Below are 144,179 nucleotides of genomic sequence, written 5' to 3'. Positions count from 1 at the left end.
GGCCCCGCTTGAATAATGTTCACTTCATCAACGATGCACGGGGGATGGAGGGATAGTAAAGAAGGGAGGGGTGGAGGGAAAGGGGGTAAGAGGGGCGGAGATGTTAGGAAAGGAGACATGGCGATAGAGGTAAGGTAAGAATGGGAGAGGGGAGAACAAGGAAGGGTGGGAAGAGAATGAAAGATGGGGAGGGGTAGAGGGATTGGTTGAGGGTAAGACAGGAAGAAAGAGAGGTATCAAAAAGGAAACATAATTAAAAAAGTAAATGAGAGAAGGGAGAAAATGCTGTTCCTTAAAAATAATGAAAAATAAAAAGTGAAATTTATCCTATGTGTGTCTGGGACAATATAATAAACGAAAAGAAGAACGAGAAATGAGAGAGTTAAATGGAGAGAGAGATGGAGTGGTGAAGGGAATGAGGGGATGGGGATAAGAAGAACGATGCATGGAGGATTAAGGAGAGAGGGGAGAGAGATAACGTACAATGCACTTTGGCGGCTAGCTTTACGCATTAGTCATTGTACGATACAATTTATCCAGTAGAATAATGAAAGCTGACGTTTTCCATCAGGCTTCGTTTGCAGGACGCTGATTGGCTGGTTATTGGCAATGTAAGCTTCCACCATCCCGCCATTTCTTTATTTTTTATTCATCATTTCTAAACAGTATCCATACCTACAACCTTCACGTTCCCCCCGAAGAATTATTTGATTCCAGATCACACGTCTTTTTAGAAAATAGTATTTCCGAAAAGGTAATCAAAGGGCCCGGATCAACGGAGAATTGAGGAAATAGAAAATGAAACGACCCCTGATATTGGTTTTTGTTTCAGTGATTGTGTTTTTACAAGAAGTAGTTTTAGAGCGTGAAGAATATGTAGAGTGAAGTACTTTTTATTTTCCGTTGATGCCATGTGTACTTTCTAAAACACCACTTTCTACGTTTGGTAATTTTTTGTTTTCTGTATAGCTTTTGCATGCCTTTCTACAGAAGCGATATGCATCTTATACCGTTATATACCAGTTACTATAGTGCTTATTTAAAATATGTCAATGCAAGTTCTTTAAGCAGGGAAAAAGAAAGAAGATATGTATTACAATAATTAAATCAGATTTTAAACAGTAAAATACGATATTTCTCGTCTGTATACTATATCATAATAATATGGTTTTGAATACGAATGAAATATAATTTGGACAAAAAATAATCGCAATTTGTTACTGACACGTTGGCACAGCATGAGTAGGCCTATATATATTATGACAAAATATATTCTTTGCATTGTGTGTAAGAGAAAGAACATTAATCAAACACACTGGATTGCAATATTATACCGTATAATCATGGAGCTAGCTCCACGTACAATCATGCCTCACTTCCGGGAGAACTCGAAGTATCGTATATAGTATACAAAAATGGATCAACATTAATAATTCTATATGCAGTCATGATGTCTTGTGTTTTGTGAAATCAGTCCTGGGGAGCGTTTCATCAATATCTTTGTCCGACAAGATGTCAGATCTGACAACTATCCTTGATTCTGATTGGCTAAGAAGCAGTGTTACTATGGTAACTGTCAGATAAAATGGGAGTTGTCGGACGAAATGTCCGACAACTACTTACATCATGTACATGAAACGCTTCCCAACATTTCTGTCCGACAAGTTGTCGGATCTGACAACTTTCCTTGATTCTGATTGGCTGAAAAGTACTGTTTCTATGGTAACTGTCAGATAAACAGGACATGGATAAATTCCTCTCATGAAACGCTCCATGATCTACTTTTCTATCTCTTCACTTTAGACATGTTAGAAGTATATATGTTTATTTCAACTCTGTAACGTCTGGTTGTAATCACGATGATTCATGATGTTCATTGCATTCTTGAGACTCTTTCGACTCGAGGCAAACATGGCAATGAAGATTGTTAAAATTATGTGACTGAAAAAAGGATGGATTTCCAACAATGCAAAGAGACAAAAAAAATGTTCATCAATTTGAATGTTGTTTGAGAAACACAAATTGAAAAATTCTGAAGTATTTGCAGATCATGACTGTTTTAAATGACTGTCAAGTTTCTATTGAGAGACCACTTTTCATAATGAACACCACTGGAATTCGATTCATTACGTTATCACTGATTTGGGTCAATATTGATTCGTAAATAGATACTTTGATGTAGTCATGATCATTACATTCAGTTTTTGTATGAGTATGCGTGAACCATCGAAAGAGGTTTTTTTAAACTGATTTCATTTGATAGAAAGTTCTCTTCTTTGTGACTATCTTTTTTTCTCACTTAATAAATTGTAGGTGCAATTATGGCGATGAACGGGGGTCTACCATGGGTGAAAATCTGTCCCCAAAGGTAGGGGGGGGGGGACCAGGGCCTGGAAATTTGACAAGCAAAAAAAAAAGGTTATCACCAAAAATGTAAGGTCATTTTAACCCAAACAAATTTTGACAAGCAAAAAAAAAGGTTTTAACCAAAGATGTAAGGTCATTTAGTCCAAAATACATGTATTGTGAAATGGGGTATCTTTCTCCATCATAAAAGGCCAAAAATAGTAGAGGGACATTGGATGTTGTGTCCCCCTACTATTTTTGGTAGGGGGGCACTTCCCCCCTGCCCCACCACCTGGGATTTCCGCCCATGGGTTCTATCACGACGCCGGTGACAATGGCGTGACAACTTTTTACTTTCAGTGATATAACAGGGTGTTATAACTTTCAAGACTCATACATTTATTTCCAATACTATTTTTGTATTTACTCTGTGAAATATAATTTCATCTTGACCCCTTCAAGATCAAGTCTAACTCAACAAAAATTTCGATTTTAATGAGTGGAAATCTATTCATGCATATGAATAAACGTATATTCACGTCACACTTGGAGCACAATAATTTACAGACGTACTCCTGGTGTAAGCTGACATTTGGTTGAGAACCCCCCCCCCAAAAAAAGGGTTAAAATGTTTTTCAAAGTTTGTTCTTTCTTCTCATTTCCACATCTTCTCAGGCTTATCCTTTTTTGTTTTAAAGAATCGTTGGGGTGATCACCTCGCCCCACCTCTGCATGATAATTTAAAAAAAAGAAATACTGACTGTCCTGATTGCGATGCCAGATTATTCAGATACCATACATTTTCAATATTCAAATGGGGATTTGGGGGCACTCCCCCTCAATATTTCACGATCAATTAAAAAAAAGAGAAAAGGGCAGAGAGAAGGGTGGGATTATTTGCTGAATATTATGTCAAGATTTATCACATAATTGGATTTCGCTCGCTCGCAAATTCTTTATAGAAATTTTGCCCGACATGCCATAATTTATCAGCCCCTCAAAACTTTATGCTCATTCCGCCACTGTTCTAAGTAATCACATTAAATACATTTTATACAAATACACACACAGTAAGATTTCATTCAAGTTTGTGCATTCCATAAACAATGATAAAGGTACCACTGCACTCCTATCCACAGTATAATATTCGAACCCAATCCGCTTCTCCAAGAAACCGAAGCGGATGGGGGATCGGTTAAAGAGGGGCGGATTGTCGGGGCTAATCAAGTCATCTTTAACCCAATTAGCCGGCAGTTTTGGAATTCAAATCATCGTCGGGTCGGATATTATGTCGGTTAAAACGAGTAATCCAGCACGCCCTGAAGCCGTATGAAAGGGCATGTTCGAGAGAGTTGCAATCGTGGCGCAGTCACATCAAGAAAACCGATTTCAGACCGATCAAAGCTATTACGTTATTTCTTAATGGCTTACCATTGGTTGGTTTGGGTCGGTTATCTTAGTGTGACTGATGCATCATGGGATGGTCCACTGCTGGAAAAAGTACAGCGTTCTGCGCTCATGATGCGCTCTGCAAGCAACTTAATGACAAATACAGACACATCAACAACCGTATAATGTATTATGCACGCATCGTCGTTGCAGGATGCTTTTTATATACCAATACCGTCATGTTAGTCATTGTGGATGTTGTTTTAATGATTTATGTAATTTTACTGCCAACAAAGGGACCTGAATGAGCTCATGAGTTTTTTTTGGTACTAAAGCGAAAATAAATGATTCAAATCAAAATCAAGGTTAAGTTGTCTATTATAATTCTCCCACCATGTCTATATCAGTATATAGTATTCAGTTATTGGTTTCAGTCTTTCAGGAGAGCGTTTCATCAACACTTTTGTCCGACAAGTTGTCTGAACTGACAACTTTCCTTGATTTTTTTTATTGGCTGAGAGGCACTGTTACTATGGTAACTATCGGATGAAATGGGACTTGTCGGATAACACGTTAGATAACTCCTTACATGAAACTCTCCCCAGAAGTATGGTCTAACTTATTAGTATTTCCACACAAATATACATTGAGTATATGGTCTGTGCATTTAATTTGAATTGTAATTGCTACAAAACATTTTGAAATGAAGGAAATTCCCGCCTAAAAACTGCTTTATTGAAAGAGTTAAGGAGCGGCTGGGCCCATGACGAGGTTGAAAGGGAAGCCCCTTTCAGAACTCAAATACTTACCGCCAATTTTTGTGAAGGAACAGGCGCGGATCCAGGAGGGGGCCGAGCCGGCCCCGCCCCCCCCCCCTTATTTTTTGACAACCTACAGAAAAAAGTGTACTTTATCTTGATAGAAACTACGAAAAACAGAAAGAAAAGTAAGAAAGAGTTATTATACACATGATGTGTAATTTACAGCCTCGTAGCGGCCGGCCCGACCCCGAAAGGAAACAAGAGAAAGGTGAGGGGAAGAATTGGAAAATAGACTTTATATAGACTATATATAAGAATTTTCGCTCGCGCTTCGCGCTCGCATTGTCTGTGTAATGAATCCCATGCAAAAGGATTAAATGACACTTCATATATCCAGTTCTGAAATCAATTTGCACACAATATTTTAGCTCGCACATCAAGCTTTCATTATTTTGTTTGATTTACACAAATTGTTATATCAAAATTTTCAGCTCGTGCTGCGCGCTCGCATTGTTTGACTTATGAGATACTTCTCTTTGTAAATTCTTTCCCAAATTTGTCAAAATGCTCCTTTATCATGTCAGTATATAAAAAAAATAAGCTCGTGCTTTGCGCTCGCATTTAATGGTTTGAGACACACAGCTTGTTCTTTATTTAAATAAAAATGCGCTTAGACTGTTCAGTTTTCAGGTCGGAATATCAAAAATTTTGAGCTCGCGCTTCGCACTCTCATTATTTAATTGGTGATACTTGTATCCTCTTCATTAATCACTAAAAGCAGTCCTAATTGAGTCCCTTTTCACGTTACTATAATAAAATTTCGGCTCGCGCTTCGCGCTCGCATTGTTAGTTGGATACTTATCTTTGTTCATGATTATAAAAACTGCTCAGAATCTTCAGTTCTAAGGACATAAAATGTAAAAGAATTTTAGCTCGCGCTTCGCGCTCGCATTATATATTACGACCACATGAGATACCCTATCTTGTTTATAACAATAAAAACTAACATATACTTAAAATTTCAGTCTCTATATAGTTAGGACTACCCCCTGAAAAACCCACAAAAAAACAGATTATAGCGGCCAATCAAGAAAAAAAATTGATGAAAATATTTTTCGGCCCCCCCCCCCATTGGCGAAAGCTGGATCCGCCCCTGAGGAATCCACATTCATACACGAACTGTCATCTTAGTTATTGCGCGCTCCATAATTCTTGTTACACCACAAATCGAAACGTGGAGTTAACGCAAAATCGTATATACGAGTGGTAAGGCTGAAATTAAAGAAATTTGAAAATAATAAATAATCAGAGCAATAATGATTCATGCTAATTAATGAATTTCCAAGGAAAATACAATCAATACAGTTCAAAACTAGGAAATTAATACAATCAATGCCCCCCCTAAAAAAAACATGAAAACAAAATATGGTCAGCCATATTGGCTTATAGTTAAAGTGTTATTTCCAGAATTTTCTCATGAGTGGATATTGTTAACCCTCAATACATCCACATAGGGTTATATTATTTTGATTGTGAAAAAATAAAGCCATAAAAATAACCATTTATTGAAAACGTATCATTACAATATTATGAATCGGTCTATTTGGCTTATGGGCAATAACCGGTCCAATCTGATGGTATAACAATGCACAGTGGAAATATGAATTAAAAATAGAATAGTTCCTCAGAGCAATAAGATATTATCACAAATATCTTTACAACAAGGGTTGGTGGTTTCCATACTCATGATATTGGGACTGGACAAAATTGCGTACTGTTTGGAGTGGCAGTAATTGGCAACATGAAAATGAATGCCTGCCTCGGTGATTCTTTGGAGAAAATCTTTTGAAAACGGGATCTACATTGTAGGGGGTCGTGAGAAAGAAAATTGAAATTCATGTATTTGGTTGGATGCTTATTTCATTTACATTATGATTTTATATTGAAATTGAAACTGAACTCTAAAACCATAATAATGACAAGATTAGGTCAATCCTGTTTCATTATCAATATTTCCCCTCATCCTCCTCCTCATCATCAACACCACAACCACCACCACCACCTTCATCATCATCATCATTATCACCATCAATATCATCTACATCATCATCATCATCTACATCATCATCATCTACATCATCATCATCATCATCAATATCATCATCATCTACATCATAATCATCATCATCGTCATCATCATCATCATCATCATCTACATCATCATCATCATCATCATCATCTTTGGCATGAAACAACAATCGCAGTAAGTTTTCCTCCATGTCAGAAGTAAGAAACATACATCATTCCATTCTAGTTTTTTCAATTAATTGATTAATATCATAATTGAGCATTGGCTGCAGCATCCTCATTTATATATCAACAATAACATCAAAGAAAAAGGCATTTACATACTACTTTAATCAACAAATGTCATTATTATAATGCCTCTAGTGATAAACAAACAAAATGATTTTTAAAAGTATTATAGATTATTTACAAAACATATCGAACAGTATTTAACTCTTCATCGACAGTTACCATGGCAACATCAGCGTTCTACCCTTCCGAAGCTCCTACGATGTATCAGGAACGACGCAAACACTGGCACTCGATCGAAACCTTCAATAGAGAAAACTCTTGCCTCCAAGAGATGGTGATGTATTCAACAGCTATCCCATGACTCTTATAAATGACAGATAATCCATACTACATCACCCTAAGAAGATACCAGTCAGATCAGCTCCTCTCCCAGCTGTACACGAGAGAGGAGCCAGCCGCAGACCACAAGGGAGGATGGGGGAGGATTCCTATCCTATCATTTTTCGAGTCAGAAATATGATATACAAAATATCCGTCAGATTTTATTGTCAATGTCAAGCATTTTTTACATGAGGACGCAAGGGATAATAAAAACCCTCTCCTCAATGTCTTTTCTTATTAGTCTCCTTCACGCAATTTTGCTATCGATTTTCTGTTAGAAGTTCATATTACATCTTCAGTAGACGAACATTGTAGATAAGTTGGGAGAGAACGGTGAATATGAAAGTAAAATGGATGGAGTGGTGTATATGAAGAAGAGAGAGAGAGGCAGATAGTATAGAAAGATAGAGATGGAGGGGAGGGGGAAAAGAGGGAGAGAGAGAGGGGGAATATTTGTGATAGATAGAGAGAAGAATGAAGAATAGAGGGATAGAGATTTAGGGGGAGTGTTGTGAGAAAGCATTTGAAAATAAATGCGATCGATCGATGCGTTTTTCAAAGGGCAAAGTAATTATGCTTTATTTCATTATAACTGGAAAAATGTTATTTTCTCAAGATCAAAAGTTTAAAAAATTGCGTTAAACTGATAAGAAGAAAGTTTGACAAGTTCACCATATGGGATGTAATAAATTTAGCGAATTGGTGAATAACTCTGTAATGGTCTTGATAGGGAATGATCACGTACTTTGTATTTGAAATTAAATGTGGCGATCTACAGGCTTTATTGCGGTTATTACTTGAATTAGATAATACACAAACAAAACGGATCGTGGAATAAATAATACATTTTATTTTGCCCTGCTATGCTAAATGATACTAATGACATCATTATCATCCCCTCGCTCCCTCGGGGTCAAAGGAATATCCTATTGATGGTATCTAATAACAGATAGAATTGCTGCAAATTACCTCTCCTAAACACCCATTCAAACACTCTACATTCACGATCTTTTCCCATTCCGAACTGCTGTTTGTGAGAGAGTCAAGTAAAAAAAAAAATTCCCGCCAAGCCTGAGGGAAATTACAAGAAATTACCAGACAATCTACAAAAACTAATTTTTCTTTCAGGTGCTGTTTGCAGACATGTCATTTTGAGCTGGATATATTATCGTTCTCCAAATCACACATATTACTTTATCAATAAGGCTACTGTTATGCCATGGATAATTGAACAGGAGAGTAATAAAGAATAATAATAATAATCGGAAGGGAATGTAATTTTGCTTTTGGCGATGAATTTATTGTCGAATAAAAACATAAATAAACTTGGAGTTGAGGAGGGCAACGCTCTTAAGCATTCTGGGCAACTTTGCACTTTAAGTTTAAAATAACGCCATCGAACCTCTGGAAATATTAACACCATTATGTTTTGAAGTGTTCTTATCGAATTTAGTCACTAAGATCCATGTTTTGTTATAATTGAGTGGTTTTGTGCCTATACACTGTAAAAACTGCAGTGGTGTTAAAACTGACACCAGTTGGTATTAATAGAGGACCACACCCTGAGGTGTTAAAATTACACCCTAGAGATTGAACATAACACCAAAGAGTGTAAATGTAACAACCAAAGGTGTTGTAATAACACCTATGGGTGTAAAACAACTGGTGTGGTCCTCTATGTACACCGGTTAACACCACAGTTTTTGCTGTGTACGCCCGTGAAAATATTGAAAAATACCATACCCCGAGACAAAGAATCATTTATCATGGTCATGATGAATATTATATCAAATTACAAGGTACACAGTTCAAATTCCAAAGTGTTAATTAGTGTGTTGGTTTGATAATTGTTCTAATCGTCTTTGCACTGTGAGTAACAAATGGCCCGCTGATATAACGAGAGTGTTTATTTAGTAATTCCACGTACTTGTCGGCTTCTTTGTTGCCCCGCTGTATATTTTCATTCTTTTAAACAAAAATATGTTGATTTTTTAAGCTCTTATTATTGCATAGAAATCGTATATACCTACATGCATGATAATGCATCACATATCTGACAAAACTCATGATTTTCATTGAAAAACATTGTGATATGCGGCAAGAGTCAGCCCCAGCTTTTTTTATTTTTATAAATGTGTACCAAAAAGTTAAAAGTGATGGTCACCCCCCCAAAAAAAAAAAAATAAAATAAAATAAGTAAAACAATTCCGGCCCCTGATGGTTGTAATCTCATGTTCATACAGCATTATACATTTTATTAAATAAAAATCTTATTTGCTTTAAAATGAGAGGGGTTTAATAATCTCAAAAAGAAGATGGACATCTAAAAAAAATATTACTAAAATCAAGAAATATAAATGTAAGTAAAAGTGTTAGGGGTCACATGGTAGAAAATATCAATTACTAACAACGGAAATTGTAACCCCATGCATGCAATAAACTGTGATTTCTGAAGTCATTCCTTTATCATATCAGATCATTTCTGGTTCTAGAAACTGCGATAGGTGAAATGATATTTATAAAGAAAGAAAGACTGCACACTTGCAAGTATATACAGGAGGTCGAAACAGTGGAAGAAACAATAAAAAAAGAAACATTATTTTGGGTCATTTTAGTTAGTCGAATTACAGAGGATATGTGATATTGATCTGTGAAAAAGGGTATGTAAAATTTTTAACTTATTCTCCTTTTCAACTTCATGCAATTGTTTTAAATCACTCTTTGTAACGAGATAACGACAAAGTGGAATAACCTTTCAGAGTTTTTCTCAACTTCCCTCTTCCCTTTAACCCCATCTGTGAAAAGAGCTTTATCAAAGTCTAGCTGATAGCTTCCAGTGCGATTATCCAAAAGTACAGAAATATCTCCTTAGGAATAGATACATGCATCTTTCCTGTAAATAGAAAGCCCCCCTATAGCAAGAATTAGAATAGATATGCCCTGTCTGATTTAATTTAGACGCAAATCAAGTAAGAGGTTTTGTTTATTCCGCATGGCGAATGACATTCCACCAGTGAATTCTCGAATTGTGGTGCACCAAAGGGCAACGGAAAATATCGTCGTCGCATTTATATCCGATCGAAAATAGAATCATGTATACATGTTCTTTGAAATGTATAAGCAATAGTGAATTATTTGGATGTTGCATTATTTGCGTTCTAATAAAACTAAAAGAAAGATTTGTTCTGGAAGTGAACAGCAAGAAATGAATCAGAAACAGAACAAACATCAGTTATGTGTTTTTTTCATTCTAAATCATTCTTACTGTTCAGATCATAATGAATTCTAGAATTTGTGATTTTATTTTATAATGTAAAGACCTACACGTTCTTCTAGCACCCCAATATCTTTCTTTTACTGAAAGAAAAATGAAAGGGGCAAATATGAATGCACATATCGGTATTCCGATAGCTGACTAGGGAGTCATTATACTATCCCACTTTCATCTTATTTTACGAACAGCCTCAAGAATTGGTCTTGAATAAATCAAATACCTTTTCCCGCCAAATGTTTCTTCGCAGACGACACACAAAAAAAAAGAGAAATGACGATGTGGGCTCGTTATCTTCAGTAAAGTTCACATGGGAGTCGTACAGTTGGATTCGTGGTTCACCAAAGCGAAGTTTCTGTCAATTTACACTTCATTCACTCACGACATTCACCAACAGTATGTTGCTTATCATTTTATTAAATATCTTTATTATTTACTGTCTCTCTCTTCTTCTCCATGCATGAATGGAGTTTTAGGATTGCAGCTTCCCGCTCCGTCAAAAAGATTAAATAAATATGAATAAAAATGAGTAGATAAATGAATGAATAAATAAAATAAACAATAGATAAATGAATGAATAAATAAAAAATAAATAAATAAATAAGATACATGTTAATGAATTAAGATGGAATAAATGTAACAAGACAATTTTTAAAAGGAATCAAAACATTACCTTTTCATCATTGAATTGAATTCATCATCAAAATGACATCCGAATTTCCTTTAACGTCTGTATTTATTAATTTTGGTCATGACAAAATGCTTAAATAGATGTGATGTCTACTCGCAAGTTGCTAAATTCTGACCACCTTCTTATCCACTCTGTCTCTGATCGTAGTTCAACCATGTAGGTCCATGGTTCAACACATTAATGTGCAATTTTAATACGCGGGAGTTTTGTGTGAACATATCCATTATCTCCACCCTCCACGCGAGGAAACCTGATGTTTTTACGATGGCAACATGATCGGATAGAGACCCACTGTAGATCCATAAAACATGCTAACATATGCCGTGAGATGGGTGCGGGGGAGCTTCCTAAAAACATACTACTCACATTAGCAACATTTTCAAGGGTACCATCGCGGGCGGCACCTACAAAGAAAAACAACCGAATCAAAATGAAGATGTGGATGATTTCAAAGATGACGAAATAAACATTTCCTCATCGGAGATGAGAGATGGAGAGAGGGAAAGATGGAGCCTAAGGATGGAGCTCTCCGCAGATATAACAAGTGTTGACAAACCTTTGGAATTGATAATCATTTGTTTATTTCTAATGTTTCTGAATCTGAGTTCTGTTTTAGTAATTATGGTAAAAAGTTAAATATAAATACGATTATTCAATGTTTTCTGATTATTTAAATCATGCAGTGAAAGAGGAAAATGGATACACTCAATTAAACACTACTATAAGTAATGTACTCGTATTCATAAACAATATTGGGCTTGCATATTCTAATCAGATCTTGAATAGGCCTTTATTCTATTTACTTAATAAGAAAAGCGAGCGAGCAAAGCGACACATATTTGATTTGATTTGATTTGATTTTATTGTTTACTTCTGCAATTACATCATTCGTATATAATACATTTTCCATAACATAACAAACATAGTATATTGAGAACTTTTTTGGCATGAATCATAACTAAATGTACTAAAATTATCATTACAAACAAAAACTGATCTCATACCAAATTAGTTAACATTTACAATTTGCAGGAGAAGGATTGTCATCATAAGCAGATTGCTTGAAAAAATGACAACCCCAGGTTAGAACTCATTGATTAATATAATACATTAATACAGCAGAATCGATAAACAGTTCATTTCATGAAAAACAGCAGTAATGTAATTTGAGCAATGAAGATGGAGATGATAAGGATGAAGATGATGGTGAAATGGTGAAGATGAAGGCGATGGAGAGGATGATGGTGATGATGCTTTAATGATGACACATCGACACAGAAATTTTACTTCAAATATTCTGATATCAACATAGATTTAACGTTTGCCTTAAATGAGTATAGAGTTCCACAAATCAGGACCATGGTGTCTTATGGATCTCTGCGCAATAAGCAATTTGGGGTTGATTAAATGGAAATTAGAAGAGTTCCGCGTAGGGTATGAATGGATAGATGTGTTCATAGTATAAAAATTGTGAAATGAAGGTGGGAGCATGTTATTTACGTATTTGAACATAAGCAGTAAGCTTTGAAATGAGTTTATGTCAAAAATAGTTAGAGTCTTTAGTTTATGGAATAATGGATTTGTGTGTGATAAATATTGCGAATTAGTACAAATTCGAATTGCTTTTTTCTGTAATAAGTATATTATATTAATTTTAGTTTTTGCACACGTTGCCCAAACTATATTGCAGTACGATATATACGGCAATATTAATGAATTGTATAGTAGAACGAGTGTAGTATGGGGAATTATGTTTTTCATTTTGTAAAGTACACCTACGTTTCTGGAGATGTTAGTAGTTATACAACGTATATGTTCATTCCAATTTAAATGTTCATCTATTGTGACACCTAAAAACTTTGTTTCTTTTTTCCTTTTGAGTGGAATATTATCTATGCTTATGTCGTATGGAAACTCAGTAATATGTGAACTTGTATGCGTAAAATACATAAAGTTAGTTTTGTCTATATTAAGTGAGAGCCTATTACATTTAAACCATAAAGATAGTTTAGGTAATTCACGATTAAATGTATCTACTAAAGTTTCTAAACTAGTGTTTGAACAAAAAATGTTTGTGTCATCGGCAAATAATACAAATGATAATAAAGGCGTTACAGTAGTCAAATCATTAATATATATAAGGAAAAGTAAGGGGCCAAGGATCGATCCTTGTTGCATTATAATTCATATCGCGATCTGGTGTACAGTACTTCTGGTGGATTTTGTAAATTTTAATCATGAAAACACTGCGTTATAACAGGGAAAAAACAGAGTAAGTTAACACAAATCCACCTAGGGCGTGTGGACGAATATAACAGGACAACAACATGACTTTAATTGGACATTAAGGGTTTCCTGCTTGAATGCGTACATATTACGCTAGACCTGGTATGAACATGACTCTGACTTCGACTTTGGAAAGGTCTTGTCAAATTGCTTATCCTGTTCATGTAATCAGGGCTGAGGTACGGCTCGGTGCATCCTAAGAAGTTTGCCGCCAACGAAAAAAATGATTCGATAGTCAGTCCAGTTAACCGATAGCCGATCGATTTTAAAGATAGTTCACTGGTAAACAGGGCTGTAAAAGAAAGAGGCCATATTGCTTGTTTTCATTCCACCATAAAGTCCTTTATATAATTTAATCAGTACCCTATTTTCAAATGATCGTTGCTTTGATTCCATTCTCATTTGATTTATTTACATAATATGAAACGTAATCAAAACAATCAATACAAGATACAATGAAAACATTGATATTAGCAAACAATCATTACTGAAAATCATTGTACAATAGGCTATATTTCAGAAACATGTCATGTTTGGTATGGAGGATTTATTCCTTATACAAGAAAGGATATTATTTCACTTATCTTTCCAGTTCCATGCCACTCGCTGGGGGGGGGGGGAGGGGTGCAATTCTTAAAAATTTGTTACTGCCTAGCCCTAGGCCTGGGGAGCGTTTCATGAAAGGACTTGTCAGACGTTTTATCCGACAAGTCCTATGTTATCCGACATTTACTATAGTAACAGTGCTTCTCAACCAATCAGAATCCAGGAAAGTTGTCAGATCTGACAACTTGTCGGACGAAAATATTGATGAAACGCCCCCCAGTATTCATGTTTTATCAATCCTTTTACTGTGTTTTTCATGACGGTTCCTTAAATGTATGAACTATTTTATTTTTGACATGTTCAAGTCTTGGAAGATATTTCTGTTCTTCAAAATATTATTTTGCGCTCGTTCGATTCACTCCCTCGTCCAAACTACTCGTCATGCCACTGCTGCAGATGCAATACCCATACCTCCGCCGTGTATTGTTATCATTACGAGGAAGTCTGAAGGAGAGTCGTGCATTGAAACAAGTGGGTTGCTTTCCAAAGAAAGCAAACAAAAAATTCCTCCATTTTACGAGGAATAGACTGGTAGGTCGTTGGACACATCAGCGGTGATAAAGACTCATATATTGACATATAATAGCCAATGATTTATTACTCCATCCAATTACTACCTGACTTTTATTTTCCCGGTGTTTTATATTCAGATGTCGAGGTATAAACCAGAAGTGAATCCAGAATAGAATAGTAGTCCATGAGGATTTTAAATGAAAGCCATAGAAAAGAAACTCAGTTGGTCTACTCCCTAAACTCATAATACCAATACTTCAGAGACTGTTTTTTTTTTTTTTAGCTCAGTTTATAAGTTTCCAATATAAAGGGACTTATGAAGATAGTGGCATTTTACTTATTGATTTTTGTCCACAGCGAGCTAAATGAGCATTCCCTTTTTTTCTCCAAGGCATGATAAATGCATGCAGGAATTTATTCAGATGTAAACTTTGGAAAAAATTGTTTCCCCTTTTACCATTAGGCCTGTACTGATGGCAATATTCAAGATGGGCTATTAAAATTAGATAAACCTATAACAATTGTTAAGCCCCCCCCCAAAAAAAAATAAAGAAAGACAGAAAGAAGGAAGGAATAAAAGAAAGAAAGAAAGAAAGAAAGACAGAAAGAAGGAAGGAATAAAAGAAAGAAAGAAAGAAAGGGGAATGAAAGCAGGAAGCCGTTTTTTGAACTAAGTTGCTTTTACGACTTAAGTGAAAGATCGTACTTTGTTCCGTTGCATGCTTAACTTGTTACCAAGTAATTTTGTTTGCAATAAACCATAATAACTACAAACACGTGAATGAACCCTTGGAGAAATAACTAAAAAAGAGAGACAAACCATTAATATTTTAATCAGATAATATAAATTCTAGTGAGCGCAGTCGGGGTCATTAGGACGTCTTTGTTCTTCCATTCATGGGGTAATGCAAACCGTTTTCATGGTCAATTCATGGTTAGTTTATGATGTACAAATACGGTTTACGCCTTCCACGTGTTGTTTCAGTGTCCAGGGGTCCTGTCCGATGCTCAGATGCCGCTACCCCTCCCCCCCTCTAAAAAGAAGGGGAGAAGAAGGAATGGCGTGTTAAAAAATAAAATCAAGGTGAAAGGTCAAACGTGGACGGACGATTATTGAACAGGGTAATGATATAAGAACTACCCCTTTCATTTGTTCAAAGTGGATGAGGAGTGAAGAGAAGGGGAGGGGTCTGAACGGTTCTATGACATTTGCTCTGGCGACAATTGCTCCGGCGATAATTGCTCCGATGGAAAATATGCACGGTAAGTCAAACATAAATCCTAACCTCCAAACTTGAATAAACCATCATCATTATCATTACATCATTCTGAACCAAAAACTCCAACAAAAATGTCGTATCGCTGATTGGGTTGACCTTGAATTGAAACTTTGATTCTGTTTAGAACAAATTGATGTCGTGGTAATGTACTGGATTGAAATGCCACACATTTCAATTCAGTTTTGGCGAATAACCCATGAAATTTTTAGAATTTGGGAGATGATCGAGCTCTCATTCCACAGGCTCAGACCGTTGAATGGAGAGCGACCTTGATTTGTTTCAGCATGTTCACTGTCTACAAGCAAATACAGTTGTACAATGCATGGTCAAATGTTTGCAAATAAGTAGTGATCGTAGCGTTTGTTTTTTGGCCATAAAATTATCAAGGCTGCCATTGGCGGCGGAAGGCAAAATTTTAGGAGGGGACAACCAAAAAAATTTTGACAAGCAAAAAAAAAAAAAAGGTTCTCAACCATAAAATTTTAGGGGGACGTAGGAAAATAAATTGACAAGCAAAAAAAAAAAAGGTCATCAACAACAAATTTAGGGGGGGGGGGACCGTCCCCCCCTCCTCAAATTTAGGGGCCCCCGTCCCCCCCCCCCCCGCTTCCGCCGCCTATATAAGGCTGCACATTGCTCAAGTAAATAAATGGATGTTCACAACAGCGTAATGAGCCAAGATAATTTGACAGGGCAGAACATAGTGACCGTGGTGTATGAGGTAACATTTAAGAAACGTCGCGAGCGAGCAAAAATATTAATCTGTTTGAAGTAAAAATCCATTTTGCGATAGATTTTGACATGATAATCAGGAAATGAAATCATAATGAACCATTACAACTTTTTTTTGCTCTTTTTTCTCCCTCATGTACATGTATCTCCAAACTTCATTTTAGTTCCCCCGTTGATGCTCTCTATAGAGGGCGATATTTCACAGAGAGGAAAATAGAATATAGTGGAAACAGGGGCCGATTGCACGAAAGGGTCTTTCCAAGGACCGTCTTTCGTATCGCCCATCTTTTATGATGCGCTGTATGCGGGAAATTTCTGAAATGTATGATAAACAAATAAACTTTGTTAACCAGCATTTAAATCAATTTGCATGCAATTTCATAATATATGAAATCATTTGTAAACAAAGAATTTGTTTACTTTAACGGATGAATGAAATATGTTTGCAGGTAATTTATCTAAAATGCGTTTCACATGGCGCATCATAATAAATGGGCGACACGCAAGACGATTCTTGCAAAGACCCTTTCGGCCCCAGGAATATTTATCTCTGATGAATTACTCTACCCAATTGATATATGAAGATAGGTATATATATATATATAAAGAAAGTAGACAGACAGACAGACAGACAGACAGATAGATAGATAGATAGATAGATAGAAAGATGAATAGATAGATAGATGGATGGACAGACTGACAGGCAGGTAGATTGACAGGAAAGTATAGATAGATAGATAGATAGATAGATAGAAAGAAAGATAGATAGATAGAAAGATGGATAGATAGATAGATAGATAGAAAGATAGATAGATAGATAGATAGAAAGAAAGAAAGAATGAAAGAAAGAAAGAAAAAAAAGATTTTTTTTGTGTGTATATTTTGTTCCCTAATCTTGCAAAAATTGTTGTAAATATTGTGATTTGTATCATTTTTTCAATAAAAACAGAATTATATGAATAAAAAGGCAAACATGTGGGGGGGGGGTGTTGCTGGGACGGAGGTATTATCTCCGGTGTCATCTTTAAACCTTCTTATCCTTTTCATTATCAATACTAGATCATGCTTACATAATACTACTGCCCTGCATTGACATGACCTGGGCATATCTTTTTATGCTATGTGTATCTTCTCTCTTTTATTGTGATTTTAATAAAGTGATATCAAATCATTGAAATGTATGTCATGTACAGAACCTTGTTTTCATTTCATCTATTGATTTTGTAGCATTTTTTATAACAAGATCTCGATAAGGGAAGAGCCTAGGCCTACATAATTATCTAGAATTTGACATCAAGATAATGAACAAATTAGATCATCAAATGTATCATATATCAGGGCCGTCGCCAGGGGGGGTGCGGAGGGTGCGAACGCACCCCCCTTCAGAACCCCCCAAAAAAAAATTAAAAAAAAAAAAAAAAAAAAAACCGGAGGGGGGGGGGGGTAGGGATACACCGAAACTGCATTGAGGAACAATAGGCATGTTGACCAGTATGTACTTTCTATATCCATTCTGGCCGGCGGGCTATATAACTGCATGAAATTGAGTTAATACGTTGTTTTTTGTGTTTTTGTGGTTTTTTTTCATAAAAAGCACCCCCCTAGAAAAAAGCTGGTAACGGCCCTGTATATAAACAATGTAAACGGTATTTTCTGTTACACAATGAATAAGATAGTTATACGGGTCGTCACAAAAGCAAAGCTTGAAAGCGTGACAACCCTGCATGGAAAATATAAAAAATAATTATCCACTGTCAAAACGTGCAAGTTTTTCCACTCACGTTTCAAGCTTCAATTTATTCAGACTTTCAAGAAAAAAATTGACTTGAAAATCATAAATAATACTAAACAAAATTCAAACAGCAGATACCATATTTCAAATCTAGAACACTTTATAATTCAATAACAAATACAATATAAGCCTTGTATATAAAATAATATGGAATGATGAATTCAAACTGAGTTTGCCATATAAAGTGATATAGATTTGATTAAGATAATAAATTATTTGCCCTTTGCATAGAAAAATAATTTGGATTTGCATAGTTTGATATATTTCAATAGCGGCATTTCTTTATCAACAGTTGTCTCTTTTTTTAGATATTCACATTGAAGTACATAATGAAAATCGTCGCCTAGCGCGGAATGTGGAGGCGAGGTTGGTTCATCTAGCTATTCGCTGCTACCGCAATGAATTGTGCTTGTATAATACTACTGCAGAATTGACTATACAGGAATATATTTGTTATCAGCAAATTCATGTACAAAACTAACGTGCAAATTTCGTCATTCATTTTTGTACACAAAATTCGACTGCCTGATTTCATTTTCGGGCATGTTGCGTTTCTGAGGACTTAAATCCCACATTTTCGGCTAGTAAAATATCAAGATGATGAAGAAGAAACGTAATATTCGGCAGAGGGGTAGGACAAGTGACAGTGATGAGGAAAGAGCTGAACCAGTGAGCACAAAAGGAGATCAAATTCCGTTTTTGGAGACAGATTACCACACACAAATCAAACAACTTGAAAAAGAAAAGTCCAACAAAAAGAAGGAAAAGTCCGAGAAGAAAAAGCAAGGATCCAGTTTGCTGACATTTGCTTATGATGAAGACGATGGTGAAGGTAATATGGGGTGCTAAAAATTTAAGCCAGACATTTCAGAGTCGACTCGAATCGTTCAAATTTAAATGTTCGTTCGATCGCACGTGACATGATCGATGTCGAGATCGAGCACACTTCCCGGGGGGGCCACTTATATTGATGAGTGGATACCATGCGCGACCAAAAAAACATGTAAAAAGGATGTCTTTTTCACGATAGGGCACGTTACGCACGTAACGTGATAAGGGTGTCAAAAACACAAAAATAATGAAAAAAGGGTAGGATCTATTTCGCTGGGAAACTTCCATGTTTAGGGTTGAATTTGAGGGGATGATAAAACAAAATTAAAATGTTTTATGAAAAAGGATGTCCTTTTTGCCCCAACACTTCGTGTTTAGAGTCCGATTTGCACGAGGTGTAGAAGGTGGGGTCGTACTAAACCAAATAAGGTAAAGCCGACGACCGAAGGACCAGTAAGTAACAATAAAGCATTCCTGTACTTGTTTAGGGGTTCATTTCAGGGAATATTTGCCAAGAGTATAGTTTTGTTTCCAATACTTGTTAAGGGTAGGGTTTTACATGCCAATACTTGTTAAGAGGTGCATTTTCAGAATATGGAAATTACGTGCTTAGGGTGCTTTTCGAGACCCCATGGTCGTGCATGGTATCCACTCGTGAATGGAAGTGGCAAGCCTGTAACTCCTGGTCGCTTCTTGTAGGATTGGTCACTGAAAACTACTACTTCATGAGCTTGTGTGAGGAGTCGTGGAAGCTCAAAACGCTTATTTCGCCAAAATATATCAATATTTCTTTTAAATTTGTCTGTTGATGGCATTTGTATTAGGTTTTCAGGAAGACTATTCCAGTCATTGATTACTCTTCTACTGAAAGACTTATTTCTCACATCCAGTTTGCTATGGGATTTCAATAATTTCATGGAGTGACCTCTTGTAGAGTTACTGCCAGACTTGGAGAAGAAATGGTTTGGAGATATGTTGACCAATCCATGCATAATCTGGTGGACCATTATCATATCTCCTCTCCTCCTTCTATAATAGAGTGAGTACATGTTAAGTTCCCTGAGTCTCCTTTCATATGGTAAGTTTCTCAAATCCTTCACTAGTTTTGTTGCTCGCCTCTGTACTCTCTCAACCTTCTTGGCATGTTCTGTAAATCTACCATTCCAGATGACGCTCCCATATTCCAGATGTGGCCTAATTAACGTCTTGAAGAGAATTGGCAAGGTAGATTTGTTTAGTTGAGTGAAAGTTCTCTTTATAATTCCGAGCAGTTGATATGCCTTATTAACAGCAAGAGACACATGCTGATGAAATTTCAATTGATTGTCGACTGTTACTCCAAGATCCTTTTCAGCAGCTACTGACTTCACTTCTTGTTCCAGCATATAAAATTTTGCTTCTGGATTATTCCTTCCGATGTGTAGAACTTTACATTTACTACTATTGAACGGTAACTGCCATTTCTCTGACCATAATTGTAGTCTATCCATGTCCTCTTGCAGATCTTTGATCTCTGATAAGTCACTTACTATATTGTAAAGTTTGGTGTCGTCAGCAAATAAAGCAACATTACTCTTGTTGACAGCAGATGATAGGTCATTGATAAAGACTAGGTCCGAGAACGCTCCCTTGCGGTATTCCGCTTGATACTGGAGACCATGGAGATAGTTCCCTATTTACTCGTACACGCTGAACTCTTCCTGTCAGAAATTCTCGCATCCAGATAAGAAGTTGGCCCGTAATTCCGTGTCCCTCTAATTTACGTAGCAGTCTTTCGTGGGGAACACTGTCAAATGCTTTGCGAAAATCTAAGTACAAAACATCGATTGGCTTCCCTTCATCAAGCATTTGTGTCCATTCTTCAAGCACATACAAAAGCTGTGTGGAACATGACCATCCTGGGATGAATCCATGTTGGTTATAATACAACAATTGATTATTTTGCAAATGATCCACTACAGCATTCCTCACAATCTTTTCCATTAGTATTCCTGCTATCGATGTAAGACTCACCGGTCTATAGTTAGAAATCTGTGTTCTATTTCCTTTCTTGGGAAGAGGAATTACATCTCCCTTTTTCCAATCAGCTGGAATTTTACCTTCATGCATTGACTTGTTGAATATGATAGATAGTGGTTCTGCAATAACTTCACCCAACTCCTTCAGCACTTTAGGATGGATCCCATCTGGGCTAGCTGATTTATTCACATTCAAGTTTTTGATCATTTTTATCACATCTGATGATTCAATATTCATAATTTATACAAAACCAATTCAAGAAATAGTTACCACATTGACGGCAAGATCGTAAACTATAAAATCATGGATGAAAATGTAAAGTAGGTCAAGGGGTTTCGCCGGTATCGCGATCTCAAAATTCTATTCCGATCGGCGAATGCGGGCTGTGCTGGAAAACCGTTCAGAAAAAGTGTGACCTAACTTCGCGCACCAAAGCTTTGTGGAGATTTAAACAAAAAATCAAGCTCAAAAAGTGAAATATTTTTATCAGATTGATGGCAAAATGCTATGGAATCGGTTAGTACCACATTTAAATCACATTTTTGATGATTTCTGCTTGCAAAATGGTGATATCGTGATGCTTGTTGATTTCTACAAAACGAGCGCTAGCGGTGACAAATTTGCCGATCTTTTGCCAATATTTTCATGAATACTGAACTCATCCTAAAGAAACTTTCACTGAAGGGTAATTTTAGGTCGCTTTTCACGTTGATGATGTCAGATTTTAAGGATATTGGCTAGTTTTTGAGATAATGACCGTCCGCGAAGTTTGGACTCACTGCCATACTAGTTCTAGAGAGTAAAAATCATTTACTAACATAAGCAAGCTTACTCTCAGTCAATGAAGCCAGTTATTCCTATCCATTCATGTGCGTGTAGGCCGCCAAAACCTGAAACTTTCGCCCCCGAGATTTCTACTTTCCTTCTAAAAGATCTAGCCCTAAATCATGTACATGGGATACAACATTTCTGCACCATCGATTTTATTTTTAAAGAAGAATTCATCAAAATAATGAGAAAAATATCATGACAAGACGGGAGAAACTTGCCCGATGTTGACGCCGCCATTCTTGTTTCCTATTGTTCTTCGCCAACGTTACAGACGCGTGTGTCGGGTAACGTTGGCGAAGAACTAAGTAAAAATTAACAGATCCATGTCTATGATGGCAATAAGAACTCATGTCATGATTTTGCTGATGATAGACTTGTTCTTTACTATGATTCACATTTGTTTTCTTGACCTTTAAATTTAAGTGTAGTACCATCATAAAAAAATATTTAAGAGCAAAATATTCTGCAAAGAAAATTGGTCAAGCAGTTTTTTCCTATCTGGCAAGTGATGAAATTTTTTTGTAGAGGCCTAATGTCCATGACGATGACCGAGAGACGACACTGACGATCCTGGACAAGAAAATGAAGAAATCCTTCCATTGATTAAGTTGGATTTCAATAAATTTTGAGAAAACTCAATTTTTTAAAAAACATTTTAGTCTTTGATCACATCTGATGGCATGGGAAATGTGACTTTGTTGTAATGATAATAATATACTAACTAGTTAGTTTTTGTCTGTCATCGATTTTTTACAGACGTGTATCAATCACACATTTTTTATGACTGGAATCAAAGATTAACGTCGCCATCCAAACACTTGACCAGGGTTTGACCCTCTGGATCAATTCATAACTTCCCTATGTAGCTTGGAATACCTGTGCATGCCGGAATGGCTTGTGTGAAGTTAAATCCAAGTAACACAATTATTTATACTTCTTTCAGGTGGTGAAGTTTTCAAAATCAAGAAATCCAGCCACAGTCGGAAACAAGCCAGGAAAGTAAGAGAAAGGCAGAAACAATTGAGAGACGAAGGAGAGAGGGCTACAGGAAGTCCTGGTAAGACAAAGGTCTCACTATGTTGAACTAAAAATAAGCATCCCAAATGCTCATTTGACAGAACGCTAAAATTTACTTTGCAAATTGGTCATTAATAATATGCATTCTGTCTGAATGTTAGGCGTTTATGTTAATGGATGTTCAGATTGTTTTACCCCCATTTACATCTCAAGTTTGTTGGGTTTCAATGTTGGTATTTTGGCTTTGCTTCATCAGAATGTTTAATCTCACAGTTTTCTATTTTTCATAGAACTTTATTAATGTTTACTTTTATTCTGGGATATCCGATGGCACCAAATTGATGAGCAATTCGAAATTGAATGAGCTGGAAATTTTGGGGTGAATAAGTGAAATCACTCAGATAATTTTGTCATGCTTGCATCTAATATAGAAAATGAATTTACTGGTTTCTGCTGTAACTAGTTAAAGTTCAGATTTTTGCATGCCAAAATATAAAAAGCGATTTAGAGTCAGACTTTCATTTCGAGAATTGATAATGAATGCCTTCTTTGATTATTATTTGCGAAAAAATTTTCCATAAATTTTTTGCAGATATAGGAGCTCAGAAAAATGGAGGAGGAGTGGTGAGCAGTGTAAGCATCAAACAAGAGAAGGATGACATCCCTAGACCCATCAAGACTGAGGTGAAGGATGAGAAGAAGGAGGTAGTATTGAATGGGATGGATGCAGAAGCAGCAGCTTTAGCTCAAGAAGACCTGGAGGAGATGGGAAAGAAGACTCAGTTTACTGGTTTTATGCCAGGTTAGTTCTCTAAAAAGCACCGCCTTGTGAAATTACAGGACTGCCAAGTCTCTTAAATTGTCCGGGAGACTCCCTGAAAATTGACTGATTTTAGATTGTAAAACTACAAGATTTTCAACATCTCCCTTGATTTCTTTCATTGGATTGTGTAATCAAGAAAGATCTCCCTACTTTCTCAGTAAATTCTCCCTGAAAAATGAACAGTAGAGTTGCCAGCTCGGAAATTAGTATGCTACTTGCATCTGCCCTCTACATTTTATATATAAGTCAACCTGAGAAAGGTTGAATAATTGCCTAAGTGGAAGCATATTTGCAAATCTGGGGCGAGTTGCAGAAAGAGTCGCATCAAATGCAACTCTAAAATCAAGCGCAAGTCATTAATACGCACATTTCATAGGTTGATATTCAAGTTGCATTTGATTTTTCAAGTTGTGTTTGATCGCAACTTTTTCTGCAACAGATCCCACTTCATACATGATTTGTTATTTGCCTTTTCTTAGTTGAAATTATATCTGAAAAATGACATATTCATTGATATCAGACTAACATAAAACACTCAATAAAAAGACACACTTTTGCTTCCAATAAAATAAGATTGCCTGTGTTCAATCTGCAAAATTAGTAAGAAATATGTTGGAGCTATTGGGATTTGAACCCAGTATCTAGTTTATGCTGACAGAAATTTACCACATGTCCAGTAATTGTCCATAGTGGCTGTCACCCAGAAATGCCTTTACTTTAATTAAACTTCCAAAGAAGGCTCTAACATAGGTTATATGAAGTTCACCAATTCTTCAATTCATTGCCTCCCAACAGGTGTCATACCAAATGCCAACTTGATCCACGCAGCCCGGAAACGGCGACAGATGGCTCGTGAGAGAGGGGACTTCATTCCTGTGGATGACACCCAACGCTTCCAGTCGGAGACATCCCGTCTGGTCCGGGATGATGATAATGACCAGAGTGGTAGTGATAGTGATGAAGGGAGGATGGGGTTCACTGTCAAACAGCAGACCAGCCGTCAAAGAGTACAGGAAGCGCTGAATGCAGGTTGGGGGAACTTAATTTCAATCTAATTTTCTTTCACAAGGAGTTAAGTGTGACTTTATTATAGAGTTATGCCTGAACACCAACATGTACATGACATCTCCCTCCAGGGATAAAAAAACCTCAATTCCACACAGTTCTTCAAATCATACCTCGAAAGGTGTCATTCTCCATGGTAAATTGCACATTGCACGGAAGCCACATCACATCTTGATGATAGTGCTTCTAAGCGATGTCTGGATTACCCCTTTCTGAGATTTTGGTGCCATAGTAGCGTCTGAACTATGTTTAGCATTAGCATCTGACCCCTTCCAGTCTTCTAATTCCCCCATGGGTAAAACAATTGGGAATCTACAATGTCATTCACTGCATATTCCCACGTAAGGCAAAGATGTAGAATATGCAAAGATAACAGAAGTCAAATGAAGTTTCAAGTTGAAGTTTATTTCATACCTGAGCAACATTTCATGAAGAGTTAAGTGTGACTTTATATAGATATGCCTGAACACCAATGTGTATATGATACTAACTGATAATATCATTGATGAGTACGTGGTAGTACGAGTCCACCGAGGTTGATCTGAACGATGTGGTCTTGCATTATATACAACAGGCAACTGAGAATTTAAGAGATTTATATTCACATTTAAATCTTTTTGAAACACCTTCAAGGTTATAATAACATTTGCATTTTTTATTTATAAAATTTTTTGACTATATTTATATGTTGGTTTTTATGGTTACAGGAGGACTGAGCCCAGAGGTGAAGAGCGAGGAGCACGAAGGTCACAACGAGGAGCTGGAGAGATGGGAACAGGAGCAGATCAAAAAGGGTACCAGCGTACCTCAGGTGATGATACCACAGTACCAAATGTATGCCCAACTAATGGTAGGTGTCACCATGGCAACAACCATTCAGTGACCCAACACTTGATTCTTGGCGAAGTTCTTATGTTTTTATCCAAACGGTGCTTAAGGCATTTTTGAAATAAAGTCAAACCTGCTTTAGGGACAACCTTTGTAGAAGGACCACTTGTTTATAAATATCACGAATTCGGTTTCTTTTTAATATTTTCCCTTACTGAAACATGTAATGGCCATCTCTTTTCTTGTCTCCTTGTCTAGGAATCATATACAGGTTTAACTGTGCCTTCATTGTGGCTTGTAGAATGTCCAAATAATTGGTGAAAGAATTATCCTTAGAGGGATGGATAGTTGGGGAAAATGGACTTCCTTAAACAGATGTAGCAAGCAAATGTTTCACTCACATCAGGGCTCTGATTTTCAGATATGTAAACACATAATTATATTTATATCAAATATAAAGGAACTCCTGAATGGAACAAAATATTTATTCATAGAATTTCCAAGGAGAGATGATCAGAAAGTTTTGAATATTGAAATGAAGTATGAGAGCAGTTTTGTAAATGAGATGCTGGTTTTGGTTTTCACATCTCTATGTCTCCTTGTAAACAAATTATTCCATCAGTATGAAATTAAGAATTTTGTTCTGACTTAAACCATAATATATATTTATAAGTATGCATCCTTTAAAGAGGTAAGAGAGGTAAGTAGGGTGAAAACAAAAAGTGAGATTTTTTTTACAAATTCTATAGAAATTATTTGCATTTCATTGTCCAAAATGAGATTCTTTGTTTCGGCAGAAGAGTTAACATATCTAAGAATCAAGTTCAAGTTTGCAAGTTATTGACACTGTATGTTTTCTTCTACTTTCAGGCCCAGCCAAGTGGTCCCAGCGCAGACACATCGACCCCCGACCCAACCAGCTACTATCCCCAGCAGCAGTATGCCTACTATCCTGCAGAGAGCACAGCGTACCCTGCAGTGGACCAGAGCCTGATGCTTGGATCGGCCTACTCCACCGGGATGGAGTCGCCTCAAGAACAGCCCAAGGCAGGGGTCCCTGATGCATTATCTTTGCCTACCAAGCTACCAGAGATTAATGTAGAGGGGGTGTTGAAACGGCTGAAGCAGAGGTAAGTTTGTGATGGGGGGGGGGTAATTATTGTTCTGTGAATACAGAAGGAAGATAATTGGGCAGTGGTAAAAATGGCTGTGACTTATACCTTGGTAACATTTGTTCTACGGCGGCCGTACGGTGAGCCGAAAACAGTTGTTTTATTCATTTTTATTCAAACCACCTATGTAGCTGGTACAAAAAAAAGTGTTAAAACGGCTGTTTTCGACTCGCCGTACGGCCGCCGTAAAACAAATGTGACCAAGGTATTAAGCTCGTTTAGACAGAGGAAGACATGAAAAGAATCAAGGATCGTTTGAGTTCCTGTCATGGTTTTGATAAATAAACCAATGGTGATGACCACAAATGCTGAAGCCTGTTTCATAATGAGAAAAGCATATCGTACAAAATCTTTGGTTGAAACGCCCATGAGAATGTGTCTACATTATGTATGGGCAATGATAACAATGATAAAAATTTCCTGCTTTTATAATAGCACTGAATACTTATGAATGACAATCTGATGACTCCGATTCTGACGGAATCAGATGATTTGGGTAATAGTATCTTGAAATCGCTTACATTTAGTTCCTCTGTCAATGTCATGCCTACTACATAAAAAGTAGACAATAATTCAAATCCTTTACCAACTCAATATCTATGTTTCACTGTTGTTCTATAGACTTGAATCCATCCAGGAGATCCACAACGCCCATTTACGTGAGCAGGACAGTGTCTCTGAGAGGCTGCAGGACGCTGCCCTGAGCTCCACCAACCTGAGGGACACCCAGGGGGATGTATCCGGACAGTACAACTTCTTCCAAGAGATGAGGGGGTATGTCAGAGACCTTGTAGAATGTCTGGATGAAAAGGTGCGTCTTATGTAACAAGGGTGCCTTAACCTCCCCTTTTGTTACTTGAGATTATTTTTAATTGATTTTACTAATATATGTTTACATTTTATTCTTTTTGTCAGTTAATGTTTGTATTTTTTTGTGTGTATGTATGTGTGTCATTGTGTCTGTCATTGTTGTATGTGCCATGTACATGTCATTAATTGATTTGCTTATTGTATTTTAACAAATGAAATAGTGTTTTAGTTTGTGTATGTGTAGACTCCTAATCTATTGTTCTTTTAACCAGCATTAATCAGCAAATGTCTACTCTGTATTAAATCTATCCTTTTATTTGTTACCTTTAAAAAACAAAATTCATAATACATCTACCCATATTTTGTTAATTCATATTGCTTGTTGCTTTTGTTTTAGTTAATATTGGCTGTGTCTCAACTGAAATATCTCTGTTGATTTTATTTAGACATTTCACAAATTACTAATTTCTGACCTTTCTACTGCATTAATCATCCTTTTGGTCTTATGTTCTGTCTTGTAGAATCTTTTTACCCATATGCGTACTATTTGATCTGTCTTGTTAGTGATATTTAGCCTTTATTGGTCAGTGTGCAAGGCTATTTGTTTCTTCTTAATATTTCTAAAATTAAGGGAAATAAAAAGGTTTTTGAGACTTATTTTTTTTAATTTCTTTTTGCACTGACTTGTTTTGTCTTTTTTATATTTTTTAAAGTTTTGTTTACTTTGAAATTTTGATATGATATGTAGAGATTATCAATGTAGTATCATTGAAAGTATTTGTGTGAGAAACACATGGCTGATTTCATGCAGTCCCTTGGTTTATATCCACTAGGTCTAATAGCAGATGGTCTAATTCTCAGATAATCTATAACCATCATGGCTTAACCAATGTGATCTACGATCAATTTGTTCTAATAACCATTTGGTCCAACGATCGCTTGGTCTAATACTTATTTGGTCTCGCTGTCATTCAATTTGATGCCAAGATGGTCTAGTTAATATTAGTTCGCAGGTTGATATAAGATGAAATGGGCATAGCACGAAAGGCAATTAAAAAAAAATAATAAATGGTCTAAATGACAGTTAGACCAAATGGTGAGAAGAGGAACTGGTTGTAGATGAACTAGGATTAGACCATATGGAATGAGACCAAATTGAAAGGAGACAAAGTGAGTGTAGACTAAGGGGGCATTGCAAGAAACTTACGATCAATTACAAGTCTATTTTTGGTGCCTTAATCAATCATACCTCTTGTAATTAATTGTAAATTTGCGTTTGATTGCTGGTCTGCATCTTCCATTAAGAAGTGTAATCTGATTTACTACAGCTACAATTGATCTATCAATTGTAAAATCGCAACAGAATATTTGCAATTGTTTGCAAATGTTTTCTTGCAACACCCCATTAGAGGCAATGCACTGTCCTCTCCTTGTCCATTCTTTTACTATATTCTCTTTCTCTCAAATCCACCAGGTTCCTCTCATCAACGGTCTTGAGACGGCCATGTTGAATCTATTCAAGAACCGAGCCAATCAGCTGCTTCAGAGACGTCAGCTGGACATCAAGGACCAGTCAGCAGAGTTCACCGGGATGTCCCACAAGGCAGCGGCAGGGGCTAACATGAATCGCAGTGAGAAAAAAGCTGCAAGGGAAGACGAGGAGGCGAGGCAGAGAAGGAGCGCCGAGAGGGAAGCAAGGAGGTAAGAATATCAGAGTCTTCTTAGGTCACTACACAACTTTTGTCCACTAAATAGTACAAGATCTAGTGCTGAAAGTCTTGATCATCGCTACTGCATGATTCCAGTTGGAGGGGACAGAGCAAAATGCATTGCATTGTCTGATTCTCTCTGCAGTCACAATTTTTGCAAGAGGAATTTGCATAGCCTGTTTTTTTTTTCAGTCTGTAGGCGATTAAGATTTGACCAGGGCTCCATAACACAAAGATTAGCAATCAATTGCCAGATTTACTGACCAGTCAAGATGCATGATACTTGCGCATTTAGTTCAAAATATTGACCAGGAACCAATCAGAAGTGCTCTCTCATAGTTGCTATTCATCGCTAAGCTTTGTGTTACGGGCCCAAGTATTCCATTCCTCACTTGAACCTTGAATGAATGATACACTAGGTCTATAGGAAAGCACGGATAGAAGATGTTACACCATAGGATGATCCTTTGACTGGATAGAGCCATAAAGGGATTCGGTTGAATGTAATATCAGAGCTTGTTGTAGTTTAGAGGTTTATGAACTTCAAGGGAAAAGGGTTGTGAGCTGAAATCAGATGAATGTAAGAACAATACAATGAAATAACGAAATAACAAAATAAATAATAATGAAAATGAATAAGTTTTTGCACAAAATGGCCCTGGGTGTCTTGTTTATATTTAAGGCTTTAAACATCATTATTGATCATACTTAACAGATTATCCATCTTTATATGTATTTTTAGAGCAAGAAGAAGAAGAGCTAGGAAGATGGAGAACCAATTCAAAGAACACAACGATGGTACCTCTAGTGATGATGAAGTCACTGACAGCATGCTGGCTAAATTCAAGACAGAAAAGGGTAAATTCATAAAGCATTTACAAGTTCATTTGAATATGAGAGACTTCTCTGATTCCAATACCTGGAGAGCATTTTTTCAGTGATTTTTGATGAAAACTGACATAAGCTATCAGAAATCCTTGTATCTGTTTGGCTCTGAGCAAATTAGATGATGAAAATGACTGACAGGCTTCATAAAATGCTCCCTACATCATTTATTAGTTGATAGAATTCCATGATTGTAAATCAAAATATGAGCTTTTATCAATAATAAAACTCTAATTCAACACTATATTCATTTGAAGTTAGATTTGTGATCAAACATTTTCAAACAATATTACTATGATGTAAAATATGCATTTGGAAATGGGAAAGGTAGATTGTTTAGAGGTAAATGAAGCAAATCCATATGAACAGTTTAATTCTTCCCACATCTCTCACTTTGCTTCTTAGATACTACCTATAATAGACCACAGGGAGATACTAGATAGAAGAGATAGATGTCCCAATTACTTCTGTAGTATAGAAGTAGAAATTCCCTCAAATGCAAGGGCCTATACCAAAGAATTACAACTATGATAACTTTGCTATTTTTGTGACTACCACAGAAACCGTGATTGCAATTGGCTGCTGAGCTCTGTTAGCATGGTAGTTACCATAGTTGTAGATTTATTCACAGATATTAATTTTTCAATACCTCTCATCCCAGAACGCATCGTAACGGAGCAGAGCAGAGTCTTTGAGGATGTGGAGGATGAATTCTGTTCGTTACCAGCGATCATCAAGCGATTTCAACGCTGGAAGTTTTCCCAGGGTGATTCCTACTCTGATGCCTACATTGGTCTGTGTTTACCCAAGCTATGTGAGCCCTTCATCCGTCTTGAACTTCTGTGCTGGAACCCTCTTGAGGTATGGTTGAAATAAAAAAAAATTGTTTTATCCCTTCACTCATTGAGGTTTCTTGGCGGAGGCATTGTGTGGTACTGCGTTAACTAAACTTGGATTTAAATCCAGACTAATCAAGAATTTAAGCCCACAATATTATGGAATGCTATGTTTCATCTTCGTTAGTTGCTTAACATTCATGAAAAAGATAGTGTACCAAAGAATTCATTGAATTTTATTGTATGCTGCTATTATCTTTTCTTCTCCATTTCATAAAGGAATATCAATTTCTTTGACACACTTTTCACAAGAGGATTATGATAGTTTGGATTTGTTAAGTGAACAAGTGGCACTCTTTAAAAGAAATACCACCCTCTATGTTTTTGTCTGTCAGTCTATATGTCTGTCCATCTGTCCTCTCCTGTGATAACTAATGAATCAGGAGGACATTCCAGTCCATCATGTGGTTAATTTTGATGCAGACTGTTGTAATATTTAGAATGAAGTAAAAATGAAAGATAGAAATGGAAGTTGAGATGGTAGTCTTTCACAATATAATAATTGGTTGCATCCTTCATATGGCCTGAAGCAGGGTGAAGAGATGGGAAGGCATGATCGTTTAAATGAGCTCATGTGGTAAATGGGGAATTCAATGAAATTATCAACCGCATTGCACATCTATTCTCTATTATATCCATTCTTACTTGATGAATTTGTCAATCCATGATAATTTGAGTGCATTACATCCTTTCATATCAACTAGAAAACAGATTCCACTTATACGGGATCAAACATTAATACCTTATGGAATTGCCCATATGCACATGTATTTATCAATGTGGCCTAAATTTCATTCATGATTTGTCTTTGCAGGCCAACTGTAAGGACATAGAGTCTTACCCATGGTATGACACATTAATGTTCTATGGCTTCAGGAATGAAGACGACTACGACAGAGAGGACGATGATATCAAGCTCATCCCTCGTATCATCGAGAAGGTTGTATTACCAAAACTCTCAGGTAGGCTACCAAGGATTTTCTAAGGGAGAATGTGATGAAATTTACAGTTAATTCATTAGGAACTGCGATCTCTGTTGTAACAATGTTATTCTACCTAATGAACTTGGTATGTTTTAAAGAAAAAAAATCATTTATTCAATTTTGTAGTGATATTTCACTCATAAATCATACCAGGATATGTGCAGTGCACCTGAAATAATGCTTATTTGAAAGTGATAATTTAAAAAAAATCTTTGTAATTGGGAACTTTTAATTTCTTGAGAGGATAAATTGAAGTTATCAGAGTTATTATAATTGTCACATATGACATGAAATAATCTTTAGAAAGGTCTAAAATAATTGTGAGATTTTTCTAACCAGTGTATATAAATAAGGAATAATATCACTTTGAGTGGCACTTAAAGGGATTTCACTATTGTTTATTTTTATTTATTCTGACACAGATCTTTTAGAAAATGTCTGGGATCCTACGTCAACGTTACAAACCCATCGTTTAATAGACATCATACATCAGCTAGCTCAGGATTACCCTACGGTCTCCGCAGATAACAAGAACACACAGGTGGGTTGAAGACTTCACAGCAAACTCTTTATCTAACAATAATAATAAGATAGTTTTACCAAGGGTAGCTACTTCTGGGAGCCGTTGCAGAAAGAGTTGCATTTAAACGGAAGTCAAAAAATCAATCGCAAGTCCCAAATGCGCGATTTTGATTGGTTGAAAATCAAGTTGCGCATGATTTTTAGAGTTGCGATTGATTGCAACTCTTTCTGCAACGGGCCCCAGTACCGAAAAATGTTCTCCCAGCGGGCCCAGCTTAACATGACAATGATATTTTTACCCCAGCTTTTATTTAGCTGGGCTGCCTAGGCACTTAAGCATTCAAGGAATTTTTCTTCCTACCAGGTACTCATTTACTACACCTGGATGGAGAGTGGCAAATGTAGATAAATGCCTTGCCAGTGGACGCAAGTGCTGTGGAGGGATTCGAACCCGGACCTCAAGGTTCATGGTCCGGAGACTCATCCACTTAATCACAGCAACTCTTCATCAATTTGTATTTGGGAAATCACAAAAATTCAGACTTAAGGATTCTAGGAATTTTTTGTTTTCAGTACATCACAGGGTATGATTGTTACCAGTCAATAAGATAATTTTGAAAAGATGTAAAATGGTCTCTAACCACAATGACACATTACATGATGTTTGTGCAATCTTTTCCCTTCTGTTTACAATTTTTCACAGCTCCTTCTCAAATCAGTCGTAATGAGAATAAGAAGAACCCTAGACGATGATGTCTACATGCCTCTCTTCCCTGCTGAGTGAGTATTTTCTACCCTAATTCTAACAATCACAAAGATGATACATTCATGTATGTACACTGTCCCAGAAAAGAGGAAACCTATTTACATGGACACTCAACCCTAGTCATAGCAACCATCATATTAATTTCATGTATGGATATGTATAATTTAGATGCATATGTTCCATGTGATCTGTAACAGAAAAGAAACAATTGATTAGTCAATTAAGTGTATATGTAAAGCCATGGTCACAAGCCGCAGTACGTTTTTTTTGCTGGGGGGGGAGCCTACGGTCGCTACGTTTTTCTGAAAACGTAGGGAGAAGTGGCGAACACAGGGAGCAAGTGCGTCAATGCGCATCACTCGTACGACTATGCAAGGTGTAAGTACATAGCGCGTGAGCAGCCTGTGCGTCACGCCTGGCAGTGAGCGATTGCATGCAATGTACGTCTCGCGCGTGTTAAGTGAGTTGTACCTGCTTACAACGTACGATCTCCGTGCGTTCGGCACATTATGGTACAGAGACCATACTTACACGTGCTGCCAAGTGTGCCTTCGGTACAGGAATATCTAAAAAGTCTCACGGAGTCGGTGCTTGTGCATGCTTTGGCAGTACCGAGGGCATGCATGCGTGCACATGGGGCAAATCCATAACTTGAACCTAGCCTGCATGCAATGAAAGTTCCCCCTGCATTAAAAGTTCTGCTTCTTGTCTGCGCACTCCAAAATCCATACCGAGTCTGTACTCACTACGTATGTGACGTAGGAATTTCCAGATTTTTGCCCATGTTTTTGCACATAGACTGCAGGCACGTGCAAGTACGACGGATGTGACCACAGTTTAAGTCTATGGCTACAATCAGTTGCAAATATAAAGCATATCTCTTAATGTTTACTCTTGCAGTGTTAATTGTATTTCTCTCTTTTGACTTTCTTCGACCTATCACAGTATGTTAGAAAACAAAGCTTCCGGTGCTAATTCCTTTATGCAGAGACAGTTCTGGTCATGTTTGAAGGTAAGAAACTCGGCCCATCTAGGTAGTCATTTGAAATTGTTTTGAAAGGTGTTGAAATATTTAATTCAGCGGGATTGTTCTTTGGGAATGCAATTATGATACAAGTTGATATAGTTGATGTAAGTAGTTGTGTGAGGAAGACCTTTGTACTGTCAGTATGTCAATGAATAATTATGACTATGGCATAGTAATGATCATGATATTCCACTTTCATATGTCCCTTAATACTTCAGGGGCCATTTCATAAAGGACTTACAACTGTTGTAACTTTGCCATAATGGCAACTACCATGGTAACAAGGCTCAGCAGCCAATCAAATTCAAGGTTAACATGATAGTTGCCATAATGGCAAAGTTACAATAGCTGTAAGTCCTTTATAAAACGGGACCCTGAAAAAAGTCTCAGTAGCGCTTTACATATATATTATTACCCCTGTCATGGGATCCTGGCTTATCCACGTACAGTGTGTGCACATTTTCTTTAGCAAGAGTTCCAAACTGCATTGTTAAGCACACATGAATTTTGCCATGATACCTGGTATCCACCTAACACCTGGGTGGAGAATGGAAAGTGTGGATTAATGCCTTGCTAAAGAGGAAGCTACATGGCATATATATATATATATATATATATACGGTAGGGGAAGGCGGGGTAAGTTGAGCATAGGGGCAAGTTGAGCCACCAGCCCCAGGCCAATAATGAATGAGTCGGACATTGTGGTGATGTCATGTATTGATGACCCATAGCATAACCCCTAACCCCACCACATTGTTTTCAACTTTGAAACAAAAAGTATTTTTTTAGAGGGAAAAATATGAATTTCAGCCAAAAAAGTAAAAAAGAGTGTGAAATAGATAAGTGCTTTATAAACACACACATCTTTGAATATAATAAAGACATGATAACAACATTATTAGTCCAGGTATGGATCTTCATTCTTGTCATAGTCTTTTATATGATGGATGCATAATAAATGTGTGGATACAAAATTATCGCACTAAGTTCGGACTGGGGTAAGTTGAGCCAAACAGCATGGGGCAAGTTGAGCCATGGTAATTCCTATGGTAATGTATCTTAAAAAACAAACAAACCATGAAAATCGATTGAAATGCTGGCTGAAAGGAGCAAATTTACATGACTGCTCTTTTCCTTTTAAATGTTAGTATTTATAGATAATTAGCAAGTGAAAAGACTTTAAACAAAAAAATTGACATGCTGGTTCTCCCCTCATACATTTTGTACATAGTTTTTGTGGCTCAACTTACCCCAGAAGGTGGCTCAAACTTACCCCATATATGGGGCAAGTTGAGCCATTTGACGTCGTTTTTTTCAAAGGTCACGATGACTTTCAGTGTGGGGATAGAAAGTTATATATAGGTGGAAAATATTTCAGAAGAATTAAATTTCAAGGCAAGGTACTTATTTCGACAAGATTATTAATCATATCAATTCTAACATGCAAAAAGCAAAAACTGTCACAACTTACCCCGCCTTCCCCTATACAGTGTTATTTAGTTATTGGCATTCCACAACGCAAAGTCTGTATAGTGAATAATAATGATTGATTAACAAATATGCACATTGTTTCTGTTTGTTTATAGTTGCTAGGTAACCTGTTGTCATGGCATGGCCTTGTCGCCAAGGAGCAGCTTTTAGAACTTGCTATAGACGGTCTACTGAATAGATACCTCCTTCTCTCACTCAATAACTCTGATATAGACGAAACAAGCATCGCCAAATGTGATAGGGTAAGTATATAATACTTATAAAGCTAAAGAGGAGTTGTTCTACTCTGAAGGGACTTTTCAACTTGCACATTCACTATGGGACTGATATATATATCGTCGCACACACCACCGCCCTCTCTGCGCAGATACAGTGCGCTATCACGCCTCGCGATTTCACCATGAACCGTCCTCTCTATTACGATACCCTCTGTGGCGTAAATAATTCACTTCAAGAAAATGTAAAGATACGGGATGAAACTTTAGAACCTGAACTATCGAACAGAGATACCGGTAAATAATTTGCTCTCCTTGTAGGTGCACTTATTGCTGGTTTTAAAAAACCTTTTTTTAAATGCGTTCTCTGCAAAACTAACTATCGCATCAAAGTGCGCAGTGAGGACGGTTCGTGGTGCGTGCGACGATATATTTACATCATAATAGCCTTCTTTTTGTTCATGGCATACAAAGTCAGTGGAGCGATGCAAGGCGATGCAATGAGCATGCTCATTAATATTTCAACTGTCCATTACGACATCATGAATTTCCATATAACTTGTATTGTTAAGTAAATGGACAGGGGAAAAAAAAATTCAATTTGAATAAACTATACTGTATTTTTTAATTTCTGCAAATATGTGAGCTTGATATCATAGGTCACTTTGCTTTTTACAGATTGTATCCAGTCTCCCAGTGCCATGGTTTGAGGAGCTTGAAGGAGACAGCACTCTAAGGCAACTAGAACCACTGTGTAAATATCTCAAGTATGCTGCTGGACACATACAAAGTCAGGCAAAGGCAGATAATACTGATAAAAAGAATAGCAGGTAACTAAGAGGGTTACACTCTGTGATGGATATGCCGAAATTTACGTTAGTTTTATATGTTCCCTGAGTTTTGTTTGATTTTTATTTGGTTGTCACCTTTCTATTAACATAGTACAATAATTTATCCATAGATATTAATGATAAAATATTTAATAACTCTTTTTGCTAGAGGATATGAAGTGCAACTATTATTAACCCTACTGTAGCCTGAATTGCTACTTCATCAGCAGCACTCTGTACATTCAATTGATTATTCCTATCAGGTACTCATTCACCTCAAATCAATATATAATTTTGATATCAAGGAACAAAATAAAGAAATAGCTAACCAGAAATCAGATGCTATTATTAAAACTAGAGACATTTTTTTTCATTTTTTTTCTTATTGAAAACAAAGGTAAACATTTATTGCGGAATCGTGGGAAATATATAACTTCTTTTTTTTTAAAGATATGTTTGTAATTTATGCTGATATGTCTGCTTCCTTGCCTGGCTGCTGTGGGATAATGGTCAATATCTTTATCTCATTGTTGTTTTTCTCCCCAGATTCTTGGTGAAGCTGATCATCAAACAGCTTGTCAACATGAGAGCTATGGACCACGCCCTCAAACTCACCGATGACATCAGTCTGAAAGATATCAAACAGATAGTGACCAGCTGACCATCTCGTGGACAATCCGCTGAGACATACAGAGACTTGAAACATGCCATAGAAGGTTTCTCTGACATGAAGATATCAAATTGAAGGTCGCTACTTGATCAGTAGATACCATCAGGGAGTGTTCTGAAGCAGAATCAGATGCTGCTCAGAAGTGAGATACTAAACGAATTGTATGAAGATCAGCTACTGGTCATGAAGATATGCTTGACATCATGACAGACATGACCACCTTCTAAGTTGCTAGCAGGCTGTATAGCTTCAACAAGAGAAATCATGATGCCAAATTTTCATTCTTCAGCCAATTTTGATCGGCTGAATGCTGCAGAACCTCAAATAATTCAGAACATCGACCATCCTACGTGTAGTGAGACTGTTCAGAAATGAGGACTGTTCTTCTTAGGCATTATTAACAGTATTCCATAGATTCGTTATACTCTTTATCGTCATCTTTGTCAATTTGGATCAAATAGATAAGCTTACACAAGAAGCATTTAAAAAGGTTATTGGACAAACTGGTGGTAGATAAAAAGAGACTTGTCCTCTTGGGCATTAGATCATGGAATTAATCATACTACAAACGCTGGGTTCTGTTTCCAGAAAACTTATGATTATCATAACTTTGCCCAGCCTCAAGGAAGTTCTTGATCTGCAAGTGCTACTAACTTGTACAAGAGAAGATAGCATCTTGGACAACTTGAATTAGCTTTGTTTCTTTGGTAATGACCATAATTTTAATTTATCTATAAAAGAGTAACACAGCAAATAAATAAACTACAGTATCTCATTAAGGTTATTGATTTTGTACACATTTTTATCATTTTATTATTATTATTTTTTTTTTTTGGGGGGGGGGTTTAAACAAATAAGAAATTGCTCCTTATTAAATGTCTAATCAGTAAAATAACTGATCTATGCAATCAGCTCGCAGAAACTATTTTATTTTATCAATGATTTAATTTGTAAATGTAATTTATTTCAACAATCCAATCAGTATTATTTATTGAAATATTCTCCAGTAATCGTCATTATGATGAAGTAAGTCTCAAAGTTATTTCATACACATATGTTTCTGTTTTCATTGTATACTTTTGTAATCTTTGAAGGATTCCATGGAGGGTAAGACTAACGGTGAAACCATCTACATGTAATTTTCTGTACATTTCAGGATTAGAGTGAAGTGGCAGTTTACAATTAGATACCCATAGGAAGGATGCAACCAGTCAGGTTGGCCGTTTTTCAACTTGGGTCCTGTTTCATAAAGACTTGTAATAATGACAAATGTACAATTTCTATAACAAGTTTACTATCAGCCAATCAGGTTGAAGGATTTCAGTAGCTTTTAACTGTTACTCTAAATTTGTTATTATAACAAGTTTTATGAAACAGAACCCAGGTCCCCGTTTCATAAAAAATTTCAGTAAGTTATTTGACAATTTTGCTCTCGTCTAGTTCGATAGCACATTCTCATAAGCTTGTAAGTTTCCATTTGCAACCAGTTATATGAAACATAATTTGCATGGGAGTTTACACGTGTATGTTTACCATGGGCTTTTCCCATTTTCTCATGATGAAGAAAACTTTCAGTTATTCCCAGTTACGAATGAATTGAGCATTGGACCTCTACTGTAAAAGATATTTGTTACGATTTGCTTTCAATAGTTAAGCCACAACGATGGTTGGCAATGCAACCAAGATGTGTGATGTCACACTTGTGTACAGCTCCCCTATTACTCTTGTACTTAAATTGTCACTTTCATCAAGTCTATCCGTAGGGGATAGATGTTCTATTCATGGAGGACATGTACGTAGAGGTGCAAACTCCATTTCATGAGTTGTTTGTCCCTCCCAGTCACAGGAGTGCACAAACAATGTTGAATGTATACATAATTCACCAGGGATATCCATTTACATTGATGTTGAATCTGTGAGTTTGTCGTATCAGTTGAATGAGCAAAAACATATATTTTGGGATATACTTTTAGTGTACAAAAGGGACAGTTGTTCTGTTTGTGACATCACAAATCATGTTCGCATTTCCAATTGGGAGATCTCCATGGCAATAGTGACATGACATTCTTGACTTTCAAAGGCTCACTTTCATTGATTTTATTCTTGGATTTGTCTGTTTCACACAAGCTTACTTGTTCGAAGGTTTGTTTTCTTTGAATGTCATCAATAGCATTTAACACAAAACTGATTTACTATGAGGTTGTCATTCAGTTTGTGATCTTTATTTCATATAAATCCCTTAGGGTTGATGTTAGTGAATTAAAAAATAAAGTTATATGAGATGTGGCATTCTGATTAAAAGACATTTATATTAATCACCAACCTTTCAACAAAAAAAACTTTGACGTGTGACCACCCAATTTGATGTTATCATGTATTCAGCTATGATTTTCTATGATTTGAAATTTGCCTATATGAAAAAGCTTAAATTACTAGTAGTGAGAAATACATTAACCTTTACAACTGAACTTGTTGAACATGACGGCAGCCCCTCCACGGCATTGAATTTTATCTGGTAACTAAAACTTAAACAGTTTATATGCAGCAACTCCTACTAATTATTTTATTTCACTCAGATTATTATTGGCATTTGGAAAATTTATTACAGGTGAATGAAATCATTAAGCATTTCTTTCGATTTTACATAGATTTATATTATACATTGGACGTAATGTGAAATTATATTTTCATAATTCCTTGTATGTGTTGAATCATCGCCATGCTGTGTATTCTGAGCATCAAAATATTAGGTACCCATGAAAAGTCTTGATAAAAAGTCCTAATGGGTGATACCATACGTGTCATACGGGACATTTTGTCAATTTCTGTTCTCTTAGCTGATTGCTTGAGCAATGAAAAATTATTGGTCAATAATAAAGTTATAGTGGGTAGTCATGTGAAAACTACCAACAAAAAATATTTGACTATGGCTGAATTACAGGCGAAAATGTTGTGTGTCGTACGGGGCTCAGAAATGTCCCGTACGCAACATTTTCACCTCTAATTCACCCATGGACAGCATATTTTTGTTGGTTGTCAAGTTTTCATGTCTACCCAGTAGTACTCTATTATTACCACAAAACAAATTGAAGTTCTTTGTTTGGACAATAGGTTGAAAAATGTTGCGAAAATAGCTGATTTTTTTAGCATGGAATCGCCCTAACGATGGAACACACAGTGAGTATACTGATTTCGTGTGTAGTCTATCACAGACTTTACATTGGTACAGAGTATGCATCCACTTGGTCTAATTCTCATGCCCAAACTAATTGGTCTACTATCAATTTCGTCCAATTACTCTTTGGTTCAACCTGCACTTGGTCTAATTGTCATTTGTTTTCATGCTCAGATGGTCTAATTTCCATTCCATCTACTTATTTTTGTGCTTTGTAAAATGAAAATAAAATAGTTCATCTAGTCATATAGTCTAAATCCAGTGGATATTAGACCAAATGGGGAAAGCATAACTGGAAATTTGACAGAATGGTAAATGGAAATTGGCAAACTTGCAATTTGACAAAATTGTTAGTAGACCAACTGGTAGTACACAAACTAGGATTAGACCAAGTGGGAATTAGACCAAATGGTAGTAGACCAAGTGGCAATTACCAAAATCATAGACAGAATGAAATCCAGGACATATGCAAGTAGTTTGTAATAAAATGGTGAGATCAGTGTTTATTAAATGTCCATACATAGCACGTAACTGTTAACATGAATATGTACATACTGTTTTTGTCCATATTGACGACAATAAAATCATGAATATTATTGTTTAATACAAGATTCTCCCGCCTTATACTGTCTTTTGGCTTCAACAGAGCAAACAACATAATCAAGAGTTGATCCAACTTCACTTACATTTATCATTCCACACATTGCATACTTTTCGAGAAACATTTCATCGATGACAGTAAAGTAGCTTCATTTACTTTCCTTTAATACATTTCGCTGTACTTTGGCTTACAATTTGAGCATACAACTGAGTTGACCTAGAACATCCTCTACCATTTCATTCTTCTAGAATAAATTCTCTTGATCATGACAAGAGTGTAGATTTCAATCACTTGCATACATGTATAGTGTACATGTATTTTTACACAGTTTTTCCACGTTAGGTATAAGCATACAACCTTGAGCTGGCCTTGGATTCCGACTTCCATTACACATATGATTCATGACAATAATGTAGATTTCATTCACTTGCCAATGTCTTGATTCCACAGTTAAATAGAATATTCACTATTCTTTATGAAAATGAATATCTTACACTTTAAATCATAGACTTCACCTACCAAAAGTTCATCAACATGTGATTGAAATTATGAACATGAATCCAATATTTCGATGGAAGTGGAGTACCTGTACATTAAACAGATTTTTCATAAATATATTCCTGTATATTACAATACATATTTCTTTCAATTTATGAGCTGACATTTGTCATTACAAAAAATAAGTTAAAATTCCAATAGATAAAATATTAGTAAAATGTGGAAGTGAGGAACATTTATTGAAAATATTCTAGTCCAAAATACTGGCTAAAACTACCTATTGTAATATTGGTTAAAGGCATTGGTAAAGATTATAGAGGTCTTGTTAAGAACTAATCAAGAATTTAGGTGTGTTGAATTTGATATCATTCATATTTATTGATTGTAACACATGAAGTATATGGAATAAAAACAAGATGGAACATTCTTTGTTTTTTGTCAAATCAATGTTCTCCAATGCCTTTAAAACCAAATTCTTGACAATCTTGGAACATATTTCAAGAAAGACATTACATATCATAGGCAAGATATAAATACAGTGCTCAATTAAAACACAAGAAATTAATTGATGAGTTAAAATGCATACTCATTACTTAGTATAATTAAGTACAACTCCTTCCCTTCATTTATTATCTATTGTTAAAAAAATAACATTCATGTGCAGTAAGAGCAGTCTAGACTTTGCCTTGAAAAATTATATTCTGATACATAGTTATCATCATTAGCACCCTTTCAACTTCTAGCATTCAGTGCATGCATTCTATTAAAGATCTAAAATGCACTGGATAAATTCCATGTTAAAAAAAAGGTTTCTGAGGGTATAAGAGGGACACTGTATCTAAACTACAAAAAAAAAAAAGTTTGTAAATCTGAGTTTGGCCATTAATTTTTCCCATCTCCCAATTTTACACAATGCATATTTGATATTCAAAAGATCATTTACATTTAATTCTCTTTCAAATGATACCATGCTTGTTATGATCATGCCATCACGAAAACACCAGGATTCGAAAGTGTTGTATGAGGTCTGAATTGAAAAGCTGCAACACGAGCAGAAATGGTCATAGCGGGTCAATAAAGAACACGATTATTTTGTCCGGAGTGATGTCTTTTGTTATTAACTGGTCAACCATGAATGTCAAATTCATTAGAAGTTTGAAATTCACACTCCAATTTCATGTTCGAAAGGCCTGCGCCAATGAAGAAATCGAAGCTGGGATGCTGCAATAAAAAATGTAGCAGAGAGGCTTGGTGGTAGCCCTGGGACCATCACTAAATGAAAACAGAAATTCTGAGCAACGGGTGATGTCAAAGATCGACCCAGGCATGCCAGGAGTGGATGCCAGAAGATCACGACGGAACAGCAAGACCGGATACTTGCTTGACAGAGCACTTGCTTTACAGAATCCTAGACAGTCGTCACAAAGTATTCTACAAAGCATTGTTAGGAGGTTCAATGCAAGGGTATCTCACCAAACAGTGAGAAACCACTGATGGTGTGGGGAGGCGTCTTGACTGCAGGAAAAACAGAACTTGTCATTGACGGAATCCTCAATGCTCAGCGGTATAGAGATGAGATCCTCCAACCAACAGCTGTCCCACATCCAAGGAATATGGGGAAGGACGCAGTCCTGCAAGACAACAACGCGAGACCCCACAGAGAGAGACTGGTCTGCAACTTTCTCGAGAAAGAGGGCATCATGCAAATGGAGTGACCTGCATGCAGACAAGACCTAAACCCCATCGAGCATCTCTGGGGCCAACTCGGCCAGTCTGTTTGGAAGAAAGTCACCATGCAATGAAACGACACTGGCAGGACTGAGTCAGATCCTGATTGAAGAATGGACTGCCGTTCCTCGAATAAGGAAGCTCATCAACAGCATGAGGCGATGCCAGGCGGTGGTGCAAGCAATTGGGTCCTCCACCCGTTACTGAGCCCTGACCATGTTAACTGATGAAATGAAAGATCTCAGTCTGTGTCCATAAAGATGAAAATCCATTCAAATCAAGCTCCTGCTTCATTTTTGATGTTTTGTTGTGGTTTATGTAGTGATGGTTCTGTGAAACAACATGGTTTGAGTCATGGTTTGAAATATCAATGCATGTACCGTATGTTTGTTTGTTATGTTTGCTAGTGCAGATGTGTGTTTGATTCCATGTTAATGTTAAAGTGCATGAAAACAAAAGAAACCGCTGAGAAACTCACTCATACCCACAGAAAAAAAAGAACAGTGACTTTCAATATTGGGTCATTTTGCAACTTTTTAATTTTGACCTTGCCCCACATTTCAAGGCACTGCACCTCCATGTGAACCATAATCGTATCATGTAGAGTATCATTTAAAGACAATTAAATCTTTTCATTAGTATCAATCACGCATTAATATTCACTTCAACCAAGGAGGGATTATCGATCAAAGTCAGATTTCCAACTTTTTTTGAGAAGTTTATTTCTTAAGTGTAATCAACAATTCCACAATTTTTTTTACAAATGGAAGTTTTAACTAAAAAGGCAACAAGTAATAAAGGTTCGCGATACGCTGTCCATACCTGACAGCATCCAGCAGGTAGACCACCTGGGTGGCCCCAGCACAATGACAAATGACACGCAGAGACCATATCTTCTGAAATCATTCTTAATGGTATGATGATACCCAATATTGACATGGTAGATATCTTGATGAATACCTAAATGCATGGCTTCTTGCCATTTCTGTCTGAATCGAAATGGCTTAAATCAAAGTTCATGGTATGGATGACATATTGACTGGATTCAATGCCCTTTGCATGGGTTATTTGTTCTGCCCTCACCATACCTCCCCCCCCCCACCTAATTTGTGCTGTAATATAAAAAAGGTGTCCTATGGATAAGTGGCCCTGCCCTAATAAAGTATTGACTTCTAGGCATGCCTAACGATTGCAATCATGACTGACATAGCTACTGAATCGTTTATTTTTATTTTAAATCCTACAAAAACTTAATATCTACCTTTAACAAAATCAAGGTCATGGCCTGGGAATTGATCCCACGACCCTCTGATTGGAAAGGGCAAGCCACACCGTGACACACAAAGAATTCATTTGAATACATCACAGAATAATCCTATCATGAATATGCATATGAGTGTGATCATATGTAAAAGTGACAAAATACAGGAATCAATATTCATGAGAGTCCAAATCTTCCACTAAAAAAGCCTATTGACATCCAATGAAATGAAAATGAAAATGAAATCCATAATTTATTGTTCGAAATAGACATGAAATGAAATACTCTGAAAATTTGCTTTGCCCAATTGATCATGGGCCCGGCAGCCACTGTGCAGCACCAGATCGCCAAACAGGGTAGCAGCAACTCCCATCTTTTAACGTTTTTTAGTCTGACGCCGCCTGGGTTTGAACCCCCGTCCTCCCGGTTGTGAGACAGACGCTCTACCAACTGAGCCAACACACCGGTATTGATTTCATTATCATCGTGAAAAGTAAATACCATTTTCGAATTTGTTTTTACTTCAAATGTTTCTTTCTTGTGTTAATGCATATATGAACTATGTGTTTTCAATGCTTTGCCCACAATAAACGAACATTTACTTGATATTTAAAATATTTTGGGCTTTGAATTTAAGTAACGTTCACACATCAATGTTTACTATGCAAAGGTGCAAGAATCATTCAAAATATCTGTAAAAGGGGATACATATAAATTTAAGCTTTCAGGTCATACATACAATTATCAATGAGTATAAAGTTAAGGGAGAAAATTATATGATATAATACTGGTCAACCTTTATTGTCGATCAGATTACATGAAATATTTCTACAAATGTGCCATTAAAAAAATAATGAAAATGTATACAATTTCTATACCAAATATTGACTTATACAAGCCATTTTGTGATTAAAAGTAATATTTTATCCACCTGTTTTATCTCATTAAAATTACATTGAAAAGTTGAAAAGTGAATAAAAGAAATCTGATAAAAAAAAGCCTGTCATCTTTGTATTTAAAACAAGAGAATAGAACATTTTTAATACACGTTTTAAAAACCATGGTATCTTATCTCTCTATTTGTACGCAATTAATTGGTAAAAGTGAAATGATATTACATCTCCATACATTTGTTGTTGGGTGCATATAAAATACGTTGTTAAATAAATTGCACAGGATGAGAGTAAAAATTGTTTTTTTCAAGTTCATGGTAGGGATAAGACTTAAATTATTATTATTACTTATTATTTGTACTGCGCTTTTCCCATTAGGCCCAAAGCGCTTACAATTAATTAATAAGATGTAATATATATAAAAAACTACAAAGTATAAAAGATATGAGTTTTTAATGACATTTTAAAAATTGCTAATGATGGAGACTGTCTAATTATTATTATTTTGAAGCCGACACTGTAAAAATCCTTTTTATTACCGTTTGAGCAATTCTTTTCAGTATTTTATCATGGCAAATTGATACAGTGATTCAAGTCCCAATAAGAGGAACAAAATCCATTGGTCATCTAGTTGCTTACTTCCAAGTAAACAAATAATCATGCTTTCCTCATAGTCAGTGGAAACCAAAGACCAAAAGTCATGTTTATCTTCACTGTGTAAAACAAAGGTTACATTTTCACAGAGCTATGTGTTACAGGATCAAGGAAACGTTAAACCTATTATCTGAATAAACCTGTAGTTTTTCTCTCACTGAAGTCAGAAATGCTTTGCACTTGCAGTTTCATCATCTAAGGATTCAATGCCCTAAAATTAAAAGCAGGTTCATTTTGCAATTCAGCATACACAGTTGTACATGTCATGATATACGCCATATTTCCAGCAAACTGATTCATCCACCATACACGAGTTACCCAGTATATTCATACTGAAATCCTCTATAGCACATCCATTCCACAGCATCTTTGGTTATTTGGTGCTTCACCACGAACTCATCTCACATTCTCTAAATTTTCTGCAAAAACAAACAAAGATTTTAATTTATTGAAAAATACAAATACAAATTAATTGGATAAAACTGCAATAGTTTGGCCACATTAAAAAAAAAAGATAGTGGTCTCAGGAAGAATATAATAGGAATGAGAGAAGGGAGGAGAGATTGAATGGAGGCTGCTCTATTGGTTTCACATAAATCATACCTTTTTTTAGTAAAAAGCTCCATTTTCTGGTTTTCATAGAAATGAAAATAAAAGGGATTGCACTTTCAAATTGCCATGACATGAATAATTGCATCTTCAGTATTCTGCTTCAATTTTTCATATCATGAAAAAAAATACAATTTTTATGCTGAATTACCAAATTCAATGTCTAAACCCAACATATCATTATCTATCTTTGACTGTATTTTCTTTGCCATCTCATTTATAGAACAAACCCCAACTGACTTACTTGTAATAGCCTTGGCAATTGTCTCCATGTATTCCACTGAGTTGCAGTTTGTATAGTGAGCAGGACAAACCTCTAGCTGATAACCAGGTCCATACTCCAAGAAAAACTATAAGAATATGAATTAACAAGACAAAAATTGGACACAAAGCTGCACTACCTCGAAAGTTAAATGTAGCCATTTTGGGTTTACATTAACCCTAAAAGACAGGGTCCTTTTATCCCCTCCCCCTCATTTTATTGTCGTTGATAAATCTGTTAAGTGAAAAAACTCGCCACAATATTCTATCTTTAATAGCATTCTTTATAAGGAAAATACTTTTTTTTTCTTTTACTGCAACGATAGGGTTCCGGAGATTGCATCATGGGAAAAGAACGTGCCGATTTTCGGTGCAAACATGCAGTTGAAGGCCGAAATAATTTTAGGGATATTTGTACGGCAGAACATAAAAACCCCAAATTATCTAATCTTGTTCTTCTACTAGTTCTGAAGATCCAAAGGTCATCAATGACTGTATTAAACAAAACAACTTGAACCTTTTTTTAGTAATATCATGTTTTGACTTTTCTTTTTTTGGACCTACCTCATGGTCTGGTATTTCTGATGGTAACTTCTTTCCTAAGACCAGACCTGTTAGATAGGACCAGCATCTAGCAGTATTAGCCATGTTATAACCTCCTATGATCACACAGAAGTCAGGAAGGAAATGTGGAGAAGAAAGAAAAAAATTTATAAGTATAAGGTGCTCAAAATTGTCAATATTTCATAAGAATTTAAAAGATACAGAGGAATGAATGCACCACACACAGGTAAATTTGTTGATACTCAAAGTTGGTTGACCTCGACATATCTTGCAGTCACCATTAAAAGACAGCATTACTGGACAACACAGGACACAATGTTCAAGCTAGCATCGTGTGGACTGTTCATGCATTGAAGTCTTTCAAGAGCCCTGAGAATTCATTACCAGCCAATGGTAATGTGTCTAAATGCATTGGGAATAAAATTCATGTCATAGAGCTCTCAATCTCATCATGAATTCATTATAATATCTCGCATTACAACACATCTCCACATACAGTCAAGTCAGCATAATAATTTCCTACACTGGAACAGCTTTCCAAGATCTAAGTCAAACCGATTGTTATAATCTCAAGATATTTATTTTTTACATTAATAGATGCCTATATTGCCTAGATGTATTGTAAAGCGGTTTAGGCAAGATTCCTAGCCCTTTCACACAGAAATGATTGACTTACTCCCACCCAATAGGTGAGTTTGTAGTTTCCATGACAGTACCCTGGACACACACTACCCCACCCCAAGAGGGGCAAGATTAAAGGATTGCATAGGATTGACTTACCCCCACCCAACAGGAGAGTTGGTAGCTTCCATGAGAGTACACTGGACACACACTGCCCCACCCCTAAAGGGGTAATGTTAAAGGATTGCATTGGACTGACTTACCCCGACCCAATGGAGAGTTGGTAGCTTGACACAAACTGGCCCACCCCTAGAGTGAGAAGGTAAAAGGCTTACAAAGGATTGACTTACCTATACTCAATAGGAAAGTTGGTAGCTTGACACAAACTGCCCCACCCCTAAAGGGGTAAGATTAAAGGATTGCATAGGATTGACTTACCCCCACCCAATAGGAGAGTTGGTAGTTTCCATGACAGTACCCTGGACACACACTGCCCCACCCCTAGGGGGGTAAGGTTGAAGGATTGCATAGGATCAGATGAGAGTGTATCTGCTCCACACTGGACCACTACCACGCTGGGTTGGAACTTCACACGTACTTGCTCCATAACCCTTCACAACCGCAAATGAGAGAAAGATATAAATGACATTGAGAATCAAACATATACTCCACATGTGGTAACGATCTAAAACAAATTAGTTCAAACATCCAATGATATAACAACCAAGTACTTGTCTGTTTAAAAAATGTGTACTTAATAATTTGGATAGAACATGTTTAAGTGATGAAGAATGAGTAGAGTATCAAAAGCATTCCATAGCATTCAAAGTAGCAGCCATGGACTGGGCAGATTCACTTCATATATCTTGAGGAAGTCCATTTTATAAATATGCGCTTATATGCTAAATGCGCTCTAAATTAAGCATAATCATAGCCATAAAATCTGCATAGTCAATGGTTTAATACCATGCATGTCTAATCCTCTTTTGTAAATTCTGGCCGAAAGATTTCTTTAACCTCTCGAATGTTATATCATTTCAATATCATACATTCTTGCTTTAAATCTTGCCCAAATGATCTTGATCATAGGGATCAATGGGTTAATGCGGTTACCTTGTGAAGAGATCAGAGTACTGTTCATCTTTGATACCATCTTTGAGAGGAACGCTGACAGTGTAGAACTTTCCCCTTCCCCCTCCTACTCGATTCAAACTACCAGTACCTGTAAATAATCGGTCATACAATATTAAATTGCAATCCACCCGTGAAACTATTCAAGAGAAGCAAGAAAAGTGGTCTCCATTATCAAAGGTCAAGTCCACCCCTCAAAATTGTTGATTTGAATCTTAAGGCAAAAATCAAAGAAGCATAACACTGAAAATTTCATCAAAATCGGATGTAAAATAGAAAGTTATGACATCTTAAATTTTCGCGTATTTTGAGTGACATGCAAATGAGACAGTCAATGATGTCCCTTACTATGAGAGTTGATGATGTTCCTCCCCATTTCTTTTTGTTCATTATTGTTTGAATTATACAATATTTCAATTTGTACAGATTTGACAATAGAGACCAACTTAGCTTCACCACAAACTTAAAATAATAGTAATTCCACATGTCCAGGGAGGAATGAAATTTTGTTTCACATGACAATGAGGAGAAAATTAGAATTTTTCATATTTCATATGATACAATACAAAAGAAATAGTGAATGGGTGATGTCATCAGTCTGCTTATTTGCATACCGACAAGGATAAGCAAATAACTGTTTTGTGAAATTAAAAGTAAATGCTAGTTGTGGTAACGATACCAAAATGAGTTCATACAGAATCCAATGAAATGACCACCAAAGTGTTTGTTTGTATAAACTAAAATATGTGCCAAAGGATAATGTAAGAAATTGTGTAATTGCTGAGAAATTAGCAAATAAGAACACGATTCGAGTCAAGCATCGCGCCAACATTCAGAGCAATAATAATACACTGTCCCATGTGCGCTTACCTGTGTTGGTGATCTTCAGTGTGAACATTTTTCAGCGTAGATTTCAAGATTTCACAAAGTTCAATTTACATGTATGTAACTGTATCAGATCTAGATACTCGATGATATAGTGACAATTAAGCTTGGTTTTACACACTTCCTCTTGAAATCAGTGTGTACTGCAACTACTTTCATTTATCTTTAATTCCCTACAGCTAGATCTTCATGCAGCATACAGGTAGGTAATCTTTATAGACACATTACTCTTACATATTCTAAATTAATATCACAGATGTCATGGAGAAAGAGCTTGTGCCAATACTCATTGCACAAATTCTGATAATTTTGTCCAATGTCACTTTTGTGATAACAGTGAATGATTGAAGCTATTTCACTTTCTTCTTCTTTTTTCTTTGGGAGGGGGGGGGGTCAATTGCTGACATTACTATGTGTAACTTTTTTCCAATTTGAAATTCTTCATCACGTCAATTCTGGTCTGAAAGAACACACTTTCATCACATGGTCATCATATGAACATCATACAGTGTGTCCATAAAAACAGTAATAATGTATTTCACTGTATGTATGCAATATCAGCACTTCCTGTCATTGTTTCAACATTGAATGAAACACTTACACCAGACAAGAACATACATGCATTGGAATGACTGGGTAACTTATCTTTGCATTTTACAGTGTTTCTATTGTTTAATTGTGACATCATTACAATAAATGGTTACCTTTCTGCAGTTGCATCAGGTTAACTTCCATTTATAATAAGCCACACCTTGCCTTACATCTCTACTGAGAATGGTACCTGCCAGGTTTATATAATGTACTATTGACCAGTGAAAATTGTACTATTACCTATTGAAAAGGGTAATATAACGCACTATTATCTACTTGATAATTACCTGGAAAGAACCCTGGTGAGTGTTTGTGAAGAGAGACAGTCATCACTTTGGGAGTGAAGATAAACGCATCATCTACAGCTGTGATAATCAAAGAGAGTGAGTATGAGTTAGGTTGTAAGAATTATTTACCATTTCAGGACATCACAGATGTAGTCTCGGAAGAAAAAGAGTGTTTTTATTGCTCTATTATTGGGAGCTATGCAATGTAAACATCATCCTGTAACAAAATATTTTAAGTTAGAATTGTTTCATTTTTTGTTTCATCTCAAGAGAGGGAGGGGGTAAACAAAACAGCTCTAACTTCAATATTCTTATGGAAAAACCTATTTCTGAAGAAAAAAAGAAGAAATTCACTGTGGAAAAAAATATCACATTGAGTTACTATAGCTTGAAATCTTGACAAATGTTTGAGACTTGAAAGATAAGTTTTTGGCTCTACTGGATGTTGGCACATATAATATTGGAAACATTGACCCCCCTTCCAATCCTTTGGAATGAACAAGAACAAAACAACTTAAAATTTCAACAGGGTTTATGGAAATACCTACAAAAAGAACATCCTTGAGAATAAAATAATAGCCTGTTATTAAGTAGATTCAAGCAAACTATCAGAATCCAAAGAAAGCAATTTACATGACTCAGTATTTTAATTGAATCTGTAAGTGTATTGGTCTTACCATCACCATGATGTAGATCCAAATCAATGTAGAGAACACGGTTGAAATGCTCCTTGAGTTTTAGGATGGCAAGAACAATATCATTGACATAGCAGAATCCAGCAGCTTCATCTCTATAGGACAGAAATAAGAGATTCAAGAATGTAATTAAAGAGGCTTTTAATAGGAGGTAATAACAATTTGAAAACAATTTTTCAGCATTACTCCTATGCAGAGATGCCAACCTCTTGACACAAAAAATCAGACTGAATATCCTCAAAAATCATATTTTTTAGTGAAAAATCAGATTTTCATGAAAACTCAACATGACCAGTGCAAGCCTTGAATTAAGCAGCTGCAGGCCGGGGGCGATTTTTTTTGAAAAATTTCCCCCGGCTTACGGGCTTTTTACAGGAACCGGGGGCAATTTTCTGGAACGGGGGCAATTTTCTGGAACAGGGGCAATTAAAAAAAAAAGAATATAACTGAGAACCACACTCCAAATTTGTTTATAGTACGCACAGCTCCTGCAATTTTCAAATTAGTACAGAAATAGCATGCTAAGTAATAGGCTTATTCAAACAACTAAGAAATCAGATTTAAATGTTGAGGTGTGTTTTGACACCCTCACTCCACATCCCCTTTACATGGGCTTATTTACTTTTCATCTTTAATGAACCACAAAAATGAACCCCCCCAAAAAAAAAAAAAAAAAAAATCTAAATAAATGAATAAAATAAACATATAAAAGACTTCAGATTAAATAATAAATTTAGATGAAAAACAAGTGGAATGCCTCTGGCCGTCTCACATGCATCACACGGTTCAATATAGCAGCAGTGCTGACTTTGAATACTACTCTAACTCGCACAAGATGTTCAGTGATACATGGTTACTCTTATGTCCACTTTTTATGAACTAGACCAATAAACTTACAGAGATATGATGGTTATTCAACAAAAAACCCCAACATGGCCAAAGTTCATTGACCTTACATGACCTTTGACCTTGATCATGTGACCTGAAACTCGAACAGGATGTTCAGTGATACTTGATTACTCTTATGTACAAGTTTCATGAATCAGATCCATAAACTTTCAAAGTTATGATGGTAATTCAACAGATACACCCAATTCGGCCAAAGTTCATTGACCTTTGACCTTGGTCATGTGACCTGAAACGCGCACAGGATGTTCAGTGATACTTGATTACTCTAATGTCCAAGTTTAATGAACTAGACCAATAAACTTTCAAAGTTATGATGGTAATTCAACAGATACCCCCGATTCGGCCAAAGTTCATTGACCCTAAATGACCTTTGACCTTAATCATGAGACCTGAAACTTGAACAAAATTTTCAGTGATGCTTGATTACTATCATGTCCAAGTTTCATGAATCAGATCCATAAACTTTCAAAGTTATGATGGGAATTCAACAGATATCCCCAATTCGGCCAAAGTTCATTGACCCTAAATGACCTTTGACCTTGGTCATGTGACGTGGAACTCATGCAGGATGTTCAGTGATACTTGATTAACCTTATGTCCAAGTTTCATGAACTAGGTCCATATATTTTCTAAGTTATGATGACATTTCAAAAACTTAACCTCAGGTTAAGATTTCGATGTTGATTCCTCCAACATGGTCTAAGTTCATTGACCCTAAATGACCTTTGACCTTGGTCATGTGACATGAAACTCTGATAGGATGTTCAGTAATACTTGATTAACCTTATGGCCAAGTTTTATTAACTAGGTCCATATACTTTCTAAGTTATGACGTCATTTCAAAAACTTAACCTCAGGTTAAGATTTGATGTTGACGCCGCCGCCGTCGGAAAAGCGGCGCCTATAGTCTCACTTTGCTTCGCAGGTGAGACAAAAAATGTAAGGTTTTTTTTCATGGTTAGAATCACGGTTGTGGGTGTTTGTGTATGATTGTGACTGTGAGGTGCACTTGGATTGCATATAAATTATGTTAAAGAAATGAAGAAATTAAATCAATATCTAACTCAGTCTATTCAAATTCCAGCACATAGCCACAGGCTACATGTAAATTTTTAAATGTACATGTATTGTAGGTTCATGTACCTTAAGTTTTTCACAAGTTATTTGAAAACGCAGATCTTCACAGAAAATGCCTTTCATTCTGGGAGAGTCTAAATTCTGTGAAAATGTATTCATTAATAACTTAAATATTCATCACAATGAAGAAATCATGATTTTTTTTTACAGTTTTCAAAAATTAACATGAAATCTAAACTCTATCTGAAACAGAAAATCACCATCATTTAGGCCATTACTGATAGAATTCTCACCCAGAGCTCTGGCAGAGAACATGAGCTCAAACTGGCTAGCTAACAGCACACAATTAAAAGTACCACACTTAAGTGCACGGCATCCTATTTTTTTTTAGATGGAACCTTGTTTGATGATTTATTGTCTGATATTTACCCCTCACCAAGAAAGAAATTAAAAAGCTATAATTCACAACTATTGATTTTGGATTAATAAGGCTCCGTTTTGACAAGCAAAGTCGGCGACTGTGAGGATAAAAGACTCGCACATCCTATGTGCTGTGAACGGGGATTTATCTCCTGTGCAATTCAAATTACTATATCACAGAATTGTGATATCTCGACTGGAAATGTGTGCATTAGAAATTGCACATGGTGAAGTAGGGAAAAACTGTTACAGCTACTGGAAGCACGCGCGTACATGTAATACAGGGAAAAAAAGTACGGACGTAGCTCACTTTTTATGGTACTGAAAAAAAGACGCACTTGGCAATTTGAAACTGTGCTTATCGTAAATTGAAAGTTACTTGATTTTGGCTTTTAGATATTTAAATTACATGTATGATATGGCTTCATTGCTCACTCACGGCGGGCGCATACATACACAGCACACATACCGGTATATGGGACAAAAACAGGACAATGACAGAAAGTCGGGAAATCGTATTTTTGATGGCCAAAATCGTACTGTCGTATTTTACTTGTTTTATCGTACTAAATACTATAAAATCGTACTGGTTGGCATCTCTGCCTATGTGTTTAAGATCGCATGTTCGGATCTGTAATGAAAATCATAAGTCTGAAAAAAAAATTCAAGAATGTTACAATGCAAGGGGAAATGAAGGTTATGTACTAGATAAGTGTTTCGTCATTGGGATCAAGTCCTACATAAATTTTAGGTCTCTAAATCCATCATTTAATTTGCAATAGTGAATTTCCAACTGATTGTTGATTGTTTCTTGCAGAACATTGTTAAGTATGTACTGATTTAATGTACTAATTGCTGATTGCAATTGAAATTTGCAAATGATTACAAGCACTGACATCATGATATTGGCCAAGTTCAAAGTTAAAGGAGACAATAGTAGACGCCCGTACAAGCACTTAAATCAGGCAAAACATTCAAGTATAGTTGATATTTTTATTTCAATTTACTTTGTGAAATTGGTGAAATGTGAGGGATACCTTAGACATGCTATCTTACCTCCTTGCATGGTGCCAGCCTCCATTCCAATTGATAGCAATCCTACATTTCTGTTGAATTAAAGCTTTGGCACAGCTGAGAGATGCACCCGCGACCAATCTCACAAAGTCATACACTAATGGCAGGTTGGGGCAGTCATAACCTAAAATGTAGAAAAATTAGAAAACAGATTAATGGAAATTATTTTCTTATAACTTCGACATTTTATAGGCTGTGTAATGAATATTTAAACATGATCATTTCAAAAGACAATAGTCAAATTACAATATTCATCAATATTTGTTGTCTGACATGTTGTCAGATCTGATAAGTTTCCATAGATTTCATTGGCTGAGAAGCACAGATGACAGATTGTCAGTGATGGTGACATTCATAAGATGTCCCCAGGTTTGATCCTTTGATCTTGTCACACTTATTCCAATTGTATGACATGTATTTGTCTACAAGCAACTGATTTACTTCTCAGACAATCTAATACCACATGGGCAAACCCCATGATTATGTCTACTACCAACTGGTCTCATTGCTCTTTGCTCTAAACTTCAAATGGTCCAATACCTGATTAGTCAAAACCCCATTTCATCTAAATGGTTCAATTTCCTCTCGGTCTACTAACAATTTTGTGCTTTATCAAATGAAAATATGATTAAAGGAGAATGAAACCATTGGAACAAGATAGTTTGTGTGAAAACAGAAAAATAAAAGTAACAGATCAACAAAAGTTTGAGAAAAATCGGACAAATGAGAAAGTTATGAGCATTTAAATATTGCGATCACTAATGCTATGGAGATAGCAAATTGGCAATGCGACAAAGATGTATGATGTCACTTGTGAACAACTCTCCCCATTACTTTAGTATATATTTCACTTGAATTGCCTCTTTTATCACATCTATCCATAGATCATGTGTTCTTTCTCCATGAGGTCATGTAATACATGCTTTTTACCCGGGGGGGGGCCACTTACATTGACGAGTGGATACCATGCGCGACCAAAAAAACACGTAAAAAGGATGTCCTTTTCACGATAGGGCACGTTACGTACGTAACGTGAAAAGGGTGTCAAAAACACAAAAATAATGAAAAAAGGGTATCTATTTCGCTAGGAAAATTACGTGTTTAGGATCGAATTTGCGGGGATGATAAAACAAAATTAAAATGTTTTATAAAGGATGTCCTTTTTGCCCCAACACTACGTGTTTAGAGTCCTATTTGCGCTAGGTGTAGAAGGTGGGGTCGTACTAAACCAAATAAGGTAAAGCCGACAACCAAAGGACCCGTAACAATAAAACATTCCTGTACTTGTTTAGGGGTTCATTTCAGGGAATATTTGCCAAGAGTATCGATTTGTTTCCAATACTTGTTAAGGGTAGTGTTTGACACGCCAATACTTGTTAAGGGGTGCATTTTCAGAATATGGAAATTACGTGTTTAGGGTGCTTTTCGAGACCCCATGGTCGCGCATGGTATCCACTCGTGAATGGAAGTGGCCCCCCCGGGGCTTTTTAAGAATACATGATGGATAAAGAGTTTGTATCATCATAAGAAAAAGCAAAGAGACATTTTGAGGGTATTTCATAGTCCACCAAAGGGAAAGTTGTTCATCAGTGACACCACACATCCTTGTCACATTGCCAATGGGAGAATCTCCATAGCATTAGTGATTGCAATATTCAAATGCTCATAACTTTCTCATTATTTGTCCGATTTTTCTCAAACTTTCTTTATTCTTATTTTTTTTATTTTTCTGTTTCTACATAAGCCTATTTGTTCCAAAGGTTTCATTCCCCTTTAATAAATATTTAATCGGAAGTGGTGTTAGAGTTAGACCAATAAGATATGGGTATAGCCTAACTGGCAATAAGACAAAATGGTAAATGTGTTAGATATGGCAATTAGACCAAACTGTTAGTAGATGAACTGGTAATTTATCCATAAAACCTACCTAAGCCAAACTGTTGTTTGAGTTCCTCATCTTTCTCTGAGTCTTCCTCCAAGTTGACCCTCTCTAAGAACTCAATATACTCCTGAGAGTGGAAGGCTAACAGCTCGTCTTTTGTGGCAAACTCCGGAGTGATCAGGGTCACATGATCTAGTAGATCATATGCTTCAATCAAGGTGTGTACCATACTGGCCTGGAGGAAACAAGAACAAACATCATTTTTCCCAGGCTTATCAAATGCATGTTTTTTCTGTAGCTTGTAACAGTTCCTTTTCTATCATAAATGTGTAAGGAAGTCAATGATGTTTTACTACATACAATTAGGGATGGCAAAATCATAGGATTGCAGTATTCTGAGGGATGCAAACTGTAGGCATCTTTAGTGGAAAACATGATTTCCATCTTTTCTGCAACAGATAACTAAGTATTAGAAAAAGAGGGGAAATATCTTCCATGAAAATTGTCATTATACTTTCAGCTTTAGAAAGTACAAAATATTGCCAAATGGGAAATTTGGCATCTCTTATCTATGCATTTAGTAGACATTTAAAAGACATTAGGTATAGAAACAAGAAATGCCAGTGAGCTAGATAAATTTCCTCTTTAACAGATTTTAGGCCAGTGCAATGGCTAATCAACTTAAATATTGTCATTACTTTTCTTTCCATTAGAATTTGGAAATCCTTCATTTACTAAGTTATCTGTTGAACTTAATATGTATATTTAGGAGCTAAATTTTTATCATTCTGGTTTTCTTTGATTAATTCCCAACTATGACCAAGATTAGAATTGATAGGATAGTAAATTGTTATCTAAAAACAGTGCTTTGTACACAAGGAGACTTTTATTAAGAAAAATCAAATTATGTGTCCATTAAATTCTCACGATTGCCGGACAATCACATCTTGTATGCAAGGGGAATTTTATTAAAACAAAAATTATGTGTCCATTAAATTCCCACTATTGCCTGACATCGACATCTTGTAATATCTCTGTGTTTCTATAAGGGTAGCACAGAAGAACTCTACCTTCTTCTAGGTTCATACAGCATAGATGACTTACCCTTTTAGGTATCTTTGGCACCTGATCACATAACTGCAGGAGTCTCTGACTGAATACATAATAAATGGCATTATTCTCTGTTTGTTCTGGTGAGTCTTTGGACCCAGCAATTGAGTCTTGCCTTACAGACAGTCCACTGGGACCACTGACAGAGCCCATGTACTTGACTTTGGCTTTGGTGGGCTGACTGGACTCAACAGTCTTGGAAACAGTGGGATTAAGTGGCTTGAGAGGGGAAAGAGCTGCCCGCTTCCTAGGAGGGGGTTGAACAGCCTCATCCTCTTCCTCACTGTTACAGTCATACACACTGATTTCTGGAGGAACATTCTCTGAAGGCCTTACTGGCTGCAGTCTCTGAACATTCTCTGTTGGTTGTACTGACTGAAGTCTAGGAACATTCTCAGAAGGCCAAATTGTCTGTGGCCTTTGTAAATTCTCTGAAGGTCTTGACATTTGAGGTCGAGGAGCATTCTCTGTAGATTTTGCTGCTTGAGGCCGGGGGACATTCTCTGATGATCTTGCACCTTGGAACCTTGGAGTATTCTCTGATGATCTTGCTACTTGGAACCTTGGAGCATTATCCAAAGATCTTGCTGACTGAAGCCGAGGAGTGTTCTCTGACAGTCTCGCCGGCTGGAGTCTTAGGAGATTCTCAGATGGACGGGTTGGATGAAGCCTTTGCACATTCCCAAAGATTCCTGCTGTCTGTACTCTTGGTGGGGACCCATTTTTGTTACCTTGATTTCTTGCATCAAAACTGTTCTCGGAATCTGATGGACCTTCATCATTCATGTTTCTTCAGGCAGATGCTCATTAACATCAAATAAGATGCACAATGTTGTTGTGGTTTGCCATTAACATCATTTACAACATTTTGAATCTGAAGAAAAAAATTGAAAAATAGCAAAACAATAAAGGCTATAAAGAACACAAAAACACAAAGCTCAATGCTTAATCATATAAGGGCTTATCTCCAAAATTGATTAGAAAGTAAGTCAGAAAAAACTTGAAATATTACAAGTAGCTACACAAATAATTTGTAGTCCATGGCTGACAGTAAATCTGTTTATCATTTATCTGTTTAAATCTGTTTTATAGTCACAGCCATAAATCTGACCTTAAATTTAGGCATGATTCATGATATCTATTGGCCAATGCAAGTATTTTTTAAATCTAAGTTAGCACTGCTCATGATATTGTCGCCCTATATACCCATCTTGTAGCTAGGCTACGACAACAAAGACGGCAAGATGGTGACAATAACAGACTGTGAGTAAACGCTCCTCTACTTTTAATATTTTTTATAATTTTATCAGGGCTCGACACTAGCGGCGGTCCGACGGTCCCAGACCGGTAAAAATCGCTGTCGGGCCAGTAGATTTTCAGAAATTGGAAGATTTACTGGTCCGACATGACCAGTAAAAAATATCATTGTCGGGCCAGTAATTTTTCCAAAAATAGCAAGATTTAAGGGTCCGGCATGACCAGTAATAAAAACCATTGTTGGGCCAATAACTTTTCCAGAAATGGTCAAATTCACAGCAAACCATTTCCCCCGTTAAATTCTGCCATTCACACACAGAATACACACAGAATGAATCGCACGTAATGTATACAGCATGCATACAGTGCAGTGTACATGTAGTCAGCCACACAACTCACATGGTAAATTCTCCACTGCCCGCACGAACGAAGCCTGGCTAAACTCTGGCAGAAATCTCTCACAGAACTGTCAAAATTCAAGGTTCATACTCATGAAAGGCTCTTATAATGTCCATATTTCCTAAAAATTGGAGCAACTCTGTCATTTGTAAGCAGTAAAAGGAGAAATTTTCACTTCTGTTTTGGTTCAAACAGATCGGGTTTCGGGTGATATCGTCTGAATACATAATAGCCCCACATATGCATTTATGTGTGTGTTGATACACTTGGTATCTGACTTTCTTTCGTAGCTATTTTAATTGAGCCAAAAAGAAACTGATAAATTATTTATGATAGTTTTAGCTTTCTTCCTATCTTTCTTTCCTTAATCTTTCTTTGTTTCTTCCCTCGATTTTTTTTGTTACTGTCTTTTCTTTTAATTTCCATTTTTTCTTTTAATTCATTTTTTCTTTCTATCCTTTTATAAAATATTTTCTCTATTTCCATTTTCTCTCTCTTTCTTTCTTTCTCTTTGATATTTTCTTTCTTTAGTTTTTGAGTCCATCCATCCTATATTCATCTCTTCTTCCTTTCTTTCCTTCCTTCTTTTTACCCCTTTCTTCATTCTTTGTTTCTTTCTTCATTCTTTGTTTCTTTCTTCCATCCATCATTTTATTTACCCTTTCTTTTTTATTTCTTTTCTCAGCCCTTTCTTTATTACATTCATTCCTTCCTTCTATCTGTCTTCTTTCCTTTTTCCCTTTGTTAATTATATCCTTTTACCTTCCTTTCTTTTTTTTAGACTGCTTGCTTCCTTTATTCTTTCGTTCCTTCCTTTCTTTGTCTCTCGGTCTTTCTTTTTTTTCTTCCTTTCATCTATTCTTTTACCTTTTTTTTTATAATTGCTTGCTTCTTTCCTTCCCTTTCTTCCTTTCCTTCTATCTATCATTTTACCTTTCCTTCATTTCTTCCTTAATTCCTTCCTTCCTTCGTTCAATCCTTCCTTTCTTTCTTTTGTCTGTCTTTCCATCTCTCCTTTTACCCTTTCTTTTTTATTGCTTCTTCTTTCTTTAATTCCTTTACTACTTTCTGGATTTGTTCTTTCTTTCTGTATTGCTTGCTTCATTTCCTTCCTTCATTTCTTTCTTTTCTTTCTTTCTTTTCTTTCTTTCTTTCTTTCTTTCTTTCAGTCTTTCTTATATTTGTCCTTCTTTATTCCTTCCTTTCCTTTAGTTCTTTCTTTTTTTTCTTCCTTCACATCTATCCTTTCTTTACCTTTTTTTCTTCCTTCCTTTCTTTTATTCTTTCTTTCTTTCCTTCCTTCCTTCCTTCCTTTCTTTCTTTCTTTCTTTCTTCGTTTCTGTCTTTCTTCGTTTCGGTCTTGCTTTCTTTTTGTCCTTCATTTTTTTTGGGGGGTAACGAAAGGCTAGAAAAATAAACTTGCGCATTTTCTTAATGTTTTCTTTGTTTTTGGGACCAGTAGATTTTGGGTTCGGACCAGTAAAAATTTGAAAAACTGGGTATCTACTGGTCCGACATGAATAGGTTGGACCAGTAGAAAAAATGGGTTAGTGTGGAGCCCTGATTTTATGTTAAATACTATTGAAAAATATGACTCTTTAGTGCCAAAAAGGCTCCAAATGGTATTGTAGCCCATTTACCCGTACTTAAGTTTGGGCTCGAAACCCTAAAGAAAACATGTATTTTGGAGCAACTTTATCATTGCCAAAATATTTGGTGCATGTAGTGCAATGGCTTCCCGTCCCTGGCTCCCTGCAAACGAGAAAATCAATGATGTCCTTCACTCACTATTTCTTTTATTTATTTTTTAAATTATACATTATTCCCGGGGGGGGGCCACTTCCATTCACGAGTGGATACCATGCGCGACCATGGGGTCTCGAAAAGCACCCTAAACACGTAATTTCCATATTCTGAAAATGCACCCCTTAACAAGTATTGGCGTGTGAAACCCTACCCTTAACAAGTATTGGAAACAAAACGATACTCTTGGCAAAAATTCCCTGAAATGAACCCCTAAACAAGTACAGGAATGTTTTATTGTTACGGGTCCTTTGGTTGTCGGCTTTACCTTATTTGGTTTAGTACGACCCCACCTTCTACACCTCGCGCAAATAGGACTCTAAACACGTAGTGTTGGGGCAAAAAAGACATCCTTTATAAAACATTTTAATTTTGTTATATCATCCCCGCAAATTCGACCCTAAACACGTAATTTTCCTAGCGAAATAGATACCCTTTTTTCATTATTTTTGTGTTTTTGACACCCTTATCACGTTACGTACGTAACGTGCCCTATCGTGAAAAGGACATCCTTTTTACGTGTTTTTTTGGTCGCGCATGGTATCCACTCGTCAATGTAAGTGGCCCCCCCCGGGACATTATTTCAATTTTGCAGATTTGACAATGAGGACCAACTTGACTGAACAATAAAATGTTAAGCAGTGGTAAATTCAACATGTTCAGGGAGAAATAAAATTTAGTTTCACAGGACAATGAGAAAATTAGAATATTTCATATTAAAATACAAAAGAAATAGTGAATGATGATGTCATCAGTTCCCTCATTTGCATACCGACAGGAATGTGCACATTTATACTGTTTTGTGAAATTTTCAGTGTTATGCTTAGTTGTTGGATTTTTTTTCTTTTTATTAAAATCAACTTTTTGTTGGGGTGGATTGACTTGTCCTTTAACTTAGGCTTTAAGTTTATTACAGAATTGCACACTTGTTTTGGTGGAATACTGTGTGGGGCAATGGAATGCTTTCACTGCGCATGTTTACAATATTTTCCTTCATAAATTGGCTCTCGGCAGTAGCTGGATTACGTTATGTACTAATAAGCATAATGTACAGGTCGCGCCCGCTAGCTGGATTGAAAAAAAAATTTGAACGCTCCGCTGTACATTCTATAATTTGCCACTGTGCACCACACACAAACTTCCCAATATGTGGGACTGTAATTAAACATGCACCTCGGATCAAGAAAAATCGAGGGGTCACATTTCTCATCAATCATTACTCATTCGAAGCATTGAATTTATTATCAATGGTAAAACAATACACGATTTACAACTATGCACACAAATAACGGAAAATTTTGGATAAATGGGAAAAATCTCGATAATCATGATCTACTCACATTTATGGGCACACGGCACACTGCAGCGGACGAAGTTTTTTGTCATGTTTTGTTTTGTTGCGTGATCTCTCGTTTCGCTCGCGACGCTCGATCGCGCATATCACGCAACACAATTATTTTCTTATAGCTATATTAACTTAAAAAATAATTAAACAAAAATAAGGGGAATATATTCTACAGAGTAGAAATGAAAGCAAAGGTTATTTTTTTTTCAAAAATCAATGGCAATGTTCAGAATAACTATATATCTTGATGATCGAGGAACTTTGGCCACCGCGCCAATATGTGATTATAATAACTTTTAAGGAACAGGAAAAATAACGAAGGATCGAAGCAAGAAAAAAGAATAGAATAGTTAGGTCTTAATCAATACTATTATTGAACAAATGTAGCATCATAAAAAATATTTTTGTTGTCCACTCCTTCCCATTCGCCCTATATTTTTTTGTTAACTTTTAAGACAAGAATAAACAATAAAGGCACTTTTCTTGTCTAGTATAATTTAAAAAAGAAAAATTTTCGCGCTTATAAATGTAAATTAATTTAGTCAGTTGTGTCAACGAGTATGCCCAATGCCCACAGTGAAGTAACATTTTAACCCTTTCTTTTTCGATTAGGCTAAGTTTTCTAGTTTGTTCGAACGGTACGTGCGATCAGGGAAAAAGATAAGCTGAGAAAATAAGGAAAGGGAAATAATTGAGAAAAAAGGGAAAACTTTCAGGTCGTTTTACTCGCGGTTTGCAGGGGCTCGCACCTTTGTAATCCACGTTCATGGGGCTGATCCTGCGATTTTAGCATGCACGCACCAAACATTTTTTGCTCGTGCTTCGAGTTTTTATTATTTTCATAACGATAGATTCGCACCCTGTTAATAATTTTCAAAAATAAAAAAGTGCTGATAATATAGTATTAAGATTTTTAGCATGCGCTACGCGCTCATATATTACTCTTAATAGTGAGTTAAATATATCTTCTTAATGAAATCCCACAAACAGGCCGCCTGTTCTCTGTCGGCATATATAAACAAAAGACTAGCTCGAGTGCTCTGTAATATAGACCTATTCATATAGAACCTAATATGCATCGATCCTCTTCGTCATTTAAAAAAATGCTTAGAATGTAAAATGTTTAGGCATAAATCGCCACAAAGCAAGCCTATGCGCTTGCATCATTTACTAAGTAAGAGCCATATCCTTTTTAAAAAAGTATGTTAAACAGTACTTAAAAGACAAGTCCTCCCCAAGAAATAATTGATTTGAATGAATAAAAAGAAAAAAAAATCCAACACGTATAACACTGAAAATTTCCAATAAATCGGATGTTAGATAAGAAAGTTATGATATTTTAAAACTGAATTCAATTTTACAAAACAGTTATGCACATCCTAACTGGTCGGTATATGCAAATGAGGCAACGGATGACATCATCCACTCACCGTTTCTTTTGTATTTTATTTAACATAATGAAATGTGAAATATTCTAATTTTCTCCTCATTGTCAAGTTTGAATGGTGTTTGATCATTTCCCATGGATATGTGGAATTACCACTGATTTAACATTTTGATCATTATTGTCAAATTTGTAAAAATTGAAATATTGTATGATTCAAACAATGAAAATAGAGAAAATAGTAAGTGAGGGACATCATCGACTATCTCGATCATTTGAAGCATGTCACTGAGTGGTGCATAATTAACTATTTGGTGAAAAATAAGCGAAACTTAAAAATGTCATAACTTTCTTATTTTACATCAAATTGTGATGAAATTTTCATTGCCATACTTGTTTGATTTTCTCTATAATTGATTCAAATCATAAATTTTTTCTGGAGTGGACTCATGCTGGGTGTACCCGTCTACCTGACATTTAAATATTTAATTTTGGGTCAGTGTTTCAAGACTTGCAGCTTGCACTTTGCACTCGCATTAGGTCGGAATCAAGGTCGGAATATCTAAATGAAAAAATTGCCCCCCCCCTCAAAAAATGTTCAGTTAGAATGCCCCTCTTCAGGTCTGAATTTCCTAAATTTTAAGCTCGCGCTTGCAATATTTGATAAGTAAGATGCGTATGATGATAATCATGATGACAATGACTTCAAAAGGTGCTTCATGACTGTGTTTAGATGTAATTCTAACAAAATCAGCAAAGGATGGCACTAGCATTAGATGACTATGGTGAGATATTTATACTCTTAATGGATTCTAAAATAAAGTCCTTATATTTTCCCTGGTCAATATATAAAAAAATCCGCCATGGCCCGGTGGATCCGTCCATGCATTCATTAAAGTGCAGAAATTTGTATCTTTCTAATAAGAAACACATTAACGAGATTACTCATGGTTCCTTTCATTTTGTGTGTAAGTTTTGTATCATGGTTATTTCTTACAAGGGTAATTAGGTCATAAAAGGGCCATATACCCTATTTCGTTTTCGGATTAACAAACCTTCGGAATATCCGAACCTTATTTCGTTTTCGGATTATCGAACCTTCGGAATAACGCCACAAATGTTCGGATTAACGAACCCTTTTACGTTTTCGGATTAACGAACATCGAGCATTTACGTGTTTCGGAATTACTGAACCTTTGGAATTACGAATCGTAACCCTTTCGAAGGGGGGGGGGGCACACGTACAGTAAGAACGGCCAAAAATCACCCAAAAAGTTAGATAACCTCGTCCAAATGCATGTTTCACTTCGATTTTGAATGATATCATAAAAGACCAAAAATACTAAGTAGGGGGACATTTGATATTGTGTCCCCCTATAGGGGGAACGCGTCCGCCTGTCCCCGCTGGTGACCTCCTCCATTAGGTTGTGATTGTTGTTGGTTTTGGATGAAAGACGCTTAATTGTTTTTAATGTGATGATCCATGATGAACTTTTTGTGTCAAATTTTTCGTGGACGAAATGACCATCGATCAATTTTGGTGAAATTATTTTCATTTTTTGTGTTTTTTTTTTTGCTTGTATTTTTTTTCGGGGGAAAATGTGCCCCCGCGTACCTTGACTTTGGGAAAATCCTGGATCTGTCCCTGACTATATTGTTTTTACTAGAGCATGATTTTTTTTCTAATAATAGATTACAATAATATGCATCGAACCCAACGCCAGCTAAGATAATGGGATAGGTAAAATAATATGCCTACACAGTGCGTATATATAAAAAACGGACAGTTTTGTAAAGTCTATAAATAAATTTGTTTCAAATTATGATATCTATATTTTTGATGTAGATGCTCATCATAATTTGAAACAAAAACTTTATAGACTTTAATTTTCAAATATGTCCCGTTTTTTTTTATACGCACTGTATAATAATATCTTAGGGCCTAAGTTATTCATTAATCACTGCAATCAATAAAGAGTGCATAATTGTGTTTCTACTAACCATTAAACAATGTGTGCACATGCATGGCATAAACAATCCCCACCAAACCTGCAAAGCGATGGGGGGGGGGGGCATCTACATGTACTTCACAAAGTGCGCGAACGAACAGTTCTGGCGCGCCGAGCGGTTGTTGTTATTGCAACGTTGAATGAATGAAATTCGTGTACAGCTGATTCAATTGCCGTTGTTGTCGCGCGCTATTTTGCCCATTTCGAACTTCGGTATTGAATGCATGCAGCGTGCAGTGCAGTCTGCAGAGCAGCGTACTCAGAATCGTATTGTTGGAACTGTGAAGGAAACACATGTTTCAGAAGTGGATCGAGTAGTACGAGAAGAAGTAGAATTCTAACTATTTGACCCTACTGCTAGACATAATTAAGGAGCGAGGAACAGGTGTAATTTTAAAAGTAAGTGGTGATAAAGCCGGCAAAGTCATGAAAGTTTAGTAAAGTAACTGCGTGCCAGCGACTGCATCATTGCAGAAATTGAATGACAGACTGGCATGCAATTGCCATCTGACATTGGGATTTTGGGGGGATAGTGCTGTTTTCAAAGTCTGAACTATAGTATTAAAAGTTGTGAAGTCAGACGAAAACTGTTTTTCTTTTTATTAATGTTATGCTTTTGCACTTGTTCTAGACTCTAAACATGCTTGCAAACGTTTTAGGCTATACCGGCCATTACTGCGGCAGCCCGAACACGTACTGTGTTCGGGCTGCGAATAGCTTCACCCAAGCTCACCGGATCCGGACCGGATCGGCCAAAAGAGATTCGGGAATTTAATGATTATTGATAATATTGTACGAAATTGGGATGAAGGAATCAATACATACTTACAACTTAAGCCGCAATATTCACAATCCTCAAAACGAAGAAGTAATGTCCCAAAACTAGGCAAAAATGGAGGGATGTTTTTCCGATGTGCATTAAAAGTCGTTTGTACAGGAACCAATGGAGGATCGATATAGCCTTTTGACGAGGCAACGAGATAAATTTGATTTTTGTCAGCAAACAGGCGAAAAAAACAAAAACAAACAATAAAAGAAAAATATACTTAAAAAATAAAATGATAATTGAATATGCGTAATATTTGTGAATTTTAGTAAGTTCGCATGTTCATCAGATTTGCCAATAGCACTAAAGTCCATATAGAAAATATAACTTAAGGCCCCGACAAAAGGCTATCAACTGGGCGTTGTGGCGTGCGCCTGTAATCCAAGCTGTGGGGAAGTTACAACTTGATGCAGAGGTTCGAGGTTCGAGCCCTGGTCACGTCTTTCGGATGGTGACGTTAAAGGTCGGTCCCAGACGTAAATAATCATATCTGATTGATACACGTCTGACAAAACTCAAATACACACACACACACACACAGGAGAAAGATTACATGAATATTCATGAGTCTAGTTCCGTAAATTCTTGCTTTTCCCTTTGCCTGATAACAAGTCAACATACGGCTTTGGTTTTTTCTTTGAAAGAAATAACATATTTTCTTTTGAATTATTTGTTTTTTCTTTCTCCTTCATTTTTTTTTCTTTTCTTCTGTTCTATTTTATTTTCCTTTGCCCTTTTTTATTCTCGTTATTTTGTTCCCCTACCTTCTCTTCATTTTTGGGTCGGTTTTTTTTCTTCCTTTTTTTTAGTTTTCGCCTTTGTTTTTTTTTTATTCTTTTTTTCTTCTCTTTTTTTGTCTCTAATTTTCTTCTTGTCTTCTTTGTTTTCGAGAGATAATACTCATGGTGTCGTACTACAAATTTTTTATCATTATTATTATTATTATAGAAATCTACAGATAATAAACAAGCGAAGAAATAAATTAATACTCATATATTAAAGGATATTTTCAGGGGCGTACCCAAAATTTTCCGTGGGGGGGGGCAAATTCGTCTGCCCAAAAATTTGACAAGCAAAAAAAAGAAAAGAAATTGTCTTCAACCAGAAATAAATGATTTCGTACCAGAAAAAAAATTGACAAGCAAATAAGAAAAAAAAAAGGTCTACAAGTTCAAAAGAGGGGGCACTTGTGGCTCGTCGGGATCAGTTGTGATTCGTCATGGGGGCAGGGGTACGTCCATTGCATGAGTTATGACTCGTCAGAGGGGGGGGCAGTCTACCCCCCCCCCTCTCTCTCTCTGAGGTACGCTTGTGAAAATATTCGTTGATCAAAATTATTGAGTGATCAGCAAATCATCTCTTTAAGATATTGATGCCCATTTTCTGGAACCCAGCAACTGAAAGGTCTGCGCTGACTCAGCCTAGAATCTAGAGGACTCCGTGATGTGAAATGATTTTAAAGACATTATCACGAAGTCCAATGCTGGCTCCCACATATTTTAATTTTGTTCTTTCTCTCTTGTTATGTTTTCCATTTTATTTATTTTGTATACTGTGCATGCATGAATCATTCTGTCAGTTTGAATTGTATGTTGTATGTTTTAATGAGAATTAAAAATAAATAAATGAAATGAAAATATATGCAAATCTCATTATCATCCAACAACCATTTTCATATACTCTTGATGCTTATATCAATATCAATTTGTAATTTGTTTGAACGGAGATTATAAGATGATCATGAAATATGATTAAAATTCATATGTTTGTTTCTAGATTACTATGTAATCTTTCATCTTGTTGGCATTCTTTAAGCCTCAATCATTGAGTATATAAATCTCTGCGGGATAAGTATAGGCCTGTAATTACAAAGAATTGAATTGCTCATTACATATAGGATGCATAAATTCGCCGGGAATCTTGCTTATCTGATTGTTTTCCTGGCATCCAAGAGGCGCTTTTTTCGAATACGTCCCGTTCTTTAGGCCAAGTAAAAAAAGAAAGTAGTTGATCGTCCGGGTTTTTTGAGAGCGGTGATGAGGGAGGTCCTTACTATTTGCTATCTTACTATTTTTTTTAAAAACAAGGAGGCATTTTCTCGGCCCATTTTTGACAATTAGTGATGAGGGAGGTCCTTACTATTTACTATTTTTTTTGCTATTTTTTATTCAAATGGTTGTCAGGCCATGTCAAGCTCGAAATATGTGATCGATGCATGCTCAATATTAATAATAAATGAGTAGAAATGTATATATATATATATATATATATATATATATATATATATATATATATATATATATATATATATACATACATATATATACAATTGATTGGAAATCTATGGAAAATGTATTATGCAATAAAGATCTATCGATGTATTTATACCGATGTATACCGGTACTGTATTGTAAAACAAAACGTTCATGTCAAGTAAATGATTTAAACATTATTCTATATTAATATATATATATATATTGTAAAGGTAAAAAATGCATGGGGGTGGGGTCATTTTTATTACCATGGAGCCATGTTTAGTTTTCCAGAGCCAATCTCTTTTTTAGTTCTGGGCATGGTTTCGCATAGCAGTTTTCCAGCTACTTGTATATTCATTAACATGTTGTTTAATACTGTTCAATTTTTATTCATTTTTTAATTGATATCAAATGTTAAATGATGATTGAATTAATTGATAATTGTTCACATAATATTTATTATTTCATGTTTGTAACTGTGTTAGATATATATACTAACTAATTTTTACAATTTTCCATCAAATTGAATAGCTCAAGGAAGAATAAAGATTATCAAATTTGAACAGAATTGGCACTTCTTGGAATCCCATTAATTATTTTCAATCTTGATAAAGAATAACCAAGTTGAAATTATTTTTTTTGAATATTCAATGCACTGCCTGCTGACGTTAGAAAACTCAATTGATTTCACAAGTTCACATGTTGCGCCAGCACAGTCAATAACAAACATCCCAGCACACAAGTCATGCATTACCCAACAGAGTCACAACAAGCACAGTCAATCACCGTTACACACATCGAAGTACAGGTGCTATCACTCACCAAAAAACCCGCCGAAATACAAATTTACATCATCAAAATTGATTTTTCTGAGCCATATTTCCAAAGCAGGCGACAGATTAGTTCAGATTCAGGAAGCGGGGTCCCCGAAAATGCACTAAAAATGAAGAAATCTGTGATCTTCCCCGGATCTTCCCCGGATCTTCCCCGAGTTTGCAAACTTTATTTTCTTGCTAATTTATGATGGTATCTTCAAATTTCCAATAGAAAACCAAATCAGATTTTTTTTTCTTTCCTGCAGTTACGGCAATATCGACTATGCTTGTTTTTGAAGTTGCGAGAGAGATCCCAAACCACATGAAAGCAAATCGCTCGCCAATTTCGTGATTTTTTTCGCTATTCAGCAGCCATAAAAATAGGAAATATCAAGAAAATTGATGCTGCAATGAAAAAGGGAACATCAAAAAAGGAACATCCCGATTTTTTTTTTTTTTTTTTTTTTTTTTAGCCAATTTTTGAAAATAGTAAATATCAAAAATTTCCATGCGGCGGCCAAAATAGATGCGCGCGAGGACGATCAACTACTTTCTTTTTTTACTTGGCCTTATATATCTTAATTGTTTTGCTTATAAGAATTAATGAATAATAATGATGACACTAAATCAGCTTATCTATATTTCTACTGCAGTACCACTGAAGTATTGATGCAGAAATCAAATTTTGTGATAGATTTTGTCATAACATCCCAATAAAAGTCAGGCCTTTGTCATGAACCTTTTCCATTTTTCTATAACAAGTGCGTCGCAAGGAGGCGGTGGGGTGGCCTTCCCAATCCTAACGCCACCCCCCCCCCCAAAAAAAAAGAACATGAGAAATGGTGAGAGCGAAGGGAAAGCAATGGCGAAAAAGATAGCTTTGCGGGATTTTCTTTCTCTATAAATATTTGCTTCCGCGCAAGTTTGCGAGGAAATCATGAAAATATAGTTTTCTCCTTTGTTTACCTTTCCCTGTTTTCCCATCTCGGCTTAATGCTATTTTGTTTCGTTGCGGCATGAAGTTTTTAAAAATAATATTTGGGAACGGAACTTTTATTAAGATTACAGGTCAAAGTAATATATTTCTTCAAATTGATCAATACCAACTTTCCGATCCCTAGGTAAGGGCGGTAAACTATATAATAACAATGATGTCAATTACCCACAAAGGCTACTTCTTCCGCTTTTCAGCTCTTTACTAGTGAATTTATTTGGGGCAGCAGACGGCCTTATCATGAGCATGTAAAGGGGCAGTTATAAAAATTGTGAAAAAAGTACAATATTACTAGATGTATGGCAGTTCATATCGTCCCTGTTTTCACGAAGTGACGGATGTGCGCGCAACTTTTAAAAAGCTAGTTTTGAGTAAATCGCTTGCAAAGGTTTAGACCTCGGTCTCAACCTCTTTAATGTATGCAGGGTGAATAAATATAATATTTTCGTAAAGGGCATATTCTAGACAATCTTCAGTTCCAATCATTTTCATTTTCCTTTATTATTTAAGAAGATATAGAGATATAAATAGAACCATATTTTCGTGAAAAAAAAATATTACGGGATGCGCTTAGATTTATTTTCACGAAGTGACGGATAGTGCTCCGCACGCATAACCGTCACTTCGTGAAAACCCTAAATTCAAGGACGCGCTTCAATTTTGTTTTTACGAAGTGACGGAAGAGGCTCCGCCTTAGTCCCACGCATAGCATTGTGGATGCAATTCCATAGATAGGTTTTAAATATACATAAACTCTTAATTTGCTATTGCAAACAAAATTAATCCTAAATCAATAGGGCCTGCGCTTCTGCTTTTAAGTACAAAAATCACTTCAAATACCGTTTTCTTTTTTTTTCTCATAATAAAAGGGAAGCCCAATAGACACACGTTTTAAATTCTTAAGCCTATTTTATCTCAATATCATATTCATTTTTGATAGATGAACACTGAAATACGAAAGCATGGTATAACAGGTCATGAAAATGTGACTACAATAGTCAAATTGTCTTTTGTCTTTGTAAATTTATAAAAAGTATAACTATATTCCCTTTGTGTGCTCTGGCTCCGTTGGGAAATTGAAAATTCAACATTATAAACTTTTGTTAGTTTAACCTCCTTACACCCTCCATAAAATGAAATCCCGATTGAGTGTCTCATAAATGTTGTCTATTTATGTAAAAAGTATTCTCTGTTAAGGCCGAGTTATGATTCAACATTATTCTTTGAGATTTAATTACCACGAAAATGGTATTAAACTAAATGTGGAACTAACTTGCCAAAGGGCAAGAAGAATAAGTAAATTAAGATTGCTACCCCCCCCAAAAAAAAAGAGTAAGAATTTGTCAAAATAAAGCGAGCCAATTTCGAGTTATATATCAGTCTTGCCCCCGCCCCACCCCCCCCCCCTCTCGATCTCTCTCCATTTTTTCCTTTATCACAATGGTCATGCATTCTCTCCTGAAAATCCTATTAAAATACCTTTTCATGCAAATTAAGAGTTATGACTTGTCATAATTCATTGAAAATACTAACTACATAAAATAAATCTACAGAGTTAGCAATGTGAATAAATTTAGATGAACACTTTTAATTCTATAACATTAAATCATAGCAGCAAGTGACAAATAGAAAAGTAAAATATAACATTTTTTCCTATCAATCATTTCGATAAAAGGTATGCTTAATAGATTCATTAAAATATCATCTCCCTATAATGTTAACAATGTCGATATATTTTTGATAAAATTTTTATTTCAATAATATAGGACCATAATCGCTGGTGACAAACACATCGACATTCATAATCATTACAATTAATCTAATATTGCGCTGTGAAATGTGTAGGAAATAATCCACCAGGTACACATTGACATAATTTTGTCAATTTATACATTGAATAAAACTTGAATATATGCAACAATATATTTATTTGTATGTCATACACTGCTTAACACAATCAGCATTCCTAGTCTGTGAATGCCACATTTAGAAATACAGAATTGCTAACATGTATCAAATTCTACTTTCAAAACATTCCAATGACAAATGAATATGCTTTCAATCACAAGAATACTGGAATATAATCAATGCTAGTGGTGCAGGAAAGTTGTATTCTCTAATGTATATTTGTATTGACATACACATATACAAGTAAAATGGCATATTTCTTTTCCCTCAAAATAGAAGTAACATAGTCAACATTACTAATTACATTCACTACTCTTTTTTATGAAGAGAATGTCATAATTAAATCAGTCGACACAATTGCCTTGAGAGTTATTTCATCTTTTCACACACTGTCAAGGACTAAAAAGTCAAATAGTGCTAAATGCTTGTCTTTACCGAAGGAACATGTAAAAACAATTATAACTATGAAGGTCAAGAAGGAAATATAATTTTAAATCAATAATTTAACGTCATATCAAACAGGATAATTTTTAACAAATTTATAATAAAAATCACAAACGACAGCGACAAAAGCAATAAAATTTCCATCATTCTCAAGTTATTGGCTAAATACACTCATCAATACATTTCCAAATTAAACACTTGGTTTTTTTTAATTGCAAATTGTCAGAGTCCAAAACAGGAAGATATATCAAAATACACATTAGTTCCTTCCAAATCTGAAATCTTTACAAAAATTGTCTTCATAATTTTAGCAAATAACGTCTTTGAACTAGTGGGTAAAAAAGAGTAAAATTCTTACTACAAATAGACAGAAAAACATGTGCTGTAGTGTATCTTTAACCTCAAGCTAAAACGTATCATGCATTATTTCTTTCTTGAATAACATTCAATAACAAAATTTAACAGTTGGATATTCTGGAATAAAATGATGATACATCGACTATAGAACTGCATGAACCAGGTGTGTGAGTGATGACAAATAAAGACCTGACAATTTTGTAGAGAGTTGGGGGATTAAATTGAATGAGTTCTCACACTATTGTACAGAAAGGGGGGATATCAAGCTTAAAATAAAAAGCAAAAATAACTAAAATCAGCGTAAGAATTCTCACACCCCTGATAAACCGATAAAACATTACCTCTTGGAAGGGTGGGGTGTCTGTATAAACACATTTAGCCTTTGAAAATGAATTCACAAAAACCTAGCTGATTTTCACCCTTACATCCTTACTAGTAATATATCATGCAACTATCGAATTTCACAATACATGTCAGTCTAATTTGTACGATTGTTATTAATAGAGAGTACATTTCAGCACAATACAGCTAGTAACATTCCGTTTTTTTTTTAATGTAGAAATATGCAGTATTTCTGTTTAAGATAGCACCAAGAAAAATGAAAACATGCCAAACAAATGAAAAAAGGGTAATTCTTTTGCAACCATATGTGGACGATTTGTATAAGCAATTTACACATGTAAGTATAGCAGTATAGCAGATAAGTGATTATTCTGAACTTTATATTTGACTGTATATATAAAATATATTTAAAGGACTTCATAATTATATCACTATAAAAGCACAGACTAGTTGAAGCAGTACAGTTTCATTATATAATACACTGCTCTAAAGCTGAAACCAGATTTGAAAGTCCTATCAAAATTAAAACTAAACTTATGTTGTAGTCAAAATCACAAGAAAATAAATATTGGTATCAGTTACCCAGCTAGAAAATAAAGAAAAAGTTATATGAGAGCCCTGATCCCGGAAAGGCCATGGGGCAGAGCCAACTCCTTCACATTTTTCACAAGTGTAGAGAGAGTTTCATCATCAGAATTGCAGTCTAGAGTTCTCAGAAGATGTTTCTAGTTTGGTTACTTCAACAGTTCAAAACCAGGGCACACTATTAAAATCCAGTCACTACCGATTCAACTGTCATGTCACCAAATCAGATCACATCTGCGGTGTTCAGGGAATTATCAATGACCCATCTGACAAGCGTGTCGGCCCTGGATCCAACCTATGTATGTAGAATGAAATAATATACAAATCATCTGTTTGTTTTCAAAGTTTTTTTGTCAATCCAATATCAAGTTTGTAGGATAGCAGACTCAATATTTTAAATTGTCATTACCAAACAAAAACCTGCTCAGTCAGTATGGTACTAAAATTACAGCAAATATTTCAATTAGATGTTTCCAATTTATAAGAAAGTTTCAGCTGAAAATATGATCACATGTCAAATTTTCAATGCTCTAGGGCAGTACACCAAGCATTTGTCATAATGGGAATAATGCTCTGTAACAACTTAGAAATACATGTATATCTGCTAAATTATAACATATTTCAAAATTGATATTTCCTGGTTATAACTTTGAGTCAACGTAGTTTTATAACTTCATTGTTTACTAGATTTGCAATTGAAATTCATTTTGGCAGTGAGTGAAAATCAATGGATTGCTTATACTGACAGGATGTCATGTGAGGAACACTATGAAAATTCTCACCTGGAATTGTATCTGACCATCAGCATTGTTAAATAGCAAGTGTACCAGTTCCAGGACTTCTCTCGTTTGTTCTCTGAAACATCGCTTATTGTATATACTGCATCTGAAAAAAATGAAAATATCTTCATCATCATGATTATGATCAGATCTGAGGTGCAGTTATTAATGTAGATTATTTCATTTTCTGTAAAATTTCATAGAGACAAGGGCGAGAAAGTGGCCACCAAACAACAAAGTATAAAGCTCTATCTACATTAGATGTAGACTAAGTTTGGACTTAATAAGATGATTTATTTAAAACATAAATCCCCAGTAATCCTTGGTTTAACTAAGGACTCAACTTATTTTCCCACATGGGTTGGCCACTAACTTTACCAAATTAATTCATGATCTCAGCATTCACACTGTTATTTATTTATAGAGAGCCCCCCCCCCCCTGCGGGAGGGGATTATCTTTCCATTACATATGTTTGAAAGTACTTCTAGGAAATTAGATGATGACTTAACTAAAGTAAAGCAGACAATAGAATCTATGTATTCATTTGAGATTTTTTTAAAGGAAATTTGTTGCAATTACTATTCATGTGGGCACTTGTGAAGACAAGAACATAACGAGTACGAGTTAACGCAATGACAATGCAATTCTTGTAAATTAGTCTAGATCTAGGAATAAACAAATGCCCCTATAGATGATTATTCCACCAAATCCTCAGCCTTCATTAAATCTATTTTGTCTTGATTAATGTTATAAAATATTCTAACCCTTATGGTTTGACTAAACTTACATTCAAGTTCACTTGAGTGACAAAAAAGGACACGCAATACTCCGTTCAATTTTTACTGACACGAAAATAAATATGTGGGGCAATGTATGTAGAGATTGGATGTTATTTTAAGGATTTTTTCTATTAGAGACGTTTAAAAAGGGTTGAAATCACTGGAAATGACTTTAAAGGCTGCATTGCATTTATTTCATTTCCTACATTTACAAGAAAACTCACCATTTCATGGTCTTCGGCTGTTCCAAACTGTAAATATTTGCCTTCCGTCACTTCGTGAAAAAACTTCTGAGCGCAAAGCGTATTCGTTTGTTTTCACGTATTGACGGCTGCTTATCCGTCACTTCGTAAAAACAAGAAATCCTTTTACCCGGTATTTTCTTGAATGTCATGTCGTCATAGCAACGTAATTAGACATTTTTGTGATCTGAAACTTTTTGAGGTTCAAGATATAAGTCATAGATGTCCAAAAATGCAAAAAACTCAAAATTGAAAAAAATGCAATTTTACTCGTATCCGTCACTTCGTGAAAACAGGGACGATATGTCATCAATCTCCTGTCGCCTATTTTGCGCCATTAATTTGATATTTTGCATGTCACTTTTTGTTCCTAATCATTCAAATACACTGTTAAAAATGATTGAAAAAACGCTGTTTACGACACGAATCACACAATTGTTTAAACAAATATTTAAACAACATCTTAAACAACACAGTTTAAATTCAAAATTTGATTATCAATAATTAAATTCAAATATCAAATTATCAATAATTAAAGCTTGATTGTTTAACATTTTAAACACTTATTTAAAATGTTTAAACAACTACTGCGCAAATCACACAATAAATAGTGTTGTTTAAATTATTTTTTGACAGTGTAAGCACTTCATATAAATGAGCTCAATTAGGGGCGGAACCATGATTTTCAAAAGGGGGGCAAATTTTTCCAATTAAAAATCTGACGAGCAAAAAAAAAAGAAGAAAGGTTTTCCAACCAAAATTAAGGAAATTTCGTCCAGGAAAAAAAATTGCTAAGCCAAAAAAACAAAATGAAAGAAATCTTTTTAACAAAAAAAATTATTTGGCCCGAAAAAAATTTGACAAGAAAAAAAGGGGAGGGGGCACAGTTCGGTTTTAACACCATTTTTAACATCACAAATTTTCATTATGCTTCTCAAGGGGGGGGGGGGCGAGCCGGCTTTGCCCCCCCCCCCCCCCCCCCCCCCCCGGATCCGGCAGTGAGTTCGATGTTTTTAATGTGAATTTGACAAGCAAAAAAAGGTCTTCAACATAAAATTGGAGGTCGTTTCGTATCAATTTTCTTTAGAAGGGGGGCGATTAAAAAACCTATGCTACTGCCATGGTGATTAGAGATTATCAAAGCGGCAGAATTTTTTTTTTAATCATAATTATTTATTCTTTACAATATCTTGATATTTATTTTAAAAGGAGGCAAAGTTGTTTTTAAGTATGTCCTTTCATTTAAAATCATATTCATTCCTTCCTAATTGCTATAACAAGTGAAAAAGATGAATAACATCAATAAAATCAGGATTCATATTAAGAAAATCGTTATTCTAAATGTAAAATTAGAATCTGTAACTATTTCTTTAATATCTCATACTCACAAAGGGAATAATCATAATACAGACTAAAAGTTTCTACATGATCTAGATATCTCTTAATATAATTATAATACACAATCATGCTATTTCGTAAATTTTATTTTGTTCAGTATATAAAACACACACACACCAAGAGAACAGTCATGCTCCCCCCCCCCTTCCCATAAACAGCATAAAAAGAATAAAAAGGAGAAAGAAATATAAGTTTATAACAAATGACAAATAAAAAAATATATACATGTATTATAAAAACACAGAATGTAACAAAATATATATGAAATAAATTATTTTTTCATTAATACAGATTTTTTTTTCAAATTAAAATGAAAAAATGGTATTGAATTACATGCCTAAATCACGATGTAACTGAATCGAGGCGACTTGCCGAAAGTTTTGACTACATGCATATTCATTAAACTGTTTTGTAAAGGCAGAGACGTCATCTTATGAATATTTATATACGCATGCGCAGAAACTATTTTCACGTTCTTCAAACATGGCGATCTCGCGATTGGAACAAAAGTCCGAAAATTGACGTTCTTTCGAAGGATTTCTTGGAATTGTATACATCAGTTTTAATTGAAAGTTAAGCTGATGTAGGAACAGTTTGTTTAGGTAAGATTGTTATTAATCGTTGATTTTTAATTCATTATTATCACCGGTTTTCTAATGCCAAACATCGCGAAGTTTTGTACTCCGGTGAGAATACATGGTGGTACTCAGGACCCCGACACTGTCTGAAGACGTGTCGGGTCCCCGGGGCAAGACAGGCCACAGCCCAGGCAAGCCTGATTGTCATTTGTCAATGCTATTTTTGGGCTATTCTGTAACTATGCAAGCAGTTTGTTTTTTATTGTCCTAGGCCTACTCCTAGCCATATTTTGTATTATTTGTTGCATAATTATGTACACTGTGATTCGTATATACATGTAATACATGATTGATGTATACATATTTTTATGGATAAATAAATTGAAAGTAGTCAAAATGAGCTGAATTTGATCTTATTAAAAGGATTGTGAAAATTAGACCTACTACCGTGCTTATTTCCTGTCAATCAAAGATAGAATGATATCAAACTTATGTAATAAACGGGTGGTTGATCAACCCTGATTAACATGATTAAGTCGAGTATAAAAAAAACCCCGCTGTTTCTGGCAGTCTGGGGATTTATTTAACAATTTCTGACATTTTGTTATCCCCATCATTTGCCCATTCTAACGTTACCTCAGGCGATGGTTCATGTAGGCTTCACTACCCTTCCCTCTGCTACACTTACCCGAACCCTAGGGTCACGAAAACTGGCTCTTAAAAACCAGTGACACTCTGTCAATTTTTGGTTAAAAAAAGGCAACATGTCATGTAAAAAAAGGACAGTCAGTGAGAAACCATACACTTTCGATTTGCAAAGTTCTTCAACTTCAGAGATCGATTCTGGATTTGCCTTCAGAACTAATGAGACGATTACAAAAATGTGTTGGGGGTGGGGATGGTGTAGGCCTTCAAGCATAGAAAGTGGAGAAATGTCAATGAACAAAGATGTAGATCACTTCAGGCAACAATTTTTTTTTGGTGGTTAGCTATTTGTGATAAATGCCAAGTAATCTACACTAATAATAATATGCAACTTATATATAGCGCTAAATACAAATGTTTCTAAGCACTGCATACTACTACCTCGACTTCAGAACGGCTACCCTGATCGGGTGCATCGAGCATTCAAGGAATTCCTTCCTACCGGGTACCCATTTACTACACCTGTGTTGAGAGTGGCAAATTTAGATAAACACCTTGCCAATGGACACTAATGCTGCGGTGGGATGTGAACCCTGGACCTTGTGGTTCAAAGTCCTGAGACTTATCCACTGAGCCACAACACCTCTACACTACTGGCAGTATGTAGCTAATTAATTGCTCATACAGATGGCAAACCAATCAATGAATGATTATGTATACTGTACATGTATGTTGTAAGAGCCTGTTCTGTAGACTACAATATGCTGCAATGTGCAAAAGAATATTTGAGGGATTTGCTATAATGTAGGTGTTTTTGAGGTGTAGGCAATTGTCCAAGGTCGAATTCATGAAATGAAAAATAGTCCACCTTCGACTGCTTTCTTAATGTGAGCTCTGTTGTCTCTTTCCTAGTCTGATCAGGGGAAGTATTCATCTAAGTTCATTGGTTTATCATTGACCTTGCCGTACTTGCCAACTGACATTGACACTGTTTGGACAATGATGGTTGTATCTACTGATTATTTGGATAAGACTTATTTTTTGTCAAAGAAATGGATGATTTGTTGATCGCTGTCAGATGTCTATACTCTGTCACATTTGTGTGATATTCTGGAGGCCACTTACATGTACAGGTACCAATAAAAGGAAAAACACTCATTCTCTCAAAATAACCTGATTCTATTAAAGTAAAAGCCCTTGTCAGTTGTCAAACTTCTCAATATTCTTCATTTTTGTCATCTTCATATTGAAATGCAAATAATGACGGAAATGTAGAAGTTGCTCATAATTTTTGTTAATGAGCATCCCTCTATATAAAACAGAAATATACTTAAACTGGGAAGAAACTACAGTATTGGTTCTAAAGATATAGATTATAAGAGTAAAATTGGGAAAAAAAAAATTCTGTACATTAAAAAAAAAATAAAATAAAATAAAAAAGCCCCTTTTACAAAAATGCATGTTATGCCATTGTACTGTTAAAAAAACACAAAAAACTTGTTTGTTGCCATGTCTAATCAAGGATTCTTATTCATGCATGTTTGCTCATTTGTGAAGAAGTCTGCCATGTTATTATAATTGTGGTTGCTATGTGCCACGAATGATAGTAAATAGCTCACTACAAATGCCTATATTCTTTCTGTATTGTCTAATTATTATCTATCATCAGGTCAGTAACAACGCACCGACCGAACTGTATCAGGAGATCTGTATCTTCTGCTGTATTGATACTGACTAGAGTGAAGCGGATATTTCACTGAAGTGGGAGAACTACAACCGCACCATGAAGTACATCTTGGTATCTGGTGGCGTCATTAGCGGCATAGGGAAAGGAGTAATTGCAAGTAGCATCGGGATGCTCTTGAAAGCTTGCGGTCTCAGGGTCACTTCGATCAAGATAGATCCATACCTGAACATCGATGCGGGAACATTTTCGCCATATGAACATGGTGAGAAATCAATAGCATTGTTTATAATGCTGGATAAGTGTTTGATTTAACATGAGCTTGTAGATTATTATATATAGCTGTGATGAACTTCAATGGTACATGCAGAATGACAGTGCAATCACTGTGGTTCTGGACTCAAAAAGGCAAAGTTCATGAGAATTATTGGCAGTCATGTGGAAAATATATATATAAATTTCCTGAGTACAAAATTGATGAAGTACAAACTATTCATTTTCCCTCATTTCAGTTTTCATTACAGACCTATGATTTCTTTTAATGGTACTATTTTTTTTTTTTAATCTGCATACATGTATATTTAAGATTCAGGAATGGAGGTACAGTACTACCTACATGTATCCTGTCACTGGCTGATGGTGGTGATACATGTGTAGATGGGAATGAGCAATGAGAAATATATTTATCTTCAGATTTTATAACATATGTGAAATATGTATTCCTTTCAAGATGTGCTTTACATGTAATTGTTATTTCTTTCACAGGTGAAGTATTTGTATTGGATGATGGCGGCGAGGTCGATCTGGATTTGGGAAACTACGAGCGATTCCTGGATGTCAAGCTACACCGAGATAACAACATCACAACTGGCAAGATCTACCAGCATGTCATCTCAAAGGAGAGAAAGGGAGACTATCTGGGAAAGACTGTACAAGGTGATCTTCAATCAAGATTAAGGCTTAAATTGATCCAAGACCATCAAGACCTTGGTCATGGATGCCCCCCCTCACATTGGCCGTGGAGACATGTTGTCCCCCTTTATTTTATCTTCCCCATTTGTAATAATATGCCTATGGGAAAGTGGCCTGCAAGATATCTCCAGAAGGGCCATGTTTTAAACATACATGTAGTCGTGATTGATTCTTTCATTCTCGAATACAGAAATTGTCTATAAATGTTGTAAATATCATTCAAGGAGACAGAAAATCGTCTCTTTAAGGGGTCAATTTATCTGCTGATTGGTAAAAAAAAGTTCTCTTCAGAGAAAATGTACCTTTGTGCAAAAATTATGGATTTAAAAAGTTTGTTTCTTTTATTTTTATGCATTAATCATACATTTTGAAGAATACAAGTGTAATAGAAGTTTAGAATGTTGATAACAATTTAAACAGAAAATATTAAGAATGGAAGTACAATTATTGAATAATTTTTTTGTTACAGTTGTGCCTCATATCACCAATGCCATCCAAGAATGGGTAGAGAGGGTTGCTAAGATACCGGTAGATGGAGATGATCAGGAACCAGAAGTCTGCATCATTGAGGTAATGTACCTTGTAGAAATAACCATGATAATCGCTTGTCAATGGGGTCAAACTGTATCTGTGCCATGTGTTTGCAGAGTGACAGTGCATATTCACAACAATGACATGAATGATGGCTGAACAGTGGTGCTCAAAAGTTAGCAAACCCCACCAGAAAATGAAGTACTGCAATGTTTTAGATATTTAATTGTGCAGTCAGATGGTAAAATACTATGTTCAATAAAGCTTATTTCTGTGGGCCCACTGAATGTTGTAGTGTTGTTGTCAACACTCAGAATGAAGGAGTGCATTTTGTGGACTTGTGGTGGGGTTCACTAACTTTTGAGCGCACCTGGAATACAATAAGACAGTGCTGTCCAGTAGAAGACGTGGGGTCAACAGTATTCTTGATACAACAGGAGGAGGCAGTACTTTTCGGGCAGCCTTCTGGGAGGTGGTCTCTGTTGGACCTTGTGTTAAATTACAGATGTTATGCAGTTTCTATGCACAATATGAAATCCTTTACTGCAAAATGAAAATTTGTACATTCATATCAAAAAATGCATTTTCATGAACACTTTAACTGGTCAAGCAACTTCATGATGTATTTTTTTTATTTTCTATTTGATGCTTAGAAAATTAACGTCTGTATTTATTCATTTGAAGTTGAAAGGTATGACTCGACTATTAAAATACATTTACATGCTCAAACACAATTAATAAATCAAGTACAAAGTGACTGACAATTTGTTCATTCTAATTTATTTTGTGGTTTCTCCTTTTTAGCTTGGGGGTACGATTGGAGACATTGAGGGTATGCCCTTCGTGGAGGCCTTCAGGCAGTTCCAGTTCAGGGTGAAGCAGGACTTCCTATCTATCCATGTGAGTCTGATACCTCAGCCCAAGTCAACGGGAGAACAGAAGACCAAACCCACACAGGCCAGCATCAGAGAGCTGAGGAGTCTTGGTCTGTCACCAGATCTGGTGAGATGGCAGTAGTGATGGTGGTAGTGGTGGTGACATTGAAGATGTTGGTAGTGATGATGGTGCTGGTGGTGGTGATGATGAAGATTCTGGTGATGGTTGTGATGGTGGTGGCGGTGGTGTAAGTGATGGTGGTGGTGATGATGATGAGGATGATGATGATGATGATGGTAGTGATGAAGTTCATAGTGGTGATGATGATGGTGTTGGCAACCACTGTGGGGGTGCTGGTAATGAAGAAAAGAGCATGGTGATGATGATGAAAAAGATGAGAAGGGAGATTGGAATGATGATATTCTAAACTATGAACTAAATTTCTAAAATGTTCTGTTTTACTAGAAATGATTCCCCATATTCTTTTCAGAATTAATCAACTTCAGCCTGATCTTAGAAAAGATGTAGATCAATATTTTTTTTTTCAATATTGAGATTGAAATTAATTCCTTTACCTTAGGTATGTAATTAATTCTGATCATAAAATGTAATTGATTTTAATAAATAACTTATTTTCTTACCACTAGCGAAATACAATTAATTTCAATTTAATGCAGTTGAATGAAATGAAAATAAAAACACAACAAACAAATTGTTGAGATCGTTGGCATGTAAACCATCAATTACAATTTTGTTTGTTTCTTTGGTGTTTTTCAGATTGTTTGCAGAAGTCACAACCCAGTGGATGATGGTATCAAGGAGAAGATCTCTATGTTCTGCCACGTTCCTCCTGAACAGGTACTGTAATTTTGTCCCTGGTCAAACCGCTTTAATAGTGACTTGTGATCCTTTCTTGTGCTAAATGAAATAGGCCTTAATCGAAATTTACCCTGTTTTATCAGGATAGGTGTGGACCTTCTATATTTCTAATAAGTTAACAAGCTTTTGAGAAAATGCTTAACAACAAGAATTCTAATCTAAAATAGTTGCATTCCAATACTCTGTGCTATATGTACATGTACACTGTGCCTTTGTGTAGCAATGGTAAGTTGTGTACTCTCTGGTTATGTTTTTTAAATGCTAAATTAAACTTAAAATTTATGGTTTTTCTCAATCGAGATCCAATACATTTTTTCTTTGTATTGTCAATAGGTATTGGCTGCGACGCATGTTTCCTTTAATAGTTTTTTTTTATTTAATTGATTTGAGCTGATGGGAATAAAAGTTATTAAGAATATGATTTTGTCCAAGAAGGGTCAGCAGTCCTGTGCAAAAAGTCATGCCTAACTTCTGAACATCTTTATGAACCACCATCCGGGAAGTTTACAAGATACAGTATAGTAATATCTTTGATTTTTGCCTCCTTTACTAGGTTATCTGTGTCCATGACTGCTCATCTGTGTACCGAGTACCTCTTCTGCTAGAAGAACAGAATCTCATCTCGTTCTTCAAGAGCAGACTCACCCTACAGTTCAGACAGAGACCGAGAGCAGTCCTTTCAAAATGGAGGGAATTAGCTCACAGGTAATATAAGTTAACTTCAATATTGTACAACGCCTACTTAGCTTGTTGTACGCGAGCAAATGAGAGGCTGAATGTCAAACATTTGTACTGTTGCACAAAAGACATACCATCCAAAATGTACCGTTGAATGGCTTTAGGAGGTGACATCACAATATGATTTAACGCTCAGTAAAATGAAGGTGCAATACATGTATAAGCCTGCTGGCTAAATGCGCAATGCTGCCCAAGGTCATGTGCGCTTGTGGATTTCGCTTTTTGCTCCCTTTTCATAGGTTACTGCAGGGAAAAACTTTTTTTTAAATATTAAATATTTTCACTAAATTCTGAGGCGTTTTACAACATAAATAGCGAACATTCTTATTTATGCAATGGTGCGAGATTTTGCATTCGGTGAAGGAAAGAGACGCTCTATTCAACTCCGCAAACGCCTCATTGAATAGAGCATCTTTCTTTCACCTCATGCGAAATCTCGCACCATCGCACTCATGCCTATTCGCTATTTGTATGCTATTGAATCATGACTGATCTAAGTATTCTGGGATCACATGGTTTCCGCTTAGGCAACCAGTTTTAAGGAAAAACCAAGAACTTGTAAATCAATTTAGGTAAATTTGGCTTCTTGAGGTAATGTATTGAAAGAGTCTCACATTTGTAAGTTAAATTATTGTAATTACAGCCATTAATTGAGCAGATATGCCAATTGTTATTTGTTCTCATTCATTCTTATTGATTTTTTAACCTTAATTTGTATAGTTGTCAAGTCTTTGGAAAAAAAGGGACCACCCCCCCCAAAAAAAAAGCAGGACATAAAAAGACAACTTATTTTACCCCACTTGTTGACATCTGTGAATTTAGATTTCTCCTAAAATCAAGTCTGGAGATAGAGGACATTGTGAAACCTGCAGACGACACCAGTTGGAATACTTACAGAAGTTTAAACAGATCATGTAACCAATCAAATTACATGTAGTGTTATAAGTACCTTGCTAACTGCTTGTTTGTGCCCAGCTGTCCAATGTTCAACATGAATACATAAATTGTATATTAAAGGGAGTGACAAAATAGTAGAAATTTTGTACAAGTTTTAGTTACCATTTTGGATATCATTATTTCCTCTCAATTTCATTTATCATTGTTCTTTCTCTTTGATCAGATACGAGGCACCATCAAAGCAAGTCACCATCGCTCTCGTTGGGAAGTACACAAAGTTAGAAGATGCCTACATCTCAGTAACTAAGGCCCTCAACCATGCTGCCCTTGCTTGCAAACACAAACTCAATCTCAAGGTAACTAGCTCTGATTAATCCTGCCATTTAATAATAATAGTTTATATAGAGCTAATATCACATGATCTGAGTACGTCTCTATAAAGAATAATGAAAGGAGGTGTTGCAGAGTTCTTTTTGTTGAATCGAGGTACATTTGAATAAGTAAGTTATAAGAGGCATTTTTACCTTACTGTATCAATTACGGGGGGTAAGGGGGCAGGCTGTAAAAAGATACGAACAGTTTTATGATAAATACTATCCCTGTTTGGTTTGCATGAATTATGTCTAAAGAAGGATGGACAATCTGACAAGAATAAGAGGAAATAAAAAACAAATTTTTGAAGGATCTCCTTTGGATCCATGACTGTAATTGAATATTCTCAAATTAAAGACAGTGATTGTTGTCTTGTGCATCACATGATGATTCTGAATGATGATACTAACAATTGAAATCTATATTGTGGTTTGGCTGATAAAGCCTCATATCTTAAAATTTAGAAATTTCTAGGGCAGTTTAGAAAAGGCCTTTTTTTTTAAATATAGCAATGATGGCAGTCTCATATTGTCTGAAAATAGTCTCCAGATACCTGCGAAGAAGTCTTTGGAGGCAAAACAAGGTTGGTACCCATGTTATAACCCTAAAATCCAGCTTATTCTGAGCTGGCATCAAAATATTTAAATTTTGAGATACAAGGTTTTATCAGCGTAGTCTTTATAATATATAATAATCAAAGTAGATCCTCTTTGCACTTCACATGACTTTATGTTTATTGTTTATTTCTTTTTCGTATTAGTATATTGAAGCTGATGATTTAGAAGCAGAAATCAAGACCTCAGATCCTGTCAAATACCACGAGGCATGGCAGAAGCTATGCAGTGCTGAGTAAGTAGTAGGATTCTTTTAAGTTCCATTGTAAAATATATCTGAAATCTCTTTGCCCTCAATGCAAACAAATTAACTCACCATGAAACTTTCATGCAAGGAAGGTAGCATTGATGGATTAGATGTGACTGTTCAAATTTGTGTCAATCACAGGAATATGCTGAATTTCAACAGAAGTGATTATTAGCTTATCAGATAATATCACTATTGTTTCCTTATCTTCTCGGCAGATAAAATGACACAATTTCATTTTAGTAGTGTATCTGGAAGTCATTTGTGTATGTCAAATTTTCCAAGGGGTGGTGACAAACCCTTAAAGGAAAGAAGAAGAGTTTAAAAAAGGAACTTTAAATGAGAAACAAAATTATATCACCTTTTCTTACATTATGCCACACCCTCCTATCAAAATATTGAAGCGGTGCCCATGTGGCTATGCGATGGACTTTCAGTTGATTCTAAAGGGCATGCTTCTGCCAGTCTCTAACAAACCCATCTACTTATTTATCTTCATTTTTTTTTTTCCCAGTGGTATATTAGTACCTGGTGGTTTTGGTAATCGTGGTATCGAAGGCAAAGTAGCAGCAGCACACTGGGCAAGAGTTAACAAGAAACCATACCTTGGTAAGTACATCTCGTCTGCCTGTAGGATTGGCAACAATATGTGGCACCTCATCAAATCTCTAATGGGGCATTGCAAGAAACCTGCAATCAATCTCCAGTCTATGCTCCATGCAACAAGAATTTAAACTCAATTTTCTCTATTTTGAATTGATATATTTATCGCAAATTTCTATTAGAAGCTTTTCAGTTGATCATATTGGAATATTTTCTTGCAACACCCCATTAGAGTATGTATCAGACAAAAGTAGAAAAAGGCCCCCTCACGTGACTGCCCCCCTCCCTCGATTTGGAAGCCAATATGTCAACCATGGGTCAAGATGTGACCCAGATTCCTCCTTGTTTACTAAATCAGTGTACATGTCACTGGACACTGGAATGTCTTTCTTGTCAATGTCATCCTGCATGGAAGTAGATTTCACCCTCTGATTGACAGGTTGGAATGATGAGAGATGAAAAGAGTGTTCATTTCGTGTACATTTCATGAATGTACATACCTTGGTAGTACATTACATCCTGAGTTGTATGTTTCAGCACAGTAACCTTCATATGACCTTCACAAGGTTGAAAGACTGAAAATTATGGATGATGAAATATGAGAATCAAATTTAAAGCAGAAACCAAACCATATATTAAAGAAGTTTATAAAGGAAACATGGGAACATTTTCTTTCATTATATTCATTATTGTATGATGAAGGTAGCAGTTTATGAAACATTGTGTCACTAATGTTTCTGCCAATCTTGATTTATATATATCTGGGGCCCCTGCCTTACAAAGAGTTACGACTGATCCAATCAATCTCAACTGTATGGAAATCATCCATACCATAATTTTTTTTCTACAGGAAATTTGCGGAATCTTCTACTTAAACCAAGAGAATGATGAATGTATAAATATACATCATATCTAGAAAGTATTTTGAACAAACTCGCATTTTAGATGTTGAAGTTGCTGGCCGTCCATTATAGTTGTGGTTGATTGGATCAATCGCAACTCTTTGTAAGATGGGGCCCAGGAGCTCGAGTAAATCAGTCGGTGAAAATTATCATAGGATACTTCATCAAACACTCCCAATGTCTTCAGGATGCATGTAGTACAAGACTGGACAGATTTATGTTTAGAAGAGAAGGGATAGCAAAGTTATTACTTGTTAATACTGTTTGTTTTGTAGGTGTATGTTTGGGTCTTCAAGTAGCTACTATTGAGTTTGCAAGGAACGTACTTGGATGGGAAGACGCACATTCAGAAGAGTTTGATCCCAAATCAAAACACACTGTGGTAAGTATATTGAAGTTTCTTCACTGAGTCGTTCAAAATAGTTACTTCCCAATCTCTATTGGCCTAAGTGAGAGAATTCTTGCTTGAGAATGAAATATGTTAATGTGCTAGATATCATGCACATTTGTACTTCTAACTTTTTCAAAATATATATCTTAACCCAACAAAGTGTACTCAAGTGTTTGTCTTTTTTTAATTATCTGAAGCGCATTTAGACACAATTACATTATATGATATGCTCTATATAAAAATCACTCATCTTCATAATTGAATAGCATGATATGGATGATCCTTAGCCAAATCTGAGTGCATCTTCACCTGCAAATATGCTTGATAATTCATAAAATGGCACGGTACTTTCCTAAAATCCTAAATTGTTTCTGGATTGTAATCTTAAGGAAAAAAAACAACACTACAATTAGATTAAATTAGTTGATTAATTTTGTCTTCATTACAAAATGATTTTTATATTGTTTTGATTGGGATAGTTCACCAGACATACAGTAGCATGGCACAGTGAACCCTTGGTCTGATGTAATTGGTTTGAGCATCTTTGAATTAACGATTATCTTTATGTTTGTTGTTTGTAGGTGATTGAGATGCCTGAACACAACACAGGTCAGATGGGAGGTACAATGAGATTGGGATTGAGAAAAACACTCTTCAAGACTGACAATTGTGTTATGAGTGAGTTCAAAGATTTAATTGAACTATTTTAAGATTGATGTGACCTTAAGCGAAGTCATTTCCTGGTGTACTCAGTGCTGCTGTTTATGCTCATATTTACCATAGATAGTTGCCGGAGGTATATTATCAAGTTGTCTGCCCGACTTTTTTTCTCGCAACGACTAAGAAGCTTTTTGATGGATCAACTTCAAATTTGATCCAAGTTTGCTTATGTGAGTGACGTTATAATGGTTTTGGGGCGATGTGTGTGCAAATTTCCCTATTGTATGGTCAACAGCCGAGAACTCTGGAGGGACGAATTCAGGTGTTGATGCTGCATATCGCATTACATTAATGGTACCCATTGTTTTCTCTAGAGCATTTGCATGTGTGCGTTAGATACGGTCTCATACTTAATAGTGAGCTTGTCCAGTAACTCATGGGATATTCGTTGGATTTCAGTTCTCTTAGAAATACACTCTTGTATTGAACAAGCAATTGATGCAGACCAAAATACAGTTTTAATCAATCGCTAAAGCACTCTTTATGTATATATTAATATCATCTATTCTTTCTGAATAGAAACCCTGTACAACAATGCCGAGTACATCGAAGAGAGGCACAGACACAGATATGAGGTAAGAAAATCATTGTTTTTATGTTCATGGAATTTAGTTGTAAGAAATCTATGAATTGGATTGAACATTCCAGCATTTAATTGTTATTGTCTAGTGGTTCTTACTCTCATGTTTGAAACAGAGGATCATGGGTTGGAATCCTAGCCATGGCATGTCATCCTTTAGCAAGAAATTTATCCACACTGCTGCACTCGACCCAGGTGAGGTGAATGGGTACCCGGCAGGAGTAATTCCTTGCATGCACTGAGTGCCGATGATGGTAGCTCGAGCTAAAGCTGGGGTAATAATAGCAGCGCTTTGTATCCTCAAGGCAAAAAGCATTTTATAAATTCAGCTGTTATTATTTTTATTAATGCAGATAAACATTGATCTATATTATGAAGCTCTGAGTCATTGATTTGATACACAGAAATATAATTTGACAAATTTTACAAATTTTGAAATGGTATCTTTTATATACAGTAAAAAATAACATAAAGAACTCTTCTTATTGCATACTTATTCATTGGTAAACAAAAACTTATGATTTTGGTTTTGAACTATTGTGTGATGAATCAATAGAAGTTTGAGAATCATTAATGTTGATACCGTTCATGTATAGGTCAACCCCAATGATGTTGCAGAGTTTGAGAAGAATGGAATGAAGTTTGTTGGACAGAGTGAAGATGGACAGAGGATGGAAATTATGGAGCTAGTTGGTAAGTTTGTTTGTTTCTATAGCAACCATCAGTTTTAATAGATCAAGGGGTGTTTCACAAAGATTTAAGTATGACGATATCAAAATGAGTTCGTACAGAATCCAATGAAATGACCACCAAAGTGTCTGTATAAATAAAGAATATGTGCCATTGAAGGATTCTGGAAGAAATTGCTGAGAAATTAGCAAATAAGCACAGGATTCGGGTCAAGCGTCGGGCTGACACTCAAAGCAATAATAATACACTCTCCCAGGTGCGCTTATTTGTTTTGGTGATCTTCAGTGTAAACATTTTTCAGCGTAGATTTCAAGATTTCACAAAGTTCAGTTTATGTAACTGTACCAGATCTAGATCCTCGATGATATACTGACAATTAAGCCTGGTTTTACAGACTTTCTCAGGAAATCAGTGTTTGCTGCAACTACTGGCATTTCTCTTTAAGTTGCACTTTAATGCCGAGGCATACATGATATGCAATGTGCGATCTTATCGATAGACATGCAGTAGCGCGTGTCCTCATGACACGATGTGGTCAAGCCTTTCATACTGTACGCAACTTTATTTAATTGCGACTCTAAGTCATACTTAAATCTTTGTGAAACACCCCTGGGTTCATTGTGTAAAAGTTGCTATTGTGGTAACATTGCTATTCTTTTGTAACTTTATGAAATACTTTTTTTTGGATTGGCTATGAAGAACTGTTGCTGTGATAATTGCCATTGGATGGGAAGTTTACCATAAAAGTAAATTTTATGCAATGGACCTATTTTCTAGGATTTTATTGTTCAATTCAGAATCAAAAGTTTTCTTATTTTTATATTTTCTGCTTCTATGCCAACAAACTTCTTCCTTGTATGAACTTTAGTTCCCAAAGACACTGTATCCCTCTTCTTACAATTAGAGACATATTTATACCTGAATGATGAGTGATTTTTTTTTGTCTCACCTGCGAAGCAAAGTGAGACTATAGGCGCCGCTTTTCCGACGGCGACGGCGGCGTCAACATCAAATCTTAACCTGAGGTTAAGTTTTTGAAATGACGTCATAACTTAGAAAGTATATGGACCTAGTTAATAAGACTTGGCCATAAGGTTAATCAAGTATTACTGAACATCCTTTTAGAGTTTCATGTCACATGACCAAGGTCAAAGGTCATTTAGGGTCAATGAACTTAGACCATGTTGGAGGAATCAACATCGAAATCTTAACCTGAGGTTAAGTTTTTGAAATGTCATCATAACTTGGAAAATATATGGACCTAGTTCATGAAACTTGGACATAAGGTTAATCAAGTATCACTGAACATCCTGCATGAGTTTCACGTCACATGACCAAGGTCAAAGGTCATTTAGGGTCAATGAACTTTGGCCGAATTGGGGATATCTGTTGAATTCCCATCATAACTTTGAAAGTTTATGGATCTGATTCATGAAACTTGGACATAATAGTAATCAAGCATCACTGAAAATTTTGTGCAAGTTTCAGGTCTCATGATGAAGGTCAAAGGTCATTTAGGGTCAATGAACTTTGGCCGAATCGGGGGTATCTGTTGAATTACCATCATAACTTTGAAAGTTTATTGGTCTAGTTCATTAAACTTGGACATTAGAGTAATCAAGAATCACTGAACATCCTGTGCCCGTTTCAGGTCACATGACCAAGGTCAAAGGTCAATGAACTTTGGCCGAATTGGGTGTATCTGTTGAATTACCATCATAACTTTGAAAGTTTATGGATCCGATTCATGAAACTTGTACATAAGAGTAATCAAGTATCACTCAACATCCTGTTCGAGTTTCAGGTCACATGATCAAGGTCAAAGGTCATGTAAGGTCAATGAACTTTGGCCATGTTGGGGTTTTTTGTTGAATAACCATCATATCTCTGTAAGTTTATTGGTCTAGTTCATAAAAAAGGGAAATAAGAGTAACCATGTATCACTGAACATCTTGTGCGAGTTAGAGTAGTATTCAAAGTGAGCACTGCTGCTATATTGAACCGCGTGATGCAGGTGAGACGGCCAGAGGCATTCCACTTGTTTTTTATAAAACTCTTCTAGAAATGTTATGTAGTATGCATAGCTGTGTGATGAATTTAATGTGTTGATTCACCGGTTCATTCTGTTTGGTGCACCGTCTGGTGCTAGAAGGGCTTTAATGTATGAAAAGATAGGCTTACGCCTTTCTGCCTGGATAAAGATGATGTGCTTTATAGCTATATGATGCAATCAATGTGCTTATTCACTATATTATTGATGCTTCACTTCCGTAGAAGGAGGACTCAAGTCTAATTATTAAAAAAGTACAGGCTTGTGGCTTTCTGTCATAAAACTTTGGCAGAGAAGTTTTGCTGCCTAGTCGTATGATGCGATCAATGTGTTTGTTCACAATCATATTGATGATTCTTGTCAGTGCTAAAAGGGCTTTTATTGTAATCATGAAATGATGTTAGAATGCCCTTTTGCCTGAAAAAAAAGACACCTTACTATTTGAAAATGTAAACAGGATTGAATTTAGGATAGATAACAAACATACCTTGTGCTATTGTTAGCACTAGCTATTAATGTATTGATCGACTGTCCTATTAATGTATTGACTTTTTATGCACTCTGTGCATCCAACTAGCTATGCAGTCATTGATTTAATGCATGCATGCCAGTGATGTATTGACTCAAGTGTGCGATGGTATTAATCGCCCTTGTTATTAATTAGTTGATTCAGTGAGTTTTATCTTTTGTTTGTTATAAATCCTTAATGCACTGATGTTGAACTGTGCATGTATGTGCTAGTAAGCTATTTGTTCAGTCTCTGCAATTGCTCAAGAAAATGAAATGAGGACCGAAACCTGTGGAATAGCAAACTAAACAGCTTCCAGAGATGCAGATGCAGGCAGGAATGTACTTAGAAGTCCAGAGCAAAGAAAAAAGAAAACAAAATTATTCTTAAAAGTTCCTAATATCTACAATACAATCACTCTACTAATGAATTGACTGTCACTAAATGTTTATTTTCAGGGGCAGAATGTGCACTGAATTGATATGAATAGAGTTCTAGTATATGAAAGAAAATTACAAACTGATTTACAAGTGGAGTATGAACATACAGTATTTGACAAGACATTGCAAATGCTAGGACAAGTTCACACATTTAATTGCCCTCTATAGATCATCCAAACTTTGTGTGTATAAGGTAATGATCCAGAGGAACTATTTTTATCAGACATCGCAAGTCCTGGAGAAAAATCACACCCCGTTTTCAAACCCCATATTATATATTTGTCGCCCTCTATAGATCACCCGTACTTTGTCGCCGTACAGTATCACCCGGAGTACATCTCTCGTCCCATGAAGCCCTCACCGCCATACCTTGGTCTGATCCTCCAATCAATCAATCGTCTCAACCAGTACATCGCCAGGGGATGCCGTCTATCTCCCAGGAACTCATTCAGCGATAACGAGTCTTCCGACACCGAGGAGGAGATGGTCCACCTGAGCGCCAATGCCAAGAGGATGCATTATGAGGTGACTCCATAGCAACCAAAATGGCTGCCATGTTCACCGAGTTAGTCCACTGTATTATGATCATAATTGTCTTGTATTTTGTATCTTCTGATGTTTGATTTGTCCTCCAAAGATGTTTTCTAAATGAAAACATCCTAGATGTTTTGTAATTAATCCTGTTTTTGCTCTATGGGTAACCACCACCGCAACCAAGATGCCTGCCTTTATTATCTAGTAAATCCATGTTTTAATCAGTTATGTTCTCTTTTGTTGCATAGAATGTTATTATGACCATCTTTCACAGTGTATTTCATTTATCAGTTTTTTCTTTTGTTCTGCTCATGCATAATGAGACTGATCCATAGCAACAAGATGGCTGCCATATACATTCAGAAAGCTTGTTCAGATCTAAAGTAGTAGCATTGCTGATTAGTAATCTTAATTTCCAAATATATTTAACATAAAAATGATATGGCCTTGAAACTTCAATGAATTAATATTCGGTTTTTATTGATAAGGTATATTGCCTCTTCGTCAATTGTAATAAATGTGGAGGGTCTTTTTTATTTCAGACAATAAAAGTGACTTATATCGTCATGAATGTAAATATCAGTTTGTGTAAACAATAATCACATATTTTATCCTTGATCAAGCTCTTCAGGAACCAAAAGGGTAATAAAAGTGTCAACTTGACTACTTTCTTTACTTTTCATTTTTCATTCTCAATGTGGCACTGTGAAGTAGTAATAAATAAAATTGTTGAACTTTTGAACTTTACTTTGAACTTTACTTTGAACATTATTTGCAAATTTCTGTCAATCCCTTTTGGGTATGAGAACAAAAAGATGGCATAAGAGAAAGCATTAAATTATAACACACCATTATTTACAATATGGCAGTTAACATGCATGGTAAAGATTGACAATTTACAGGGCATAATATTTCCCCTCATTGGTGATGGTCAAATACCTACATTAATTGTGCTGTATCTGGTAGCTCTGTACATAAATATATTATCATTTTCCTTTAAGTGGAAATAGAATTTTCTCCCACTTATCAATTATCAACTGTATTGAGATCCTATATATTCCATTTGCCCCCTCCCCCCGTCATGTGGATGATTTCAAAGTTTGTGAATATTTCATCTAGAAATGCAAAAGGCATCTTCTTGTGTGTGAAATGGATAGATAATGATGAATAATAATTCTTTATGCAATGTTGATTATGCTAGTTTTGATCCTGATATTAACAATTATGCACTTATGCTTATTTATGTGTTTGAAATACATATTTATAGCATCCAACTCCCTGATCAGTACAATATAATGTATTCAGTTTTCATACTAGCTGCGATTTCTATTTACTGGTTTACATGTATACTACTTTGACTAGCAGGGATTAGTGGGAATATTTATTACTCAATATCCTTTTCATAAAAGAAGATCTTTTTTTGTTTGTTTTCATCATTTCATTTTGCACAAATATACTATACACTTGGTTGGGAAAGAAATATATGTGCTGTATACTTTGCTGAATTTTAAAATTTTCCCTGGAGTGCCTGAAGTAATCGTCTTGGTACATGTAGATACAAATCTAAACAGGACTGAATGTTCGGATTTTCAATGTATGCTACTGGATATTGTCATTTGATTGGTCAATAGCAAATTTGTGATAGAGAATCTGCATTTGTTATTGATAGTAGTATTGTGAAATGGGGCCTGGAATCCCTTGCCAATGACAGATGTTATTCCTATGTTGTTTCACGTTGCTTAGTTCTTATAGACAAGGCACAAACTTTGCTGATGGACTTTTGAACAAAGATTTTGTGAATGGTTTTGTTCTGCAAGATGTTTTTTTTTTAATCCTCGAGCAGCTAATATTTGTAGTATCAATTTAAAATGAATGCCGAGTTAACGATTGCCTTTGGTTAATGGTTAGAGAGACATGAGGTCTTGTTGAACAATGCCTGTTCTTAGCAATACGAGCAAAGCTCAAATATTTTGGTCTGAATGTTCGACTGTTTTCTTGTGATATCATCATTAGATGTATCATTTAAATGTTTGATGAATTCTTTCTGAGAGAGAGAGGCTAAAGTGCAAAAACCAAACGGCCCTTTTAAGGGCCATTCATTGGTGTTATACGTAGTAGTATGTGTTTATGGATGGCCTGTATAACCATTCCTTTTTGTACAGTGTATATACTCAAACAAGTAGATTAAGAATTGTTTTGATTAATGTATGCACATAGTCTTGCACCTATCATGTTTTCATTTTCTTTTATGCATTTATCATTATTACTTTTATTGTTTTTATTTAATCGTTATTATTTTTTTTGGGGGGGGAGGAGTCATTTTCTTTTGTAAGAGTAGCATAGAGACTAATGAAACCATGAATGAGTCATTTAATATAAGTTATTTAATTTAATGTCATCTCAGCAATTTAGATTTTACAATTCTTCAACTATGTATTAGAAGTTTACTTGTCCTAGTCTTATCCTTATTCAGTCCTTATGTACATTATTTATTCATGAATATGCCATGATTAAGATAATAAACGTACTGCTCTGAAGCACATAATTTTTTTTTATATCTTAAGTTATTCTTGAATTTAAATATCCTCGCACAAAACATGTAAGGATGATACACTCGGTAAGCTAAAGAGATAAAGCACCTTCAATAACTAGTACAGGTATGCATTTACGATACAATATTTACATAGTTTTTTAATTGATCTGTATGATGTAGCTGTTTCCATTAATGTGATATTTACATTAATTTGTGCTTTAAAATGGAAAACAAATAGTTGTGATATTACTTCATCCCCATTTTTGCAATCATAATGTCTCTTAACCTATTTCTTCCAAATTCAATTAAGCTAGATTGTGTAATTGTAGGATTTCATGGAAGTATTTATTGTTAGACAAAATTAAAAATGATTCGACTTCAATTTCACAAACCTTATTTCTTATTCTGTCAAGTATTCAATGATAAATACAATCACATTTTATTAAATACCACTTGACAAAATACTCAATGGCCCTCATTCACTAAAAGTGGATTCATAAAAAATATAACTGAGGTCAGATTTATATAAATTTTTTGTAATGCTTTTTTCAGAGAGACTCCAAGTAGTTGATGTATGATCATTTCTTAGCCTGTTGAAGTTGAGATGATTTAAGTTTCATTCATTTATATAAGAATATTAGTTTTGTTCATAGTTTTAATGCAATTCAAATTCTTGATTCATCCTTCCAAATTGATAAAACAATTTTATCTCAAAGACTTGCTTTTGTTACTATGCAAAGTTTCCTTTAGATTGCTTTAGTGTTAATGAAGAAACTCATTTTGATTTGCTGGAAGAATGGTTGTCCATTATTTATCATTTGATAAGCAGAACATATTTTGCCCCTTTGTTCACTATTAAGACATTTCCCCCCTTCAGTTTCCATTTTGGTTGTAAGTTATTAATGTGGATGCTACAATGTTTTTATTGGTTGAATAAATGAATATACTAGTGTTTTGTACACGCTTTATATATTTGTCTTCTGTTTCATTGCTTTCTCATGATAATATGTACATCTGATGTCTTATTCATATAATTTGTAATTGGTTTTCAAGAAGTTTATCCATTCAATAGATTGTATTTGTGCTAATGATATTGATATATTTTGAATCTTATTGCAATACTGACACATCTAATTAAAGAAAGCTTAGTTTGGATGTAGGTTTATAGATTGGCCTGGATTTTAAAGAGCATTGTACATTCACACAAAGATTGTCAATTTTTTGTGTAATCCCACTTAATCTTAGCAATCATAGCTGTTGAATGGTGGCCATTTTTGATTGGTTTTGTTTGACCATTCTGATAGAGGGATGGATTGAAGGAGGGCGGGGGGGGGGAGGTAACCAGGGAGGAAGTCAAGTGTGCTTGATAGCCAAAATAGGAAGGAGGAGGGGGGGGGGGGAGAAAGGGGGAAGGTGAAGGATGATGGACCAAAAGGAATGAGAGGATGGGGGAGGATAACGAGGAAGCGAATAAGAGATTTTTATTTTTTTAAGGGGGGGGGGGTTAGAAAAAACAAATAGCGACAACAGAATGATGATGGAGTTCGTTACAGGAAGGATACATTTACAATGGAGTTATCATAAAGAGGAAAGTTTTTTTTAAGTGATTGGTAGGAAAAAATACAACATACATATTATAAATGCCTTGATGTCGAAACTTAAAACGGTTCTCTGATTTGCAGTGTTTGAGAAGAATGGTTCATTATTTTGTTTGAACATCTTTCTTACAAACCCGAGATCTAATAGTATTTCAGCAAACCATCATCTTTTCTCTCAAAATATAATAATGCGCAGTATTAACTTTTGAATGATATTCATTTTAATGACGGAATACTTGTTGATTCCCTGTCAGCTGTCAACACAATGACAACATCACAATAGTAGCAAATTAACGATGCTCATAAAGTAGGAAAATGAAATGAATAAAAACATTTTCATGCCGAAACCTCGATTGACAAGGCGCCATAATTGCGTTACACTTTCCATGACGTCACAATTGAACAAGTCTGGTCCAGTCCGGCTCGGTGTCGTGATTGGATGAGAGCGGTAATAGTTTCCTATCTACTGAAGCTAGCATGGGAATTTTCATTCATTTCGGTTGAACATATATAATGGTCACGCCTGCGTGATAAATATTGTCCGGAAGATTGACGGAATGCATGTTTCTTCCAAAGCGGAAAGTGGCGGGGTCGGCCTATTCTACGAATCATTTCGAGTACGTGCGGGTGCAAACATGCCCATGGACGGTTGGCGGAGAAGTCAATCATCTAAGTAAAATCGATTCTTGGAGAAATGTTTATTCAGAGGTAGATGTCTTCGTGAGAGAGTGCATTCTCCCACCAGAATTTTCATCTGCTTATGTTCATTTTCAGACTTCTTTGAGTGATCATTAGTTGAATCACTCGTGTTTGAGTAATTTATAGATTGAAAGACATGTTTTCATTTTTAGAGGTGGATATGGCAAAAGAATGTGAACATTATTTTGTTGCCTAGCTTGGAGTCGAAGTCTGACAGCACTTCATCTAGATGGCATTTACAATCATTAACAAAATCTCAAATGATTTCTAAGCAGAGTTTAAGATGGACTGAATTTTGGATCACTTATGACTGATGGAACATTGTGCTTATATTTCTTAATCATTTTCAAAAGAAGTGATCTCGTGACCTCTTCAAATAAGATTGTCATTTACGAGTTTAAGTGATTAACGATCCCTCTTCCGAACAAATCTCGACTTTGCGAACATTAAAATGACGACTTTATCACCAGCCACGTCGCCTGCACTGACGATCAGCGAACTAGCGACGACTATCACGGGTGGTGTGTCGGGTACGTTGCCCGATGCCGACGATGTCAGCACCACCGTGGCGGCGACGACAATGAGTGGTTTTTCTTCTTCAACACAGGAAGCGAGTGATAATTCGGGATGGTCCTCGGGTTTTGACGATCAGGTGAGAAACAGGCTACCTGTCTGTCATTATTCATGTAGAGTAGTGCTTAAAACGTTAGTGAACCCCATCAGAAAATGGACACATTTCAAGTGTCCCCGGAACTTGAAGTTCTGCCACTTATTTTTTTAGATATTAAATTGTGAAGTCAAGTGATAAAATATTACATTCAATAAAGTTTATTTCTCTGTGCTCGCCGAACATTGTAGTGTTGTGTCTCCATTCAACACCCAGCATCATGGACGGAAATCCCAGGGGGACGTGTCCCACCTACTCAAAATAGTTGGGGACCCTTTTTTTGCTTGTCAAATTCATTTTCGTCGAAATGACATGAAATTTGGGGTAATAACCTTTTTTTTTTGCTTGTCAAATTTTCCAGCCCCTTGTCCCCCTACCTTTTGGGAATACAAAATCTAAATAAATTTAGTATCAGTTTTTTTGGGACGGAGACGGTAATTACATCGTGGTTTTCGCGATGTTCAAGAACATTCCGCGCTTGAATTGTATTTTATGATTTAATGGTTTTTTATTTTGTTGTTGATAGAGGAAGAGAGGGAAAAAGGATATTTTCCAACTGGTATGAACATGATTTTTTTTTGTAATGGATAGTCCGTCGATCCAAACACTAGAAAATATGGAATTATATGTCTTTATATATATATATCCCTAGTGTCCGATTGAGATAGAGTTGTGATTGAAACAAATAATACTCCTAATAATATTAAGATTATCTATTACATAATTATATACAATTGGTAATGGGACAAATCTCGTTTTATAAATTTCAGTTAATTAAACACAATCCTTGAAATCGGATAAGTGTAAATTTTGATGATATATAATTTTATTAATGTCATCATTCGAATTGAACATTTTAGAGGGGGCACATAATTATGTCATTTACATTCTTAATTGAGGTGCTTAAGAGCAAGAATCAAGTGTGTATTTGGAATAATAGATACCTGCAATTAATATCAACTGTTGCAATGGAATCGCCGGACCCGGTGCACATGGGAGGTAAAATGTCATTTTTCATAGGTTGTATGCATCACTGTGTGTTAGGAAAATCCATAAATATTCATGTCAACAAAAGCTTTTCTGATTAATTGAAATTCTTAATACGATATGTTAATCATATATATTCATCGCCAACATGATTAATTCTGAGGATAGCTCATAGAATTCGTCCGTAGTTATGGAATTGGTTCGATTAACTTCTTAAATGTGGGTACTATTTACCATAAAAAGCACCTGGATTCATTCATTTAGTTCTTTTGTCATGATTGATGAGTTTAAAGGTGACACGACATTTGCTCTTGCGATGTTTTGCTCCGGGCTTAATTCAGGTGTCTAATACCATGGTCACAATTGTTCTACGGCGGCCGTACGGCGAGTCGAAAACAGCCGTTTTATCAATTTTAATTCAAACCACCTATATGTAGTTGGACAAAAAATTTTGAAACGGCTGTTTTCGACTCGCCGTACGGCCGCCGTAGAACAAATGTGACCATGGCATAAGATATAGGGTTAGGGTTGCAACAGCTAGGATTTTCGGTAGGGTATAGTGTTGGACCCAGGGTTGAAGTAGGTCATTCGCAGGGGCGGATCCGGAAATTTTCAAAGGGGGGGGGGAGGGTTTCGGAGGAAAATTCTGACAAACCCCCCGAAAAGGTTTTCAAGCACAAATTAAGGATATTTCGTACAAAAAAGGTCTTCAATTTCAAAAGGGGGGGGGGGCAAATCTCGGTGTCAATGGCATATTTACATTACAAATTTTATTTTTTCTTCTCAAGGGGAGGGGGGGGGGGCACGTGCCCCCTGGGGGGGGGACAATAAACATTTTAAGGGGGGGTTTGCCAGAATTCAGGGGGGACGCAGGAAACAAAATTGACAAGCAGAAAAAAAGAAAGGTTATCAACTAAAAAATTATCGTCCCCCCCACCTCAAATTTTTTTTGGATCTGTTCCCCCCGCTTCGCCGCCTTTGATAACACGTGTTCTCGAGACTCTGCTGCAGGAACTTTTTTTAAGAATAATTTTTCAGTGTATACAAACAACAACGTTAAGTCATGTTTGTCTCGGCTGATGGAAAACAAAGGTATTTTTTGGTTATGATTTAATATCAAATATTCTAGAAAGAATAATAATAACAATAACTAGCATTTGGTACGCTTTCCAAAGTTAACTATATCACAGCTTTTACAAACGATGGGGGAGAAGGAGACTCTTTATCGCTAAAACTATGATAACTTTCTTAATTATTTTGATTTGTAGGTTTGGATCAAATTCTGTTATGGTGTGATTGCTGTCCTCGGTATCTTTGGTAATTTCATGGTAATGTTCACTGTCGCACGTGTCCGATCGTTGAGAACGCTTACTAACATGTTCATCGTTAGTCTGGCTGCAGCAGACTTCATCACGTCGGTCTTTCTTATTCCTCTACATCTTGGTAAGTTATATTGATTTGATACTCTGCAGGGGCCGCGGAACGACCCCAGCTAGCCCCCCCCCCCCCGCTTCAGCGGCCCTGCTCTGTAAGATATGACCTGCGTATAATCCTTATGTTTATAACGTGAAGATGAAATCCTGGAATTCTTGCCTGAAGATCAAAAGAATTAACCTGTGTTTCCAATCACTGGAGCACAAGTTATTAAATCATGTTCCACTTTATACTTCTTAAAGGTCAAGTCCACCTCAGAAAAATGTTGATTTGAATCAATAGAGAAAAATCAGACTAGCACAATGCTGAAAATTTCATCAAAATCGGATGTAAAATAAGAAAGTTATGACATTTCAAAGTTTCGCTTATTTTTAACAAAATAGTTATATGAACGAGCCAGTTACATCCAAATGAGAGAGTCAATGATGTCACTCACTCACTATTTCTTTTGTGTTTTTATTGTTTGAATTATACAATATTTCAATTTTTATGAATTTGACGATTAGGACCTCCTTGCCTGAACCACAAAATGTTAAGATAATGGAATTCCACGTGTTCAGGGAGGAATGAAACTTCATTTCACATGACAATGAAGAGAAAATCAAAATATTTCATATTTCATATAATAAAATACAAAAGAAATAGTGAGTGAGTGATGTCATCAGTTCCCTCATTTGCATACCGACCAAGATGTGCATATAACTGTTTTGTGAAATGAAGCGAAACTTTAAAATGTCATAACTTTCTTATTTTACATCCGATTTTGATGAAATTTTCAGTGCTATGCTTGTGGAATTTTTCTCTTTTTATTCAAATCAAGTTTCTGTTGGGGTGGACTTGTCCTTTAAAATCAGCTCTTAAAAGAAATACAATTCAATCTTATTCATCGCATGCTTTAAATTAATCCTCATTAACCACTACAATTAAATAAAATATAATAATAAATTATACTGCTATCTACAGCATCCGCACCTGCATTGCACCCACTTGTTCAGTGATTACCAATCTGAGTCACGAATATGGCAAGCCGTTTGTACCATAAAGGCGATAAACCGAGTTTATCGCCGATAAACTCGGTTTTTTCGGTCGATAAACAGAGTTTATCGACCGAAAAACTAAGTTTTTCACCGATAAACTCAGTTTTTCACCGATAAACTCAGTTTTTCGGCGATAAACTCAGTTTATCAAGTGATAAACTGAGTTTATCGCGAGAAACTCTGTTTATCGTCGAAAAACTAAGTTTATCGCCGATAAACAGAGTTTTTCTCGATAAACTAAGTTTATCAAGTGATAAACTGAGTTTATCGAGATAAACTCTGTTTATCGGCGAAAAACTAAGTTTATCGCCCACTACATGGCCGATAAACAGAGTTTTTCGCGATAAACTAAGTTTTTCACTTGATAAACAGAGTTTATCACTCGATAAACTTAGTTTTTCGATAAACTCTCTTTATCGACCGATAAACAGAGTTTTTCGATTTCGATAAACAGGGTTATTCTTTCTTTGCCGAGAGTGGGCGCATGGTACTAGCGTGCTAATTTATTTTAATGGACATTATCAAGACCAACCTACAGTTGCAATTTCATAACAATTCAAGTATTAAACGTTAATTTTCAGCATATTTTGGGCATTTTGTAACGGAAAATGGGTTCACGTTAAGTTAACATTAAAGCGCACTGATATCTTGGATGAATTTTATGAGAATTGAGTTGAATATAATTGTTATTGTGTAAGTAGAACCAGTATGCAACATTATGAAACTTATTTGACTGAATTTGACCCATAATTGTGGAACTTATGAATATTTTTGTAAAAGGTGTCTTTTGCGTTAAATAAAAAAAATGGTGTCCTCTCAAGACATAAAGTCACCAGCAGTGAATTAAATTGATAAATATGTGCCAAAACTCAGCTTAAGTAATTTTCAAAATGGTAGTTAGTGATTAAAACAGTGATTATTCACCCTAAACAAGACCGGGGGGTAGTGATTCAGCCCTCCCCCCTCAACATTTTCCCAGGCTGAATCAGCCCCCCATTCTTATTAGGCGTCGAATTTGCCCAGACTTGTTATGGTTTATCTTTGTGTATGTTGGTAATTTTATGATTTAGATATTGTTGTGCCTAAAAATATTTCCATGTGCTATCGCAGGATATAATTGCACATGATTTATGAGGGCTCATTTTTTTGCAGAGGCTCTTATTTTTCTCTTTCTTTTAGAACCATGCATATTCAGATTTTATAGAAAAGCTAACCAAGAGTACATACATACATTTACCAGAACATAATTGATGTGGGTTTAATAGTGCAAAGTATGTGGGTTTAATAGTGCAAAGTATGTGGGAAATTTCCCGCGCCGAAAGCAATAGCGCCCATTCGATAAACTGAGTTTTTCGCTCGATAAACCGAGTTTATCGAAAAACTAAGTTTATCGAGTGATAAACTGAGTTTATCGAGTGAAAAACTAAGTTTATCGGCGATAAACTTAGTTTTTCGGCGATAAACTAAGTTTATCGAAATAACTCTGTTTATCGCTGAAAAACTCGGTTTATCGCCGATAAACAGAGTTTATCTCGATAAACTCAGTTTATCACTTGATAAACTTAGTTTATCGAGAAAAACTCTGTTTATCGGCGATAAACTTAGTTTTTCGACGATAAACAGAGTTTCTCGCGATAAACTCAGTTTATCACTTGATAAACTGAGTTTATCGCCGAAAAACTGAGTTTATCGGTGAAAAACTTAGTTTTTCGGTTGATAAACTCTGTTTATCGACCGAAAAACCGAGTTTATCGGCGATAAACTCGGTTTATCGCCTTTATGGTACAAACGGCTTGCCATACACGAATCCTTTTTATGATGAGGCCGCCATCAATTACAAACTTAACCGCTCACGATGGCGGTCTCCTGCATGCGTTCATTCGTTAATGTTGCTTTTTATCATTATTAAAATGTGAAGTATATGCACACACCGTTGTTTTTATGATTGTGTATTATGTTTATATTGTATACATTATGGATTGTGTATATTGCAACCAATGTAAATATTTTTGATAATGTATTGTAATTACCAATCTTAGTCACGAACCCTTTTATGAGGCCGCCATCAATTACAAACTTAACCGCTCACGATGGCGGTCTCCTGCGTATTGTGATGTATTGTGAACGCAGAAATGAAAATAAAACAAACAAATCAAACAAGTTGGGAAACTGCATGGGACACCAATCTAGCTCCCCCAAAAGTTCCACGACCGAACACAAAAACAAAATGAGGGGGGGGGGGTGAGAAATGAAAACGGTACGCTCTAGGTGTGACATAGATTATGATTTCAATTTTTAAAAGGTATTTTTTTTCCATTTTTCTCTCTCTTGCGAGTATTTAGAAATTTTAACTGTACGTCGTGCTCCTTCATTATAGGTCTCTACTTCTTATGCAAGTAACCAGCATCACCAGATTATTGTGACAAAGAACCATTTCCTGAATGAGACTTTCTATCATAAATATCCTGTTAAATGATATTCATTTTCAAACTATGCACATTCATGGATCTCGATAATATCTATCTATCTATCTATCTATATGTCTGTCTGTCTGTCTGTCTGTCTGTCTGTCTATATGTCTGTCTATCTATCTATCTATCTATCTACCTACCTACCTACCTTGGTACAACCTTAACAATCCGACGTTTCATTTTTCCATGAAGTAATGTTACATGCACACTTAGCGTAACATTACGCTTGTTTGCATAAGCAATGTAAATATGTAACAAAACCTGAAAATAAAAAAGGTGCTTAATGTGTTAGGTAATCATTTTTTTTTCAATCAATTTTTTTTATATCTTAGGCCTATACATTGAACGTTCCCGTATAAAATGGACCTTGGGCTATTGTATCTTTACCCTTCGTTGCGCAAGCGTGAACAATAAACATAAATTTGTGATATTGATCAAAATTAATAACGTCTGTACGTTCTGTAGGTAAGTCTGATAACAGAAAATGAATATCGTCATAGCGTTTAACGATATCTTCTTTATACCGTACTTCTCTGAAGAAAAAGAATGTTATGTACATGGTTTGTTTTAAAAGTGAAGTTGGTTTGAGAAAAGAGTGAATGCAATAATTTCATTTCATAAAAAATATATATCGTTTTTTCATCCCAATGCATCTAAACTCCTTGCCAATCTTCCTTTTCACTGAAATAAAAACGAAGAGCTTGTATTTATGATAAAATAAACTAAGATTTGTGGAGTTTGTTTATAAGGGATGGGAGCAGGGGCCTGTCGCAAAAAACTTTTGCCATAAAAGTCTCGGGCAAACAAATTAATGTATTCCATTGACACATAAAAAATGTCTGTAAAAAGTTGCCAGAGATTTTTCTTTTATTCAGCAGGTCCCAGGTGGGAAACGAAGGTTGATTACAGTCATGATTGCCAATTGTGATATACGATGATAAGTAAAACGAGATGAAAAAAATCTAAGAATTTGTTTAAAAAACCAACAAACCGAAGAATGATGCCTTAAAATTACAAGCTTATAGGAACAGTGCAAATAAGCTTGTCACATTTTAACAGCACGAATATATAAATGGTTAAGATGAGAAACAAAACCTAAGTTGAGAAGAGAAACTAAAAGTAAATTAAGAAGAGAAGAATCACAACAGAGCGAGAGAGAAAGAAAATGGAGAAAGGGAGAAAAGAGAAAATCAGAGAGAAGAAGAAGTAGAAGCGATAATATTTCCTTAGATATCGCACTTCTTTAGGCATTTTACCGAATTTGAGCTTGGAACGATTTGTGGAGTTTGTTTAAAATGGCTAGAATCGGGTGTGAAACGAAAGATGATTAACTTGATGATGGCTATTTCTTGTTTACGATTTGTAGCATGAGGTCCTTGTGTAACCATAACGAAATCCAAGAGTTTGTTTTTAAAAACTAAATTATATAAGGATGCCTTCAAATTACAAACTTTGGAACATTAATGCAAATAAACTTGTCACGTATGCCCTGTGAATATGTAAGTTAAAACAATTCAAAATAGAAGTATAACAAGAGGGCCAGGGAAAAAAGAAAAGAGGAAAAACGAGGGAAAAGATAGAAGAAGAAAAGAAGAAGGAGGAGAAGAAGACGAAGAAGAAGAAGAAGAAGACTTTTTTTGACTTTTCAAAGTAAAACTTTATTTACATTGCATATAATAAATAATACAAATAAAAATATACAGACATTGATGCACTTAATATGTCAAGTGTTTGTGAGCTAAACAATAAACAAAACAATCAATAAGTAATACATAAAGCGGAAGACATTAAACAATTCATGAACAAGCAATAAATTTAACAATAGAAAACAAGAAAAAATTTTTAAATGTACTGAATACTGACGACAGATGATTACAGAACTACAGTATCATCAGTATTTAAAACGATTTTACTGTGGGAAGTTATTAATTTCCATAAAGAGCTTTGCTCAAAAAAAATCAATCATAAAATACCGAAGGAGGTACACAAAATCTTAGGCATAACATAAAAATAATAGCAAAGAAAATATGTGATCACGTCAAAACAATTAAATCAACCATGTGAGACTATCGTTATCCAAAAGAAAGAGTACATTATTGGGTGACCATGTTTTAAGAAATAAAGCCAAATTGCTTTGTAATTTGTAGAATTCATAATCAATAATGACTCTGTTTTTAATTCTAAATTTCCAAAACGGAAGCGGATCAAAAAAACGAGAGGTTCGGTAAAGCCAATATAATGTGCTTTTAAGACTAACAATAAGAAAGTTGGATAGGCGCACGGCTTCCCTGCTACGACCTCTTGCATGTGGAACCAAGGTCCAGTAGAGGTCAAAGTCAATGTTCACTTCGGGCAAAAGACATGAAAGGAGGTGGTGAAGAAGATCCAAGGCCGGTTGAATAGAAGTGCACTCGATAAAGAGGTGTAATATAGTTCCTTTCTTGCCACACCATCCACATGAAGAGGAGATGTCGGAATTAAGGTGATGAAGAACGGCAAGCGACGGAAGGACATTATGTAATAGTTTGTACTGAGTGTCCCCATCTTTCTTAGACGAAGGATAGTAGTAGATTTCAGTCCAGTTGATTAGTGTAGATGGGGAAAGTATCCCAATCTCGTGCCAATGAGTAACTTGAGTTCTAGGAAGAAAGTTAATAGAACGGTTGAGGATTCGATATATCGATTTAGTGGGTGTGGCAAGAATGTTCTTGTTGTCCTTAGTTATAATCGAGAACGGAGAGTTGATAGGTTCAGCCAGATTGTGAAGATGAGTTGAAACTATTGACAGTCTAAGTCCGCTGTTTAAAAAGAATCTGGGAAACAAACTGGAAATCACTTTGTGAAGTCGAGAGAGGTCAAATTCCAAGAGCCGTAAAGATGGACGCTGCAGGGTGGATGTGATGGCGACCTCGTCTGCTCGGAGCCAGGTACCGTTGTTTGGGTTTACAAGATGTTTGACGAGTTTGATTCCACATGCAAATAATCTAGCAGGGAAGATCTTGTCGCCATCCAGTGTGTAATGAAGAAATTTATAATAATTCAAAGGAATATTGAACACATGGTTGACAGTGAAGGACGATGTCTCGATGCTGGCTCCAGAGATACCCCAAGCACGCAAAATTTCCGAATAGAAACAAGGAAGACTGGTATAAAACTTTGGGTCTAATTCAGTCAGAAACAAAGAAAAATCAAAATTTAATTTCTTATATCTCCGAAGATTATAAGAACAAAAGGTATACGCGGGATGAGAACAAAGATTGAGATAACGCTGTAAAAAGGCAAAACGAAACGTGAGTGTTCGTGCTTGGAGACATACCAAACCAAGTCCACCTTTGTTAGGTTGTTGAAACAGAATTTGCTTTCTTAAAAGATGTCGTTTTCCGGACCAAACAAAATTAATAAGCATTTCTTGGAGTTCATCCAGTATTTGCTGAGGGGGAGATAAAACTGCAAGGCAATGAAACAGTTTAGATGCAGCTAGTTGATTAGCAATAATGATTCTGCCTTTGAAGGATAGACAAGAAGAAAGAGAACTCCATCGAGATAGAGTCTTATTTAATTTTTCTTTACACTTTATCCAGTTGTTGTATACAAAATTATTGTTATTACCCAGATGAACTCCAAGAAAAAGGAGACCATCACAATTCCATTTGAAATCAAGGGGCCTGTCTCTACGTTTCGACCATGATCCAGCCCACAGTCCTTGAGATTTTACATGATTAAGGCAGGCGGCCGAGGCCTTACTAAAAGTGTTATATGTATCAAGAATAATATCAAAGCCTTTGTCTTCAGTGACAAAAATTGATATATCATCTGCATATGCAGAGACTGAGACATTCATATCCGTGTTAGGTAAAGAAAAAGAACATGAAGCAAGATTAACTTTTAACTTGTGCAGCAAAGGTTCTATGGCTATCGAATACAGAAGGCCAGACAAAGGGCAACCTTGGCGTATGCCTTTTTGAAAAGGAAAAGGCGCAGTGAGGGATCCACACACTTTGACTAAGCCCTCGGCATCATTATACAAAAGTTGAATACAAGAAATGAAAAATTCTCCAATACCCATAGCTCTCATAGTGTTAAAGAGATAATTATGATCTACATTATCAAAGGCTTTCCTTTGATCCAAATTTACTACTGCAAGAGGGGTATCATTACAATTAGAATAGTGTACAATGTCTCGGATCAAATTTAAATTATCATAGATTGTTCGATCTGGAACACAATACGTTTGGTCTTCTGAAACAATATTAGAGATATAATGTTTTAGTCTATTAGCAAGTACCTTTGCAAAAATTTTGTAGTCATTATTCAGAAGAGAGACTGGTCGCCAGTTGGCAATGTCTGCCAGGTCTCCCTTTTTAGGAATCAGTGTAATCACTGTCCTACGAAAAGTATGTGGAAGGGTTCCAGTACTTATGGCATATTGTAATACAGAAAAAAGATCATTTTTTATCAAGGGCCAGAAAGTCTGATAGAATTCAGAAGAAAGTCCATCTAGACCAGGCGTTTTATTTTTCCCGAGCTGTTTAACAGCATTATCAAATTCATTAAGTGACAAAGGAGCATTAAGACTTTTTGAATCTTCAGTATCAAGTTTCAGTAAGTCAGATAAAATATTATCAACCGCATTATCATCAGTTGGCACACGACTGTACAAACTCTTATAGAAATTCCGAACGTGAATTTTAATATCACTCTGATCCTCTGTAATGTTACCCGAAGGGAGACGGGTACGAGAGAGTGATTTAAAAGTAGAGTTCGATTTTTCAAGACCGAAAAAATAAGCTGAGCTAGTGTCTATCTCATTTGCATATTGAAAACGTGACCTTACAAGAGCACCCTTGGCTTGATTCTTAAGAAGAATGTTTAATTCATTTCTTTGTTCAGCAAGGGCCTGCTGAATATCAGGCGTGAAGTCAGGCGAAGATTGCAATTTGTCGATGGTTTTGGTAATATTTAATAACGTTTCTCTCTTCTCATTGGCTAACTTGGAGCCGTACATTTGAGTGAGCGATTTAATGTGGTATTTACCAAAGTCCCACCATGATAGAATGTTAGGAAAGTTGGCTTTTTTATTTTGCCAGTCCGTCCAAAATTGATGAATGATATTTCTGTAATCGTTATCATCGAGAAGAGAATTATTAAGTTGCCAAAAAGCACTTCCTCTTGGCTTCTGTGGGGGGATTTTAATTTTCAGGGAAATTGCACAATGATCAGAGAGAGTGCAAGGCAGAATACGACAAGCGTGTATTGAAGGTATTAGAGGGAAAGACACATAAAAACGATCAAGTCTGGCTTTAGAAACACCATATACACTGTGAGGATTGTTTCTATGCCAAGAGAATTTCTTTTCATGTGGGTGAAGTCTTCGCCACGCATCACATAATTTATTACTTTCAATCACTTTCTTGAGGGCAGATGATATCTTAGGTCTATGCTCATTAGGCATGCACAATCTATCCAATGTTGGAGATAGGGTACAGTTAAAATCTCCCCCAATTAAAAAAACACCGTCACTGCACTGATTAACATGATGCGCAAGAAGACGAATGGCCTTAATAGCAAGGTTATCATCCTGTGGCATTAAAACATTATATAAATGATACATGCCACTATCAAACTCAATTTTAACATATAAGATATGACTATTAAGTATAACTAAGGAATCTGTGATGCTACAATGGTTATTCTTTACAAGGGTAGCAACTCCAGATCCTCGATTATGTCCGGGGGCACAAAAAGGTTTATAGGATGACCATAAATCCCAACAATGAGAATGCTGGGAGAGGTCATTTATTTCTTGTAAAAACACAATATCAGAATCAAAAGCAATGTTATCAACATAAGTAAAAACTGAGGCATTCTTCATGGCATTGGAGCAACCTCCAGTGTTAAGGGTGAGCAACGACAGAGTCATAAAAAAGGAAAGAAAGGCATGCATGTCTACGTTCATACTAAAAAAGAAAGAGGGTCATATTAGAGATCTAGTTTTTTGATCAATTTGTAAATCCTCTGCTGTGTACTTTTCGTAAACAGAGGACTGTTTCTCAAAGGTCTCAGTTGTCTAACAAGTCCTGGTATGTTGGAAGTGAATTTTTTTGCTACTTCTAGGGGTTTTTTTCCGTGCTTTAACAATTTTCAGAAATTTGCAAAGTTCCTTGGAAGAGAGGGGTCCTTGACTGGATGGGAATGAGGAAGCCCAGTCAAAGGATTCATCGTCAGTCTGTGCATCATCCCATACCGTTACGTCATCAGTGTCGGTAGTGTCTACCGTGGAAGCGGGAGAGGGTGGGGTTGGTGATGTAGAGAGTAGGACGGGAGTTGGGGAGGGAGGTTCTGAGGTCATAGGAGAGGAGACTTTTTTCATTAATTTCCGGGGTGGGGTAGGAGAGACAATTGAAATAAGTTTGGGGGAGTCTTCTACAGGAGGTACGAGAGGTTGTTTCCTTTTTGCGACAACATCTGCAAAGAGTCTGGAAGGGGCGGGCGGTGTTCCCCAAATGGTGTCGCAGGGGGTTTGGGTCAAAGGAGAGGTGGGGGCCTCGGGAAGAGGCATTTTGTCCCGGCTAATGCCCACGGAGTCGCTGCTAGTTTGACTATTATCATTGCTGTGCAGATTATTCGCGCCCTGAAAACTAGCAGAGGCTCCTTCAGCAGTCACGGCAGCTTTAGAGTGCGGAGAGGCTGGCGTAGGACTGGGGCCAATATAATTTTCTGTGCGTGCTGGGGACGCCCTCTTGTCAGTGGTTTCGGGTACAGACCGTTGTGGTTTAGGTTTAGATACTTTAGGGGATGACGTGGGTCCGATTTTCCTTTAGCTTGTGGGTTTTCAGACTCATCTTGACGGACTGATTTTTTGCAGTTCTTACTGAGATGGCCAGCCTCGCCGCACTCAAAGCAACGAGCCGCCTCAGTGGAAATAAAAACGCGATAATTGATACCAGCATGAGTGAAATTAATGAAATCGGGTGGAGTGACATTCGGACTAAGTAGCACCTGAACTTGACGACGGAAGGACATGATGTGAGCTAGATGTTTGTCCTTGAAACCAATGGAATAGGACGGATCTGTGAGACTACTTTACAGAAAGATGAAATTTGTTTGACAAGAACAGAATTGGGAATTTCAGTGTATACATTAGACAGTGTAATACGGGTTGTCGGCAAAGCTAAGGGTGAGATCTCAATAAAAGCGCCTTTAAAGGTCAAGCCGTTGTTCACCGCGCTCAGCACATCTTCTTTAGAATTCAGGTACATGGCAATTCTTTGGTTACTGATGCGGGAAGCAGACACTATACAATGGGCTGGAATTGTGTCTGCGAATGCCCTTATGTAATCATGAATAGGAACATGTGCAGCAGCCACAAAAGAGATACCATTGTTTCTGCTCATGGACGTAAAAGGCTCGGCAGCAGAAACAGGAACGGCAGCCTGAGCCGAACTGGTTCCCGGCTTGTCCCGGGAGGCCTGTCCGGCTTTACTGGCCATAGTGGCCAAAAAATTCCTGACACAAGGTCAACACAAAAATCCTTGAAAATACAAGTTATTAACAAGAAATAATAGGTGGACTTGGTTTGGTATGGTTATAAATGTGTACTAGTAGTACACTAGTTTAAAAAACTGTAAATAAAACAGTGTAAATTCAACAAAACTTACAAAAACTCTGGAGCTCGCTCGAGACACGTCCTTCTACAACAAAGAAGAAGAAGAGGAAGAAGAACTGAAGAAGAAGCAAAAAAGAAGAATAAGAAAAAGAAGAAGTAGAAGAAGAAGAAGAAAGAAGGAGGAGGAGGAGCTAGAGGAGGAGGAGAAGAAGAAGAAGAAGAAGAAGAAGAAGAAGCAGCAGAAGAAGCAGCAGCAGCAAAAGAACAAACTGCTCCATATAACATCGCGATGCATTATTTATACTCGATATTTTTCTGATTAACAGGAATTGAGTTGGGATCGATTTTTCTAAATTAGTGGAATCAGGTGGGAAACCAAGGATGATTAACTTAATGATTGGATGACCAATCTTGTTTACGATTTGTGGCATGAGGTCCCTTTGTAACCATGGCAACGAGATGGAAATTGGCTTAATAATATTTACCACCGCAAGGAGTAAGGATGAGAAACTAAACATGACACATACAAAAAAAATATAGGCGAAAGTTCGTAGTTTGTATTAAGTAAACATCACTGACCTGTAACCCTCCACAAAACAAAACCAATAAAAAACAACAACAAATAGAAAATCGCTAGACAATTCGCATTCTGCAATATTGGACTACGTGATGCTTGGAACCAGTAAAACATGTGCTTAAAAATGGTCACTTATCTGCATGTCTTGCAAGACGAAATTGACCAAGGAATTTTATCATTTAATTTAAATCAAAATTTTATATTGTCGCAACCCATCGATTTATTTTTCGTCGGATATTTGAACTTGTTGGATCATATTATTGTTACCATGGTTATTGTTATCAGCAAACTATTATCAACGTATTCTTTCGAATACTTAATTAACTGATAACAGAGTATAAAGGCAGCGATTTTGCTAATTACAATGGGCAACGTCATTTCTTTATGTATCGGAATACCATGCATGCTACTCAGCATGAAATTACGTGCAACCGGCCACGTTCTTTGATTAAATTGTCTCTCGTTGAATATTGTCAATATGAACCTAATATCTCTTAGTGCCTTTCCAAACACGTCAAATAGGCCCGATGCAGAAGTATACACGTCCACGATGTGACTAATGTTGTTGGCTTTTATAAAGTGGATTTTAGCAAGATGATAGCAGTATTTGAGCTGTCAATACACATTCTATTCAATCAAAATATAAGATATGTATATGTATGGTAATATTTGGTTTCCCCAAAAAGAGGTGTGTCTAATTTTCCGATTTTACTTGGATTACAATATTATTTCAGTGTTGATAAGACATGTAAGAGTAAGGCAAGTAAGGTTTAGGCGCGAACGATTTGTCATTATTAATATTGCATATAAACCTACCATTTTAAGCCGCAAATGCAGGATGGTACTTTCCGTTAATCATGTTAGACCGTTTGAATATTTTCAATTTGTAAATTTATTATAAGTGAACCATGCAGTGAATAACACGAGTAACGTTGTGGCCTAATTGTGATCGTTTTCATGGGCGTCACTCCGAATTTGAGGGGGGGGGGGGGTGGGCGGTGGCACACAACACATCGTCCATCGCTTTTCAGTTATTTTACAAATTATACCTTATCATATTGTTACATTTGTCATTTTACCCCATTTGTGAGAAAGCATGCGGAATGTTTGTCAATTATGAGAGTGACTTAGTATGCAAAAATCGATTCTTTATTTAGCAAGAAATCATATCGAACGAATCGAACATCGAACAAATTATAATCAAAGAATAAAGCCGTATTGCCAAGTATTATGATGACGATGATTAGGCCTAAACGCATACAATCCATACGTTTAAGCCATGGGAGTGTAATAAACTAAACGATTAATCACGTACTAGAACAATTTTATACAATTCTCGCTATTGTTATTTTGACACTCGATCCATCCTGCGTAATGTGGAAAGTTTTACGCATTTTTCGAGCATCAATTTTTTTTCGGGTCAGTTTAAGAAAAAGACAAACCTAGGAATGATAAATCGATTTTCTATAAATTTCAGTATAAATTGATCTTTTTATTGGACCGAAATGCTGGATATTTGTTTGCATTACATTTATCACCCGATCACCGTCATGTAGTAGAAGAATTATTGATCGAGTATTCTTTATAAGACCATTAGTAAAATTTAAATGACGAAATTCTAAGGTATTTGACCGGTATGTGTAGAAAGAAAAAAAAACACAATAAGACGTATTGCACAGATTGGTTAAATCCTATGAGGGTCATAAAAATGATAATGTGGTATTATTGCCGTATATCTATGACAAAATTATGTAATAATATTGATGCATTTCACGCCTTATAAAGTAATAAGCTGATCATCTAATCACGTAAAAAGGAACAATTTGAAACAATTTTCACTGTTATTATTTGGCATTTATTCCATCTTGAGTAATATAGGTCGCAGTAAGCATCTGACTTTCGGTAAGTTTGAAAGTGAAATCTTTAGATTGCCTGATCGAGTAGCTATCAAAAGGGGGTGGTTTTAGGTCGAAATTTCATCCAGGGCCTATGATTTAAAGAAAAAAGTGGTGGAAGAACAAATTAGAACAAGAAAGAGACAAAAAGAATTGGAAGACAGAAAGAAAGAAATAAAGAAATGAAAGAAAGAAAGAAATGAATGAAAGAAAGAATAAAACAGAAGTGATCTGGGTAGTGACATCTACTTTAGGTTATCCAAATCTTAACTCCGCCCCTTACGCCTCCCCGAGCTACAGAAATTTGTTCTAATAGTTCGAAGTCACTTCGCCGATAGTGCTCAAAGTGGGGGATTTCTCTCTTCCCTTTAAAGTTAAAAACACATTAAAACACAGAACCTCACGTTGAGAATATTACCGATCTCGATTAGATTCCAATTTTGAAATTTTCCGAGTGTGTTTGAGAGCTTGGCTGTAGTGCGTCGAGTCACGACCTGCGTGTTTTTCGGCGCGAAGTTATTTGGATTATAAATTATGACGGAATTGGTCTTGAATGACCGACAACGATTTTTATCGATATGGCCCGATTGGCTTTGTAATAATACACCATGTATAGTTAATAAAAAAATCGTTTTCGGAAATTGGCATTAGACAAGGGCCATCAAGTTTTATCATACATTTTAATGAAATTAATAATTTGTGAATGCCAGCGTTTATTTTTCAACAAGTTTCAATTTGTACATACGTGTGAGTGTGTAATACATAATGATACGATTTTGATTTTATGAAAGGAATGAAATGACAGCGCAACTTCACAGTTAGGGGGTGTTGCAAGAAAATATTTGCAATCAATTGCAAATACTCTGTTGCAATTTCACAAGTGATAGATCAATTTTGACTCTAGCAAATCAGATTTCCCTCCTCGCTTCAAGAAACAGATTAGCACAATTTGCATTTAATTTCAAGCCATATGATCATGATGATTGATTTGAGAACTGAAAATAGACTTGCAATTGATTGCAAGTTTCTTGCAACGTCCTCTTAGAAATAAAGCGATACAATTATACAGAAAATATGAATGAATGGAAATAGGAATAATGATAAACAGATACGTGAATGTCTATTTAAGTAAATTATTTCGAATAATGAGTAAATAGATACAAACACGACTAGATAGAAACAAAAAGATGAATAACCCAAAATGAACAAATTTACATAGTTATAAAATCTATAATGTTCACAGTCTGTGATAAACGGTATTGAAAGCTTTTCATGTATTTATGAACAAAGTTGTGAATCTATTAATACCCATCTATCTATGGAAAGACAAATCCTGAATCACGAATCTGAAATTATAATTTTGATATGATTACGCAAGCTAAAATAAACACCTTTGAGAATTGGTATTGGTGATAAAATGTTTTTGAGATAGAAAAAAAACTCTTAACTGCAAGTGATATAATGCTTATTGGGAAAAATTCAGGTTTGGAGGGATGGTCAGAAAAGGGCATATAAAAAAATATAATTTAGGAAGCGCTTGCTATAATAATGATCTCGGAATATTATCGGTCATTGGCATTTGATGTCATCGTTTTCTCTGTAATTCATGTTCATCAATGTCGCTTCATTTTTTAAAGCAGTAATCAATCATTACATTTCAAATCCTGTTCTTTCGGAAACTGATATACGGATCTGACTTTGTTTTTAATATTCAGTTACCAGCGATATGTTTATATAAAAAACGTCGTCACTCATGCTATTTATTTGAAATAGAGTAGGTCTTTCACCCGGCCATCATTTTCTTTATTCTATTATCACTTTCACATCACTTCCAAATATTGGAATTTATATTTAAGGATTAATGTAAGATAACAGCAATTATCTATAATACATGTATATCAAGAGGTCGCCGTCGATTTCAAACTTACCGCTCATATTGGTGATCTCCTGCGTTCATTAATTAATGCTTCTGTCATACAGTATCATAAAAATGTGGAGTTTATGTTGACTCTTTATTTTGTATTCATTGGCCCGTATTCTGATAGCAGGTTTAACTTAAACTCAGGTATAAAGTTGTGGTTTAAGTATGGCTAGCCAATTGTTACATAAATCACTGACAGAAGACATGACATACTTCAGCTCATTTGGCTTTGAAATCATTCATAATTGTATACGTTATGAAGCACCGAACCCGTTTCATAAAAGCTGTTCATAAGTTAAGAGTGACTTTAAGAACGAGTGGTGAACCTTTCTTACGCACTAAACCATTGCCAATGGTGTATATCGTTTACCAAATGAAAAAAAAATCACCAGTCGTTCTTAATTTACGAACAGCTTTACGAAGCACCCACCTGGAATATGAAATCGGTCATTGCCATTTGGTGTCAATGCTTTCTTCATAATGTTACTCTAAGCCGTCTAAAATATTGTGGCAAGATCAATCATTTGATGTAATTTCATGTTCTTTCAGAATATGATATCTCTGATGTGTAATTGCCTGTTCTTGTACCAGTAATTCATATAAAAAGTGTCGTATTGCTTGCACTTATCGGAAGTGCAGTTTGATCCGTAGATATGATAACAAGCTTTGCTCATCGGGGGGGGGGGGGGGGGGGTTAACTCTCTTAATAAAACTCTGAAAGATTTGTAAAAAATGATTTGACATAAAGTACCTTTCAAAGTCATTATATTCTCTAGTTCATCGCTGACAACAGCAATAAATGAAATAAAACAAACTAAACCGGAATTATATAGATGTCGGCCGGTCATTGCCACTTGGTATCAATATACTTTCCTGGTAAACTTTTGAAAAAAAACAATGATATAAATCATGCGACGCCATTTCATGTTTTTAGAAACGGATATCTGGAAGTATATTTCCTCATATGAAATTTATACCAGGAATTCTATCAAAGCTGACATTGATTTATTGACATTGAACAGTAATAAGTAAAATATATCTTCTTGAATTACTATGATCGGATGATGTCAAAGTATTGGAAATTTAAATTGATCCACGTCCTATTAAGCAGTGCACTCCCTTGTATTGCAATGGACGATAAAAACAGAAAATCTGTATTTTCAAAGCAAATAAAGAAGATTTTCAGTACATAGGCGATGTTTTTCGAGCGATGACATTTCCAATCTTGTGAACAAGTTCTCAAACCTCTCGTTATAAAAATAAGATTGGTGACATTATACGTGGTATGCTAGATTAGTATATGTTTTATTCCATAAACAGATTGACAATGAAAAATAGAGAATCAAATTAATTTTAGCGATCTTTTGAAAAGCAATCGATACATTCCCGGAGATTTTCCAATAAATGCCATGGTAATTGCAAATAACACCTACAATGTTTGCTTTCTGTGGCACGCAACCTGTGAAAATTAAAGGGATGATATTGCTCTTAATTTTTAAGAAAATACATAGACAACAATGTCCGCATTTGCTGAATAAAAGGAGAGATTCTTTCAGAGTTTATAATAATGCTGTATTTAAATAAATCATAGTATGGTGTACACGAACCACAAAAATTATGTGATGACATATCAAAAATCTAAACTGTTGCACGTCTTGTCATTTTTAAATATAGCGCAATTCGATATTAGACGTTGGAAAAAAAAGCAGACGAGCTTCTCTCTCGACTAAACTGCTAAGTGAAATGTAAGCAAATTAATATATAATCGCAAATGCATTATTGAATCACGCGTAATGCAATGAGAACATCTCCAAGTCAGACTATAATAGCTGATTCCTAAGACTGCATAAAACATGACTGCCCTAAAATCAATGTCGTACGCCCTTTAGACATGTTGGGTACGTATGGAAGGTTTTTGTTTCCACGACAACATAATCTTTCAAGCCCGAGAGACGGTAGAATGACTATTGTAATCTAGAATAGTTTGGTATCGCGAAGACAAAAAAACACACAAAATAATGAAATCACGAAAGAGAGCTGAATGATACATCTCTGATCTTTGAACAAGTAAATCGAACGTTATTTTCTTCCTTTTTCTTAAGTCAGCGGTAAATTCCCAGGGCGAGAATTCGACCCGATAGAAAGATGTTATTTAGAAAAAGACGAGTTACGCAAAAATGGGGAGTAAGAACGCTGATGTACATTATTTTGAAAGCCCCCCCCCCATAAAAAAGGGTTTCCGGTCTGCATTTCAAAATGGAAATCAAATTGGTCCCGAGAAATTTTAAAGGAAAAAAATAAAGGATTTCACAACAAAATGATGAATGATTACATTTCTAAATTTGTACACGTCTTCCAGAATACTTGGGGGTGCTGTCTATGGAGAATGACACACGCATTACCCCCAGCTACCCAGGGCCATGGAAGGGGGGACTGAAGATCTTTTTCAAACAGTATCTGTAATGCTATCGAAAGCACATAATACGCTATCACTATTATATTTACAAGCACGGGACTGGAATTAAGTGTGTGAACATGAACAAAAAATATCACGGAGGAAGGGCGGGGGGCGTATCTGGCCCCGAGATAGATATCTGGGCCCCGTCTTACAAAGATTCACGATTGATCCGATCAACCGATCACAACTATGGAAAGTCATGCAACTTCAGCATCTATAATGCATGTTTATTCTTTTTTTTCTAGATATCCTCTTAAGTCATATACATTCATCATTTTCTTGAAAACCCAATTTGCTTTTTTTTGCTTAATATAAAGGACATTGTGCAAATTTCCTGGAGAAAAAAATTATGACATAAATTATATGCATTTCCATAATAGTTTACGTGGTTTAGGTTGATTGGATCAATCGTTACTCTTTGTAAGACTGGACCCTTACATGCTAATTTAGTCTTTTTTACCAGGGAGAAGCATATACTCCGCATCTTCTACATCTCCTTGTTTCCATTAAAGTTGCCATCCAGTGTCTCCTTGACCTAAAAGACATTTTTAAAATCTTATTATCTTTCCCCTTTTGAAAAGTGACCTAAACTAACACAATCTGACGCAGTATAATATATCGGAAATATTCAGGTTTTGTCTTGTTGCTACTTACAAGAAGCAGATGTTCCGCTTGCGTTGAGAAGGAGGTAAGTGCCAAAGAGGTTGAATTGAATTTCACACGAATCAAATCAATCCATGGAAGGAGTATATAGGGAAAATGAAAATACAGAAGCATCAGAGTTACATCACAAAAGTCCAAGTTGTAAATTATTTTCGAGTATACATCTCACTTCTTGATAACGGATAGATTTGCCATATTCAGTTGGGGTGACAAAAGTAATTGATATCAATATTGATGTAATCTTATACTCATTTTGCCAATATTAGGGAACAGCATATTGCTTGACTTTGTGAAATATTCTTTGCCGGATTATATTGCTGAAGTAATCCCTATATAAAATAGGCCATTTCATTGCTTCAATCACATTTACATTATCCTCTACTTATTATTTACTTTCAATCATCATTCAGAGAAAAGAAAACAGAAAATTTACAAAAAGATAATAACAGACTCATTCTGTATATTGTTCACCTATGGAAGCTTAAAAGTGCAACTGAGATGTTGAGATAATTATCTTGGGAAGTCGACATCATGATAGCAAAAAATCAGATGAAGAGATCCCGGATCTCGTCATGTCGACATCTTGTAGAAGAGATGATTAGATGACAAGATCCCGGATCTCGTCATGTCGACATCCTTTAGAAGAGATGATCAGATGGCAAGATCCCGGATCTCGTCATGTCGACATCTTGTAGAAGAGATGATCAGATGACAAGATCCCGGATCTCGTCATGTTGACATCTTGTAGAAGAGATGATCAGATGACAAGATCCCGGATCTCGTCATGTCGACATCCTTTAGAAGAGATGATCAGATGACAAGATCTTCGATCCATGATCATGTCATCTGATCATCTCTTCTAAAAGATGTAGACATGACGAGATAGAAGATCTTGTCATCTGATCATCTCTTATACAAGATGTCAACATGACGCGATAGAAGATCTTGTCATCTGATCATCTCTTCTGAAATATGTCGACATGACGAGATGCGGGATCTCGTCATCTGATCTTTTGCTATCATGATGTCGACTTCCCAAGATAATTATCTCAACATGTCGGTAGCACTTTTAAGCTTCCATAACACCAGATTTTTTTTTGCAATTTATAAGAACAGGTATTAAAAAATGAAGGAAGTGGGATTGTCACAGGAAATTTGTCAAGTTTCATTCACCAAATCCCAATTTCTATGATTTTACTTAATGCTTTTAAGATTACACAGTGCAAGATTACAGGTGTTATTGAAACTCAGCTGTAGTGACCCTTTCCAGGATAATTTTTCTAACAACGTAGGTATGGCAGTGAAACTGGATTGGTAAATCGAGGCTGATACTGTATGTCGAAAGTAGAATCATGTTGACCATAGCTATTCGGCCTACCTCGAGTTATAATAAGAATGATATATCGACCTTTTAATTATGTTGCCATTTTAAGGGGCAAAACGTGCTCATGATATAGTTTCAAATTATGGATGACTCGTGTATTAATGTCTAGACAGTTTTTTTTTTATTTGACCATGCATCTTTTCCTGCACTGCAAAGTTTACAAGCGAGTTTGACAAAGTAGTATAACCGATCGCGATCTATATATATCATACGTCTTGAAGTCTTCTAACTCTTATTTTAGTAGTCGGTAAGCCCGTAAATACACAGGATAACATTTATTCAAGGCGAAAAAAAAATCGATCTTTAAAAAAGGTAAAGGAAGCATATTCGAATCAACATTTGCACACGCCCCATGTTTAATCTGTTGAGTACACACGATCAGTGTGTTAATGCATCATTATCGATCCTGTAAATACATTCCAATGTATTCCTACGAGGTATCCCCAAAAATAATTCTGGAAAGGTTTTGGAATCTTTCTTGGTTGTCAAATATCATTCAAACAATAAAATGATCAGAAAAAAGTTGCCCATGGTACTGCTTAAAATGGGTGCATGGGCACAAAATCATCACCTGGCAATATGGTAACGATAATGGACTAGTTTCAGGAATTGAGGAAATTCGGTCGATTAAAAATGAATTTTCATTTTCGCAATCTTGATTATTATAAACCTTCTATATAACTTGCTCGAAGTGAGCAGTGGGCAAATTTTGATACAGCTAAACTCGACGGTAAAAGTAACGAGTAACTTTTTCAGAATCGATAGTTCACAAAATAAAAATATACATTTGACCGATATTACGAAAAATCAATTCAAAATATATTTCAATCAGACAGTCATAAAAATACGGGTATAGACATATTTGACAAAAACATGGGATTCGGAGCCCCTGGAAGTTTTTATTTAAAAAAAATTGTGGGTGGGTTAACACCATGATACGATTAAACACCGTCTAAGATATACACATGTTTGTTTGTTTATTTATCGAATGATTTATTTATACTTTTGAAAATTATTCATTAGTTTATTTTCTAACTAGCACATCATTGATGTGGAGCTCATCCGGCATCTCGCAAAGAAAATTTAACACTATTCTTAATTTCAGCCCAGTTGAAACTTTAGTGAATTATATCGGTGACATATATTGAGGAAACAGAATTGAAATTGATGAAGAAATGATAGAGAAGAAGCATTTTTTGTGATTTATGAATGAATTTCGCATAAAATAGCATCTGTAGTCAAAATTTCAAAATTCAGTGTATAAGTTTGGTGAACCTCGTGCAGCTGTACCAGATGGAAAAAAAATCAAAATCAGTCAACAAATAAAGAAGCATTTTATATTGATTTTTAAAAATACTCGAAATTAAAATTAAAACAATTCTAGTCAAAATTTCACAATTTTGTACAGATGTTTGGTGAAACTCATAAAGCTTTACCAGATGGAAGAAAAAAAATCAAAATAGGTCATACAACAAATAAAGAATAAGAGGCATTTTCTGTGGTTTAAGAAAAAAAACATATAAATTAGCATAAATAGCTTTCTACTCAAAATTTCAAAGTTCTGTGTAATGTTTGGTGAGCCTCATGAAGCTCTACCAGATGGAAGAAAAAATCAATATCAGTCAACAAATTAAGAAGAAGAAGCATTTTATGTGAATTTTTAAAAGTACGCATAAATAAGCATATTTAATGAGTTTCAAACTTCTGTGTAGAAGTTTTGAATAACCCATCTAGTGCTATCATAATAAAGCAAACATAATTGAAATCGGGCTTGTAATGACGAAGAAGAAGCATGTTGAAATTGTGGACGGACGCCACGCCACAGCATAAGCTCATCTGGCCCTTCGGACTGGATGAGCTAAAAGAGTGACAGTATTCAAATCCGTAATGCTTATAATATACGAAATGCTCCCTCTCTTTTGTTCTTACCCATCCAGGCTCTTACTATGAAACACTTTCTTGTTGTTCTGAATAACCATCCACCCTTCCCCCTTTTCTCCACATTAAATCTAAATTTCCATTTCTATTAGGCATTTTCTAGTAAAAAAAAGCAATCAACATCTGAATACAAGACGATTTCGTTATTTTCATGTCAGGAACGCTAGCAATTATGTCCAATCCCGAGGGTGTCTGTTCATTCTTATCTGACAGCGAAGATGAAATACACAATCACTCAACTGTGACCTTAATTAAGAAATACATGTCTTACAAAGAGTTGGTATCGCGGAATAGAACATGACTTCTTGCTCTCATTTTTGTTCTTGATTAATCTAACATACAAATATTTGTGTATCCATGCGTGTAGACGTCTGAAACGGGGTCTCGGAAAAGATTCAAGAAAATGGAAAGTTAGAAGACATGTAAAATGTTACTTTTTTATCTCCATATATTGGTAAGGCCTTTTCATTTACTGGATTGGTTATTCCCTCGGGCAAAGATGACTTAATGGATTTGCTTTTTCGAAGAAGCAGTTTTTGTTTGCAAGTTTGTGAATCTGAAAAAAGTGAGATGAGTCGCAAGGGTAATTGATATCATTTTGAATGTGTCGAAACTCTGCAGTATTAATCGTAAAGCTGTCAAACTTACAGCCAATCAGAGGGCAGGATTGACAAAACTCGTATCTGCGCACGTTTCATTCCAGGTACAGAGGTAGAGACTACGCATCCGATACGACGAATTTTTTTTTTTAAGATTTCACAGTTTGAATTATATGAAGTTCCAAGAAGTGAAATTATTTTATTCAAATTTCGGGACAATGTTAGGAGTAATAGAATATTGAATTTGCTACCCCATTTTATATTATCAACTAGTTCCGCTCGGCAAGAAATCGGTATTTGTAGGAGTGACTCTCGTTTCAGGTTAATGTCAGAAAAAAGGTTTCACGACCAATATGACCAAGAGAACGAAAGAGGAAGAGAGAGGGGGGGGGGGAGATTTAAAGGAAAAGAGGCAAAATATGATTTATAATTTTTTTTGATATTGTGACAAAATGTGTCACTATCACAATGATTTTTTTAAGGTCAAAATTTCTGATAGCTCGTTTCCTCGATCGCAGCTTTTAAAAAAAATCATCTTGCCCCATATCATACGTCTAACCTAAATAAAATCACAGCACTCTCTTTTGAGGTATTTCGCTATAGTGTGCACTGATTTTTTGACAATATACAATGTATTTATTTTCAAAGACATGTAAAAGGAGGTCACGTTCTCACCCTGATTGATTGGTCATAGTCATCAAGGTTCGTTAACAAGAGATCGAACATGATGGATACTTGACCACAATTGCCAGGCCATTAACGGCTCCATTAGTATTCCGGTCTTGTTTTATCATATCCCAGTCTGGGATGAGAGATATGGAGTGTGAATATAGGAGTTTGGTTGTGGTATAGGGGCTCGGGGATGGGTTGTAGGTGAATAGGAGTGGATAGGGACTGGTGAGAGGGTAAAGGGGCTGAGGAGGGGGTATAGGGGCTAGGAGAGTTGTCTACAGGACTGGGGTGGGACTTAAAGATCGGAGGATGCGGTAAACACACTCTAAAAAAATATTGGGTAAAAACGATCCATGAGGCTAAATATGTGTCCAACCAACATTGGGCATTTCTTTTGAGCATTTTTATTTATCCAGTGTGATGAAAATTTTGCCCATTTTAAAGCAATTGCTGCCCACTTTTTAACTATACTGGACAATATGCTTCCCACATAGTTGGTAAAATACAGCCCCAAATTGGTCGGATACATAATTACCCTCATGCTGGTTAAGATTCTACCCAATATTTTTTTACAGTGCAGGGAGAGAACCAGATAGTATTGTTGTGATTGATGTGGTTAAATATAATGGTATGTCATGTAATGTATATTTAATGTTAGCATATAGTAATCTAAAATGTAGAATTTTATTGTAATTAATCTAATTAATCATGTAATTTGTAAAGCGCTTAGAGATCTTGATATTAAGCGCTATATAAATACATTATTATCATCATTATTACTACTGTTATTATACTTATCTTTAGTATCAATATTGTTGTTATTATTATTGATAACAGTCAATTTCTTATTGTTATTTTAATTCTATGAAAATGATATTGTTTAAATCACAGCTAAAAATTTTATATTCACGATCGTGATCAATGGGAAGGCCTGGGGATAAGAGAGGGGGTGAGCAGGGGGGCGGGGGGGGGGGGGTAGAGGGGTAGACATAAAAAAGGCATGCAATGTTAGGGAGGGGAAGTGCTCAGAAGAAAAAAAAGAGAGAAATACATGACACTTTCCACAAACCCTTTAATTTCCATCCAAAGAAAAAGGGTAAAACAAAATATATATTGAAAATATATGTCTTGAACTTAGGGGGAAAATCACTGGAGAATAATTCAGGATGACACATAGCTATACCTATACCTGTAAAGTCTATGCATCAAACATACATCAAAGAGTATGTTTGTCAAACTTGCCGAATTCAATTTGAATCCGTCGCACCGCTCATTATTTTTGTTGTTACCTTGACGATTTGTTTTTAAACAAGATTATGCTCAAATCATACTTAAATAACATTGTCTTGTCAGTTTACTGACAGATGTTGATGACTCCCTTTGCATCATATCAATTATAATCTCCGACGCAACACCTGAGTGACAGTATATCATTAAAATGATATTTTCATGGCGACCTCATTAGTAACGTCTAGACTCTCATTATTTTTGTATTTCAACAGAACATCTCCAGTTTTAAACTGGCACGGAATATGCTAATTGGGCCATTCTTTTCACTTTTTTTGAAGAAAGACATAAAATGTAGTCTTTGTTTTAGCAAGAAGGATGAAAAGTGACAGGTGCATTAATATATTTAATAATAATAATAATAACTAGCATTAGTACGCTCTCCATAGTAAACTATATCACAGCGTTTACAAACGAGTTTAAAACAAGAGTATATACATAATAATTACAATAAAATACATTCAAAAGAAATTAATCGGAAAAGAGGTATGTTTTTAGAAGTTTCTTGAATTGATCTGAAGGGTTTGATGATTTAATGATTTCAAATTCAATTTGCATTTCCGTAGATTGTTACCAAGATAAGAGAGATGATTAACTTTTCCAAGATGATATCATCATTACATGACAAAATCACACTGGTGCACGTATACACGCATATTCTGCAAATTAATTTGTTTTCGTTATTTAATCATGACGATCGCTATTTTGGTTATATACTGATGCATGTGAAGCATCAACAATATACACATTTGCTTTCTTTCAATCCAGCTTTTATCATCATCACAACCACCACTTCCATGAATACCAATTTGTTGCAACAGTCTTTAAGATACAACCGTCACTACACTCCGCATTGCTATCATGAATTATTTTCCATCACCACCACAACCAATCCAACAATTCAGGCAATCATAATCTACACGATTAAAACGAAGGTGTGAAAACATGATTACTGCCAAACTACTGCACCGCCATCAACATGACTAGCACTACCATCTACAATAACAAGTCCATCAAAACCAACACTGACATTAACACCAAAATGAACACCGAAGAAATTAAGCCCGGAGCAATTGTCGCAGGAGCAAATGTCGTGTAAAGACCGGTTCCATGACGTTTGCTCTGGCGACAATTGTGAAGACCAGCTATTATCACAATCAATATATCAAACACAAACGTCATGATCGTTATTGCAACCACCACTATCAACAACAACAACAACATCTAAATCAACACCACCGCCAAAATCGCCACTTCCGCCACGGCTAATAAGTCAACATAATCACCACCCGGGTGACCACCACTAAAAACGTTACCCCTATATTTCATATTTTGCTTCACTTTGGAGATTGTGTTGTAGTAATATGCCTACAATACAATCACCTCCAGCACCACCATGACCGCCCTCATAACCGTCCTTCAAATCTTACTCGCCTCATTGGAAGCGCCAATCATTCTTGCCATTGGCCCCTATCTCATCTCATTAAACCCACTGGTTAGCGTGCAATGTTTGCAAGTTTCCGTCTTAGATTTCATGGTAAACCAGGCATTGTTTGATCGAGCGTCAACATAATTGAAGTCCCCCATCTCCCTCCTACATAACATAATTACGTTTGCCTGCTCACCGGCGGAGGTTAGAGACAAGAAAATGTCTGTATCATATTTTTAACAAAATGTGATTCTTTCTCGATATATAGGGATAGAATTCCTCTAACTCGGGTATAACACTATCATGTCTCACAGTTGCAATCCTTGAAATTTCCGGCGATAATTTGAAAAAAAAAACAACCCAGAAAGGATCAACCATCGACAACTAATTCGTCGCGGGGGGGGGGGGTTTACCCGTCCTCTATCATCCATACCATCCAAGTGATAAGACTGAGATTAGATGTAGCTTAAAGGACTTTTTTTAAACGAGAGAAGACTAAAGGGTCATTGGGTTGAAATAGCTATGTACGCACTGTTGAATATTTTTTTCATTTTCAAGTTCTTATTAAAATGAATCATCGAATAGGTAGTTTTAATGATTTCACTGGTCCGTGAATAAGTCAATTTCTGGGAAAAGGAAAAAGAAAGAACCTAAATAAAAGCAAGTGATACTTCAAACAATTTAATTTGCTATTTTTGGCCGGTAATCATTTTAAATTCGGTCATTGACTAAGTACAGACCTATATTAATTACCCGATTTCTGAACAGTCACACCGCGTCTCTTTTCGTGCTCGTATAAGCAATTTAACCAACTGAACACCACCACCAGAAATCCGTTTTTATCTCAATTATTGCTTATGTAATCTTTAATATAGAAATATCGTGATGTAATCATATTGTACCGGTTCGGAAAATAAGTGAAAATGGCTTAGACTTCACATTGCGGGTTATCATTTTTGATAGTTTATTGGTTAAAAAATGTAACTAAGGGAAGCGAACGAGCCAAAATAAAAAAAATCTCACAAATTGTTTTGATGACAATCGTGATGCTGAAAAATACAGTAGAACTATATTTTCATTGGGCAGCCCCTAGCCCCACCCCAGTCCGTCCGTCCCTTGATGTACATTGATTATTGACGGGAATTCTAGGCTTTTCAGCTTCCTAATGTCATGGATGGTTGACATTTGATTTCTTGAAGTCGCCATTACCTTGGCCATTCATGTTTAATTTACCTGAAATCAATTGATTCTATAAAACGATTCATTTGTAATGATCGAAATATCGCCATCGCTGACCTTGAAGGGTAAATACTTTCCCCTCGATTTCTTCAGTCTGTATTGTTTGAATGAAACACAAATACAACCGAGTTATCGTTAATTCGTATTCACGTTAGATGGGTTTCTATTATAAACGCACTTGTACATGGGAAAGGAGAGGGGGGAATGACAAACATGATCTTTTCTTTATTCTTAGAAGGAGGAGAGCGCCTCCTCCTCCTGCTCTTGATGCTCTGCAGAGAGCACATTGGCCTCAAAACCGTATTAACTGTTATAAAGGAAGACATTTTGAATGGTGATTCTAGATGATTCAAATGTAGGCATATAGTACTTGAAATTCAGGTATCTATGTTACATGTTTTATACCTTGGTCACATTTGCTCTACGGCGAGTCGAAACAGTCGTTTTATTCATTTTTATTCAAACCATTTATATTATGTGTAGCTGGTCCAAAAAGATGTTAAAACGGCTGTTTTTGACTCGCCCTACGGCTGCCGTAGAACAAATATGACCAAGGTATTATTTATACATTTTTACAGAATTGAAATTCTAACTTTCAACACTATGCATGCTATGAAATAAAAAGCAATTCTACCACGTTTCCTCTGTACTTTGTAACAAATGAAGTGCTTATTTGGCACTTAACGTGCTTGTATAATGACTGCACTACGAGTGCTGATTTTCTCGTTTAAATTTGAACTAGAAAATCAGCACTCGTGTAGTGCAGTTAGCCATTATGCCACTTTTCCTTCAATGAGCCAATAATTTACGAGTTTATCGAATGTACGCCTTTTCACTTGATCAACCAATATCACGCTATTCCCCTCCCCTGGAATATAAAGGAGAATATTCACAAACCATTTTCACAAACAAACCTAAAATATTCTAAGAGGCACTAGGTATTGATTGCTCTCAAGGGACGTAATTTTCAGAAGGAAAATCTTTAACTCTGATGGAACCTTACAAAAACAACTCCTATTTTTAGGAAGATTATTTTCACCTTTCCGGCGGGGGCTTGTCAAAAACAAACCTTTTGGTACTTGCTCGTGCAAAGTAATCTGTTTTCATCAGTTCAAATATTCATAAAGACGATGATTCTCCAGTAGTTATATTGTGTTTTGTTTTGTTCGGAATGCCATGACGCACTTCAAATTTTCAAATAATTAATATTTTCATTTATAATAATTAAGTCAGGCATTTCACATAATGGCAAGAGTATTGTTTCGAACTGGGTTGATGATAATTTGACATCTAATCCTTCATCAAATGAATTCAAAGGGAATAGTGAATGAGGGATATTGGGACATTATTTCATTTCACAACAGATGCTCAGTATCCCATTGTTGGATAAATGGCATAAAAAGAACTCGAAGACAACGTAATGTTGAGATAAACATAAGCTATTGATATACATGTAGATGGAATTATATGAAACAAACTTCACTTTAAAGAGCCAAAGGGGGGGGGGGGGGAGGGGTAGAAAGAAATAGGAGCGGAAAGAAAGAGAGAGTTCAAGTGAATGATAGATGGGGAAGGGGGGAGAGCCATTTTGGGGTATCATGATTATGAGAAATGGTTCCGAAAAGATGAAGGAAGAAGGAATTGGATAGCGAAAAATATGTTTTATCATAAATATTTTTTGCGATAGTTTCTTGTTTATATAATAGCATTTAAAGATAAATTCCAGTATTGGTAACGATCTCAAAATGACTTTTTACAGAATCTAATATAATGACCACCCAAGTGTCTGTTTGTATGAATAAAAAATATGTACCAAAGGATTCTGGAAGAAATTGTGTAATTGCTGAGAAATAAGCAAAATAAGCGCGGATTCGGTCACTTCCGTCGGGTCTTTATTCCAGCAATAATAATACACTGTCCCGCGTGTGCCTATATATCTGTGTTGGTGATCTTCAGTGTGAACATTTTTCAGCGTAGATTTCAAGATTTCACAAAGTTCTGTTTATGTAACTGTACCAGATCTAGATCCTCGATGATATACTGACAATTAAGCCTGGTTTTACAGACTTTCTCATGAAATCAGTGTTTACTGCAATTACTGGCATTTCTCTTTAATTGGTAAATAACTTTTTTTACACTCAAGGTAGTGACCAAATGTTACAGGTTCAGTACCAAACGAACTTTCGAACTAGAAGTACAGTATTGTAGATATAATTTCCGGCTTGCAACCTGTAAATAGGATCTCATATTCGATATGAAAGGTGATATGCTGTAGTAGATTAATTGAAAAAAATATGACGATGGACCTAGAGAGAATAGAACCCTAGACCTTTTAGGCGCGTGGTCACTCTAACACCCAGACTGTGGGGTTGTCAACATCGAATATTCTCATTCCTAATCAAGTCTTGAATCTAACTTATGTGACGAAGCAAAATAGATAAGAGTGCATGATTTTTTAACGCTTTTTATTATTTGCTATCAGCATTAGATATGAATATAGCGTGTAGAACATCGGCCTACTTAACATGACATAAATATAAATTGAAATGAATGATTTCAATTTTTCTACTCGTACATCGTATGATGCTTCATTCATCGCTATGTAACTGAGGTCTAGTGGTTAAACTGTGGGACTCTCAAACGTGACATTTTGGATTCGATCCACGGAGGACGATCATGTGGAAAGTGTGTCAATTGATTTCTTTTTGAATCACATGAGTAAATATAATATTAATGTAAATAAGACTGTGAAGATCAAACATGCAGCGAATCCAGCGGCTTAAAATTGATGGGAATTCCTAATCTAATTATAAATGACAATGTATCACATGAAATTACTTTTACATGACGTTAAGGACGATCTTATTGACTGAGGGCTATATGGAAACGCCCTTCTAAATCAAATGAAATGATTGAATTAAGTTATCAAGTACATCATGCAAGACCCCAGGGAATGTTATATCAACAATGCCGAATTGGGCATCTTCCGATTTGATATTATGCTCTTTATATTCTTTAATAAATCCATAATTTATTGTTCGAAATAGACATGAAATGAAATACTCCGAAAATTTGCTTTGCCCAATTGATCGTGGGCCCGGCAGCCGCTGTGCAGCGCCAGATCGACGAGGCTCTAGCCCTTTTAATCGTTGAACGCCAAACAGGATAGCAGCAACTCCCATCTTTTAACGTCTTTTGGTCTGACGCGGCCGGGGTTTGAACCCCCGACCTCCCGGTTGTGAGACGGATGCTCTACCAACTGAGCCAACACACCGGTAATGACTTCTTCAAACGGCAGAAATTTAGCGGGGGGGGGGGGGGGTACATGAATCTCTCTCCCGTTCTATTCTTTTCAATTTGATAAGTAATACGTAATCATGTATGTACTTGAATAGGTGGTTTGACCATGGTGACATGCAGTTCTACTTCCATAGTTTCATGATCTAATTATATTATGTGTTAATTGTTTGAGTGGTGTATCTTGTGAAAGATTAATCAATGGTTGATTGAGTATCCGGGAACATATAGTGGTCCATAAACTATATGAACGAATCACTCAATCAATTAACGGAGATTGCAGACATTTGCTCTTTCTATCATATCTATATTGAATTTGAATATCTCCCTATCTCATCACATCATCTCGCATATTTAACATGTTTAAACTCTGAATTACAGAGATTGACAAAAAAGTCGCAGCTGTGGTTTGGTCATGTATATTTGAATTTCAATGGATTTCAATTCAAAGGTTAAGCCTAAAATTATAATATTTTACTTTCAATTCTAAATCGATTGTTCCGATGGTGAGAAAAGCTATATATAGCCGGTTCAGATTTATTTCATTTTTCCTTCTCATATTTGTGTTATTATAATTTCTCTTATCTTCCTTTTCCTTTTTTTGGTCTCTCCCCCTTTTTCATATACAATATAGTGGAGGGGTGGGCGGCCGTTACGTCCACCATTGTATCTGCATATATGGTGGTATATAGTAGTAGTTGTATGGTAGTAGTAGTAGTAGAGGTAGTAGTAGTAGTAGTAGTAGTAGTAGTAGAAGTAGTAGTAGTAGTAGTAGTAGTAGTAGTAGTAGAGGTAGTAGTAGTAGTAGTAGTAGTAGTAGTAGTAGTAGTAGAGGTAGTAGTAGTAGTAGTAGTAGTAGTAGTAGAGGTAGTAGTAGTAGTAGTAGTAGTAGTAGTAGTAGTAGTAGTAGTAGAAGTAGTAGTAGTAGTAGTAGTAGTAGTAGTAGTAGTAGTAGTAGTAGTAGTAGTAGTAGTAGTAGTAGTAGTAGTACATAGTACTAAATGATTGGTCAAATGAACAAATTTATAAATATTGTATAAATATTGTACAAATTGCCGAATTCTGTTGATTGATGTTAGCGATTCTCATCCGTCGGACACTATATTCACTTAAACGGATTGGTAACTTTGACCAAAACTTTTTAAGAATGTATTAGTTATAATAAGAGTTATACAAAAAATAGTAAGGAGATTAGTGATAATATTGTTTTGATAATTATGGTTTGTTTCCGACCATTCCCTTCTCTGTATACCAAACAGCTGCAAAATTCTATAATCCATTTACTGTTAAAATAATCATGGTGTTTTTTCTTGCTAAGCTTATTTCATCCAAACACACCGTCAATCTCGAAATCCTTCACAACTGTCTATAATCATCTTTTAAACGATCGATTCGATGAGGTAATCAATTTCCCTTTCTATTGTCAATTTGAAGCAATAACACTAAATTACTTAGAGCAGGATACGATCAAATTGAGATCTTAATATGTATGAATTGATTTTTGACATATATTAAATGAAGTGAATAGGCAGATGCTAATGTGTTAAATAGAGCAAAAATCGTGGTAAGTAATCTATAATGTAGGAAGGCCATGCAGATGGTCATTGCGGCCTAGAAGATGTCCAGGATGACATCATCGGAATTGATTATAAACCGAAATGAATCAATCGCTAGATAATATCCTGTGACTTGGAGATTCAATGCTCGTAACCTATTCAAACGCGGGCTACGAAATTGTTAGTTACCTGTCTTGTGAACAGGAAATTATGTAAGGCTTTGTTTTGTGTGTGATTTATTTCGGGGTTGGGGGTGGGGGCGTGTTTCATCGAGGAGAGTTATTAATCATAATCAATATATCACAACTGAATTGTGTATACCTGAATTTTAATTTTTGAATGAAGGAGGAGAAGAATAAGAAGAAGGAGGAGGAGGAGGAGGAGGTGGAGGAGAAGGAGGAGGAGGTGGAGGAGAAGGATTAGGAGGAGAAGAAGGAGAATGATGATAATGATGATAATAATAATAATAACAATTGTGGAGAAGAAGAAAAAAATACAAAAGGAAAATAAAAATATGGAGAAGCGAGAAAAGGAAGAAAATGGACCAATACAGACTTTAACACACACACAAAATGGATGAACACGAATAAACTCTGATTTTTAACCCGCCGTTAATGAAATGTGCTTCACGTCCTCTTCATAATTACCTACAAAATAACATGAATTTTACATGACATCGGTTTCCATGGAGACGCTAAATGACCATGATTTTGTTACGACACGATTTTGTCATTCGTGCCTTTATATTTTGTTGGATACAAAAGCCAGCTGATTCGAGAGAAAATCAAAATCACTAATTAAGAACCAAAATGCTATTGTCATGATGCCTCTAAAAATCAGGTCGCTGCTGGTTTTAGTCGCACCATCTTTTACCAATATGTTGCTAATCACCGCCATCATTGAGATGATGTCTTTGTGAAACTTGTAATATCTTATTCTGGTGAAACCTAATAGTCATAATGAGGTCTACATGTGTAGTGATAATCCGTGTATTACCCTATATATAAGATGTAAATGAGATACGCGTGCGTCAAAATTAATCGCGCAACGGCCTTGATAATCATCTTCATTTTGCACACCAAAAAGAGTCATTTCTCTTGGACTGCATCTAGAAATCTTGAAAAGAAAATTATAGTAACAATGATATTTTTTGACAGGATATGCCTATGTGCATAGTTATTATCAAATCAACCCTCCTTCTCTTCCATTTTCACTCCCACAACTCCCTCCCATCATTCCTACTGGATAGGTCCCATAGTGTGTGTGACACAGTGTGCTCACATTGTGGAATACAGTATCAAATAACGATAAAAAATTAATTTGAGCATTTCAACAGTATCACATATTCACATATTCAACCATGATAGTATACGCGCTGTGAACAATCCACACTGTCGAGGTGTCCACAGTGTGAAAATATATTCACACTGTATAATTAAGCATTTTAACTTGTGAATATTTTCACATATAGTCTTCTATGTGAACACACTGTGATCACACTGTATGACACTTTGTTCTTTTCATTAGATTTCACCCAGAATTTCCTCTTTTCCATGTTTTTGCGTGTTCCAGAGAAAAAGTTGCGATCAATCGCGTCTTTAAAAATCATACACAACTTTATTTTCAACCATGTTTCCAACCAATGAAACGATGAGGCTTCGAGTGTCATATCCTCAAACTACTACACTCAGGCTTCAGCCAAAAACATTTTCAAAGGTTTACCTTCTTCCTGCTTGTCTATTTTGCATCTTAATATCAGAAGCCTAAACAAGAATTTTGAGCAATTTCGTTTATTTTTAGATAACTCAGGTGTTTCCCAAAATACAGTAATAGGTTTAACTGAGACATGGCTGTCAGATAAATATATTAATATGAGTGCACTCCCAGGTTATGATATACTTACAAATAATCGTGTTGATAAAATTGGTGGTGGTGTTGCAATTTTTGTGCCAAGTCAATTTAAGTATGTTATTATTGAAGACATGAATTTAATGAATGAAACTGCAGAAACTTTATTCATTGAAATTAGTGATCGTGATAACAGAAAAACTGTATTGGGAGTTGTTTATAAGCCCCCTCGCAGCAATAGTGCTGATTTTCTAGAAACTTTAAATAATTTACTACATTATCATTTTGTTCAAAACAAAAGATGTATCATAATGGGAGACTTTAATTATGACCTGTTAGCGAGTGATACTAATATTTTAGCAAATGACTTTTAGAGACATTCCTTTCTGCCTCCTTTTTGCCACTTATTTCTGGACCCACTAGAATTACTAATACTTCCGCAACTCTGATTGACAATTTTTTCTCCAATATTCGTTCAGAATTAAAGCTGGTATTATTATCTCAGACATGTCTGATCATTTCCCAATTTTCATGTATTGTTCCAATCAATATCAGCCGAACAACTTTCCCAATTATGTACCTAAGAGGCGTGTATATAGTGATCTAAATATATCTCGTTTGAAACAGAGTTTAGAAGAAGAAACTTGGGATGATGTATTTAGTACAGAATGTGTTGACGAGTCCTACGAAATATTTATTGATATCTTCATGAGTCATGTTAATGAAAATATCCCTTTTGCAAAGCCCAAGTCTAAAAATTATAAAAGATCACCTAGATTACCTTGGATAACGAATTCAATTCTTCGTTCGATAAATAAAAAAAATCGATTATACTATAAATATATATCAAGATTAACTGAGAATACTCGGAGCCAATATACCAATTATAAGAATATACTAACAGGGGTCATCCGTACTGCTAAAAAGGCATATTACCATGATCAATTTAATCAATGCAAGAATGATCTTAAAAAACATGGAAATTGGTCAATTCTATCATCAATAATGGACCAAAGTTTTCAAAGATAACTAAGCTTATGCATAATGATTCTATTATTGAAGATAAAGCTCAGATGGCAAATATTTTCAATAATTATTTTTCACAAATTGGATTTGAGCTCTCTAGAAGTATACCAACAAATTCCCATTCATTTCATCAATATCTGGGAGATAGAAATCAAAGTTCTATGTTTTTTCTCCTATACGAACGCACAGGAGATAATTAAAATTATATTTAGTCTAAAATTTAATAAAAGTGCAGGTTTCGATAACATTGATAACATCCTTTTACAGAAAACTATGAATTATATAATTGACCCTCTTATTTATATATTCAATTTGTCATTATCATCGGGAATTATTCCAAAATCAATGAAAATTTCTAAGATAATACCAGTCTTCAAAAAGGTGATAGTTCTTTAGCAAGTAACTACAGACCCATTTCATTGCTTACAAACTTATCTAAAATTCTTGAAAAATTGGTTCACATACGAACCATATGTTTTTTTAAAAAGCACAACATCCTATCCGATACTCAATTTGGTTTCCGAGAAAAGAGTAGCACTTCCCATGCAATCCTTTCTTTAGTTCAAACAGTTGCCAAAGCTTATGACAAGTCTTCGAATACGATTGGTATGTTCTTAGATTTTTCAAAAGCATTTGATACAGTTGATCATAATATTCTCCTTTATAAACTTTCTCATTATGGAATTAGAGGGGAACCACTAAAGTGGTTCAAGAATTATCTAACCGGGCATTCACAGTTCGTTTCACTTGATGGTAATATTTCTGAACGTAAACCTGTTCTTTGTGGAGTTCCACAGGGCAGCATTCTTGGCCCACTTTTGTTCATTACTTATATAAATGATATTGATATGTCATCAAGATTGCTTCAATTTATACTTTTCGCTGATGACTAATATATTTCTGTCGCACCCCGACCCAGATCAATTGACGCAAATATTCAATGACGAACTAAAAAATGTTTCTAATTGGATAACAGCTAACAAACTTTCTCTTAACCTAGCAAAAACTAGCTACATGCTATTTAGCAACAAGATTACGACTGTACCAAAAGATGTAATTTTAAATGATACTGTTATTCAAAGAGTGCGATCAACTAAATTTTTGGGACTGATCATTGACGATAAACTTTCTTGGAAAACACATATGGATAGGATACTCGCAGTATTGGTGTCATTAGAAAATTAAGTCACTTCTTACCCCATTATATTTTGTTATCATTATATTCAACGTCACTTTTACCTTATCTGAATTACGGAGTTGTTGCATGGGGTAACGCAGCGAATTCTCAAATTAATAGACTTTTTATATTACAAAAAAGAGCGATTCGTATTATTAGTCATGCAGATTTCAGGGCACATACAAATATTCTGTTTTTGAAAAATAAAGTCTTGAAGGTTAAAGATTTATATTCTTTTCAACTCGGACAGTTAATGTACAAGTTTATTAATAAACAATTACCGTTACCGTTTGATAATATGTTTGTAAAAAATGATACAAACCTTAAGCACTTCACTCGCCAGGCGAGTTCCTTTCATTTACCTCTGAACAGAACATCGTTTGCACAGAAGACATTTGTTTTTACTGGTCCAAAATTATGGAATTTTTTTCAAAGGAAATTATACAATGTAATTCAATACAAAATTTCAAAGGAAAACTTAAAAAATATCTTCTGGATTCATATTAAATTATCGTTTTTTTTCACAAAGTTATGTAACTCAGAAATTAATATGTAAATATGTTTGTTAATTTCTCTTTGTATATATGTTTAATCGTTTTATGATTTCTGTATACAGTGTATACTGATTCATTAATTTTTATTTTTATTTATTTTTATTCTTGTCTATTTTTTATTCATTGTATATATTATTGTTTATTTCTTTATTTTATCTAATTTTTATTCATAAAATGTATTTATGAAAGGGGGCCTTCACCCTACAAGCTCTGCTTTTTAGTTGGTCTCCTTCTCTTTCGATTTCATAGTATTATTGTATTATAGAAATGATTTATATATTATATTTTGTAAATATGTATATTGAACTATCATTGTAAATGTAAAAAGATTGAAAGAGAAAATAAATGAATTGAATTGAATTGAATGAAGCGCGCAGATTACGGACGCGCGCTTGATTTTTGATACCGTACTTACACTTAATCGGCTTTTGAATTTGTATAAATTTCAGTTAATAACTAGTTGAATATATGATTTCAGTGACGTCATTCGCAGGCATCCGTCCAGTACTTTTCCCATAACGCCTAAACTAAGGTTGAATGTATGAACTCTACTTTTTAGAATCCGGAAAAGGTATAAAGAGACATCCGTGCCGAATCGGATTTTACTCGCTCATTTTAATCCAATATTGATGCTTTTCCAGCATACAAGGTTCAATTGACACGCAATCGGAGCGAAGACTAACAACCGATGAAAAAGCTCATTAATATCCGCTTGAATATAGGCAGATAGGTATGAAATCTCAGACCGCTGATCGTCCGTGTCTAATTTTCTACATTGCCCGGTGTGCATTGTTTATAGGAATCAAAGCTACATTAGAGTGCATGCATGAGCATATAATATTTCCCCTCATTGATACAATTACAAGGAATAATCAGCATGCCTCTATTATGATGAAATTTGTAATCTCTAGCTAATAATACATTTTATTTGAAAAAAAACCCAGGTTAGTTAACATAACCAACCTACCGATGATTGAAACATAAATCATAATGTCAATAGGGATATTTTTGATAACAGTCGCGATGACATGGTTAACAAAAGTTCGTAGCATGTGGAGATGGTGTTCATTTTTATCGAAACCTTAAATAAGTTCTGAGTTTTCTTCTCAGCCCAAGCAAAAATTATTGCATATCTACTGTTTCTTAAGAATATATTCATACATGTATATGTCTATTGATTTTTGCTTTACGTAGCATAAAACATGAATTTTGAATTACGTCGATATATGACAATATGGACTGGAAATACTTAAGGATTCTTTATACCAGTTTGAAACATGTCTAAATAAATTGATTCTTAAAATGATAAAGACTTAAAAATCAATTAACGTATTTTTGGCTTTATAATTCATTTGTAAAGGTAAATATAACGATTACTGATGACCTTCCAAAATTGGAGTACAAACAAAAGTATGAAGTAGGGTTTGGGGTATGAAGATTCATCTTGCCAATATTATACCACAAAGTCTTTCTTAACTAATGCATTATTGATTGGCCACCGATGATCGAGAAATGGAAGATTCCTTAGCGACCTTCGCCCTTTCTTAAGGGGGTTGTATTTACTATACTGTGGCCTGTTTTCAATTCATTATTCTCACTTTTTCGGTCTCTCTCTCTATGCTCGATATTGCGAGTCACTCGGCTTGGTCCTATCTGTCTGTTTGTTTGCATAATTATTATAAAAGACATTTTTTTTTGGGGGGGGTGGGGGTTAGCGCATTTACAATACATTGAATGTTGAAAATTGCTGGGGGTCAAGGGGAGGGCAATGCCCCTAACCGGAGGGGGGGGGGGTAATTATGCCCCCATGCCCCCACTGTATCTGTCTGTATTTTTGTTCTTCACATGCCATTGATCCCCTCTCTGTCCCCCTACTGTATTGTACTATAAAAACATGCATTCTACTAGTTTAATAGATACTTTGACATAATTTTTGTCAGTAAAATGGGAACTATTCGTCTGACATCTATTATAAATGTTTACTCATGATCCATTGCCCTCTATTATGAAGCGCCTGGATGCATTGCTTATAGCGATTTTTCAAATTTCCCCTACTTTTTTCTTCTTAAATTTCTCAATAATGAAGTAGAGGGCTGTGCAAGAATGACCTCTTAATAAAACGTTGTGCGTATATATTTAATGACTTTTTTATGGTGATTAATGTCCATTTCAGTTTGTAATTGCGAGCAAGGCGGGATGTTTTCAATAAAATACTTTTTACCGTTTTAAACCTATCAACGGGTGATAGGTTCATGTTGTCCGACGTGCGATCTTTTTCTGAGAATGATGTGATCGCCCTTCTAGTTTTGTTTCCCCTTTCCCTCCCAGCTCACTTGTCCTCTTTTCTTCATTCACAGTCCACATCCCCTTAATTATCAAACCTCTCCACATTCATAATCCTTCCATCTTTCTCCCCATCCTGTCAATTAAATGTCCCATTTCCATGCATGTCTTCATATATTATTTTCATTATCGACTTGTGTTTTCCTCTGCTCTGTTCCCGATCTCTTTAGATTTTCGATATCAAGAAATTAAACATCGACTCGCTCATTTATTATTCTTCCCCTCTCTCTCACTCTTCATTGTATGAAACCTACATACATTACAATAAGTTCGACTACTGATCACTGACCAGCTAAACAGCATAATTGCTTTCCACTGTATACGACCTTTCTTGGACACGCAAAAATTCTCTTCATTTTCCAAGCTACGGTGAAGTGTTATTCGAAGCGTTAAAATCCATATGTGCACATTTTCTTTGAATATTGACTTTAGTAACAGAGTTGTTGTTGACCTGCATGCAAGCTGCACAATAAATTGACTATCTAATGCATTTTCGATGCCATCCATATTGCAATGAAAACGAAATTGATGTTCAAGCAAATTTCATTTTTCATAGCAAATTGTAAAATGTTTTCCCTTATTACCACCACCAACGGCATTTTTAAATTAAATCATTAATAAAATATTTATTATTATCGTAATCATTGTCGTTGTCATTATCGTTGTCTTCGTAGTCGCCATCATCAACCATTGAATATTAATAATTATTGTTTATTATTCATCGCGATTTCAGTTACAAAACTGCTTTCGCACTTGATAGTCACACCACCACCACCATCACCGCCACTATACCACCACCATCACCACCACCATCATCACCAACACTACCATCATCATCACCACCACTATCACCATCACCACCACCATCACTATCATCACCACCACTATACCAACACCATCACAACCACCAACACCATCATCACCAACACTACCACCACCATCATCATCATCACCACCAGTATCACCACCACCATGATGATGATGATGATGATGATCATCATCATCATCATCATCATCATCAGTACCATTATTATTATTTTAATCAAGATTATTAACTATTGCCCTCATTTTCGTAATCATTTCCACCATCATCCTATTAAGTGAAAGGCAGATAGGGAAAGAAACAAATGAATCGATGAAAAAAGAACAGAAAGAGAGAAGAGACATGTAAGAAGAAAAAGTGAGGTAGAGAGGGATGCTCGTGTGGGTATGTGAGTGTATTTGAAGGAGGAAGGAGTGAATGGGTTATGAGGTGGGGGCCATAAAACAGTTAAATAGGGAATACTCTACACCTTAAAGTCCCTGACACAGTTCACGTTTCTCCCATAAATCCACCGGTAAATTTGCATTTCTCAGCAGGGCCTATCGATTATCACGTTCCTTCTACGTTAGCTCGGTGAAACAAATATTTGATTTTGAGGGAGTTGAATCAACACTTTCGCTTGTTGCTCGATCTTGACCTTGAAAATAGCCACCGAATTGTTATACTTTAATCACTGTGAATAGGATCTAACGATTCAAGAATTCCTCGGGGGAAAGTCGTAGAGCAAGACCCAATAGCGTTTTGGGGAAATGTGCTCATGTACCCTCGAATTTTTACTTTATTCTTAGGAAAAAACGGACTTTCCGAGCTAAAAAAGGCTCTGAATTTGCTGCGTAGAACAATTCTAACATCATACCCACTTTAGCAACAGTTGATACCTTTTCTTTAACTTTTACATTTCGATATCTATGAAATTATGTCATTATTTTGAAGCATAGTGGTAAAGTTTGGCACTTAAATATCCGACTCGTTATTAACTGACGCTATGAAAAAGATTTAAAAAAAAACCGCACAAATATTCAGACGTGTGATTTTTATCTTGGTATTAAACCCCCTCCCTCGTAACTCACAAAAAGACTTTTCTGATGCTAAAAGTTTTTTTTAAACTAGCTTACCTGATCTTGTGGTGTCATCCTATCCCCAACCACATTTGCTAATAAACCGTTTATTCTTTAATTAGAAATAAATGCAGGTAGCCATCTCCAGCAGATAACAGCTTTTTAGGCGTTCGCAACAAAGCAGCAAAAATAGGTTGGACAAGATGGATGCAATTTCAAGCTTTTGGACAAAGAAACATTTTATCGGATTATTTTGTCGGCAGAGGGCCTGTATATCAAACCCACGTGACAGAGTTACAGCGCAAAGCTTGTTGTTATCTAAAATGAAAGGGAAAATTAGCAAGAGT

The 144,179-nt window shown here is 35.7% G+C and overlaps 5 protein-coding genes across 6 annotated transcripts; 3 read left to right on the top strand and 2 right to left on the bottom strand.

Annotated features, from left to right (window-relative positions):
• The first annotated feature begins 18,863 nt into the window (after positions 1-18,863).
• LOC121413514 (PAX3- and PAX7-binding protein 1-like) lies at positions 18,864-37,944 on the top strand. Of its 2 annotated transcripts, none has more exons than XM_041606345.1 (17): positions 18,864-19,199; positions 22,992-23,105; positions 23,658-23,867; positions 24,684-24,917; positions 25,661-25,803; positions 26,652-26,911; positions 27,575-27,764; positions 29,238-29,464; positions 30,215-30,330; positions 31,019-31,218; positions 32,068-32,215; positions 32,659-32,777; positions 33,462-33,538; positions 34,470-34,536; positions 36,138-36,284; positions 36,936-37,087; positions 37,634-37,944. In XM_041606345.1, exons 1-17 carry the CDS (start codon positions 18,965-18,967, stop codon positions 37,746-37,748), a joined length of 2,754 nt encoding a protein of 917 aa, XP_041462279.1. In that variant the 5' UTR covers positions 18,864-18,964; the 3' UTR covers positions 37,749-37,944. The 2 variants fall into 2 exon arrangements, with proteins under 2 accessions (XP_041462279.1, XP_041462280.1); XM_041606346.1 differs by having other exon boundaries at positions 18,865-19,199; positions 25,661-25,764.
• Positions 37,945-46,772: 8,828 nt separating this feature from the next.
• LOC121413513 (histone deacetylase 8-like) lies at positions 46,773-63,523 on the bottom strand. The gene is made up of 11 exons (XM_041606344.1): positions 63,483-63,523; positions 58,678-59,557; positions 57,619-57,808; positions 55,674-55,815; positions 52,194-52,306; positions 51,517-51,594; positions 49,736-49,844; positions 49,061-49,233; positions 48,002-48,096; positions 47,421-47,526; positions 46,773-46,986 (listed from the first exon to the last, which is right to left on the bottom strand). Exons 2-11 carry the CDS (start codon positions 59,467-59,469, stop codon positions 46,964-46,966), a joined length of 1,821 nt encoding a protein of 606 aa, XP_041462278.1. The 5' UTR covers positions 59,470-59,557; positions 63,483-63,523; the 3' UTR covers positions 46,773-46,963.
• A 3,578-nt stretch (positions 63,524-67,101) lies between these two features.
• On the top strand, positions 67,102-98,557 carry LOC121413511 (CTP synthase 1-like). Its single transcript, XM_041606343.1, has 15 exons — positions 67,102-67,279; positions 81,498-81,777; positions 82,278-82,448; positions 82,954-83,054; positions 83,820-84,017; positions 84,669-84,749; positions 85,324-85,475; positions 86,629-86,761; positions 87,538-87,626; positions 88,153-88,247; positions 89,419-89,525; positions 90,116-90,212; positions 90,774-90,829; positions 91,431-91,527; positions 94,818-98,557. The coding sequence occupies exons 2-15, from the start codon at positions 81,612-81,614 to the stop codon at positions 95,057-95,059; spliced, it is 1,785 nt and encodes a 594-aa protein (XP_041462277.1). The 5' UTR covers positions 67,102-67,279; positions 81,498-81,611; the 3' UTR covers positions 95,060-98,557.
• A 1,700-nt stretch (positions 98,558-100,257) lies between these two features.
• Positions 100,258-103,048, top strand: LOC121412582 (neuropeptide SIFamide receptor-like). The gene is made up of 2 exons (XM_041605368.1): positions 100,258-100,538; positions 102,809-103,048. The coding sequence occupies exons 1-2, from the start codon at positions 100,338-100,340 to the stop codon at positions 102,995-102,997; spliced, it is 390 nt and encodes a 129-aa protein (XP_041461302.1). The 5' UTR covers positions 100,258-100,337; the 3' UTR covers positions 102,998-103,048.
• A 5,481-nt stretch (positions 103,049-108,529) lies between these two features.
• On the bottom strand, positions 108,530-143,907 carry LOC121412845. Its single transcript, XM_041605605.1, has 3 exons — positions 143,890-143,907; positions 114,141-114,204; positions 108,530-109,644 (listed from the first exon to the last, which is right to left on the bottom strand). The coding sequence occupies exons 1-3, from the start codon at positions 143,905-143,907 to the stop codon at positions 108,530-108,532; spliced, it is 1,197 nt and encodes a 398-aa protein (XP_041461539.1).
• Between the last annotated feature and the right edge of the window lie 272 nt (positions 143,908-144,179).

This window comes from Lytechinus variegatus, chromosome 4 (assembly GCF_018143015.1).
Source record: "Lytechinus variegatus isolate NC3 chromosome 4, Lvar_3.0, whole genome shotgun sequence".
Taxonomy (NCBI): domain Eukaryota; kingdom Metazoa; phylum Echinodermata; class Echinoidea; order Temnopleuroida; family Toxopneustidae; genus Lytechinus; species Lytechinus variegatus.
The sequence above is the reverse complement of the archived record's forward strand: the minus strand, read 5'-3'. Positions and strand labels throughout refer to the sequence as shown.

Bases quoted from the DNA above. Each gene is read 5' to 3' on its own strand.
- LOC121413513 (XM_041606344.1), bottom strand. From the start codon at position 59,469: ATGAATGATGAAGGTCCATCAGATTCCGAGAACAGTTTTGATGCAAGA. The intron at 57,809-58,677 runs GTAAGTCATCTA...TGTTTCCTCCAG, and splicing joins TGCCAAAGATACCTAAAAGG to GCCAGTATGGTACACACCTT. The intron at 48,097-49,060 runs GTAAGTCAATCC...GTGTGATCATAG, and splicing joins AACTCTCCTATTGGGTGGGG to GAGGTTATAACATGGCTAAT.
- LOC121413511 (XM_041606343.1), top strand. From the start codon at position 81,612: ATGAAGTACATCTTGGTATCTGGTGGCGTCATTAGCGGCATAGGGAAA. The intron at 82,449-82,953 runs GTGATCTTCAAT...TTTTTGTTACAG, and splicing joins TCTGGGAAAGACTGTACAAG to TTGTGCCTCATATCACCAAT. The intron at 86,762-87,537 runs GTAACTAGCTCT...TTTTCGTATTAG, and splicing joins AACACAAACTCAATCTCAAG to TATATTGAAGCTGATGATTT.
- LOC121413514 (XM_041606345.1), top strand. From the start codon at position 18,965: ATGATGAAGAAGAAACGTAATATTCGGCAGAGGGGTAGGACAAGTGAC. The intron at 25,804-26,651 runs GTAGGTGTCACC...TTCTACTTTCAG, and splicing joins AAATGTATGCCCAACTAATG to GCCCAGCCAAGTGGTCCCAG. The intron at 26,912-27,574 runs GTAAGTTTGTGA...GTTGTTCTATAG, and splicing joins TTGAAACGGCTGAAGCAGAG to ACTTGAATCCATCCAGGAGA.
- LOC121412845 (XM_041605605.1), bottom strand. The intron at 109,645-114,140 runs GTAAGTTTTGTT...TGACTGAATTAG, and splicing joins GAGCGAGCTCCAGAGTTTTT to ACCCAAAGTTTTATACCAGT.
- LOC121412582 (XM_041605368.1), top strand. From the start codon at position 100,338: ATGACGACTTTATCACCAGCCACGTCGCCTGCACTGACGATCAGCGAA. The intron at 100,539-102,808 runs GTGAGAAACAGG...TTTGATTTGTAG, and splicing joins CCTCGGGTTTTGACGATCAG to GTTTGGATCAAATTCTGTTA.